Source organism: Chamaea fasciata, unplaced genomic scaffold (genome assembly GCF_029207755.1).
Source record: "Chamaea fasciata isolate MVZ Bird 193981 ecotype frontalis unplaced genomic scaffold, bChaFas1.0.hap1 SCAF_13, whole genome shotgun sequence".
Lineage (NCBI taxonomy): Eukaryota > Metazoa > Chordata > Aves > Passeriformes > Sylviidae > Chamaea > Chamaea fasciata.
Window position 1 is genome coordinate 6,072,019 of NW_027094098.1, and position 105,363 is coordinate 6,177,381.

A 105,363-nucleotide genomic window follows, 5' to 3' on the forward strand; every position below is an offset into this window, starting at 1 on the left:
ACATTCACCCTCAAATGACCCCTTTTCCAGGCTTAAGTATCCCAGAGTGCTTCATTGCTTCTTTTGTGGGAGTTTCCATGTCTGGACTCAGAAGGTCACAGCAGATGGGACAGGATATGGTATTTTCCCAATTTTGGAGTGCCCTGTTCTTCAGAAGTGAATTTGACTTGTGCTTTCACAAGGCTTTTACAGAAAAGGTAGAAAACACAGACAAACATTCCTTTTTTATACTCACTTTTCCTTCATTTGAAATCAAAGCCAATACTTTAAAAACAGAACAACTTCTCTTCTAAAAGCGCAAAAATCCCCTTCTCAGAGGAGCCAAACAATAGATCATGACTCAGACATGGGGCTTTAACTTCCTCATTCTATGATCCAAACCTGTGACCTCCATCATTCTCTGCTTCTTTGAGGGCATCATAGGTCTGCCTGATCTCCAGTCCCTTGGGTTGATCTTGGAGTCCCACAGCACCTCTCAAATACATTTTGGTCAACCCAACAGCACTCAGAAGCAGCACCTTGGAATTCGAAAGTTTGACCGTGCAATTGTGGCTTTCTTTTACACATAAGGTACTTGGGGGAGTAGGGAGGGCAAGGTAATGACTGGTGGAGAAGGTGCTGTGTTTATAGAATAAATCATCAAGGCCTTCCCACCCACCCATGGACTTCAGGGACCCCCTGCCTTCAGGGCAAGCCAGAGGGATTTCCTGGCTAGTGTCAGGTAGGAAAAGATTTCTGCTGAATAGCTGCACATTAAGACCTATTTTGTAACCCCCTGGTTAGCCCAGAGGAATTCACTGGCTGTTGAGAGGATCAACACATCCATAGTGCTGGGATGCTTTGGTATTAAGTTACAGCTTTGGCATCGCCCTTAAGTTCAGCAGGTCAAGGGATATAATTGCAGGTTGTTTTATTTACTGAGCACCAAACAGATAATAGGATTACAGACATGTAAAATCACATTTTCAAAAACTACAAATGAGCATTTAGAGTTATTTGAAAGTGCCTCACATTTTTTAAGGATTCGGCAAACAAAATCTTGATTAGTTTAATACAGTCCTTCATAGTAAGGTTGTTTTTGTGGTTCAGGGCATTTCAAGAGGTCCAGACTTCCTTTCACACTCTATGGGCATTCCAAGATCATAAAGATTAAAAACCACTAATTCCCAAATCTCAGCTCAAATCAAGAAAGAGCTTTGGACCTTCCGGTCACTAGATCAGTCTGTCCTACGTCCTTCATCCGTGCCCCTTGCAGTTCTCCCAGTCCCAGGCTGTGAATGCAGCAAGGTTCCCACTGCCCAGGGCCTCAGATGAGCTCAGGGTTAATCTCTGACCACGACCATTCTCTCCCACCTGGTAGAACAGCTCCCAGTGGGTGCTCTTGCTTCCAGCAAGAGTCAGATGATTACCCAGCTCTTACATTCCCAGACTGGTCTGGAGACACAAATTCACACAGCCAAGGCTGGAAATCAGTGAGGAAGTTCTCCAGATGAAAGCCTGTGCAGCCAAAAGGAAATCACATTATGCTTTACGATGGCATTGGGAACTTTACTGAAAACAAAATAAGCAAACAAAAGGAGCAGCAGTGGAAGGAGAAGCTTCTGGGCACACTGCCACTAGAAGAAATGCTCAGCAAGTGTTGACCTCAGCACAAAGCCTTTTCAAAGACCAGTCCCTGTTTCACATTGGCCATGAACCACCACTCCACATTATACAGAGGTGGCAAGGCATTTAACCTGTTGTAATCTTGATTGCCATCCACCAGCTCAGAGCAATGTGTTAGGAAAGCAGCACTAAGGAGAAGGAAATAGGGATTGCTGCAGAATAGCAATATTTACACTAAAGAATACTGAGTGCCTTTAAAATTACAATTTTTACGTTTTTATATATAAAGAAGGCAGCTGGAAGAATCATATTGGTCTCCTGCATAAAAGTGTTCTTAGACTTCATCTGATGTCCCAGATTTCTTCTGGCTGAGGTAACAAGACTTGGATTCTTCAGAGGCTTCAAGAGACAGAACCACCACTGTATCCTTTGGTAATTGGTGCCAAAAAATATTTAATTGTTGCTATTTAGTCACTGTTAAAACCGTGTACCTTCTTTTCTAGCTGACTTTTATCTAAGTTGAATTTCTAGTTGCTGGATCACATTATGCTTTCATCTGTTTTTCATCCACACAAAGGCATTGCTTTACCCAGTGAAATTCACCCCTGCATTTTAGGCTGACACAGCAAATGGCATTCAAGAGTTTTGGTCAGGAAGGAAAGGATCCTGCATCCTGCTGCACGTGAAAGGCTGCCACTGAATTCAGACAACCAAGTTGAAAGGTGACATCTGCTCTGTAGTTAAGGCTTCCTTAGAGCAATAATAAGCAAGAAACATCATCCCCCCAGATGTTTCTGGAGCTTTCTGAAGGGTGGCCTGAAGCAGCCAGTCAGCAAGGCTGGCAGCAGTTGACTACTTTTAGCATTGCTGTTGAATTGCTGCCATCATCAACTGAAGTTATGAGTATATGGGAGTCCAATAAAAGACAGCCAGTGCCATCAGCGTTGCAGAGAAAGATTTGTAACCATTCCCCAAGGGGAGACACGTGGGCAGGGGTGAGGACATGCTCCCCTCAGCAGCTCTGCACCATGTGGCTGTGCTGCCATCCACGACCCTGACCTTGCTGCTGTTACTGCTGTGCTTGAGAAATGATGACAGGTTTACCCCTTACCTCAGAATCTGGGTCAAGCTTGAACAGGGGCTGACTTCCCCAGCTGAAAGGTGTCCTGTCCCGTGACACAGGCTCTCTGCAGGCCCATGCAGGGCATAGCACAGCCAGCTGCAAACAAACTGTAAATGGAGAATTTTGAGAATGTAGGTTACAGTCCCATGGGCCTGACAAGGGCCTAGAGAGGGACAAAAGGAGAACTCAGCTCTCTCTATGAGCTGTGGTACAACCATCCATCTCCAGGACAGTGATGCTGTTCACAATCACAGTGGGAAAACATATTTGTAACAGCAACACTCAGAACAGTCTGTCCCCTCCGCCCAGTAATAACACAATGGAGGAAGCAGATGGTGCAGCCAAGCAGTACCACCTGGCATTATCTTAACACTCTGGGCTGCAAATTGTGTCAGGGCTGTTTTCTGTGCAGTTCAGTCATTCCCTTCATGAGGGTATGAGTGCTTGGGGCAGGGGAGCACAGATAACCCTGGCCAGGACCTGCCCAGAAGGCCCCTGCAGCTCCATCTCCCCTTTAGATCCCTAAAGCAGCAGCTCTGTAGCAGATCCTTGGACACCAGCAATGGATTGCCATGATCTTAGAAAAATAGCTGCCAGGCTTTGCACTCCCAGGCACAGCCTTGACACAAGCCACGTGGGCAAGATGAGTCTTGGCAAAGAGGGCACGTCTGAGTGTTGAGATTAGGAATTTCCCCACCCCGGGCCAGTGTAGAAACAAAGAGCAAAGGGGAGCCAGCCCACATTTAACTGCGTGGTTAGACAAAACACATCTATTTTCCTTATATCTATTGTCAAGATGTGGAGGATTTTTTCCATAAAAGAACTGACAGTGGGATATGCATGTGACATACAGGGAGCAGGTCACTCTCTTTCACTGTGCCAATTAGTCTCTCCCAAATGACAATTTTTTATTCCAGGTACTTCTTAGTGTATGAGAGGTTCCAGACAGGACTGATGCTTGGACAGCTGGGACTTGCCTCCACAGCCCAGAGCCAGGACAAAGCCAGTCCTCCAGGTAGACTGTGCGTCACAGCCTAGGAAAATTCCTGCTTTCCCTTGTGCCTGAGGCATGTGCACACATACACACACACACACACACACACACACACACACACACACACGTCCCAGACCCAACTGCATAGCAAACCTACTCTAGTTTGGAGTTAGCAGGCACAGGAAAAAGGCTGAAACCTGACTCCAAAGCTCCAGTATTGATTGGGCCCAAGTGTTCCCCTTTCCATGCCTTGAGACTTTCTCTCTCCCCTCTCCCACATGCACCCCTTCAGTCACAGGATCACCAAGGTGAATTCACCAAGGAAGCATCCCGAGTTTCCCAGCCTAGCAGGATGGAAAACCTGTCTGACAGCTGAAGTTCCTGCAAGAAGCATGATGAGGTGCTAAGAAAATAACTGTGCTTACAAATTCTTTGGGCTGAAACAGCTGCTTTTGTAGCTGGATGGGTTTTTGGCTGGCAGTCAGCTCTCCCTACAAGGCATCTCTACAAGACACTCCATTTACTTCCTGTTCCTTAGCAGGGCCCTGCAGGAAAGTAAAGAAACTGAGATTAAACATATATGACAGAGTCCAGCCAAGACACACAATCTGAATTCCCAAAGTGCAAGACAAATACAAGCATCACAGAGGAACAAATGTAATATGGGCTTAAATCTTGCATAAGTAAATGTGATCTAACACCAGGCTGCACCTTCCAGCCTGGCAGATTCCATAAATGCAAGGTCTGTGATATATCAGATCTCAGAAAGAGAGACACGAGGAATCAGGGATTTAGAAAGAGACCTTAGGGGATTCACCATAACCTTGAAGGACATGGAACCCCTACACTCAAATAGTGGTTGGTGCACTGACAATAAAATGAATGGGTTCTCTGAGTCCCAACCCAGTTCTGCACAGCTGGAGTGGCAGGGCTCCAGGTTTTTGATTGGGAAGGGGAGAAACTAGAAGCAAAAAACTTGTCTGAACTCTCCTCTCCCTGTCTGGGACAGGCACCCGGTGGCCTCTAACACCATAAGAGCACCTGATGTCTGAGTGACATTATCAGTGTACTCCCAGCTGTACTACAGATTAGTCAACAGCAGATTAAAGAAGGAATAAAGGAGTGAAGCAACACTGCCCAGCCACAGCCAATCTTACATTCTTAGTTTTCTCAAAATAGTTCTCTGGGGTCCCAGCACAATACTCCAAAAACTGATTTTCCTTCATCAGATTAACAAATCCAAAGGCTGCCTTCTACCCATGAAGAATTTAACATCATACCTAATAGTAAAATCCTCAAGTGTGAAAACCTCGAGTATTTATGTTGTATGTGGTTCTTTACAGGTTTCTCCTCTGCTCAGGAGGAGCCTGAGACTTGAAGTACTGAGTAGACACACCATATCCCACTCCCCACAGGGGAAATCCCACTGAGTCTGGAGGCATTGTCAGCTCAGCAGGAAGCATTAATCTCACAGGAAAGGCTATGCTAGTGATGTTTCCAGGACGGTTTTCCAGATCAGAGACATTTTGGGATCAAAGCCAAGGCAGAGCTGGCCAGCACCTCCAAGATGGTGGCTAAGTGGAAAATCTCCACAGTGGTAGAAAGAATTGAGGGTAGACACTTCTTCTGAAGTTTCAATTACTCATGAAAGCAATGGGAAGCTTTCCTCTCTCCCTAAAATGTTACGTTTGTTTTGGCAGTGGGGAAAAAGAATCCTCTCCCCGTCATACAGACATATTTCCCTACTCCTGAAGTGAAAGAGTCTACAAAAACTGAAAAGGAAAAAATTAATCTGCCACCAGAGTAGTGATTTTTAACAAGGTTTTTTAGTCTTCACCATGAATAGGGAATATCAAAGCAACCAAGTCCGCTTGATACTGTTGACACTTTTTCAGGAAGCAACCATCAGTGCCACAAGGACATTTTCTGTCACACTGGCAGGGGGACAGTGAGCTGCAGACAGCAGCTCAACAAACTCCATTCAAGGGCTTTGTTGAGCTGGGGTCTAAGCGAGGAAATGCTAAGGGAAGCCTGGAGCCAGAGCACTTCCCATGAGACAGTGAACCAAGACCTTCCTCCTCCGGTGAGTCAGTGTCACAGGAGGCAAATTGCAGAGGCTTCTGGCTGGCTGGAGCTGCAGCCATGGCACTGCAGCAGATTGGCCCCTCCAGATGCACGGAGACAGGACAGAAGCAGGACAGGAAACCTGCTGGGGAGGGCCCAGGTTGCAGCTGCTTCTGTTCCAAAGCCTGGCTAGCATCAGTCATGCTGAGCAGATATCAAAGGGGTAAGCAGGCACCTCTGGCCTGGTCTTCATGCATAAAAGTGGAAGAGAATAAGAAAGAACAGCTCAGGAGAATCAGAGTACAAGGTGTGAGAAACACATGGGTCACAAAGGACATGCAAAGTGCACAAAAACCATGAAATTACCTGCTGCAGAAATGACAGCACGATCGTCTCTTTTCACAGATCCCTAGAGAAAGCAGCCTTTCTGCCACTCCATCCTGCTTCTTGCCTCTCCTTAGCCTCCTGACTGATCCTGTCCACCCAGCTCTCCTCTGCCTATGAGCAGAGCAGAGACACTACTGAAGAGCAAAACAGTTCATGTGCATCTGAGAAGCACACATTCCTCTCTAGTCACCCAAACAGCCCAAAACCAACAAAGAAATTGTGACTTCATGAGAAAAAACAAGAGCAGGGAGAAAGGAAGATGGTTTATAAAGCCAGCCAAATATTAGAAAGTAAAGTCATTGCATTCACATATAACACAAAGCCTTTGGTTCAGTGTGACCACATCAGAGCCTGTGAGGATTACTAACAGCCTTCTGCATGGGTTTGCTGCCCACACCCATTGAGCAAAGGGTACCCACAGCTAAGAAAACACGTGTCTTCCTCTTGCTTACTTATTTGGAGCTCTTGTTTGGAAACTCAGACTCAGAAAACTAAGAGCAGCTATTTCCAAATACTTCTTAGGTGGTTATTCACACTCTTGCAATATTCCATATGCATTTGTCATTGCTGATTATCTGAGCAAGCACTGTTTGCGAGGCAGAGGTGAAGAAATGGTGCAAGGACAAGCAGTTCCCATCCCATCCTAAAGCAGGCCTCACTTTTGTGTATCATGGCTGAATCACATGGACAACCTCTCCCTAAAAAGTTCCAGGGACAGACACTACAAGCTTTCCTTTGATTGAGAGACAATCTACCTCTTGCTTTGTAATTCTCAACTACTTAACAAAGCCTTCCCTCTCCAAAGTTTCATGTTGTATCAGATATAACAGCCTGCCCTAAAAGAGGGAGATGTGATGCAACATCAGAAAGAATAAAAGCACGAGTGCAAGGAAACCCTGCAATTTCAATCCACCTCATGCAGTCAGCCTGAAGAACAAGAAGTGAAACCCCAGCTCTGGCGAGAACCACAGGAGTCTGGTAAACAGTTTAAGAGCTGCTTAAGGAACTGTGCTGAGGAGGTGCTGCAATCTCCACCCCAGGATGGAGAGAGCACAAACGGAATTTTAAAAATCCATGGAAAGTAAAATGGTGAAGGACTCCAAGTTAAGTTTTCATCAATTCCCACTGCAGGGTCAGCCTCTGTGAACAGCCCTCCAACACAGGAAACACTCCTTGTTTTCCTCTTTCACTTCAGGAGTTTCTCTCACGCTGTGAGATACTCACTTCTCATGTTCTTTCTCCTGAGCATCTCATCAGCAGCAAACAGTGCTGCATGGATCATGCTGGAAAGCATGGTCTCCACTTCTTCTGTCACCAGGGAGACTCCTGCAAACTGCAGAAATTCAGGGATTCCAGAGTCCCACCAGCAAAGGGAAGAAGGAGCACCAGGACTGAGTAATACAGAGTGACTAGCTTAGTGTAACAACTGCCCAAAGGACCGGTATTAATTCCACTGTTACTCTGCACTCTGCTGATATTTCCAGCACTGGAGATGCCTACATGAGCCCAATTCAGTTCACTGAACTGACTGGAAATTAACAGTACAAGAAACCACTGCAGTGAGATGGGCTCAATCACCTGGCCTGGCTGCTTCCACCCAGTGCACGTGAGATGACTGCAATGAGCGCCCAAAACAGGTATTTTGAGCTGAAGGAGCACTAGACACTTACTCTCTTGAGAAACTCATTTTGTGCATGCTGAACAGACTTTGTGTGGGCTGGGCTTATGTGCCACTAGTCCACCAAAAGGCCATGGGACAGTCGATAATTCTGTGCAGCTTTTCCCAACTTTCCCCTTTTGTATTTTAACACTTTTTTGTGATTTAGAGCAATGTCTTCCTACCTGTGCATGCCTCACACACAAAGATCCCATCTCTTTTGGCAGGGCTTTGCACATCATGACAGCAGCAGCAAAGCCCTGCCCTCCACTAGAAAGGTCCATGTCTACATATGAGTGGTCACTCCGTCCTCACTGCTGGGTGAGGATGTTTTCTTCCTCCCACAAGAGATAAGCAACAGGATCTGTGCAAGTCACACTCCCTGCAAGGCAGAGCAGCAGCAGGTGAGGCCAGAGGACACTCCTTACAAGGAAGTGGAACATTCCCTCACTTACTCATGGGTACAGCTGTAGTCACCCTCAGGGGTGGGGGAGAGAGAGGGCTGTGAGGCAGCACAAGGAGAGAACAGAGAAAACCAAGAAATATGTGGATTCATTGTATTTTTCAGACTTGAGTTCCTAGAAAATATTCCTTTCCCTGGTCTTCAGCATGACATCCTTCAGATGACAGTAGCACTTCCAAAACCCTACTGCACTTGGGGAAAGCTGGCAGAGCAAGTCCTGGCCACTTCCAACCAGGCACCTCTGGCTCCCTGGCTGCCACACTGCCTGTCCCATCCAACCACAAGAGAGCTGGGTCATTCATTTAGTTTTACAGAAAACTGTAAATTCACAGGGAAACATAAGGAACTCTGCAAATTCCCAAATAATTCTGGCAATAAAAAGTCTGAGGGTTGGAAACCCTCAACTATTTTGAAGCAGCGATTTTAAACCACACTTGATGATTTCAGTTGACAAGATTACTTGGAGATGATATACTTCCACTTGAGCAAAGGCAAAATTTGAGGTGAAATCATTCAAAAAGGACTCGAAAGGACAGTGGGGAGGTGTTTCTACTGGTGCACCTGCAAAGGCAACTGAAAGAAGTGACAGAAAGCCTCAGCAAACATCAGTCCCTGCTCCCACCAGTCCTCCCAAAAACTCACACTGAGAGATAGAAGTCATACCTCGAGGCTCTTCTGTCGCTGGCCTCTGGATGAAAAGCATTTCTGGGTAAAAATAAGGATCATGCTAGGTCTTCCTTACATTTCCAAGTTAAAATGAGGAAGGCAGGCCAAGGGCCTTGTCACAGCTGCCAGTCACTGCAGTATTACATCAGCCACAATGCCACAATTCCAAAGAGAGGCAAGCATGAAAGTTTAAAAAGGGAAGCTGAATCAAACCTGTGATATTCCCAAAAGATATCCAGAAGCTTAATTATTTTTTATCTGGGGTGGACTGTGTCGTCCTGGAACTGAGTCAAATGAAAAGTAGTCATTCAAAGCACTTCACTCTCAGCCTTGCTGCCCCTCTGCTCTGTGTCAGTCATCACTTCTGGGTTTGTTAAAGCTTAGTGGGATTTGCACAGGGCCAGGCAAATCAGGCTCCGCCATTTACTGCTATACAACAAATATATTCCGGTAACAGGCTGTTCTCCTGCCAATGCCTTCTGTTTTCCAACTCATTTCATTTCTTTAGTGACTTTATTTCAGACAAGTGGGTAACCAGAGCCTTGGGTTGACTCCATATGTGGATTCTGCCCCTTAGCAGTGCCAGTTAGTTCTTTGCAGAAATGCTGCTCATGTGGGATGCAGGTAAAAAATCTCTCCTCCCGTGCTGGACCCAGTTTATTTACTCCTGTTTCTGCTCCCTTTTCACCATCAGTCAGCCCACAAAGCACTGACTGCTTCTCTGCCTGAGGCTTTCCCCAGCTGCCTCCCTGCCTTTCCTGCCAGGCTCTTGCCAAGGAAACCTATCCACACCTATGTAGGCTGGGGCTGTGCCTTTGTTTTGGGCAGTGACGTGTGCTTGGGGTGGAGGTCACCATTGTCTCAGCTCCCTGATTCCACAAAGGAGTGTTAATAATTTCTCACAACTGCAGTAAATGAAGAGTGGCAGCTACACCCAGTCTATAACATCAGACATCGTTGCTCTTCCTCTTACCTGCCAAAAAGAGGGAAAGAGGGGTTCGTTCTTTCGCCGTGGGAAGGTGCCTGAGGTTGCAATGTTATCTAGGCAGAACTTTAATGGGCTTTCTCTCAAATGTGTCAACCATATATTGATGCAGAAGACAGGGTCACCCTGCCCTGAGCCAGGCCTAAGAACTGCTGAGACTGTTTGGATCAGAAATCAGAGCTGGGGTCCCTCCCTCACGTACCATCGTGTCTCCCCTCACAAGGAAGGGATGCAGTGGACAAAGCAGCTGCCATCTGTGGTGTTCAAACAAAGCAGTTTGACAGTGCTAACACAAAAGTACAACTGTGCTGTGGGAGGCAGATGCACGATCACAAAAATTAAGTACCTTTCACTGAGCCCATAAACGGTATTTCTTGCAGAGAAATTGTACAAGAGTCAGTCAGAAGATCTCTAATTTGTCTCAGGAGGTAGCCAACTTTTAAGGTACTCTCTGACTCGAAGAGTGCAATTATACACCAACCTTTGGCTTCTTTGAGTGTCATATAAAGAAAAGAAAACAGTAGGAAACATCTCCCATGCCCTTTCCCTACCTTGTGTAGCATGAACATTATATACAAGAACTAAAACATCAGAGCCAGAAGTCTTAATTTGCAGAAAATAATCTCATTTTTCATATTCACTGCAACATTAAAACCATCCTCCCAAAACTCAGCTGTGCCAAGGCTTGTGAGCTTAGAGTGAAATTATCCCCGACAGAAAAGTTTCACTGCCCCAGCAAAAATGAGGAGCAGTGGAAAACAGAAACAAAATTACACAAGTGGTGAAAAGTAAAAGGAGGAGGTTTAGGCACATCCCATCTTGATAAGCAACGTTTCAGTAACCAGGGTGAGGAAATGGGTTTTCCTCTTAAGCAAGGGTGGGCCAGATCCTTGGCTGGAATAAATCAGTGCTGCCCTGCTGAAATCAATGGATTGTTGCTCATTCACAGCAGCTCAGGATCGGGCACATGGTTTTCTCCTGACAATATCACAGTGATGCAATTCTAAATTAAAATCATGTGGAGATGTTGTTTTGATAAAATGTTGTCAAATGCTAAATATACCAAATTTGAACTGAACTAAAATGAACCTAATATGAGAAAGAGCAAAGGGAATGCCTCTCTGTTTTAATGTGGACTCAGAGGGTAGAAAGAATTACAGTACAATTGGATGAAATCCGTTGAAGCATTCTCACTGACTAATTAGTCTCTGCATTCTGGAAGGTTTCAGGGTTTAAAACATTTCCTCACGTTCACTAAGAGCTCGCTGTAATTCCTCCAGCAAAAAGCACCAAGGATGCAGAGCACAGCTGGATCAGCTGGCAGAGAGGTGACTGTAATGATGATCCCCTCACTACCCCCAGCAGTCCAGAGGGGCCTGCTGGGCTTGCAGCTGGTGAGCCCTGCACGGCATCCCACTGCCAACTGAACTGCTGCAACCACCTGAGACAAACTAAAGGATATTCTTCAGCTGCAGACACGGAAGCAGCACCCTGAGAGCCCCTTGAGCATCACAGCAACCAGACAGGGGAGACATTGCAACCACTTGTGCAACTCTGTCTCGTTTAGTCACAAGGTGGATGTGAGCAGGGCTATTGCAGTCACACCAAGTAGGCAGTGATGGATTTCTCACAGAGCACCCCAGGCACTCTCCTCCCAGCTGATGCTCTCCCCTTCCTAGATCCATCCTCACAGCCATGGCAGAGACATGACAGTGACCCACCTTGCCCTGTCTAGCCAAACCCCAGCTCCCCCTGATCCCAAGCAACCAGGTTTCTCAGCATCTTTCAGGATCAGCCAGGAAGATGCTTATTCCCTGCTGAAGTGGGTGGCAGCCTTCATTATGTTTCAGGCCTGAGAAATCTCACCAGTGCACTGAGAACCACAGGGCTCCTTTTTAATTACACAGCAGAGCAGCACATGATTCATGTCAGCAGCTCCCCGGCCCCCTCAGCTCCATCCTGGCTGGTGTGACACAACAAGCCCAAGTGGAAGTGATTAGCAGGTTGCAACCAGGGCAGCACCATTACCAAAGACGGCGCCCCAGCAGCCACAGCCGGGGCCTTGTTGAATCACTGCTCCCCTGCATTGCAACATCCATCGGAAGCTGCACTCCAAACCCCATGGCCTGGGCTGCTCCCCATTGCCCAATGAAGGCTGGAGGAAGATGGAAAACTCAGGCTGAGTACATTATAGATGCGTTTTTAAATTCCCAGGGGAGGTTCGAAAATTAGAACTAGCTCTAGGGCCCTTTTTGTTTTTGTTTTTCCCTTCCCTCCTCTCTTTCCTTTTGGTCTGATTAACTTTGGTGACTGACTTGCACAATTTTATCAGGTTGGGCCTGATGAATCATTCATCTCCAGCAGGCAACATTGAGAGATTGCAGGCCAGGCAGGGTCTGTGTTGCAGTAACCAAAAACAGCAAAAAAACCACCCCCACCAAGAGACAGGGAATGGGGGCTGGGAGAAATGAGACAGTGGGCCAGCAGCACTCATGGACAGCTTTCCGATGTCTGGTCCCAGACAACTAGCAGCACATTCATTTGTAAGCCTGCCAGACCTCCTAGGAAACCTAAAAGGCTGCTGTTATTTATAAAGCTAGATGTAGTTATTCCGCCTGTGTGCAAGACTGGCTCATTGTATTTATAGGTACCTGTCCCATTCACCTACTTCTGGGCCCTCATTCCCATAAATCCATGAGGCTGGCAGGATCTGCCTTCAAACACTGAGATGCCTCTCCTTTCCAGGCAGGGCCATTTGGAAGTGTCTGTCACCACTGCAGGGCTCAGCAGCATGTACATGTAAATATACACCTGAAAGCCCCACATTTCTGTCAACATACAGGAAGACAGATTCAATAATTTGTCTTCCACGTGGAGAGCACCAGATTTTACATTTCGTTTGTAAGAAGCTCCCAGTAAATCTTAATGACAAAAGTTTGATTTAATGATGGTTTAAAACTGTCAGACGGCTTCAGTAGAGAAGATATACAAGCCAGTCCCATCAATTCTGGCAGCCTGGAATCCAAACCCCCCCCCCTAAATAAAATCAGCCATTCTAGATTTTATGCCTGAACCTCAAACAGTCTTCCCATAAATCCAGCTTGGAGCTCATCTGGTCAGGCATGAAGACCTTTGCAAACAGTGAAGCTGGGGCTGTGGGCAAGCAAAGGCAGCTCCCTACAAGTTGCACAGGGGACAGGAAAAGCCAGAGATTTGGCCTTTCTAGTCTGTGGATGTCCACACACAAACACAAGAGAACTTTTCTGTTTTTAAGGTGAAAGACTTACATGTCAATAAAAATAAAGTAAAAATGTCACATCTCACTGTTGAGACCAGCTGGGCTCACTCCTGCCAGCCAGAAGCCTTGCCCAAATGTAGATACAGAAACTGAGGCAAAGTGCTACTTCCAGTTGACCATAAATTCAGAAACTTACAAGAAGAACCATGCTCTATCAGTCCCAGTCCCAGATTTCTTAGGTGCTTCAATTTATGCCATCATTTTGGGCTAGCAGTTGCTAAATCAGATCTAAACCCTCATGCAGTTGTCCAGGCCTGGCTCCCTCAAGGAGGCATACAACCATGGCAAGAAACATTTTGGCAGGACTTGAGAGGGGTCTCAAAGAGACCCTTCAGAGGAAGAAACACAATCCAAAGGCAGATACCATTTTTTCTGCTTAATCTCTTGGAATAACTCAGTCTCTCTCAGATATTAATTAAAAGTCATCCAGAGAAAAATATCTGCCCTTGTGTACTTAATTTCAGGGACTAATTATATAATATTTGTTGTGGCATAAATTCAAACCCATAAAAACCCTCAAAAGACAAGAACCAAGGAAAAAGTAAAGGTGTCCCCTCATCTTAGAGCATAACCATTTGCCACATATCTATCCAAGACAGCCAGTAGTCCAAAGCTGAGAGGGAAAGAGGCTGAGATGTGTGGGGCTGGATCTGGAGGGAGGAATTTTTACATCTTAGTCCCAGTGTCTGACTCACTGCTGGAGTGAGCAGGTATCTCTTTACAAGAGGTAGCCACGGACATTTTAATCCAAATTTCTATTTCTCTATTAAAGTCATTATCTACATAATGTAGCATTTACTAATAATAATCTCAAAAGATTCCCAACCAATTCTCCTAGGAACCTAAGCAATATAGCTTTGGGTTAAGGGTGTGAGAGAGATGAAGCAAAGCTGACTCAAGCTGCTTTCAGTGGCTAAGCTGAGTGAAATACAATAAATGCAGAGCAAACCTGATTTTCCCCTTGCTGCTGCACACAATATTTGCTAGAAATTACACTGGGTGCAGCAGTTTAACACACGGGAGAGTATCAAGAAGTAGCTTGTTATCTTGTGCGTTATTTACACATCTAGTTATGAAATTCAGGTCACAAACTGAAAAGAAAACTAGATTTTTGAAACAATTTTGTGTTTTCAGATGCCCATTGCAGGGACAAATAAATACATTGAAGTTTTTTCTCTGTGAACTTCCATCTCAGGTGACCATTTATACCTCTCCAGGATTAACAGCAGCTCACTGTTCCCTCCTCTATGATCATCATAGGTTTTACCTCATCACTTCTACCTTATAATCCATAAACACAGATTATTTATAGACTGTTCTTTAAAAACCCTCCAGTCTCACTGTAAGGCAGTGAGGGATCCATGTTCCCTGCTAGGTTAAGTCCACAATCAGTCAACCCCAGAGGAATGAAATGCCACTAAGTGTCCTGGGAGAATGCAAAGACAACAGTGCCTCTTGGAAAGGATGAAGAAAGAGAAAATAAAAATCCATGCAGAGTTTAATTTTTTAACAAAACCTGACCATACCCCAGGTGCCTTAGAGGATACCTGAGGACCTCTCTAGCAAAGGACATGGAGGACTCAGCCGACTGGTAACTAGGTGGGTACTGTGCACTCACAGCCCAGAGCTCAGATTTCATTGAGGTAAATTAAATAGTGACCTACAGCCACCACTACCTGAAAGCTGACCAGGGACCATGATTTAGCTCCTAGAAAACAGCCTTACCTGCCCCAGCTCAGCAGCAAAGCAAGCCTGGAAGCTAAGCAGCCCCTCCATCTGAGAGCTCCTTCCTCTCAATATGAACACCCACAATCTACAATGATGTGTGGAAGCTTCCCCGGGTCTATATTTGGGGGACACAGGGCCCTTTGGGCCTCTAGATTGCCCTGGCCTTCTGCTCCCATGCTTTTAGGGAGCTGGAGACTGGGGACAGCAAACACTAGGTATCAAGTGCCTGTACAGGTCACTGCCCCATCTCCAGATCTCGTGTGGTGGGGCAAATGCCAACTCCCTGTCTGCAAAGCAAGCACAGATTTTATAAGAATCCTCTTTCAGGGGGAAAGCACCTTCTCTCCCCATTACCCCCACCCTTGAAGCAACACTAAACAGCCTCTGGAGTCTGCTAATGTGTAGCAGGGTTGGCTTTGCAGGAGGACTTTTAACATCATCACCAGGACACCTTATTTTTCAGTTCAGAAGTGTTACGAGACACCTCAAAAAAAAAAAAAAAAAAAAAAGGAAAAGAAAAGAAAAGAAAAGGAAGTTCACTGCCAAAGCAAAACTAAAACACAAGAAACAAACACTTCCATTTCTGGAGTCTGGGGAAGAGGCAAAAAAGTTTCTCTCTCAGCAACAGAGCTGAGCCATGGATGACAGAGTAGCTCTCCAAGCCATTTGAGAAACATCCCACAGAGTCTGAATGCAGCTTTTACAATGCTGGTTTGCAACTGGGAGAAGAATCACAGTATGATCCAGTAATCAAGGAAAGGAGTCAGATTCATAAAATATTTTTTTAACCCATAATAAATTATAGTTTCCTAAACTTTATTGCGGTCACAAAGTCAGAACAAAATTTGATAAAAAAATACAATTATTGTGCACAGAAAATCTTGGAAAATGTCACTAAATACTCAGGGGAAAAACAGTGAGTGCCTCTTTAATGAAAACCAAGTCTGTGGATTGCTGCCTTCTGAAAGCAGTTTGGTAAATGGTTTTGTTTTCCAATAAGCAAAACAAATACTGGAATGGGCCCATAGTCCTTTCTCTTCTCTTGCTCCAAACCTCCCCATTTTTCAAAGTGGAATAAAGGATGTCTCTCCTCCAATTTTAAAACCAGTAAATTGTTTCCAAATGGACTGTGAGTCAGAAGGGAGGTGGGGAAGTAAAGGAAGGTCGGGAGACCCTGATGTATCTTGGGGATTGCAATGAATGGACAACGAAAAGCAAAAGCAAAACCTGCTCCTGACAAACTAGATTGGGAAAGTGCCTGGAGATGGGGCTTATCATGCCCCAACTTGAAACTCCCCAAGCAAAGCACACACCCATGTCTCTACATGAAAGCAATGAGATGGGAAGGAAGCACAGTTAGGGTTTGGTGCTGCTCAAACTCCATACAATTACAGGCAAGAGTAAACATCTTATTCAAGGATGAGCAATCATCCCTCAGGGAAAAACCCTGGAGCTTCCAGCTCTCCCAGGAAGGTCACAAATGGGTACAGGAAACAAACGGAGGCTTGCACAAAGGGAATGAGCTAAACCTCACTGCCCCTGAGTGAGGACCTGAACAGACAGGTCCATGTGCTCCAGCACTGGGCTCAGATTTCAGAACAAACACGTGGGAAGCTCTGGCATCACTGAACCTTTTCTTTCTGAAGCTCCAAGATTATTATTTAATCCTTCTTCCTAATACAGCAACTGCCATAAAAAAACTACAGTTTGGCAAGAGCACCTAATTTTGTGCTCCTGACGAGAGTCTTTCCTCTATGGCAGAACAGCTGGAAGCAGATCTGTTCCTTATAAAGGCAGTGGACCCTCAAAGTGCACCCAGCTCTCATCAGCCCTCCCTTAACACGTCTACGTGCCCATTACACAGGCTTCAACATCTCCCAAACAACTCATGGCTTGAATAGTCTTTAAATCCATTTTTCACTTTCAGGGCCATGCGTTTAGTACAGCCAAGTTTACAGCCTTGCAGATGCAATTTCCCATTCATAAGGGCCCAACAATGCATGAGCTGTACAGTGCCTGATCCAAGAAATTCATGCTCTGAAGACTTACTCACTGGTAGCAATTGAGAACACTTCTGCAGAGCTGTGGGGGCTCCCAGGAGATGAGCATAGGGTCTCTATAGTCACATCCCTGCCACCATCCCACACAACGAGGCAGCTCTCAGCAGGCTCAGAAGTCTTTCCTCTGTGGAGGAAGAGGCGGTGGTATGAAGCTGGCAGCAGAACTGTTCCTCACAGATGTGGGGATCCTGAAAATATCCCCAAACTCTGGTCACTCCTCCCTTAGCACACCTGCATACCCTCACACAAGCTTCAACAGACACCTTAAGAACAGAGACAGGTAACATATGTCAGCACAAAACATCTAGGTACCAAAATGCCTGAGGAAAAGTCTATTGAACTCCTTCGGCAGACTCAGGAAGGGACAAGTGACAGCTCATTTGTTGCCATAAGTACTTGTTCCTCAGATGCCAGGGCCAGTCAATGTAAGCTAATTAATCTCCCTGAAAAAAATGAAACCATCTGGCTGCACAGCAACCACTCTTCCTGCCTGGGCTCCAAAGCCCACATGGCAGACCACGGAGAGACCATATCAAACAAGGAAGCACAGCAATGAATACTCCTTGCTACTGTCACACAGCCCAAGTAGCCACCTGGGAAGGTCAGGCAGCCACCCAGCCTGCAGACATTTCTCTCCTCTGCCCACTGTCCTGCAGCATGGGAAGAGCCTCCCTCGCCCAGACACAGAGCTGGCAGCCAGGTGCCCTTGTGCCATGGTGCTCTGTGCCAGGAGGCCGGAGCAGGCCCTTTCCAGCACAGCAAGAGGAGCTGCTGTCTGAGGGCCAGCAGGATTATGCAGCTCCGGTCACAAAGAGCAGGGCTGACAGTGCCAGCATGACCAGGGGCAGCTCATCTGCCTCCAGCCCACCTACTCCTATTGATCCTTGTCTGTGAGCACTGACTTCTATTTGTCTGCTGGTTTCCTGGACACCTGGGGAGAAAGAGTTTCCTGCTCTGCAGAACCACAGTTTAGCAGAAGTACCTGCAGCCTTCACAGTCCTGGTCATCATGAGTCCCTGTATGGCCAAAGCCATATCCAATCCCCAAGGCAAGATGGCAGGATCAGGCTCACAGTGATGATGGATAATTACCAATAATCACTCGAGCTGCTCCCCACCTCCCACCACTGCTATGAGCAGGAAAACCAGTGGAGGAAACAACTCTTTCCTGGCAATGCCTCAGCTAAATTGAATCAGCAACAGGTCTGAAGAATGTTCAGATTTGTGGCCACTAAGGGAACTCCAGAAACGCTACTGCTTCCCTCACATTGCTGTGCATATCCACTATCCAAAATTTTCATATATTGGTCACATAAACGAGATTCAGGACAGTAATGAGACAGTCAAACCCATGGTTCACTACTAACATGGCATTTGGTGAAGGTTCTTCCCTCACTAACCAAAGTGCAGCCCCATCACCAAAGCAAGAGCAGAGATTTTCTTTATCAATTATTTTTTTCATTACAAATGATGGCAAAACCAAAGTGAGGGTACTAAGAAACCAACACATGTAAACTACAAAAATTCCCTGAAGGAACCACAAATCATACTCCATGAAAATCTGGTAGGATAACTAGAGCTGCAGCACACTTCCCCCATGCCAGCTGCCTGGACAGCCTCATCGTGTATGGTTTGCAAAGGTCTTCCCCCAAAACAGAAGGTTTCAGTTTTTAACAAAGAACAGAGTTAAACTCAGCTCAGATAGAAACAGGCAGAGCTTTATTTCAAGCATGTCCCAGTTGCTCAGTGCAGTACAACTTCGAGAACTAGGAAGAGAGAAGGGGGAGAAAAAGGCTTTGTGGTTAATTATGAGTGTGCTAACATGGGGAGAAATAAGGCAGTGAGGATGGCAGAGATAATTACTCTATGAGCTGCATTTCCCTTTTGGACAGGAGATAATGAGACATCCTTTGCTATGCAGAGGAGTCTCCTAGCAGAGGAAACCAAAGGGCAAGCAAGGTGCAGCTGCAAAGACCCACCATCTCCTCACCAAAGCAGGCAAACAGGGCCAAGCATTCCTAGCAAAGGGGGAACAGAAAAAAAATTAACCAACTCTAGGCAACCAAAGTAGTTTCCCCTTCTCCTTGGGCATTCTTCAGGTTCCCACAGATGTCATAGATGCATCCTGCTTGGCAGGGACCTTGGCTCAGAGAGAGGTACAGAAGGGAGAGATCCACTCTAGTCATTTCTCGAAGCCTGGGCAGGCAAAAATGAGCTACTTGGGCTGGGAAGCCCCAGAAGACTTCAGGGAAATGCATGGAATATCACAAAGCTGTTTGAAAAGAGCCACAGCACAGCAGTCTGCAGCCAGACACAGATTATCCTAAATTTCTTGGTTTCAATGAGTCAGGGTCCACTCCATACCTGTCTCCTGCTAGAAAAGGCTCATTTTCAGTACTTCAGCCCCCAAGAGCACTTCCAGGTGCTGCAGCCTTGTAAGGTCTCCAAAGCATTCAGCTGCCCAGGGAAAAGGCTCAGTGTGGGAACATTAAAACAAACCTCCATAACTCTGTGAGCAAAATCATCATCGGGTACGCAGTTACTCCAGGCAGTGAGGATGGAGAACCCTCCTTTTGCTCAGAGATGGAGACAGAAAGCTTTGCTGGTGTGTTGCCTTGCAAGCCTGAGTTAGTCCTTGAGCTGACAGGGCCGTGGGATGGAATTTCCTCTTGTGTACTTACTTCTTGAGTCCACCTCGGTACCTCGTCCCCAGGAGCTGATCACGAAAAGTTTCAGTTAATGACGCTATTTTTAGCACCCACAGCTGGGAGAAGCTAAACCTTTTAACAAAGCCTCCTCGACACTGTAACGAGCACATTATTGCTGAGTGGGAGGAAAAAAAAAAAGCTGGGGGTGAGCCTGTATCTAGGTCAGCATCAATCTCTCTCTGTCACCTATAGTCTTGTTTTATGGGAAGCATACGGATAATAAATGGTGATTATGGAAAGTGAAGGGGAAGAGGCAATCCTGAGAAATTTATAGATAGGAGAGAATTCACATTAATAGCAGATAATACAGAGCTGCAAAACTGTTATAAAAAAGGCATTAGAAAAAGCTCTATAATTGGGGTTATTAGACACAACTACACTGGGTTGGGTTTTTTTTCCATTCCGGGTACATGTCACAGTGATGTATGTCACTTTTGATCGTGATAATAACAGTAAAATATCCGTGTTAAAGCCAAGTACATTAACTTCCATAGTGGTGTAATTTACTGCGTTATGAGTTCCCATCATTCAGGAGGCAGACAAAATGCTCTCCTTACGATGTCGATAAACGTGTGCACACATTTTACAGGAAGAAGTGTTTCTTTAAATATCTATCATATGTTAACGAATTATTTTAACTTTCCGTTACTCTTGTCAGAAAAGACAGGGAGCAGGAGAAAGGGGTAAGCTATTCGTACTGCTAACATACATCATGGGCTGGATTTGCCATTGCCCTGTGTCTGTCTCATGCACAGCTGCTTTTCCAGCCAAACATATGAGAGATAGTTTGCTGTGTGGGAAGGGGCAGAATGGACTGGACAGCAGCCATTATTTTTTAATGATAAATATGCGTTGATATGATTTTGAAGGAAACATTAGGCATTACTCAGTTGCCAACAAAAATAGTAAAGACAAAGGATTCTCCTGATTTACAGCAGTGGTTCAGTAACAGGAAGGTGGAGAACCTGTCTCTCAAAGTTGAAGGGATGCTTACCTGGGTAGGTGCTTAGAGTTATAAACAGAACAAGCCAAACTTCGATCCTTTTCTGTCTGTTCTCAATTGCAGGAGCCAAATTACTGCTCAAGGACCCACAAACTTGGGCATTCTCAGGCTGTAACTAGAAATTGCAGTGGCATCAACAACACAGGTGTTGGATGAGGCTTGGGCTCCCTGAGGACGGAAGAATCAGGGAGGAGGCTGCTGATGGCTGAGCCTTTGGCTGCAATCACTAAAGAGCTGCAGTCTACTCTCAGGCTGCCTCCCCAGACACCTCTGCAGCCTGGGGCAAGTCACTCTTTGACTGCTCTTTCCAAAAAGTGAACGCCTCCAGCTAAGGGCTGTGATTGTACAGGGACAAGCACAATGGAGCCTCGAGGGACTGCAGCAAGAATCCTTCCTGCTTCAAGATAAACTGGTTCTCAATGTGGAGCTGTAAAGCAAACCAAATTACCCATACCAAGGAAAAAAGCACCCTTAGAGAATCTATTTCAAAACTGCGTGGAAGAGGACTTGATACCAGTGTGATATCAAAAATTGGGAAATTGGGTGGGCATTCAGAGGCTGAGCCAGAGCAAGTTTTCATGCTTTCAAAAAAATCACATAAGTAAATGTTCCCTCTTCCTGCAGTACAGAGCATACAATACAAAGCAATCACTCTCAGCTACTCTTAGCCAAGAGCCCGTGTCCATAACAGCAATAAGACATCACAGCTCCCTCCAGTCGATGTGTTCCTGAGGGCCAAGGGGCCTGTAGGGCTCTGAATGTGAAGGTAGTTCTGTTCACACTCAGTTTGGCTCATGAAATCAATCAGTTCACTTTCAGGATCAGGCACTGAGAAATGCAATCAGCTCCCCCAAGCTGCACTTTCAAATTGCAAATTACAGAATAGCTTCAATGTTAAGAAAGAATTAAATTACTCCAGCTTTTTTCCAAAAGAAAACGCTGCAGTGTGGCATTACTGAACACCATCCCACCCAAATGGAATTCAATACTTCATTCAAGCCCAAACATTTTGCTTCCACATGCGCAGCTGATTAATTGAGGATTCAACTATTTATGCTCCACTATGTGCTGGTCTGGGGTTTGGGGGGTTTTATCTCTTAACAGTAACTGCATTTGACCAACGGGACTCTTACCTACACACATACAAAAGGCTTTAGCTGGTGCCTTGGAAGTGAGACAAGGCAAACTGGAGAATTCTCTCATTCGCCTCTGAGCTAGATGACCTCACATCTACTGAAGACTCAGCCTTTCTATTGTTGTTCCTCACTGTGTGAGCCACGCTCTACTCTTCCCACTCTGTGCAGCCTGGACAGTTCCCTCTCTAAATGGTTGGGAGGTCTCTGTGCTGGCTTTCCTGGTGTTACCTACCCCGGCACCCAACCTATCCACACATACCTGCCACCTCCCTGCCCTCTCCTGTTGCTTTCACAATGGCTTGTCCGCTGAGAAAATATTTACTTTGCATTTGAGAAAAGGTCATTGACTGGTGGTTTAAACCACTCCCCCGGGACAACAGGAATGGAAGTCAGACTCTAAAAGAGAAAACCAGCCTGGAGTCTTTTTCCTCCTGCCTTGCCACCTCCCACATCCCATTTAGACGGCATGAAAAAGCTGTCAGTGGCTCCAAGCCGAAAGAAAGGGGGACGTATTTCATGTCCCTCATGAAATCCACTTCCATTGGTCCCTTGTTCAGCAGAGACTTGCCCTAATTAAAAGCAAGGTGGCTAACAAAACAGGAACATTCATTTCCTGTAGCACCAAGGGGCAGGCAGGAGCAGTTCCCTGTCCTCAGCATTCTTTCTGAGGACAGTCCTCCAAGTAAACACATCGACTGGAGCAGGAACCAGTGCCACTTGACTCTCTTTGCCTTTGAAATACATTTGTCAGGTGTGCTCCTTATCCCCAGCTGTAGAAGCAGAGACACAAGAGCACATCAGCTGCACCACAGTGCTGCAGCACAGCAGGACACGTGGGACATGAAACAAATTTGGCAGCACAACACCCGGTCAAAGGAAGCAATGCACTTTCCTGTGCACAACACAGTGGTTTGTATCAATGTCAAGTTCACTTTTTACCAGGAATTTGGAGGTTCCTATGTGGTTTATGTACACAAAGCACAGAAAAGCATAAACACTTTATAATTTCGATGAAAAAAAAATCTCCCACTCAAATGGAAGGAAAAATAAAATTAACAAACAATATAATTACAATACCAGAGTACACATTTTTCTGTTCAAAATACCCCCCCAGTACAGTGACCAGCCACATAGAAAACCTGTGTCCTGCAAATGAAACCACTTGAGTAACACCAAGCCTAATTCAAAGGCCATTAAGCAGAATGTGAACCTGGATGTTGGTTTCAGTAGCTTTGGACCAATCCCCTCCAGCTCATGAAAAGTTTCACCATTCCTTTCCTTGCATCTGTCCATTCAGAGCAGCAACAGCTGTTTATCATGGAGCAGTGGTTGGAAAAAGCAAACATATCAGGGAGGAAGGTAACTGAAAGAATATATTCTCGGGGAAAGGATCAGAAGAAGAGACGCGGAATTTTAACAAGGATGAAGATTGCTGTTATATAGATCCCTCCTGGCTTTAAATAACTTGGCTCCCATGCTGTAACGGCACAGATTCAACTTGTGCAGCTCTTCAGATCCAAAAGATGAGGTTTCACAAGATGGTTGGTTCAAACTAAGACCTCATTTCCCTTCACTCTGAATCCTGTTCCCTGCTCTCCAAAGCAGAGCCTCCCTCGTCCCCCAGGCCAGCTGCAACATTGGCCTGATCCTCTTGGGAGCTATTTCACCTCAAAGAGACATCAGCAAATAGGCTGTCAGGGAAAGAAGTTGCAGTTTGTGGCTGAGTGCGAGCAAAGCAATTTCACAGGCAGGTAGGTGAGTAAACAAGTTGTTTGCTTTTTGCAAGGTAAAGGAGGGTTCTGCAGAAAGCACCAAACTTCTGTCATTCACCTCTGGAATCACCCACCCTCCCTGCCATTTCCAGACGGTTTTGCATGGGCACACACTTAAGGAAGGGATACTGTAGATAACAATCTGCACTTCAAACACAAACAGAAAGAAATTGTAGCTGTCTTAAGACTTGCAATCACCCTGGCACCTTCATGATCACTCAACACGATGTTTCAGGCAGGTCATATTCCGTGCCCAGTGCTCATCAGTTCCTCTCTCCTTCCAAGAGGCTCCCGTCACCAATTACTTTCTGTAAACCACTTACCAGGGGGGACCATACCACTGCCTGGCAAGGCTCCCACCACGTTTTGTTTGCAGTCAGCTCAGCAGTACAGGAGAAGGACAAAAAGGTGGGGCCACTTTATTCCTCAGCCTGCAAGACAAAATGGTCAGGGAGTGCAGAGAAAGGGCAGATGGGGAAGTTGCCATAATTAAAATGCTGAAAAGACAGAGTTGCCACTACAATAATTTATTGCAAGGTAGAGCCCCCTTAGACAGTTGTCTCTGGGCAATAAGAGCACATGGATACAGGAAGGGAAGTACTTGGCCCTTGCTTTGCTTCAGTTCCCTAATCCAGCACAAATGCATTTGGGGATTTATGGGTTTTTGGAAGCTTCCAGCAAAGCTCAGGGCCTGTTCCTTGGTTATTGTTTTCCCATCTGTTTCTCTTCATTTTATTCCATCACAGAGGCCCCATCGTGGGACACAAGAATGTGACCGGAACAATAGGCAGAACTTGCAGCCTCCAGGACTGCAGTGAGGGCAGAGCCGCCATGGCAGGATGGGAGCCAGCAGCTTCTATATTTAGCCCTTTCTTGCTCATTCCAGATCAAATTCTAACCACGGACTCAAGAAGTCAGGAGGCTTTCACCAGACCACTGTCCCCAAGCACTGCACATCCAGCAGGGCCTCCTGAACATAAAACATTCATTTCCCTTCTAATAAATGCCAACAGGAAGGCTTCCTGCTCCCCCCTCCTTTCCAGATCCCTACTTTGACAGACTTATTTTCTTCATATAAGCAAGCTAAACAAAACCATCTTCTCCTCTGCAAGGCTGGCGGCCTTTGGAGCAGCCCCAGAACTCCAGAGCTTGGGCAGCACGGCACTGCTTGTTTGAGCAGGGCCCTGGGAAGAGGCAGAAATGGGTGAGCTCTTTTTCTCCCATGTCTGAGCCTGTATTAAACTCATCAATCCACAGAGACTTGCCCAAGCCCACATCCCAACAGCTGATGGCAGGGCAGGTGGGGGACAACCAGATCTGAGCGCCCATCTGGCCTCACTCACCACCACAGCACGTGCATACAGCTCCCAGACTCAGACAAGAGTGGCCTGCTGAGCAAAAGCCCAGTATTATTGCAAAGTCAGCCCCTTCATGTCCCAAGGCACCTCTCTATCCCTTTGAAGGCCCTGCAGGAAGCCCAGCTGACTGTGACACTAACCACAATGCCATTTAGCACTTACCTCAATTATATCATCAGGTGAGGGGATCCCATAGAGCAAGAGGAAAACCTGTCATGTTTCCAGAAACACGTACCTAAAAGCTGTGTCACTTGCAAAAATCTTGGCTACAGACAAGTTCTTTTTCTGCCACTTTCACAAGGGTTGTAGGTTAGGACATCTCTGCACTTTGTTCCTCCAGTCCCACCAGAGTTCCATCTGCTGGTGCCCCAGTGAGAGGCTTGAGCACACAGGTGTCCTCCTGGGAACCTTGCTGCCATCCATATTACTCCTCCTGATTACCAGTGTGTTTTCACACCCTGCCTTTTCTCCTGTTGACATTCGTACCACTACCAGTTCCCTACTCCTTCTAAAAGCACTGTAAGAGGTTGTATAAAGAAGAGAAGGCTGAAGCTGGATGGGATGCAAGAACAGAGTTGGTTTTCATTTTAATGTCTGTCCCTAGAAAATTAGTGGTAGCTAGCAGTGCCCAAGCACAGATGGAGAAAAAACATCTTCTGGTCATGTCACTAACCATGCCACTAATTTACTTTGTGGCCTCAAACTCGTGGCAGGTGAAATTTCCCTACCTGAGGTATTTGCTTCTGAGGGCTGGTCTGAAGTAGAGGTGCCCAATGAGTGTTTGGAGAAGCCTGGACAGAACCAGCATAGTTAGGAGGCTGAGCAGTCTGTCTTTCTGCAGCCTAGGATCCACTGAACACCTTTGCACTGCCAGCACTGGCAAGTCAGCTGCCATCATCTACCACACAAATCCCTTCTCCTTTACTTCTTTTATATTCTGAAGTCTGTCTTCCCTCTGCTCATGTGAGGAGGCAGTGCCCAGTCAGCTCTCTGAACAACTACCACATGCCAGCAAGCTGTAAATGAGCCCTGTGTGCCCAGCCAGTCTGAAAAGAAGAGAACACTTTCCATCTGGCATTCCTGCAGGGTCTTGAGATGGCAGTTATTTGTCCAAGGTAGACAAGAGAAAGGAACTGGAGTTTCCAGTGGAAGAAGCTGACAGAGAGAAGCACCAGCAGCACTGAAGGCTTTGCTTGGCCCACAAAAGCACTGAATAAAAAAATCCCATGCTGCTCCATTTTACAGCCAAAACTTTCCCTTACATCGTCCCCTTCCCTCCCAGATGTACCTCCCTGGAACACACAAAATGAAGCTCAGACCCTTTGGAAACTTTAGCTTTTAACCACAAAGGTGGAGAGTTTTTACCGCCTCAAAACCAGAGAAATGTGCTCAGGCAGAGGGCCTTAAGGGCAAGAGAGGCTCCTGCCATGGAGAGAACAAATCCAGCCAAGGAGAGACAAGGAGAGATGACGCGCACACAGGTAACAGAGTTTGGAGGAGATCACACAGCAGTTCAGGGTAGGACTGGAAAATGACATAAAACTGATAAATCCTACACCACAAGGATGTTTTTCCAGAATATCAAACAGTGAACTTACACCACCTTTCTCAGAGTAGGGGCCGTGCACAACCCATTAACTGGATCCAGATTATTTTTACATGCTTCCTTCCCTGTGTGACTGAAACACCCTGAAGTGTTGCCCTGCATTTATAACAGGCCTTTAACAGTCTCATATCAACTTTTAATTCTCAGAGTTCTTCCTCTCTCCTCACCCTGTCTTCCTCCCATCCATTTAGAAGAAATAGGAATAACAAAATTGTTCTTGTTGAAGTCAGAGGTAGTGTATCTCCCTGCAGACACAAGCATAGACCTCCTTTCAGGGAGCCTCAGAACAATCGTGATTCTTTCTGGATGCCAGGGAGAGAGTCTGGGTCCTCAGCCCTGCTGTTTCACCAGCGTCAGACACCCCAAGGAAATCACTTATTTCCCAAAAGCACAGCTGGGTAGCAAGGCCCAGTGGCGCAGCCACTTTCCAGCTGGGTGGGAGGCACAAGAGGATAAAGACAAGGATGCAGCAGGGCAGGAGGTGGCTTAGCAGAGCCTCACAGAGCACAGAGAATAACAAGCAAATGTATAACACCAGAAGCTTTAACGGAGTAGAGATTATAACTTTACACATAAGTGCAATCAATGCATATGCACAAACATTTGGGGTCAACAGTGCAATTCCATCCCCAGCTGAATGATCCACTGGGTACACATGTTCAAATGTGCACAACACTTACTGCTCAACTAAAACTCTGTTCCCATGAAGCCACACAGACTCCCTTGGGCAGAGGCCAAGCAGTTAAATAAAAAAGTCTATCCAGAGTGAGAACTCTTCAGAGATATTCCAGCATCTGGAAAGAGGAGGGGGTCTTACTCTGAGAACTCTTGGAGAGCCCAACCTTCTGTGGTTAAATACGTGCCTCATCCAGTGTTAATTCCTGGGGAAAAGCATCACAGCATTCCCACCGCCTTGTGCAGCAGGACCTGCAGTGAGCAAATGGGCCTGATTCTGCTCCTCCCTCCAGACAAGAGCATACAGCCAGAGCCCAAGATGGGATGGCAGCTGGCCATTCAGTATTTGCTTTTTAGTGAGGCCAGACTCACAGTATTGCTGGTGACAAACAAAAGCCATTGCTGTTAGAGTGGGATTCTTCACTTCCTTTTATTATATCCCCACCCATGGCATGTAAATAAAGCTGCAGTCAGCTTCCTCCACACACTGGGGCACTGAAGATAGTACAGAGCATCAGGAGGGAGCACAGCCAAGGATGAGGGCACTACCTCCTTCCACCATTCCCTGAAGGGACCAGGCACTCCCAATAGCAGAAAAAAAACCCCACAGTCGGAGCAAAAAAAAGATCATGGGACCCTGCTCTCAACAATCCTTTGATATGTGAGCTGGTCTAGGACAGCAGTGGTCAGAAGAAATTAAGTTGGGTGTAGGACGTGGCTCCCTTCAGAGACTGCCCCAGGAGGCTGTGTCCTGGTAAAGAATAGCATTGGAGATGGCTGTATAAAGGCTCTGTATTTCATAGTCACATGAGGTCTTTCTCCGGGTGGGCTTCCAAGAGTTCAGCTACCCATATGAGGGTACTACCCATATGCATGCAATTGCAAGAGAGTGGCCTCGGAGAGATACAGCCTAGGAGAAATTAACACATTCACTGGGAGCTCTCATCCCATTCCCTTCCTGCCAGGGGACAGGCAACATGGAGGAGTACAGAAAGTCTCACTTGGCAGAACTCAAGCAACATCAGAGCTCTGAGCCCTATTCTTTCACTCAGGTTGGCCTGAGCAAGTTTTGGTACCCTCAATCCCTCTTTGCCATGGGAAACCAGAAGGAAAACCACCTTTCTGTAAGTGAGAGAAAAGGCCAAACTTGACTGCCTTAAAGCACACTGCACATCATCAGTCAGCATCCCTTGAGAGGGGCCCGAGGGGCAGCTCAGCCAAAGGAGGCATCATTCCAGTAGAAAGTTCCAGGGAAAGAGGATGAGAAAAGACAACAGGGCACAGCTCTCATCCCTGTAGGACAGCATACAGCTAGACACAGGCAGCCAATGCACCAAGTGTTATTCAGCACAAAAAAAAAAAAGCTCTTTCCAGCCTCTGCTTCACAGCTGCTCATCTGTATTCCAACCCTTGGACCCCGAAAACCCTTCTGGCTGAGAAATGGAGGACATCATTTCATCTGCTCCCTTCTATCACTCTCCTGTTCCAACATCCTTAGCCCACCTATCCCTACTAGCCAGAAAGCTGTTTGTCTCTTTCACGGGGTCACCTCCCTGCAAAAGATGAACCTCTCATCTGGACACCAAGTTTCCTGGATGTTATCTGACCAGGGTGGGGAAGGGGGAAAGAAAGGTCTTCCTACAAAACTCAGAGATGGAATTGGTTGAAACAGCTCCAATCAATTGGGCCGCAGTATCTGAGATGGTATTTTGATTCCAGCCCTACAGCAAGAGACAGCACAAGGCCAGGCAAGGGCAGATTACATGATCCCTCAAAGCTGCCTTTCACTGCAGCACAACATGTCCTCTGTGCTGTTAGAGGGCTTTTTTGGACTGAATGAAATAACACTCTACAGCTCTTGATTCCTACCTCAGGGCAGCAACAGCATCTCTCCTGCCCATCTTTCTCCAGGGAGGAGATTAAATAGCAGAGATGAATCAAAATGCAGTCAATCAGGCCAGGCAATCTGCCAAAGCAGGAAAAAGGAAGGGAGGGAGCAGAAAAGGTACCTCCAAAGTGAAGTGACCTGTTTAAATGCTGCTGCTGAACACCAAGCTGCTGGATCTCTCTAAGGCTCCAAGAGACAGGAAGAGGAGACAGAAGTGGGAACTTTTCTCCTACCCTGGAGAATGGGGACACAACACTTCTCAAGCATCAGCTACACTCGAGGAAAGGAGCAGACTCAGCTGGAGGAATTGAAGACACATTATGACTGAAGACTAGTCCAGCTTGGGTCTGGCAACTCGGACTGCAATGACCTAAAGAGGAGAATGAGATTCAAACGTGCCCTACTTCAGGAACTAAGGAAAATGCACCCCTCAGCCCAAGGGATTGCACAGCTCTAAGGGCTTATGGGAGCCCACAAGACCCTCTCTGAGCAGAGGTACAAAGGTCAGGCCTCCAGACCCTCCTGGGCATCTGCACACAGGGCATTTCCACTTTCCAGCAGCAGTAACATAGCTGGAGCCAGCTCCTTTGGCCACAAAAGCACAAGCTGCTGGGGTTGGAAGCAAGGGACGTTGCTTCAGTGGCTCTCTGTATTTTAGCAACATTAGGCAAAAGATAGGTGGAATCTGGGAACAATTCACATTCTTCTACCACATCAGAATCCTGCTCTGAACCAGAGCTCTGCTGTGCCATAGTGCTTTGCACAGACACACAGAGACGGCTTTCCTCTTCCAACAGCATCTGCCTGCACTGGGCATCTGGGAAACCTGCAAGCCACAGCAACCGCTTGGCAGGAAGAAACTGCCAGTACTGCATGAGCAGGCTGAGTTCAGAAAGCCCTGCAAAGTCTTGTCAAGAGGGCCTAAAACCCTGACAACCACCACCTCAGAAACCCTGTGCCATCAGGGTGCGAGGACAGGGAGCACAAGTCAGAGTTCTCAGAAACAGATTGTTCACATATCACCCATATCTTCAAGTCAGGCAGCAGCAGGTAAACCACAGCAGGAGGGGAGATGGGAAAGCAAAGTAGAGAAGCACCAGAAACTCTGACGGAAGGATAGAAAAACCACACTAAAAATGGAGAAACAAGCTGTGGTCTCTGAAAGACGTACTTGCACTCACACAGAGGCATAGTTTCTTGGACTGTTTATCAAGTTCAGGAAGGAAGAGGGATCAGTCTGCCAGAAAGATCAGAGATGCTGGGGCTGTCATATGATGCTCTCTCTAAGAAACAAAACCCACAGAGTGTGCATACACAGACAGAGAGGAAGCTACAAGGAAAGCCTTGAAAACAGCAGAGGAAACCCTAACCCCACCCCAGAAGTCCTACCTTTAACCAACCCCCCTGCCCCCAAAAGCCAAAGAAAAGCACAGTCAAACTTGCATTATTGTTTTGTGCTCTCCTGTCCTCTCCTGCCCTTTCAACACAACAAACGACTGGACAAATAATTTCTTAGCGTGGTTATGTCAAGGACAGGAGGCTCTGCCCAGTCCCAAGTCTCTGTCAAGGGTGCTCAGCTGCATTTGGAAAAAACACTTGCTATGCAAGAGCACAGATATGCCAAAAAATCCTTCCTTGTTCCCAGGGGCTTTGAGTCCAGCTTGTATAAAAAAATCAGTAGAGTCAATAAAGCTACTGGCTGTGGACCCAGCTAGAAATGAAAGATTTGGCCAGCAAAATGATTGTACCCTGGCTGAGGCAAGAGAATTTGCCTCCTACCCTATCAGTAAAACCCTGTGCAAACTCCTCATACAACTGTGCTCCATTTACAACCACTGCAGGGCACGGGAAGAAAACCCTCAGTGGGTGATGAGGACATTGGGGCATGGCTGAGAGTTTGATGCTTGCAAAGGCAAGGACACCCAGGCAGGGGGGCTAGAGTGGGAAACGCATCACAGGAGCCACGCAGCATCAAATGCTCTCCTGCTCCGGTTTTCAACCGCTCACACATGAAGCCCAGATGGTTTCCAGAGTGAGGAAGAAGGGTGTGCTGCTTACACAAGCAATGCCATATTTCAGTAAATATCATATGCCATCCAGACATTCTGGACTGAATCCAATTTCCATTAGGCTTTGCTCAACTGGGGACCTGGCTCATCCAGCAGACAGCAAACTCCCTTCATTCTAATGCATGTCTAAGGCAGATCGGTCTCAGGCAGACACACATTTTTACCAGATGATCCTTGTTACACCTGGCATGAAGAGAGGATTTCCAATGTTCAGTCAAGCAACCTCTGCCTCCAGCCTCAGCTCAGACAGAAGTGAGTTAACTCTTCCTCACCAGCTCGGTGTAGGAATGGGCAGGCTGCAGCAACCGCACCTCCCACTTGCCTCTCTGGGGATCCTCAGAGTCTTTCAGGTTCCTTTGGGTGCTTCACCTCAGTGTCCCGTGGGTATCTGCAATGCTAGGAAATACCTACTCTATTTGCTTGATAACGATCACAAAAGACACAGCACAGTTGGCAGTGCCTGGAGATGAGGTGTGAAAGTCTCTTTGTGATGTCAGACAGAAAAGAATATTTTGAGTTCTTTCCTTAGGTTCTTTTCAAACTATAATTATTAAACTTGTCTCTAAGCTACTGGGGAAGAGCAGAAGTAGGAAGTATTTGAGCAACCCCCTCTTTAACATGCTAAGTTTAAGGAAATGAGGACATTCTCCAGTGTATGCATAGTCCCAGGCACAGACTTGTCCTGTTTTGTTTGATACAAAACTCCAAAGACAATTTTAAAAGATTGTCTCCCTAGTCCTGATTACTGCTTTGCTGCACTAGGATGATGTAGATCTCTGGATACAACCTCTGTCTAGCAGCCCATCTGGCTTCAGGATCCTCTGCTAGCCAAGGGAACAAGGTCTCATCCAAGGCGCTGTTGCAAGCACTCACCTTTTCAGGACACAGTACTCCAAAGACATGCATCCCTCAACCTGCCAAAGGGCAAATGTGACCGTGAAAGAACTGCAATAGTGGGAATCAACAAACCAGGAATTATTCCCCAAAAGAACCAACATATATTTTCTCTGACCTACTTCTACTAGAAGTTCTACAATGAACTCCTACTAGAACTTCATTGCCTACTTGTCTTTCAGAAAGCACAGCACATTCTCCGGGCAGCCCTAAAAATCAACTTCCCTTTAGAAATCAAGCAGAACTCTTGAACAGCAGAACAAGCTTGGCAGAGGGACTGTAGATGTCTGGCTCACTGGCAACGATGACAAAAGCAGGGCTCTCCTCCTACAGCCCATATGCACGAGACACACCAGCATGGACAGCACCTTTGTAGAAGCCAAACCAGAGACCCGACAGCTTTTTTGGCATTTCTTTTGGACAGTGAAGCCAAAAAATGCACACTCATGAGCCAGGATGGCGTGGGTTTAATGGGAAAAACAGCAAGCAAGTTTTGTTCCACTCAAGCTCTGAGTTCAGTTGGGGTTTGCCAGCATTAACACACTGGTCAACACACTTGGGCTGCAGTGGCTGCACAGCCATGTCCTCCTGGCACACACCAAGGGCCAAAGCAGGAGGTGGGCATTGATAAAGCCATAGCAAATGGCACTGCTGAAGCTGCTCTTGCCCTCTTAAAGAGCAAGAGCCACTCTAGCTCGCTTCTTTACTCTTCTGTGTCTTCCTAGCCCATGGCTGAGCGCCTTTCTTCTCCCCAGGCCTCCCAGACCCTGTGTACTGGATAACCATTGCCTTCTCCCTGGTGTTGGCATCCAAGCTCCCAAACAAAAGGAGATGTGCCATTCAGAGCAAAGCCTCAAATAAGCTTTTCTCTCTGGGAGCAAGGGATTTTATTTAAAATACCCAAACCAGATACCTAATATATAAAGCAGTTCTCAAAGATCAGTTCCAGGCATGTGAGGCTCAGCCCAGGAGCACAGGCATCTCTGAACCCTGATTTCAGCTGTTACACTGCTGTTAATATATGACCATCCTTACAACAAAGAGGAACGAACCAAAAGAGACCTTTTAAATCAGCCCAGCTGGTGGCATATTCTTCAAAAACTCTGACAAGTTTTAAACTGTTTTAAAGCACATATACCAGCATGGTGCAGGGCACCTCTCTAGTTACTTCCATGGCTTCCTTAGCACTCTGAAAGGTGGTGCTGGCCTTGTTCAGACACTTTGCTAAGTGCTTTTGCAAGCTCTGAGTGTCCATGTGTCTCCCATGGCTACTCCTTCTGTGGGACTCATGCTGTAAATCTTGGTATTGCTACAGCAATTTCCCAGTCTAATCACATGCCTTGTTGCATTACCACAGCAGTGATAGCTGGTTGAACCACACACCACATCCTTGCAATTCTTTCTATTACTCACAATTGACTTATTTATTAAATTTCAGCTTGCCAAGCCTTGCCAGGAGATGAGCAGGAGCCCCGTCACTGCTCCTTGCTGTTGATCAGGGTGGCAGAAGGCAGGTGAGTAGGCTGCGAGTCTGAGCTGTGAAACAGTCCCAGCAATTTTGTAAGTTCATCCTTTCTCCAGCAGCCAAGCTCCCTTGCATCTACACACCAGGGCTTGAGTCCTGGGAAGCAAAACCTTGAATTGCAACAGAAATCAGAAGAGAAAGTAGATGCAAACGAACACAGAATTAATTTGGGATTTTAGAGCAGACAAGTATTTCCACAGACTTGCTTGTGGCATGCCACCAGGGGCAGGGCCCACACCAACCCTTACTTGCAGAGGTACCCTAAGAGCCATCCATAACAGCAAGGCAAAGTGCCTCTGGAGGCAAGGAACTCCTCTTGTGGGGGATTTCCTAGGCTTGGAACAAATAGCCTGATATCTCCTGGCTGCTTCAGAGGCCCAGCCCACCATCTTGTGCCTCACAAACACTCCTCTGACAAAAGACTTTGACTCCTTGCTTTCAAAGGGGAACAAACAGAAGGCAAGTTCAGACAAGGCTCATGGCTGCTTGCCCAGCCAGGCCTCAGCTAGTCCTTCATAGTAAATATTTGTTCTTAATTACACTGCCGTTTGCCCCGGGAGCTTGCCTGCAATCTGTAGGAGGGAGGGGGATTATGTTGTTGATAGGTAAATAATAGCTCTTTCATCCAGAGAACCCAGTGCATTTTCCAGAGATGAAAGCCTCCTGAATGCTTTCCCCATAGGTTAGGGTAAGGATTTTAAATCTTTGTCCCACTCAAGGACATGCCAAAAACTCCCACATTTGGTTCAGAGAGAGTGAGCTTGGAGCTCCACTGTGACAGCTCCCTCTCCAGCCTTGCTGCGAGCTGCAGTCAAGTGGGAGAGGCTCAGCTCTGGCAGCGTGGGTTAGGCAGGGTTTGGTCAGCCATTGGAATGTGACTGGAGGACAGAGTCTGCTGCTGACCAGCAGCACCCAGCACATGCTGCTCTCCATGTTCTGTCATGTCTGCTCATTACCCTGCAGCCAGGAATGAACTCCATCCCTCCTGGTCCCCAGGTCCTGCTTCTGCCCCGCACACAGCCACGCTGCTTCTTGCCCAGCTCCTGTCTGGAGAGCTCCCAAGGAAGGGCAAGGCACTGTCCAAGCACAGAGCAGCCATGTGAAGCAATCCCACAGACGACATGTGGGAAGCAGCCAGTTCTCACTCTCCACAAAAGCCGGCAAGTGTGAGTTTTGATCTTCTGGCACTCAGCTTCCAAAACATCAAAATTACAAATATTTATCAGCAGGACTACGGGAAATGTGAGCGAGACAGCAGACCTCTGCTCTGTCTGAGGAGGAAGTGAGGAATGACTTCCACCCACCCACCACGAGAAAACCTCTCTGACCTCTGGGAGGCAAGAAGCACATGCATTCCCCCTCTCCCCAAGCTAATGTCACTGCCAAAGCATCCAGCAGCTCAGAGTCAAGCTAACTTCAACCACACATTACCTGTTTCTTCCATAAAGAGGAAAACCAAACAGAAACAGCAACAAGAAAACCACCACAGGCAATCAAAACTGGTATCTAACCATGCTGCAGCTCCTGCATTCCTAATCCCTTCCCAGTTACTGAGCCCAGCACAGAGGATAAATGGCTGTGAACACCAGAAATGAAAGGAGCCTTCAAAGGCTCTGAACTTTTAGGGGAGAGCCAGACACGCAGAAGTCTGACACTATAATATTTAAAAATCTAAGATAAACTTCACTCCTTTCCTCCCACATTCAGCCCATCATTCACAACAGATTTTTGCAAGTCCCAGCCAGGCAGGAGCAGTTACAGGGCTGATACTGCACTTTTCATGCTCAGGAAATCAACACAAACCCTCCAGCACCACCTCTACTCTCTTGCCCTCCTGGTCTTATCACGTACAAGCAGATTTGCCAGGCTTGAATTTGTTCCTCCTTCTAAACATCATCCAGGCCTTTTATTTTTCTTTGCTCTAAACTCTGCTTTAAAGAAAAAAATATTGCCATTCTCTGCTCCCAGCTGTAAAGGGCTGACCCGAAATTTGTTGCCAGCATGCAATAAATATTTGTACAGTTCCATTGTAACTTCATTCATCTCTCTCTACTGCAAAACTTAAATCATTTAGCATTTTCCCCCTCTTACCCAAGAGCTTCAAATTCCTAGACAGAAATTTAATGAAGCCTCTGAAAATCCCCAGTCCAATATCCTCTCTTAACACACGTACTGTGCTGGAGTTTTTCAGCTTGACCCATGTATGAAATCATCTGTGATGAGAGCAACAGAAAAGAGAAAGATTTGCTCCATGCATCCTCCTCTCTACAGGAATACTCCCACAGCTGGGGGACAGCCAGTCCCAGGCCTCACACCTGGACTTTTACACACGCCTCAACATCATGAGAGTTCAGACAAATGGTTCATTGGATTATGCCCAGTAAAGGACAGCACTGGAGCTACAGGACCAGAAAGGTAACTGGTGTCAAGTCTTTCCTCTGGTATGTTGCTGTGTCCTACCCACCGGAATCACTTTATTACATCCTTCAGATGTTGACTTTACTTCCTGCCACTAAATTCATCAGACAGGTTTCCTTGCTATTATGGTAGTTACAAGGTACATGGTCAGAGGCACATTTTATAGTGTGCCTAAACAAGGAGTTAAACCTACAAATCTATGTAAGAAGCACATTACATTTAGAACAAGAAGTGAGCAAGGAGGAAAATCTTGAAAGGCCACTTTCAAACAATCCTTGTTTATCCCTGACTGAGGCCAAACCTTTAACACAAGTCTGCCAACAAGCCCTAAATCAGCTGTAGCCCTTAATCACCTGTAAAAGCAAAAGGCACCTTAAAACCAAAAGCACTGGTAGGTCTGTGTTTCTTGTAATCACCAGCTTACAACTATAAGATTGTAAATTGTAAAAAAATGAAAAATCTTGGATTTGTGGTTAATATGTAATGCTGCTTTTGAAAGGGGAGCGGAGGCAGCCAGGGAGCATAAATATGTTTACATACAAAGGGTTGAATCCTAAAGAAAAAACTCCAACAAAACAAATTGCTTTCAGTTTAATGTTTTGAGATTCTTTCCTTTTCTGATGCTCTCTAACATAGATGCAGCTTACTGCTGGGGAAGCAGAGAACAGGGTTGAGCAGATTTGTCATTAAAACCTGTAAGCCTAAAAAGAACTATCAGCCAACAACAGCTATTGGTGCCTGCTGGAGCGAACTCACCTTGAGACCAAAGCAAAAAGCCCAGGCTCTTGATCCTTACAAGTCCCTTAAAATAATGAGAGGAAGGATGCACATATATTTAAGTTAATTCATTCAGAGTCTAGGTGCACACCCCCTTACCTTCAGCCATACAGAGCATAAATATTCACCAGGGAATGGAGCAGGGCAGGGGAGACCAGAAGAAACACTGCACATCTTGTGAGTCACACCAAGCCATAACAGAGGATTCATTAACTGGATTCAGGTGATCCTATTAGCTTTGCAATTGCTGCACATCAGGCTGCAGAGTAATTAGGGCTGCAATTCAGAAAGATTTACCGGAACATTTTTTATTAAAACACAGTGGTTGTTAATCAGCCTGACTAAAGCCTTCAGAGTTATTAGCCTGCTGCACAGAAGTCGTAATTACTTCATCCACTGCGGAAGAAGGCATCAAAGAAATTGCCTGGGATCATCTGCAGGTTTAGAGGACCAAAGGAAGACTGAGGAATTTAATGGGACATCTCCCTTTGGCATCACCACAGGTTTTTGATCAAGTTTCCAAGTGAAGCATTTGAGAGGCCATCAGAGAATGTAAGAACATCAAGCCTACACAGGAAGGATTTGCCTTTGGAATTATGCCAAGGCAACACCCAGATGTATTAGTTGACTCAGAGTTAGTGTATAAGTCCTAATTGCTGTCTAAAAGTTTAGTGGTCTACCTGAATTACATGATCTCTATCTGCTGAGGATGTTTGGCCACCCTGCAGCATCTCAGAGAAGCAGGGCCCACATTTCCTCTTCCGGAGGCAGAGCACTTTTCAGTGCAGACAGACTCAACCACTCCAGGAGGGGGAAAGGGCATCTCCAACCAGAGCAGTGAAGCACCAGCGGTGAAGCTCCTGGGTTTCTCAGTGTAGAGCTAGCCATGGAATATCAGGATACATTCCAGCTCCAGTCCCTAACCTCCCTTCCACCAGGTAAATGCAGGTTTAATTCAGGTGATGGACAACTGACCTCTACCCTGGCCACAGGACTGAGAAAGAACAAAGCATTTGGGCGGCTGCTGCCTTGCCCTGCTCTGCTTCCCAGATATTACACACGCAGCACTGCATGAGAGCAGGGGGGCAGAGGCACCAACACAGGCCAGAGAAATTATTTCCCTCTCTACTCTTTCAGACCAGACTTGGTGAGTGTAGCACAGGGCCTCTGCAAGTCAGGCTGATCCTCCTCTGCCACCAGCACTGCACATTCCCTTTCCTAGCCCGCTTTGCTCAAAGATTTACTACCAGTACACAGAACATCCTTTCCCAGTTTCACCCGCACCATAGCAGCTGGCAGGCACACTCCTGCTTGGAGGGAGCCAGCAAGCTCCACTGCCCAGCTGATAGACCATGAGAACACACTGTGAGAGCTCCTTTGCAGGGAACCCTGCCAGACCCTCCAAAACCAACACCCTCGCCCATATTAAGCAATACAGTTTACCAACAGTCTAAAGGGAAGCTCAGAAAGGAGAACATGATAAAAAGCAAGTGGAAATACGTGTGCACACACAGGCTGTGAGGATGCAGAAATAACACTGGGGCAATGACAAGTAGCCAGCCCTGACCACAGGCTCTGGGAGTGGGGTTTAACAATCTGCTTGTTAACCAGGCACCTTCAGGAGAGGTACTTTGACTTATATGCTCTGCAGAGCCAAGAGTTTGATGGATTCTGCTTTGCCCAAGGTTTCTGAATAATTGCCCCAGTGACCAGCCAGTGGGAATAGCCCAGTGGACCTCTGATAGGGTCTCCCTCAGAAACGTCCTGCTCAGACACACAGCACAGAATGCATAAGGGAGTTTCTAACCTGTGCAGGCTTTACCTCTGCAGACCACTATTCCATTTAAATAAGTATGCTAAATTAACATGTTAAATATCTTACTATTCCAAGGGGAGAGGGTAGGGGAGGTTTTTGCTAGCTTCCTCTCCTTGGGTACTTCAAACGCTTTTGCACATCCACCCTACAGGGAAGCCTGTACAGTGTCCAAACCTGGGGCAGGCTTTGCATCATTAGCCATGTACAACACTTAGCACAGGACTAATGATGTAATACAAATAATTAAACATAAAATCATGGTTGGCAGTTGATAGAAGAAGGGAGTTGGTTGGAACAGCTCATAGTGACAGTTTGTTCTTCCTTTGCCCTAATTCAAGTTGCAGAGAGGAAAAGCGTTGTCCTCCCTGGCTGAATCCCAGTGCAGCAGAGACAAGGACCCCTTCGAACTTCCAGACCTCAGAAATTCCTTGATGACTATCTGACCAATTGCAGGGGATAGTTGCCTGGCTCTGATCTGCTGACATCTTGATGGAAGGGGTTAAAAAAAATAAAAATAAAAAAGATGCTCCAAGGACTTCTCAAGTCTTTTCCATGTAAAGCAATAAAAATAGATCTGATCTTCATAAACCATCAATACTGAGCTTAACTGAACATTTTGCTCCTTTGCAGCTGGACACTAAACCTAGGTGTACAACTTGGAGCCAAATGCTCATCAGATGATTGAGCTCCTTTGTCAGTTAACAAATAAGCCATGAACACACTTCAGTTTTGATGACTCTACCCGTGTTCAATTACTCAGTTTAAATATATTTCAGCTGATGGATAATTCACCAGTGTTTGGTTGCCCAAATCACATGATGACTTCCCAACATAATATCACATAAATCATGTATTAAAATTGGAGTCCAAGAGGACACAGCCTTAAGGGACTTGCTTTTCTAGGCACTGTTCATGGGCTACCTAACCACTGGTTTGAGGGACCCTTCCATAATCACTTATTAAAATCTAGGCCTAAATTCTCTTTTATTTTAAATTTGAAAGTTGTGCAAAGGTTTTCAAATTACAGACTCATTCCAGCGACACTGCCGAGAATAAACTGTTAACATTCTCATGAAGCTCTTAAATTTAAAGTGGTGCATACACAGCCGGAAGCCCTCCGAGTTGTTTTCCTTTAAATCCTCCTGAGTTTTTTTGTTTTGTTTTGGTTTGGTTTTTTTGGTTTTTTTTTCCCCCTGAAGGCTTCATTGAGATTTACTGGACATAAATAAATAAGTTAAACATTTCCTTTTCTAGAACATCACATCAATTGATACTTGAATCACAGACCTTCCAGGCCTAGAAGATTTTGCACTCTTAAGGGACTATGTCTCCAAAATGGAGATGCTTTTGGTATGTTCTCCTGTTTATGCTTTCATTGTTTTGCAGTTGTAGTTTGCTTTTTTTGTTTCCCTGCACAGCAAGAAGCAAATTCAATTAACCTATTACAGATTTCTGTAAATTTTCTGTACCTGGGGAAGGTAAACAGGAGGTTTATGGGGCAGAAGAATAACAACAACAACAACCGAAAAAAAAGAAAAAAAAAAAAACCCACCAGAATAAGGGTTATAAAGATGAAAAGTAAACCGGCTAAGCAGCTTAAAAATCCTTTGCACAGAAGACACCTGTCTTTCAGCCGGCACAAGGGAAGCAGTGGCATGAAAAAGCAAAAGGGGATATACTGAAACCCAACAGCAACTCAAGACTGTGAAAAGCCATTGGCTTTTATCAGAAAGGCACGCCAACAGAAGAACCACCCGTTCCTCTCTGTCCGTGTCTGCAGGAAACATGATAAAAACCTTCACCAAAATATAAATAAGGAGTCAGGACTTGCCAGCTTGTTATTTTTTCTGACAGCTGTGCCACAGGGTGCTGCCTGGGCTCATGTCCCTGCTGACTGGGGCGCTAGAGAGAGTGGAGGGAAAAGATGGTGCCCGCCCTGAACTGGCTCTCACGGCTTATTCTGGAGCTACACTCCTGAAGTCTTGTTTAGAGCCAGGAAGGAGGAAGACAGACTGGAGGCAGGCTGTGCTCTCCTTTCAAAGCTTTGCTCTGCTCACCAGGAGCATCTGAATGCAGGCAACTGAAAGTGGTTCTCTGCTTTTTGGTGTTGTTTGTTGATCTGTATTCTTGTCCACAGTCGGGCAATGGAGCACACAGCAAAAGTCCCCACTTTTCTCACTCTGCTCTTCCAAACAGCAGTTTACCCAAGCCCCAACCCTGGGTGCTCAGCCAGGAAAGGCCTCCACTTACAGGAAACTGATTACTTCTTGCCTTACTAGCAAGTTTAGTGAATGAAGAATGCCCTAAGGAGAAAGGAGACAAGTGAGAGTTTGGCACAGAGCATCCACCCCACCCTGCTCACTGAACACCTGTCCCTCCCAGTGCTGTGAAGAGCATTTACCAGGGCTGCCCCAGAGCTGGACCTGAAGTCAGCCTGTCCTCAAACCCCAGACCAAGATCTTCCTGTGTGCTCCCCCCCTCCCTCTGGCCAAGCCTCCTCTTGTTCAGGGCTTTCCACAGGTCAGCATGCTGCTGTCTGCATTTCTCCAGGGAACACCTTTCCAGGTGAGGATCAGAATTCCAGCAGCTGGGTACTCTGGCCTGACACCTTACTCCTATGCTCAGAGGAGGCCTTGGAGAAGAAGGCTGACCATGAGGTGTTTGTTAAAAGCTGAGGGCTCAATCTTTCTGCTGGTGACTTGGTCCAGAGTCTGTTCACAGCCAGTGCAGGACATCCCTTTCCATCTGTCCCCTGCCTGGCCGAGCACCCTGTAGCTGGTATGTTCCTTCCATAGCCAGCAGCACAGGGACTCCCCTTCCTGCAGCAGACCAGATCCCAACAGCACACACAAAACAAGAATTCTTGAATCTTCTTCCTCCAGCAAGCCTCAACTCTTGCTCCAGTTCTTCCACCTTCCTGAAATCCAGAGCCATGCCAGGTGACTCAGGGCTCTGCAGGAATGTTGATCCCTTCAGCCTCACAGCTCTTCACTGCAGGCTGTCACCTGTAAGGGGAGAAATCCCACACAGCAGCACCTGGTCAGCAAAGCATCAACATTCCAACAACCACAGCTGCAGAAGGACAGAGGGAGAAAACCCACAGCAAGGGCAGGCTTTGAGCTGTGAGAAGGAGTGGAGCACCTGACAAGGACTGACAGCAAGAAGCAGTGAACTCAGAGACCAGGCACAGCATTTCAGCAGTGACCATGGAGAGCCACAGTCTATGTTTCCAGACTTGACTGGCGACCAGGCAGTATTAAAGCACCATTTATATAATTACAAGGTTAATAGATGTTACAAGCACGTTACCAGATGTCGTGACTTGCTGGAAGCACATCCCAGAAGATAGCAGAAGCAATTATACTGTGCTCACTATCCAGCTGTATCAACCACCTGTAGGCACTACTTAGCAATCCTTTATGAAAGGAAACTTAGAACAAAGATGATCTCCTGTGCCTACATCATTGTGTATGTCCTCTGAGGCAGCCCTGCTCTGTGACAGAGCTTTTCTTAAACATAGCCCAAAAAAGAAAACTAAACCAGTCATCACAGTCAAACTGTGCACTGTCTGTAATGAAGTAGAACCCTTGGGTGACATAACCTGCCATGCTGGAGAGAAAAGAACAGAGCAAGCCACAAGGGAAAGGACTGGGATTTCACACGGCAGAACATGGTTGGCCTACTGACTTTCAGGCAAAAATCAATTGTCCTGGGAGGGCCAGAAACAATAGGAAGTGGGAAATTAAGATACAGGTGGCACATGAATAGCTAAAAAGCCTTGTCCTTACTCATAGAGGAGCCATGGGACAGGGAACTACTGTATCACTTGTTTTAGACCAAGTTTTGCAAGATCTCCAAGGGTTTGTACATCACTGCAGCTTCACAAACCTGGTCCAAGGCAAGGCCTGTAAAGCTTCTGAGAGAAGAAGCAGTAATCAGCCCAGAGCTGGGCAACAAATAAAACACCATCACCACGCACCTGTGAGCAGGACACCGAGAGTGAAAAGCCAAACGAGCCCAAACCCGCAGGAGCATGACGGCATTTTTCAGGAACTTGCAACACCACCTTCAGGGTGGGGATGAGCAACCAGTGTCCACACCTCGTTGCATTGTAGTAATTCACATGGGATCATGCTGGAACACCTGCTGTACATGAGTACGCAGTTAGGGACCCTCACACACCTCCCACAAAGGCAATTCAGTTCTCACAAACCGGTAGCGGCTCTCACCGCGCTTGTGAACAAAACACACAGAACCATCACAGGCTCTGTGCATGGAGCTGGGATGTGGACAGAACAGGCAGGAGCTCTTCAGTTTAACAGATTGTCTAGAAAGGTTCATGAAAGCAGCTGTCTGTTGAGAACTCCCCAACACAAACAGCTTCAGCACACTCCACCCAGCCCACATGAAAGGTGAGCATGAGGGACAGGCCATGCCCCTGACTGGTCAAGGCTCCAGCTATGGGTCCAGGTAGGGGAAAGAAACATCCCACTCCAATAACCCACTTACACTAAAAGAAATGGTCTGTGGGTTTCTGCATTTTCAGCAATGCCATGCAACTTTAAATACCCAATGGGTATATTAGCATGTCTGCTTCAGGAAGAAAATCACACAGCCCTTTTCTTCTCATTTATTCAAATAAAACCTGGGAAATTAAGCACACCATCCATGCACTGCATTTTGAATCAGTACACAAATGACAAAAAATTGCTTTTAAAAACACCTTTCCCTGTTTTTTCTCTTTTTTTTCCCAGGTTACTCCTCCTCTGGTAACACAAAGCAGAATCTGTCTCTTCCCCTCAGCCGATGCTGACATCAAACAGCAACTTCACTACATCATAACTTACAATTCAGGCTACTCCTGGAAAAAGATGATCCTTTCCTAACTAAATACTAAAGCTCTCCTGGCATTTCTCTTCCTATTGTCTGTATCCAACCCTGTACTTATAAGATTAACCTCAAATTAGGACAGTTTCCTCATTCTTTCTTCACTCTTACTACAGCCTGGCTCCTGGGAATCTGATCCTATCTTCCACAGAGGTTCCTCCCTGTTGATAGGAAATATCTAGTGTATGTGGGCAGGAAGCGCCAACGGAGGATAACGAGGATTAAGAGAGAGTCCTTGTTAGGACTTATCACCACGGCAGATCAGGAGACTCAGTGGGCCATTTGATCAACAGGAACATTAGGAACTGTCTCACACTCCCACACAGTGTCTCACCCCACAGTGGTGTGTGTTAAAGTAGCACACCAGGGCTTTGAGGGCAGGATGAGTCAGCCTGACCCATCCAGCTACTTCCACATCATCCAGTTCTTTACCAGAAGCACAGTACTTATGGAGTGATGGGAGAGGACAGGCTAAAAAAAGCAATTCCCTTCGGAGCTGGTTTCCTGCCCAAATGTTTCTCAGAGGATACAAGAGGCAGGTCTGTTGACCCAGGCAATGGCTTTCCATCACCGCAGGATTCTGCCCATTTCAGAGTGACTGGTGCTGGTGAAGAATGAGATGCTTCTGTTGGTACAAAGACCTCCTCGTTGCTTGGAATGTCTGTCTGCAATAACTAATGATTGCCCATGCTCCAGCTCTTTGCAGATGGGGGATTTTCTCAACAAGATATTGTGTATTGAGATTTAAAAGCACTCAATGGATTTTCCTTGCATTAGTTATTCTAATGCACTCCAAACCCCCAAATACTTTTCTTCACCATAGATTCATATGATACATTTATCCAGTTTGTTCTTAGCTCTTTTTCAAGAGGCTGTTTGGAGTTTTTTTGACCATATTCAGAATCAAGCCTTGCTCCCTCAGCACAGCTCATTGCACTTCTGAGATCTCTCTCCCTTGTGACATTATCCCATTCTGAGGTGGACTGCGTTGCTTTTCTCAGCATCATGTGCTACAGCCCCACCACTCGATATTGCAAGGACTTCCACTCCACATTGCAAGGAATTCAGTGAAGCTTTTGGATATTTTCTGAATAGTCAATGGAAAGCTTCGTCTGCCACTTATTCCTCTTTTTCATTGACAGACACATTCAACAGTTCTGGCTCTTTCACAGGCCCACATTGTATCTGATGACTATGACTGATGCCAATCCTCTACTCGGAAAGCTGGCCCCTCACCTCTCTGCCTTTATTTCTCGTCTTTTGGTTTATTATTTACTCAATAGAGACCCCTTGATGAGACTCCCAAAACCACGAGAGCACAACAGGACCTCATGGTCCAGCCATCCATGGAGTATCTTGAAAAACACCTATTTTCCCATCTGGTCTCTGAGGCCAGTGCCAACTTCCAGGCTTCAATAATGTTCTCTAGGAAGGCTCCCAGTTGTGTCAGTGAGGAAAGAACAGCTGCAGCCCAGGCACAGCACAGTCCTTAATGCTGGGATCCACACAAGGCAATGGAGCAGCCAGGCAAGGAGGCTGAGCTCCTCTGGCCGAGCATCCTCACCTCTGCTGAGCTTAGCCTAAGCCAGACCACTGCAAGAAATTTCTGGAGTTCAATTTCTTTTTCCTGGGGGGAACTTGAACTGGTCGCCACAGAAACACTAGCAGGACTTCCTCCTGCAATACCCTGAGGCAGCCACAAAGAGAAGGGTCATTAGTCAGCAGCCCAGCTTGTTCCCAAAGCCTGGAAAACATCTGGAGAGAGGAAAAAAAATGTGGTTCTTCCTATTATCCCTTTCACTGGATACTATTCCATAATCCAGGGGGATGAACAAAGTGCAGTCTTCAATTCCCAGCCCACACCATGCTTTTGCAAAGGCGCCTTCAGCCTCCTCCCAGAGGTGAAGAACCCAGAGCTCCCTGTGTTCCAGCATCCAGAGAACAAACCTCAGGAGAAGCACCTTTCTCTTCTTTCACAGGGAGAGGCCGATTGCTTCAGATAATGGCATTAAGTGAACAAGTCGGACACTGAGCAGCAAGATTAGTTCCCACAAAGACTGGGTAGTAATGAGAGTGATTAAAGACAGGTAATGAGTGGGTGGCACCTGTCAACTTCATAATGTAGATTATAATTTGTTTATTACTCTTGCTGCTGCTTTCTCTGCTGTTGGAATGCAATTAATTAGTAGCACCGATGAGCCCTGCCGAGTACCTGTCATCCCTGACCGACAAACATCCCTGGGCTGCCACTGCACAGGCAGTAGCACTGGACATGTGGTGGCATCACACGGACAGTAGGAAGGATCCCACAGGTCGGGGAGAAAAGTTTAAAAAGTTGATAAACAAACCCAAATGCTTGCCCACAAGGAACAGGCTTACAGAAATTCTGGAGATTCAAGAACCATAATCCAGAGTTTTGTTGGCTGGAAACTGTATCTCAGGGAAAGCATTGATTCTGTGTCAGGAGCACACACTGGCAAACTGCAAGTTCAAACATGACTGACTTTGTTTTATTAAAAATACCAACATTTGTAGGCCTTGCTTCATGCACACATACTCCATGCACCTCTCTCCACTTTTACCAGATTTAAAACTAGACTGAAAATTTCTCTAAGTTGCCTGAGCAACTGGCAAGACAGCAAAGTAACAACCTGGCCGTTCTGGGCTTTTTCAAACACAGGGTTTTTGCAGATCAGGCCTTTATTTGAACCCACATCAGCGTGGCACCCCTCAACACCAGTGCCTTCACCATGTCCTGCTGCAGGATTTGCAGGATGGAGGCAGCCAGGGTGAACTGAGAGCCTCAGCCTAACTTTCAATAACAACTCTCCTTCCCTCCCCAAACCACTTAAATCCCTCCCCTTGCAAAGAAAAACACACTGCAGGGACATAAATAAAAACCAGCTGTGAACTTCAGCACTGAACTGCACTATCAGTGCATGTCTGGGCACAAGCTAATGCCCACTGAAGTCAGCAGAAGTTTGGAAAGACAAAACACCTCCCACACAAAGGAGAGACAGAGGAAGCAGTCAGAGCTGCCAGGCAGATAAGCTGCCTGTCAGAACAGGCTTGGACTGTCCTAGCAGGAAGATGTCCAATGAGAGGGAAAGCTATTTGGGGAATGAATGAATAGCGAAGCTTCTTGTTAAAAAAAATAAAAATTTAAAAAAACCCACAAGACTTTCCCAAACGTTTCTCGCTCTCAGCTTTCTGCCAAGAGGATGCAAGGCCAAGACATGCAGGAGCCTGCCTGAACCTCTAGCACAGGATTACTCAAAGACAACAGCTGGAATGGGGACAGAGGGAAGGTGAAAAATGGCAGAGAGAACACAGAGGTGGTGCTGACAGCAGAGCTGATCCTTGCTCTGTCAGAAGAGAGGGAAACTTTCTGCAGGCTCAGCACCCTGAATCCCATCAAACTCTCCTCCAGCACTTCGCTTTGCAGAGCTCTGAGAGGACCCTGCTTGGCTCTTGGGGCTGTGATCCTGCCTGGACCACTGCCTGCTCCAAGCAGCAGGGAATCAGCCACCCAGGGAGAGGAAATGGCAAATTTAGAGTAAGACCCAAACAAATTGCATCATTGGAGCAGGGCTGTAAATCTTTCACCAGGTAGTGAGCACTTCACTGCCAGGATAAATGCATGGGAAAACAATGGGTTCAATTCAGAGACACATTGGCAAAAGGAAGGAGAGTGCTAATCCCTCTAACTGCACCCCCTCATACAAAATTCAATTCACAATCTCCCATACAGAAAAATGCTGTGCTTTTAGGATGCAATCAAACCTCAGAGCTCAGTTTCCCCTGGCACAGGGCTTTCACTAATGCCATATCAGTGACCAGGGTCTCACCAATGCGCCAGTCTGCTTTCTTTCATTTTTTGCAGGGCTTATCACAACAATTCACCTCCCGGAAGAAAGCAAGGCAAAACCACAAGCCAAACTGGAGCATTCTTTACAAGAGAAGGAAAGAAAAGAGAAGAAAAAGACAACACAGCCTAGAAACAAAGAGTAAATTTCATGAAAGCAAAACCCCAAATCATGAAGAATCTCCCCCTGAGGCAGGGATGGGAGATGAGAAGAGCAGAATGCCCGAATGCAGAGACTTTCAAAATAAAGCAGTGAAAAACCCAGCAAATGGCTTTACATAAGCCAGATGTTTCTCTAGGGAAAGAAAGCAGGAAAATAAATCTGTCGGGATTCCCCTTTTTCCCCAGACTTGGGTCCCTCACCAGATATTTCTTAGAGCCGTACATGCTCTTGGATCGCTTGTACCACTGAGCAGCACGGAAGTGATACACATCTCCTCCAAACCTCCCCACAGCACAGCAGGTCTCTGTTTCCAACACGGCCCTATGTCTCTGAGAGGAACCCAGAGTTCCTTTCTCCTACAGAAGGACCGCAGCTTTGCAGGACCCACTGCCACATGAGATCACCTCAACTCCCAACCATTTGAAGAAACAGAAGGCAGTGGAAAACCAGGGAAAGGTGTTGGGGGTTGCATTTCTTTTTTACTTCTAGAATTTTTTCCCATAAGTTGCTAGGAAACTAACTACTGGGTACTTATGGGTACCTGAGCAACAAAAAAACCCAAAAGAAGTGGCTAAGGTGGGGAGAGGAATGTAGCATCTAGCTACACTTTTTTTTTTCTTCTTTTTTTTTTTTTTTTTTCCTTCCCTGGGAGTTTTTCTCCGAGGGGGAGAGTTTTGGGGGCAGGTAAAAGGCAGGGTTGGGGGCAGCTGCTCTCTCACTCTCGGCATCGGAAGGAGCAGGGTCAGGCTGTTGCCGACTGCGGGGAGAATTCACCGTCACCACCGGAGTCCAGTCCTAGGGACCTGCCACCATCTGCTCGTGTGCCCGGGAATCCTGAGCTCGCCTTTTCCTGCCCTGCCGGGGCCTCCCGCAGCTCCGGCTGCCACCGGAGCTTCGGATACATCTCATCCCCAGCCCGGGATCTCTGCTCATCCCTGCCCTTACAGCAAACACTGCAGAGCTCCTGATACATCTCATCCCCAGCCCGGGATCTCTGCTCATCCCTGCCCTTCCAGCTCGGTGCTCCTCAGAGTCCTGCAGGGGCACCGGGATCAGATGCCCCGGGGTTTGGGAAGCAAAGCCTCTCCTCCATCCCTTCCCGTCTCGGCTCCTGGTTCTGTTTTGTTGTTAATGCCATAGTTATTGTTGGTTGTCTTGTTACACATACTAATAAAGAACTGTTATTCCTACCCTCATATCCTTGCCTGAGAGCCCCTTAATTTTGAAATTGTAATAATTCGGAGGGAGGAGGTTTACAGTCTCCATTCCAAGGGAGGCTCCTGTCTTCCCTAGCAGACACCTGTCTTTCAGGACAAAAGCAAAAGAGGATAATGCTAAACAAGAGCAATTTCAGTGATGAGGACAATCAGTGGGGGAGAAAGGCCAGCAGAGCACTGGTGGTCTCACCTTGCACCAGGCAGAGGAGGGGGATCTGCACTGCCCCAGCACCAAGGGGTCCACACAGCCCATGGATGCTGGGGCCCAGCAGTCCAGGGGCAGCCAGGCAGCTGCTCCTGCTGCAGGATTCATTCCCAACCCACAATTAAACCCCAACCCTGGACAGAGCCACAGTTTCTGCCCTAACCCAGCTCCCACCCCAAACCCAGGATGGCAGCACAGCGGAGCACCAGGGAAGTGTCAGGGAGGAGCCCAGAGACTCCAGAAATTTGCAGTTCCTTCACAAGCAGCTCCCAGTCTCTGACAGCGGGTGCCGCCTCCATCTCGGGCTGAGGGGTTCGGCGGGTTCAGAGCCTTCCTCCCTGGGCTCTCCACAGGACCCAGCCACGGTGCTGGCCACGAGCCTTCCCGGCCTTCCCAGTCAGGGTCCCCCCAGGTGGCATCTGACGTGTCCCAGCAGCTGGTGGGGAGGCAGAACCCCAAGTGTCTGCCACTGCCCACGCTGGGGACAGCTGTCCTGAGGCTGGACACCAATCACTTCCCGCCTCACATTTTCCCACCTCCTGGCTTCCCCCCCCAGAGTTTCCTGCCTCATGGCTACTGTCCTCACAGTTTCCCACCAGTTTATGGCAGTTCCCACCCAGAGGCCACACAAGCAGCTGTTGGGCCTGGAGCATGGCCCCCAGAGAACAGTTCCTTTGGTGCTGAGATGCGTGCAGCAACCCGGAGCTGCTGGTGATACAGCAAGAGGCCAGAGGACAAAGCCAGTAGAGAGGGGAACTGGGCAGTTTGAATAAAGGAACTTGCAGGAACAGGACTTGGAGGCTGGATGGGAATCCCAGGAGCTGCTGTTGCTGGTGAACAATCCCTCACACCACATTTAGCCAGCCCAGCACTCCACAATGAAGAGACAGATCCGAGGACGCAGGGGAGCAAGTGGCACAAAATCCAGAAGAAAGCCCGCTTTCACACACATTCCAAGCAGCCCAGAGCACGACTATCACAGCCTGTGCCAGTCAATACAGGGATGTGTTTATTAGCTGAACTATCTGCGTGCCTTTACAACACTGCAAAGAGCCTGATTTCCTCAGGGAAAGGATCAAACAAGAATGTAACAGCCCACAAATAACCTGGTTACCTTGGAAATGTGAGCACCCAAACTCAGACAGTAGCAGGAAGTGTCTGCTTTTCCACGTGCCTCTCTGGGTGTCGCAACAGCAGGCAAGTGCAGAGCTGCAAAGGTTGACTTGCATCATGCTCAGGATATGTTTGATGCCACACCAAGGGAAGGGTAGGCACAAGCAAGGGGAAAAAAGCTACAAGCAACCGCAAAGATCCTTCCGTGAGCCTATGTCCTGCTCACAGGATTCCTGATACTGGGCTTCCAGTGGGGAATCGCAGCAGCTTAGTTTTGTGCTTTTGCCATGACTTGAAATGGAGGGAGAAACTTTTTGAAAGCACCTGGGACCTGTGGTCCCTCTAACTGTTCAAATGAGTTAAGATAAAGTCATCCATTGGGGAAAAAAAAAAAAAAAAAAAAAATAAATTCCCACTAGTATTGCCTGAGGGCTTGTGGCATCACATGTGAAAACCCAGGGACAGATCTCTCTGCCCAGGCAGGAGATTGCCTGGTTTTTTAAAGTAGAACACCACAGAGCATCTTACAAACAGCTCTTCTGGAATTAATGGGTTAACCAAGGAGCTTCTCCCCACTTCGTGTGGGAAGCTCTATCTCCTTGCCAAATTCCACTGCTCTGAACATAACCAGCTTTCTCACTCAGCCTGTGCTCCTACGCTCAGCTAGTGCTCGTGCCTGCCTCTGCAAGGGAGTGTAGACAGACCCCACGCTCTCTTTTCCCTCTGTAACTATTTCTCCAGTACTGCCCCTTGCCTGATGTCAGTTCTCTTCTCCTCACTGAATTACAGGACACCAGGTCTCCAAGGAAACCCCCCAAGATTTGTAAAATGCTGATGGCTGAAGACCGGCCAGCCAGGCTGGCTGGCTGCTACTTGCTGTTGAGGCCAGGAAGCTTGGAAAAAGCTCCTGCGCGTCCTGTTTGCAGGTGACAGGATGATTTTCAGACAAGTCATCTCCTCCTTTTGGCAACAGGGCTTTTGAGTGCCACAGTGCCAGGACACTCACGGCATGACCCAGGAGCAGGGATCAGGTCCCCAGGAGCTGTCTGGGGGCTCCCTTCACATCAGCTCTTCCTCCAAGGCCACGGCAAACAGCAGCTGTGCTGCTGCAGGCAGCCACAACTCAGCTATCATACAAATGTGCTTACAATGCTAACTGTGAATATCCTGCTCTGCACCTTACCAGAAAAGCCTGAGAGGAAATTAGATGGAAGCAAATACAGCCATACACCTGACAAGCTGTTCTGCACTCCTTCAGTGCGCAGCCAGCCTCCAGCACAGTTCCCTATCTTCCTCAAGAGCTACTCTACCATGTAATTACAGGGGAAAACCTAAAGGTCTTCCTTCCCCTGCATACCAGGTAGATTTTTGTTTGTTTAGCCACAAATGGGCCTCTAAATCAATATAAAGATTCCCATCATGGAGTCCAGGAGTAAACAAATTCATGCGCACACTCCCTCGGCTCCTGCTGCAGCCTCTACTTCTCCTCTACAGCCACTAGCTTGAGCTGCTTCTGGAATAGAACTACCTGTCTTTGGTGCTCAGATCCTAGGATCAGAACAAGACGACACATATACTTACTCTGAGGAACTGAACAATTGAATAGTCATTTCTCGCCGTGCAGGTTAAAACAAGGAATGCTGGGGGGAACCTACTGCTGCCCAGCTACAGGCAGAGTCACGGTGAGCCACGGCTCCCTTAGCTGGGCTGCACTCAGATGTTTAGAGCCACATTTCACCCTAAAGCATCCTCATCAGCCCCTCCAGATTTCCCACAAACCAGCCAGGGAGCACAGGGGGACACAGCACAGCCCAAGTGTAACACACAGAGCACCCCCTTCCCCAGGGATGCAGGAGGGGGCTCTGGCTCTCCAAGAGCCCCGGGATAACCCATCAGGTGGTTGCCCACAAGCCCCTGACTTCTTGCTCTCCTACCAAACTAAAGTCTGCTAACACAACAGTTGTGGGCAAGGCCTTGCCGTGCCTTTGTAGGCCACGCTTAAACAGCGAACAAGTGTCTTTAGTTTATCTATTCATTTCTGGCACTGAGGAATGGCTGGGGTCAAAGCCAGTCCCATTCTCAAGCTGCTCTTTGTTCTCCAGTTTACCCAATACCCCCTTATCCCTCTCGTTGCCCACCCACCTCCCCCTCTCCATTTTACCACAGGTCTTAAAAATTAAGCTGTGCATGAAACCAAACACCACACTTGAACACGGCCCAGCAAATGCTCTCCATGGTCACAGAAGGATCCTAATCGACCATAAAAAATGGATAAGAGCAGCGTGCCCTTATATGGGCAGAAGCTAGACAAGCATCTGACACAAACATAATTTTTAAAGAAAAAATAATATTTATTTGCAATATAAACAAAGTCCCAATATTGGATCAGTATATATAGGGTCACTAATTTTCCTTCATAACTCAGAAAGCAGAACCATTCCTCACTAACAAGCTCTCATTTGTACTAATCAGAAGACGCATCTTATTTTTTCCTTTAAAGAATAAAGACCACTAACAGCACAGGAAGCCTTTACAAACCAGCTTAGCTGTAATGCAATACAGATGCACTGTCAAAAAATCCCTGAAAAAATAAATTCCTCCATGAGGTAAGATGCAATTAGGATATTCTCAATTTTCTCACTCACAACCGTACGCCCATTCTCCCTTCCAATGACCCACGATCCCAACATTGTGGCAAACAAAACCCAACAAACAAACAAAAAACAACCAGAAAAAAAAGAAACATAAGCTCATTCCAACATTCTGATAACATCTTTAACGAAAAAGAACAGTTTCAGGATGTGACAGCGTCAAACATTCCTCCAGATGGAGATTTTTTTTTTAATTGTTTTTTCTTTTTCTTGAAAAAAGTACAAAAAACTGGATATTTAGAAAAAAATCCGTGGCTTTTTTTTTTTTTTCACTTACTTGAGAGTTAAAGTGGACAGGGAGGGGGGAGAAAGGAGGGACTACATTGCAGCCAATAAAGAAATCTCCGAATCCGTTCTGCCCTCCTCCCAGAAATTATTACCACTTCCTCCCCTCCCAGCTTGGTAAAAGGAGTTTGCCAAACACTAGCCAGAAATACATACAAGTCTTCTCAGAATAGAAGGCACGGCATAAAGTTATTCAAAAGAGGAAGAAAAAAAATCAGAACCTCTGTTGAAAGCTCCAATCATCTCAGAATTTGCCAGTTAATATATATATTCATTCATATATATATATATATATATAAAAATTCTCTGTTACAATGTTCTCCTCATCATTTCCACACCTCTTCACCCCCCTCACACGCTCCGTGCGTGGCGATTGAGTCCTGTCCCGCCACACAATCCTCGCTCTGCTCCAGGCGCTCGCTGCATTCCCCCTCCACCCCGCACAACTTGGAAAGGATCCAGTGTGCACAAGAAACGCCAGCATCACAACTACCTTCTGGACTCGGGAAGCTGGAATGGTTTCAGGCCAGCTGGATGACGTTAAGTCAGTCAACAGGCAGCAGAGAATGAAAGCCGGGCTCAGACATGCTTCTACCAACTCTGGAGGCTACGAGAGTTTTACCTCTGGCAATAGCAGTGTTTTTGGCAGGGGTGGCATTAAAAAAAAGCTTGCGGCTTAGTCACCTTGGCTGAATCAGTGCAGAGTTTGTGATTGTGAGTGCAGGAGTGGTGAAGGGGTTGCGTTTAAGCCCAACTGGCCTTCACACATAACAAAGCTTCCTACCAGATGCTAACAACAACAGCAGCAGCATGTATCTCTCTCTGGAGTACCCAGTAATATGCCAGGACATACCAAGGCTTCACAAAGTGTGCAAAATGCATTTGGTCAATATAAACATTTGATTAAAAAAAATAATAAATGATCAAACAAGAAACAGAATAAAATACTGGTTTTGCAACCTGGTCTGTACAAACAGTCAAGAACTTACATATCTAAAAAGAGTTTGAACCCAAAGCTCGAGTAAGATCTACCTTTTCTTATTTTTTTTTTTTTTAAAATCAAAAAAAGTAAACTTGGGTTTTAAAACAGTCTTGGCCCAACACCTTTTGTTCAAGGTTTCCAAGTGCATAAATCTCCTCATTTTCCACAGCAAGCTAACCCCCGGTAGCTCTTCACACGTGTGCGTGTTCTGACAGTCTCAATGCACCCAGGAAAGCGGTTATTGCCGGTGACAGCTGCGTCCGAAACGCGGTAACATCGCCCTGGAAAAACACTACTTCTTCAAACCACTTGGATCAGGATACTTAGTGAGCGGCATTAGCCTTCCTAAAGCAGCGATCAGGCACCTCTGCCCAGAGAAGCTACTCATCTCAGAGCTGCCTGGCAAGAAGATATTTTCGTTAAGAGTTGAAATACTCAAGAGAAGCGATTCGATGCTCGAGTTCCCGACCAGGCAGCATCCTCTTCATGTGGACTCCAGAGTGTTCAGCTGGAACAGGTTGTGGTTGGTGGGGGTGGTGAAGTAGAGCTGTTCACTGGGCGAGCGGTTGTCACAAGGGCTGTTGAGTCCCAGAGTCCTCTCAAAGTCCAGGAGCTGGCCCATGAAGTTAAAGTTTGGGGAAATGTTGGATTTTTTCCTTTTCACAAAGTCATAGGCATCGTTCAGGGACAAGTTGAGTTTTTGCATCAAGTAGGCAACAGTGACTGTTACGGATCGGCTGATGCCAGCGAGGCAGTGAACAAGGATCCCACACTTCTTGGAACGGGCCTCATCTGAAACAAGACAAGGGGAAGGGGGAGTCTATTATTCTGCACCAAAAATGCATGGCTTTGGAGCAGGGCCAGGTGGCAGCTGCAAGCTGCCAGCAGCACAACAACTGCCAGAACTGGATCCCCTGCCCCTAGCGACACCATCCCATGTCCTTTGGACACCCACATCTCTCCCCACAGGGCTCCTGCTGCATGGCAAAGCTGCACATCTCCAGCAAGGCGTGTGCTTGAGAAGTATCAATCAAGTCTAGCAACACATCCCTTGCCTAGGGAGCATCTGTATCCTCTGCTCAAGAGAGCTGAAGGAACCCACAGGAGGCAGATGGAGCTGGAGACAACAGCTCCAGGGAGATGCTGGTGGCTGGGCACAGCACACCCACCTCAACTCCAACTAAACCAGGGAAGACTGTGTACTCAGAGCAAGGCTGCAGCCCAGCACTACACGAGCTATTCTCTCCTGCTGTTCCTGTCCTCCTTCCACTAGAAAGTTACATGAATGCAGCCAATGCCAATCTAAGCAGAGTCTGAAGTGCAGGAACTTCCCTTATTGTGAAATTGTTCTTTAGGATCGACAGAAATGCACTTCACTACAAACAAACGCTTGTGTTGGAGGAGACTCTCAGGATGAATGGTAGCGGGAAGCAGGAATGCAAGCTGGACCAAAAAATGGCGAGAGAACAGCGGCGAAATTTCCCCTCCCTTGCCACCGACTGAAAAGCACACACACACACTCATTGTCTCTCGCACAGCCGGAACAGTGTGATCCCTTTATGAATTGACATCTCAGTGCTGAAAGAGGGACACGCCACTGAGAGCACTGAATGCACGCAAGTACCCAGCACTGCTTTTACTTCTGGGCAGCCCTATTTGAAGCCAGTCATTTGACTGAGAGCTTGGCGGGGAACGAAAAGGTTGCAGGAAAAAGAGGATCCTCGGGCAAATCCAGAGGTAAGAGACACTCCGGCACCGTAAGTGCAGGGAAGGGCAAAGAAGATGCAGGCAAAACAAAAATCCAGACCCAAGCCACAACAGGTTTTCTGCCCAGCCTCCAAAACCAGGCAAGAATTTCCAGTAGAGTGGGCAATCACCACCCAGTGTACTCAGCCCTCCCCCCAGGCTCTCCCGTTCAACATTTTTCCAGACATTTTTGCCTTTCATCTGACCTGCACGGCATTTCTTGGTGTTTGGTTTTAGAGTGAGGTAATCCTCCATTTCCTGTCATTAACTGGAAAGCACAAGCTAGGTGTTCACAGAGACATGGGCTGAGTGGAGCAGACAGATCCCAAATGCCACATGTCAGCAGGGACACTGTACCTCACCCCTGACGTTTAACACGCTGCTCACGCAGGAAGTGCAGGTGGGACATCAGACAGGTCCCTGTTGCCACACTGAAGCAGCGGCTTCTGACCAGTCATCTTACTGGAGGGCAGAAGCTGGGGGCAAAGGAGAGAGTGTGGGAACCAATTTCGGACAGCTGAAGAACAGCCAAGGATCCACCACTGCTCTGCCCCATTTCAGGCCTTACAGCACAGCAAGCACAAGCTATGGGGTCTGAAATGGGCAGTGTTGAAAGGGGCTGCACAGGTTTCAGTCTGCAGGTAAAGGTCACCCTCTCCTTTACCTACACAAGTATTTGTAATCAGAAACAAAGCCATGGGGCTTTTAAGAGTTAACGGTGATATTACTGCCTGTGCCATTCACCCCCATAAAACAGAGCTGATTAGGCTAATTACGATCGTGAGCAAACAGCATAGGTCAGGCTGGAAGTGTACATCCCTGTTCAGCCCAACAAACACTTCCGACAGAATAAGAAGCAATTCTCAAAGTCAAGGCTGGCCTGAGAGAAGAGATCTTCCTTCCCAAACCCCACCATCACCAGCTAAAAGTGTCACAGGGGCTAGGAGTTTTTCCATCTGAACTCTGCAGTGTAATTATAATCACTAACTCGTTGTGTTGACACTTACCTTAGAAGTATCCATACAAGGAGTTAGTTAAGCTAGGGTGACTTACAGCAGGATCCCAACTAGACTAGCAAATCCCCTTGGGAAAAGAAAACACACAGACACACATACGCACGCACACACAGACACTCCCTGATTTTAACCACATTTGGGGCTAAGGAGCTGCTGGCACCAGTCACACTTGTGCAGCTCCCACCTCCAAGGAGGGCAGGGAAAGGAGCTCCCCACTGCCCGGGTTCAGCCATTTCACACCAGTGCAAATCCCCACAACAAGGGCGAGAGGCAGAGGGGCCAGTCCAACCACTTACAGGTAGCTCAGCTGAGCTGCTGCAAGAGGGCAGAATTTTGGAAGGGGAGGCCCCCATGAACTCAGCCAAGGTGACATGCACCAGATGTGCCACCTCAGAGCGTGATACTTGGCTGCTAAGCTGATGCTGTGCCCTGGAAAGGTGAGGCTGGAGACAGCAGCAGCCCTGGGAAGTGGCACACCACATTCCCAAGCAGCACACCACATTCCCAAGCGGTGAGTATGAAAAGAGATGTTCTGCCAACTACCTACCAATGAAAGCAATGGCCTCAGGAAAGAACTGCGAGAGGTTCTGGCTCCAGTGATCTGAGATGGGGATCTGCTTGTACTTGAACTCTCCGTCATGCTCAAACATGTTTGGCAGGTTAGGAGTCACATTCAGGATGTACTTAATGCCGTATTTGCCCAGGACGTCCAAGTTGGTTGAATCTTTGGCACAGCCCAGGTACAGGTAAGGTAGGATCTGGACTGGAAAGGCAGGCTGATTGTTCGGGATGGGGCTCCCATCCGACTCCGTGGCACTGCTGGGTTCCCTGTCGGATTCGCCATCCGAGCAGTCGGAACTTATCCGCAGCCCTCCCAGGCCAAGGACTGATGCTGGGGGAGAGTTGCTGGGTGAGGAGCTGTCAAGGTTTGTCTCGCAGTGCTCAGAATATTCTGTCTGAAACTTGTTAAAGCCACCTGGGAAGGGGGAAAGGAGAGAGGGAAGGGGAGAGGCAGAGAGAAAAAAGATATTTTATTCTTCAGAATGGGAAATCCTTCTACCTGTGAAGATGTTACTCAGAAAGTCTTTAACAGCAAAAAGTTGGTATCCCTTCAACTTCCCACCAAGAAAAGCATTTCCCTGCTCCCTCATCTTCCCTGGGTAAACTGATACAGTGCAAACAGGGCCCGGGAGTCTAAAGAGTGGTTCTTACAAAGTTTGATATTGCTTGTGAAAAATAGGGCCAAACCTCAACCACAAAAGAAAGAAGCATCCACAAATAAAATCAATGTCAAGACGCAATCTTGCCTTGTTAGCTTCTCAAAAGTAAGGGTCTGGGGCAGTTTAGGCAAGAGCTTTTATGCCACTTAGAGAGAAAACAATCCATGTCTGAAAAGACAGATCACGGACAATCACCACATACTCACCCCAGGCACTAAAACCCAACGAAATTATTCATCTCCAAGTAGGAAAAAAGACCCTAAGTTCTGCCACAGAGCGATCCTCACAACTCTTTTATCACTACAAATAGGTTTTGCAATAGAGCGGTGTCGCAGGTTTGCTCTTCACCCAAACCACAGGAGGAGTGCAGAGTGATGGGACCTTTCACATGTGCCCCTGAGCCTTTTTCTCCAGATTTTCAGCTGAGCGGCTTGGGAAGGAAGGCAGAGGCAGGGAAGCAAAAACCCCACCGATCTACCTCCTTTCCAGGCAGGATTAAAGCGGAGCTCAGCCATCGGGATCTGACACTGACAAATAGTTTAATTAGAAAGGGCTCCTGAAAACTTCATTAGTGGGTTCGGCGGTTGTGGCGGGGTCACTGAGCAGGACAGACAGCTCCTGCCACATCCATTCATGAAAAAGGCTCGTCCTCGCCCTCCTCCTCCCCCCGCGCCGCCAGACAGCGCCGAGGAGCCATTTTGGAATTTTAATTGGAAACATTTCCCACCGAGGCTCCCGGAAAAAGGCAGAGAAAGGGGCTCAGCTCCTCCCCTGCCCATCGGGGAGAGCTTAGGAGTAACTTCAAGACCGTTCCTTCCTGCTAGGGATGAGGACGACGGGGAGAGAAGCAGGAATGCAAAGCGAGGGAGCAACGGAGCCCATGGGGAAACCACAAACCGGGACAGGATGTTGGGATGGGAGACTCGTCCGCGGGCAGGGATCGGAGGGTCGAGGGGGAATGGGATCATCCCCTGTGCTGGCCCCTCACGATGTTTTGAAAGGAGGCGTGTGCGGGCTGCGCAGCCCCGAGGGCTGGTCCTCAAATCCTGACTGCCCCTCTGCCGCCCCACCCCGCCACCAAGGGCTTCCCCGGCTCCCCAAAGTGGGTCTATCAAGGAACAGCCGTGTTTTTTAAAGAGCCGCAAGTGGCAACTTTCTTGGCCACTCTCCCCCACACACACGCTCCCCCGCTCTTCTGTTATTCCTGCCTCAAACCCGCCACCCAGCGACCGGACGGGGAGCACTGGGAGGATGGGAAGGGTCCCAGCAGCCCAGCCGTGGGCTCTGCTCAGCCCGCTGCGATCTTTCAAAATGGCCAAAAAAAAACCCAAAAAACAAATCTCCCCCAGCCCTCACGGAGGGGCGTGCGCGGGGTTCGGCTCCCCTGCAGCGCAGCTCCCCGCTCCCCATCGCCCTGCCCCGGGGAGGCAGCCGGGCTGCCCTTTCCCAGACCAGCGGCACTGCCTGGCAAAAGGGGAGGAAAACCCAAGCGGCTCGCCTTTTGGTTACGTGGGGAGGTAAAATAAAAACAGGGAAGGGCTCTCTCGCCCCCCCAAATGCGGCCATTCCTTCCGGGGGGCTGGAGGAAACCGGCGCGGGGAAACCCCGACAGGCTCCCTCCGGGGAGCGGAGGCGAGGGGCGCCCGGCGCTGCGCAGCCGGGATCGGCTTGGGACGGGGCAGCGCCGGAGGGGCCGCGCCGGCGGCGGGGCTGGGGGGCTCCTCCCGCCGCTACCGGGGAGGCGACGCAGGAAGAAGCGAGGCGCTCCCGGCCGCTTCCAGCCTGCGACCATTTTGTGCGGGGGATTAAAGCGGGATGCAGAGGAGGGGAAAAAAAACTGAGGGAGAAAAAAAAAGAATATCAGGCAGAAGGGATAAGGGAAAGAAGCAACACAAGCCAGCCACCTCCGTCCGACCAGGGGATGGGCACCCTGGGGATGCAGCGGCCGGCCAGGGGCTGCGCAGGGGGACACGGACAAGGGCTGCGGGAGCGGGACGGGGCTGGAGGGAGGGCGAGGAGCATCTCACCTTTCAGGTAATAGGCTTTACAGCCGTCATCGCGCAGCTTCTGGAGAAGGAGCCCCAGCACGGAGGTGGCGGCACCGCTGTCCTGCCAGTCGGCGGTGGCCTCGTCGTACAGCAGCACGGTGTCGGCCTTGCAGCGCTTAACGAAGCGCTCCTTGTCCTCGTGGTTGGGGATGATGGAGCGGATGGGCAAGTTGCCCTTCTTGAGGCGGCGCAGCATGAGCCCGGGGATGGCCAGGTTGATGGCCGTCTCGATGTGCGAGCTCTCGAAGAGCTCGTGGGGGCGGCAGTCGAGCAGCAGCAGCGAGCGGCCGCCGCCCGACTCCAGCTCCTCCTGCAGCCACTCCGCGCTCTTGCACGGCATCGCCGCAGCCATGGGCGCCCGCGGGGAGCTCCCCCAGACCTGCGTTTTCATGGGGCTCGGCAGCGGCGGCCGCCAGCGCCCGGCCCGCCGGCCACCCACGCGGCGTCCGGACGCGGCCCCGCTCCGCTCGGTCGGTCTTCGCGCTGCGCCGGACGCGGCTCCGCTCGGCACGGCCGTGGGGTGCGCGGTGTCTGCGGCCCGGAGCGCGGCGGCCCCCGCTCTGCCCTACGCGCTGCGCCCCATGCCGGCGGCCTCAATTAGAGCGGGGCTTCGCCGGCGCCTCGGCGTGTCATGCCTCGGGAGGCGGGGCGGCGGCGGGGCCCGGCGGCTCCGCCCCGCCCGGCGCCGCGCCGAGCGCCCGCAGCGGCGCCGCGCACACGCTGGCCCCGCCCCTCGCCGGGGCCCGCCCCCCCGCGCCCCCGCAGCCAATGAGGCGCGGCGAGGGGGGCGGCGCAGCCCAATGCGGGCAGGGGCGGGGCCGCGGCGGGGGCAGAGCGCGGGAAGCGCCGCGGAGCCGCGGGAGCCACGGGGCGCCGAGCACGGCCCGCCCCGCCCGGCCCGGGGCTGCCCCCAGCGCTCCGCCGGAGCCGGGCTGCGCTTCAGTAACAACGGGCAGACAGTGAAGTGACACAGCCCCGCGGGCCGGCCCGTGCGGAGGCCCGCGTGGGTTTTGAGTGGGTCGTGCCCAGCCCTGTTTGGTCTTTGACAGGAACTCACAGTTCCTAAATAAAACCGACGGAGACTCATTAAGCCTCCGCATTCCCCTTCATTCGCAGGATGAGCTACAACACAGAAGTTTTTATCCGTGCATCCTTGTTCATTTTTAGCGTATCTTCCCTGTTGGTATCCACTACTATAAATACAAATCTTTTGTGCTGCAGCACTAACATTTCAAGACAGGAATGTAACTGGAGGCACCCTTTGGTTTCCTTCCATCTTTTACATTCCTTCTCATGTGAATCAGTCCTCTGGTACCAGAAGTTTTCCATGCCTCACACAAACTGTTCCTGTTACAAAATAGATTTGATCTTTCTCTTTTTAATGAGCAGGATGACATTAAAAACGTGGTTCTGTATGAGCCACGTCTACTGCAGTCTATTTTCACCATGCAGGCAGTGAAACATTGGTGGATTGCTCAGAGAGGTTGTGCAATCTCCATCCTCGCTGGTTTTCAAGATCCAACTCAACGCATCCCCAGGTAACCTGGCCTGACCCCAGGGCTGACCCAACTTTCAGCCAGAGGTTTCACTGGAGCTCTCCTGTGGTCTCCTCTCACCTAGGTTATCCTACAAGCCCTTGCTTTCCAAATTCCAGTGAGCGTGAGTGGGAACCAGTCCTCCCCAGCCTGGAACAGATGAGCCATTCCTTTTTTTTTCTCTCCCTAACTTCTCATCTCTTTAGCCTCTTACTGTGTCAGCACACGCTGTTTGAAGGGACGAGGCAGGGTCTGTTTCACCAAAAGATTTCCGGGCTCAGCGACCTGACTAAAAAACTGAGGTCTCCTCAGGTTTTTTTCCCAGCTGGCTGAATTTCAAGAACTGGGCTGTACCTTGTATAACAGGAAAGATATTGCTCATAAAACACTCCTCCACACGCAAACAAACACGTGTGCACACAGAGTCTTAGTTGTAATGTTGTTGACAACTGTTCAAATGGCATTGTCTCTAGACAAAACTTCAAATTGATTTGTATTTGAAGACACTTTTCTTCTGGTCAACATCTGCTTTTCTCAAAGCTGAGATCTACTACTGAAACCGATGCAGAGCCACTGTCTCCTCAGTGGTCTTCTATATACCCTTAACACATGAAATATCCCAAGAGGGCTGTATTCCTGTGCTTTTAGTACAAAAGCAGCATTCGGATGTGCAGGGGTCCCTGCCTCCTTTTAGTCTAATTCCTAAGGCTGGATCCTAATGAAAACACCGACTTAAGACAGCATTTGAGCACATGCTTGACATTGAGCACAGCGAGCATCTCATTACAAAACACTCTGTGATTTCAGTGGGACCGTGCTCTGAACCATTCATGGATTTCATTGGCATCAGCAAAATAAATGTCTTGTTCGACAACGCTTTTTTTCTGACTCAAGTGTGCCCAAGAAAGCAGAACAGCAGAAGCTGTCCACTTCCCCTTGCCCAGTTTATTTTTACCACTGGTTGCTGTGGGAAGCTATTGTGATTCAGTGTGGCAGTAGGAAGTTTCTAACACTCCTCTTTGCAGCAGAGGATGTTGAGGTTCTTACGCAAGCCACCGGCACAGTGAAAATAGCTGACCATTCAGAATGTTTATCGGAGCACCTTCAATTCACAAGGGGAACAGCAGCGGCTTGTGCAAAGAACTAAAATCTGGGTCTAAAGTCCCTGTTGTGCTGAAAACAGCCCAGAAATCTTAAGGGGATCCTTTTTGGTGGTGAGAGGGAGGTAGGTGTAGCCGCCGGCGTGTGGTCCTGTGAAACCAGAAGAGAAATGTTTCACCTCCATTCTGCGGTCGCATCAGCAAACCACATAAGTTTCGGGACAACCTCCAGACGCGTCACCTGCGGAGACAAGACCGGATTTCACCCTGAGACGGGCCAAAACAAAACCATGTCACTTAACGGAAGGGTGACATCCTCCGCCCGCCCAGCCAGGACCTGAGGGACATTGGAAGAGCTTCCCCTCTCTGGTGCCCGCCCGGGCTCCCCGCGGCGGGGGTCACGCCGCCGAGCGCCCGTGGCAGCCCGCGGGCAGCGGCCGCGCTCGGTGCCGGCCCGTCGCCGTGCTGCCCTCTGCAGCCGGGCGCCCCGCAGTGCGCTCAGCCAAGGCATCGGCCTGCCGCCTCCGGGCACTGACATCCCGTCACAGAGAGTAAATCCCTGCTCTGCTGAGAGCTGCGGGCGTTCCTCCAAATTCCCCCGCGCGGAGAGGGCACCTCGACCCCGCAAGGCTTCCTGAGACACGGCTTGCAGGCTGGGGCCAGGACATGGTGTGCCAGCACCTCCTTCAGCCCAGCGCGGCTGGCAGGGGTCAGGGATGGTGGTGGTGCTTGTCTCCCCACGTGCAAGGCTTTGCTGACAGGCAGAAGATCAACACGTGTCCAGAAATGGGCAGCCTCCAGCTCAAGTCCCAAAAGCCCCAAGTGCTTGTGACAAGGACTGCACGAAGTGATAACCACTCTACATGTGGATTCATAAAATCATAGAATATTCTGAGTTGGAAAGAACCCCCAAGGATCATTGAGCCCAGCTTCTAGTTCTACACTGGACTATCCCAAGAGTCCCACCACATGCCTGAGAACATTGTCCAAACCCTTCTTGAACTCCAGCAGGTTTGGTGCTGTGACCGCTGCCCTGGGGAGCGTGGGGATTGCCATCACCCCCATACCACAATACCAGACCTGACCCCGAGTTTCCAATACAGGTTGTGTGCATCTTTCTGGCTGTTTTTCCACTGTGGAAAGGCTGTCTCCTCCAACAATCCTACTTGATGCCCAGTGCAGTGAGCAGGCAACTTCCCCTTGCCCATAGCCCCATCTTGCTGGCTTGGCTTCAGAGTGCTTTTGATCTGTCCCCATCTCCTGTGATGCTGGCACAGGTGCCAGCTCAGGTTTCTCATTTCCATCACCACCTCCTCTCTTTTCCCAGATTCTCTGACTGCAGAGCCCACAGGTTGTTTTGATGTTTTAGAAACAAAGACCGTGAGTCATGGCAGAACACAAGGTAAGCGCATCATTAGCAGATGCCTGTCCAAAACCCACTTCAGGTGGCAAAGGCATCGCTCCCAAGGATGTGACAGGCCCTACTTTGAGCCAAGGGGCAGGCAAGGTGTGAGTAAAGGGCAGAAGGTATCACACCCCAAGGGGATGCATGGTACTACCTACAGCTTAGGTGAGGCAGGGGCTCCTAAGGATTTACAGAGTAAAGTAAATTAGAAGCTGGTCAGATGTTAATATATATTTTCTTCTTAAAAATGAACATCTGAAAAGCTTTTTTGTTTTTAACATGTACTTTTTCCACAACACTTCACCCCCAAAGGATTTTCCTTCCAGCCTCTCCCCTAACAAATCTGGGCTGTAGCAGCTAAACCTTCACAGGACTTACCTTCTCACTGCTCATCAGTTGTTTGCTACATCTAATAAGAGGCATTAGGTATGATTGGTGGTCCAGATACCAATCCATAAAGCTATTAAATTCCTTCTAGAAGGAGTCTTCACCTGTCTCAGGTGCCTGTGGTCAAATATCCATCAGTACCAAGACAGGATGCACCTTCCAGGCAGGTTAATGCTGGACTGCAATTGAAAGCAGTGTTGTGAGCAAGATTTCAGCTGGGAATCTGCTCAGGTAACTGAGGCCCCAGGCCAGCTTCCCATTTGCTCTGTGAATTGAGTGAATTCACAGCTTTGTGTAGTTCCCATCTGTAGAACGGGGCTGATACCTCCCATCACCTTTGCAAGCGTTTGGGTGCTAAGGAACCAGGCAGGTGGGCTGGTGTGATGTTAACATCCTCTTGCAGTGCTGAATTTCTAGGACTGAATCACTTTTTTCTATCTTTAATAATTAAAAAAAAAATCTTTTATTTAGCTTCAGCTTTCTTTCCTAATTATTTAATGTAGTAGGAGTTACTTTGTCTGAAGAGGGCACTTGTTGATGGTTTACCCCATGTTTCATTAATGCATGTAAGAGGTTAACTCCTGGCAGAGAAACAGATGCATGGTTTTAACAGGGAAAAAAAAAATCCCCAATTTTACTTTCTACTCCTGCACTAATTTGTGACTATTTTTATCAATGTTAACACTGAGCCAGGGTAAAAATACTCCCTTGAAAGTTTAGAATTTACATTTGTCTTCATATATATTCAGCAGAAATCCAGCTCCCCAGCCTCCGCATTGCCTAATCTGGACTCATTAACTTCACCCGCCCCCAAGAAAAATGTCAGATGACTTTGGCCTGGCAAAGCCTTTCACCCACAAACACTCAGCAGGAGGGTCCAAGTCTCCTGTCTGCAGCAAACAATCCCCGTGGAGCATCAGCCCTGGCACTGCACGCATCCAACTCAGCCATGGGAGCAGTTTCACCCTTCCTAACACAGCCTTGCCTTAGGGCAAAGTCTCCGATGTTGGGCTCCATTCCACTAGGATGCTTAGCCCTGGAAGCATCTTCCACATGGCAAGGCAGATGGATGGAGGCTGGGGAAGAAGCACCACAAGGAGAAACCTTTGTGGAGCATCTTGTGAAGCACAATGCAGCCACAAGCATGAGGAACTGGCATTGCCAGGTCCTGGGATAGTGCCATTTTTCTTCTGTTAAATGGACATAACATTTGACTCTCTGAGATGCCCTTTGGCTGCACAGCTGGAGACTTTCATGTCAATGTGTCAATGAACTCTGCTCCAAAGACAACAAAATTCTTCTCTGGCGGATTCCTGCAGAAGAAACAAACCATCCCCTCCTGTGCAAAAGCCAGAAAGCACATGCAGTGTCTGGGCAGCCCGGGGCTGTTACCATCTCACAGTGATCACAGTGGCCCAGAAGGACTGAGGCTGGAGGTCCCTCTGAGATGTGTCCATCCAGCTCCTGTCTCACAGCAGTATCTCTTAGGACAAGTATTGCACCTATTATTGGGTATCCCAGTATCTCCAAGGATGGAGACTCCACACCTTCTCCAGGCAAGCTGGTGCAGTATTTGACCATCCTCACAGTGAAAAAGTGAACTGACATGTCCTGGGCTTCAGTTTGTTCCTGTTGCCCTCACTGGCCACCCAGGAGAAGTCTGGTTTCATGTTCAGGGTTTGAGGAAACTCCTGCATTTTTATGGAAGTGAGTGTGTTTTCTATGAAAGCCAAGAGAGAAAGGGGGCTCATGTTTAAGCAGGAGTCAAGAGCCCAGAGGCTCCACCAACAAGGGAGGACAGCTCCAATCTAATTAAACTGAGAAAACATCCTTAAGCAACTTCATTTCCCTTCTTCTCTGCCTCACTTCCTGGGCTCCAGGCTCTTTCCAGAGGAAGAACTAGAGAATATTTAAGATTATTTATCCTTTTAGCAGTGAGTTTTAAATGAGGATGTCTGGAAGCTTGTGTCACCACCTTTAGAAAGTCTTCCCCTGCAGAGGACCAGAGGAGGGGAAAGCTCCAAGGCTCCCCTTGGCATGAGACCCTCTAGAGTCTGTCACTGCAGGGATGGAGTAGGACAGGATATTTATGAGTCTTAAGAAACAAATAACATCTACTCTCAAGCCTGGCTCAGGCATGTGCTGGACACAGCCTGCACAGCCTGGAGTTGAACACAGACCCCCATATCCCATTTATTCCTCCTTTTGTACACCAGAAAAAAACCTTCCTCCTGAGAAAAGAGCCAAGCAAGAGAGGGATGGCCCAAGTCATGGAGTGCAGGACCTGTGGGTGCTATCTGAGCCCTGGCCCTTGGCTCTGCTCAGCTCCCTTGCCCCCCTGGCTCCACAGACCCGGCCCCTCGCCCGCCCCGCCACACGTCAGACCCTCGGCAGCTTCTCCCGGCTGCCGGGCTGTTTTCAAGAAGCAATTTCCTGCAGAGGAAGATTTTTTCCCAAGGAGCCTAAGTAGGGAACTTCCTGGTTCAGGCTTTTCATGGGAAACCATTGTGAAAGCAGCTTCACCACCCACCAGGAAGGGCATTAAGCAGGCTGCACCAAGCTCTGTGTCCCTAACCCGGCTTCCCAGTACATGCCCAGGGGGTGAGATTTGTGACCTCACTCATCTCCCCCAGGCTGTGCTGGGATGCTGACTTGTGGCAGGGGAAGTGGCTGGATGGTGATGATCTGGACTGGGGAGTGGGCAGTGCAGAGCCTCCCAGGGAAGGTTCTGCATGGCCTGTCCTTTAGGTGGGAAAAGGTGTGGGAGAAGCTGAGAGGGGACATAAGACCTCACCATACTTTGGCTCACCAGCCTTTGCATTCTCCCTCTTCGCTATGCTGCTGGGTCTGATTTCAAGCAGGGCCACCAACTACCAGGACATGTTTCTCCCCACATGGAGCTGGGTGGTCTCTGCTCCTCAGCCTGGCTCTGGGAGGCACCTGGGTTTCTGGGTGCTCCTCTGAAATGCAGACCCTGCAGGGCTTCTCCCCTCTGCTGCAAGGGTGGGAGAGCCCAGCTCAGTTCTGCTGCAGTGGAGCCAGGGCAGTCCCAGTGGCTCTGGCAGCACTCCCTGGGATTTACACCAGAGCACACCAGAGGCAGCCTCAGCACTGTGGCAGTGCCCCACAGCCCTGGCTATCAGTGAAACCCCAAAATGCACCAGTTAAACCCTCAGCCAACACAGACACTGGGGCAGAAAGTTGCACTGTTGCAAGCAAGTTGCAAGCTGCTGCTTCTCACCATGGGTGGCTTTAAAGTCAATTATTGTTCATATCCTTTTATTCCAATGAGCTGTGCAGGTCTCCCAGCCAGTGCATGTTCCCTACAATGCCGCATTACATTCATGCAATTGTTCTGGTTTGGGTGTATTTTGTGGCTATGGATGGACAGGCAGCCCAGGCTTGCGCCCTGCTTTGAGCTCTCACCACCTGTCCTGTGGCAGCACTCTCTCCCATGGGGAAGTTCTGCTGGACATCTGTGAAGATGCTCTAGTTCCAGAGGGTTTTTTCTTGCATCAAATTCTCTGGTTTTGCAATCCCTCAATGAAATTAAAATAAAACTGAACAACTCCCAAGAAGCCATTTCCGTGAAGCATTTCAGGAGCAAGGGGCTGGTTCCTCTTTCGGAGCATCAAAAAACAACATCTATTTTCCTCAAAGTGTTAGCAATGTTCAGCTGAGCCCTGGTCTTTTTCCCCCCCCAGAAAAAAGTTTAGTTTCCAGGAAACAAGGCTTTATTTTGAACACAAAGCATCTCTTCAGCCAGCCTGACACTCTTGGGTACACTCACAACTTTTGAATACACATATATGACCTACAAGAACACAACCCAGTACAGAGGGAACTGAACCAGGTCTCAGGGAAGAGTCCTGTCCCTTCTCAACCCACCCATCACACTTAATTGTGTGATGCTGGGCAAGTCCCTTCCCTCGGTCTGTGTCCTGCTTTCCAAGCCTTGAATTGGGGTTTAAGTTTCTTCATGCAGCACTTTGCTGGACCTCAGCATTGGCAAGAAGTATCTGAAACACTCACAAGGTGCCAATCCAGTTTCCACGAGTGGCAGCAGTGCTTGGTCAAAAAGGATGAATCAAAATCTCCTTCCTCCTTCTCCCTTTGCCTGCTGGCAAAGCTCTTCTTAATCCAGCCCATGATGTTGGTGGCTGTGAGAAAGCACCACTGGCTCATGGTCAGCTTGTTATCCACCAGGACCTCCCAGGTCTTTACCTGCAAAGTTGTTTTCCAGCCAGCTGGTCCCCAGTTTGTACTGGTGAGTGGGGTCATTCCTCCCCAGGGGTGGGAGTTCCTATTCCCATTGCTGGACTTCATAAAGCTCCTCTTTGCACATTGAGGTCCTTGTGAACAGCACCCTGGAATGTGCAAAGCCAGGGGAGCAGGGAGAGTTCACAGCACTTAATAGCTCCACTGGTGGATCTTGGAGAAAAAGATGGAACTGGGGACACACATCGCTTCCCTTCTGACCACTGCCCACAACAGAGGGGGGACACTGGCCTGGGGACACCCAGAGCACAAAGGAAAGGGGGATCCTGCGAGCAGCTGGTGCCATCTCAGCACACACTGTGCCTGTGTTCCTTCACTCACCATCTGACAAGTGAGAAAGCAGTGCTCAGGGAAAGAGGTGACCAGGCAAATTTAAGCAAAGACATCCCAAGGAATGAGTCACAGACTCTGCGTAAGAAGCCAGACTCTGCTCTGGAGGGAGAAGGAGAGCAGGAAGGAGGAATGCTCCTGGGAGATGGCTGCAGGATGATTAAAGGGCTTTCACTTGGACCTTGCATTGGAGACCCCCCTGCCGTGGCAGACGAGGCGTGAGAGCAGAGCTCTGGGTGTGCCCACAGAGCAGCTGCTGCCCATGGGGACGTGGCAATGGGAGCTAAGCTTCTCAAGGAGGCTGCTCCCAGGAGCAGGAGAAATCACCCACCAAACCCAGGAAAGGCTTGGCTCTGGTGGTGACATTTCCCATGGGAAATGTTATTTCCTTGAAAACCTCGGGTATTCAGGTCAACTAAAAGCTTTTAGCACAGTGGCACCAGACACACTGAGCTGGTTGAGTCAGAAGGTAATTTCCAATACATGTAAGGCAACTTCCGAGGACCAGAGTGCTTCATCACCATGTTTTCCTGGTGACAGCTTCAGTTGTTTTGCTTCTAAGAATCAGCCTTTTGTTTACTGTTTTAGCTTATTTCCTCATGGAAAGCCTTTAATTTACTCCTCAGCATTACCCGTAGCTTTTAATCAGGTGAAGGAGGTGGAAGAGGAACAGCTCTTCAGCAGCGGGGCCAGTGTGCCAGAATTGGTACTTTTTTTTAAGCTGTTCATGAAGATAACGAGAGATGAAAAGGTTGTTTCGGGAGGGGGAATCTTCTCTAGTTGGAAAACACAGAATACAAGAGCACTGCTTTCTCTTCTACTGGGGCCCTGGCATTTCTGATCTTATTGCTCCAAGGGTTTGCCCTATGGAGTAGATGCCCCAGAAGGGCAGCCAAGGTGGACGGGTGGATGGGAGAGAAGTTCCAAGGGATTCACACCCATCCTAGAGGGGCTGCAATGCCTCAAAGAGAGAAGAAAGTCTGGCTAGAGAAAAAAATCTCAGAGCCCAGACTTGTTGGGTGAAAGGTGTTGGAAATGCAAATCATTAATTTAAAGAACTGGGCCAGGAACCAGGGGTGCCAGGCTGAGCTGTTATCTGCTGCATCAGCTGCGAGCCTGGCTCGGGATTTCAAAATAAAATTAGACTTGCAGTATATGTCTTTAAATATTTAAATTATTTTCAGTAATTCATATGGTGACATTTAAACAAAGTACACCAAGCAAACGGCTCCCAGTGCTAAAAGGAAATGTTTGCAGGTAATAATATTTAATTTAAAAGGGAACAGCTGATATCAAGGCAGAATCTTAATGCTGAATTCAACCTACATTTCTCTCTCAACCAAGTAGGGAAGAATAAATCCTCAAGTTACTGAGTGGTTAAAAATGCAGAGTGGTGTGATTGAAGTGCTGGTCCCAGACACCCCAAAGAGCTGTGAATTACGTGGGCACCCAAATATTTACAGGATCAGGTCTGCTGTGCAGAGTAGCTTTGTGGGCTCCCAGAGGTGGGGACAAGCAGTTTCATGCTGGGAAGTGAGGACCATGGGGGCTTGGTGATGCTAACCCCTCCTGCCACACTCACCTGCCCTCCCCGGCCTTCCTGGGTCCTTTGCTGTGAGTCTGTTTCAGAAACTAAAGGGAAAATCCATCCTGGGTGCAAACAAGCAAAACTCAATGAAGTCAGCTCACACACAGGCAGCTTCGCAACAGTGCTGCTGGCCAATTTGGAGAGCTTAGCTGGGTCTGTTACATCAGTCACACTGGATTTCATAACATCAGACATTTCAATGAGGGTGACTCATTCTCTCTTGAAGTGTATTGTATGTATGAGCAAAGATGATTAACTTTTGCTGAATGGTATGATTTCTGGGATGGGAACTGCTATTAATTAGGAGAGGATCTCAGATGTTCACAAACCCTGTTTTCATGGCCTACTTTGTATATTTTTCTCCATTCTACTTGTTTTTTTAGCTCAGGATAAATATTAAAGTGCTCTTCCCTGCTATCTGGCACTAAAGCAGCCAGATGTCCAGCAAAGGCATTTGACTTTCATAGTCAGGCACAGCCCAGGGCTCAGTTCCTGTGGCCAGGCTTAAGCTACTTGCCCTAAAAATCTCAGTTTTCACATTAAAAACAAACAAAACAAAATAAAAGGGAGCTTCCAGCCTGCACAAGTGCAGCAGATAAACATCAAGAGAGGTAAAATAAGCACAAGTGGCTCAGAACGTAAAATCCAAAGAATTATCCTTACTCATCCTCCCCCCAAATTTTCTTTATCCAAAAAAAGTTGGGGGCTTATGCTAATCTCATGCTTCTTGTTGTTGAGGGTTGAGGTTTGGGGGTTAACGCCACCAAGTATCCTTGGGATAAAGAGTTTGCCAGGTTCAGGGAGAAAAATACCTTTTCGGCTGCGCTGGCTGAAAAGCTGGACAATTTACCAGGATGAGGGTCAGGGTGTTCAGTGTCTTCAACCACATCTGCAGCAACCAGCACTGTGGTCCTGCAGGAAATGCCTGGAGAAATTAAGACCAGCCAGCCTGGAAAAGCCAAAAGAGGAAGGCATGGGATGGGGTGGGATGGGATGGGATGCAGCTGTCTTTCCCCACCCCAGGCAGTACTGGGGAGATGCCAAGGAGCAGCCAGGCTGAAGCTGGGGACCTGACAGGTGAGTGTTTAACAGCCAGGCTGTTCAGTGCCATCTTGCCACCACCTCATGATTCCCAGCATCTCCACTGGGATGACAAAGTCCCCTCCCAGATCCAGCCTATCAGCTCTCTCTTGTCCTATCCCATGGCAATGGCAGCGAGCAACACAACATTCCACAGAGCCAAACATCCCACCCTGCTCCAGCTCTATTGCCCTGGACAGTAAAACAGTCCTGGGAACAGACAAACTGTGGTCAGTCCCCCTGCCTGGCCAGCAGAGAGCTGAAGGAAGGTCCTGTTCTTGGTTCCTTTGAGACACCACTGTGAAAGTCCACTGTGACTTCCAGAGAGGGAAAGGAAGGGTCACAGCTCAGCCTGGTATTCTACCAGCAAGGATGAGGTTCATGTGCTTTGCCCAGTGCCCCAGCCCCATGCCCCCTCTAGCACTTAGAGCACTCCTCAAATGTCAGGCAGGGACTGTGGGCAGCGGTGACGCAAACAAAGGTCACTGGAGCTGCGCTTTCCCCCTTCCATCAGCTGAGGCTGCTCGAAGCTCCTGGGCAAAGGCTGGAGAGCTGGTCCTGCTCCAGAGCAGGCAGTGATGAGGAGCATGAGCAAACTCAAGAGAAGCAATTTTTTTGTAGTTAATCGAGAGATGATTTTTTTGATTAAAACTCAGGACTGGGCATTTGAGCACAAATGGGGCGAGCGGTGAAACTGCCCTTGTGGGTGAGCAGCCCTAACCTGTGGGGGTTTGGAAATTTTTGGGGCAGTGGCTTGCTCTCCTCTACCCCTCCTGCTTGTCACCAGGCAGTGGGCAGAGGCAGCCAGCTTGGGGTGACCTGCCCTGGCTCAGGCACTGCACCCAGGCTGGTGGCAGCAGACCTGGAAGCATCTGCTGCCCAAGCTTCCCTGTACCCACCGCAGCTGCCAGGCTTGCTCTTGAGAAGCCGGGAGGTGTGGGAGCATTAGAAGGCTTCTCCTTCCAGACTCAACAGTGAGGAATGTGCATTTGAAACAGATAGGGCTAGTTTCACTTCTCCTGCACACCAAATCCAACCATGAGGCTCTTTGAGATAAAGTGGCAAGTAGGGGTAGGAAAACCCCACAATTTGCCTAAATTTTGCACCCATAAAACGCCACCGGCAGATTCAAGTGTGAATGTATGATTCAGGCACAAGTCTGGGATGTGTGAGCCACGGCCCAGGCGTGCAACAAAGGCTGAGCCACGCAACACCAAGGGTTTCCTTGGAGACTGACGCAGAAGGGGCTTCTCCTCCAGAAGCACTTTCTCCCTGCCTTACCGGGCAAAGAAATACCCTAAATCCCATCCCTACCAGGAGAGCCAGCAGGGCTCCACTGCACCGCTTCAGGAAGGGGCAGTGCTAAGAGCCTGGAGGGGGGTTTTCCTCGCCTCCTAGTAGTTTTCCTGTTGCGCAACTCACTCGTGTTTCTAAAAATGTTTGCTGGAGCAACAGTCTCTAAGGCGATTTCCATAACAATAGGTGCAGAAGAACGATCCTTGCTGCTGGAGTGATTTGCTCGCTCACACACTTGCTGAGGACCAGGCACACCACAATTCCAGTGGTGAAGTGATCGTGTGAATGAGAAAAAGAGTATTTGACTGAATTACTCTCAGCAGCTGCTGGAAAGCTCCCCAGAGGCCCTGCTGTCCATTATCCGGCCAAGGGGCACAGGCAGGGCTGTCTGCCTTGCCCCAGGGCATTGCCAGAGTCTGCAGGCACAAAAACACCCACAGCAAAGGTAGAAAACCACAGAAAATGCTTCCACACCTTTGCCACTGGTGTGTCAGCACTGCCCAGCAAACACACACCAGTGCAGGCACCCGCAGAGGGGCAGGACCCGGCAGCAGCAGCTGCACTCTGACACCAGCCAAAGCTCCTGCCTCATCCAAGGCCTCAGTCCCAACAAGGCCCTGAGTTACACAAAGCCCTTACGTGTTTCTCTTTTATCTCACAATTCTGGGTGCTCAGCCCCAGCCAAAACCAACCAGGTTTGCTCCTTCCCCACATCTTTTCCAGTTGACCCACTAAAATCAACACTCAGCCACTGCCTCCAGTTTGAAACGCTCACATCCTGCCATTACAGCTTTGTTTAAATCTGTGCAGAACTCAACCTGTTGTCAGACAGACACTAATTTGTGTGTTTCTAATTATTTGTTTCCATCTTAAAACCTGTTTTTCAGCAGATTGCAGTTTTATTTTAATACATGCTTGGCTAGAGCTTGATAAACTGGTTGCCAGTAACCTAGACACAAATGGGATTGTATTGCACAGGGGGAGTGGGGGGAGAAAAGAGACTGACTTAAACTGAATTAAGAGTCTGTTCATAAAAATGAATTTTAAAAAATTGTGAAACAAGCAGCAGTGTTGCATTGCAGAAGATTGTTTCTGTGTTCCTGTTTCTACCTCTCCAAATAAGATGAACCTCTGCATTTGCAAAAGGGCAATTGAAACATCTCCTTACACAAACGCTTTGACCATGTTTTTTTTTACGTGATTTAAGCTCTAAGACTTAGGTTAATCCTTTTTATACTCACATGGTTGGTGTTAAAAATTAGCTCATCAGTGAGTGACCAAACAAGGATCAATCTCCAACTGCTTTCCCAGGATGTGAATGCAGACAGTCAGGCACTGTCCTCAGCCCCTTCATTCAACACCAATAGCCTTTTCCTCTTCCAGGAGCAGCCTGGGATCTTTGTTTCTTGGTCATTTTCACACAAGTCTTCAGAGGGCAGGAGAAGTAGCTGAGATGCTGCTCTGATGCAGCTGACACCGCTGGGACACACCAGGCAGCACAGCCAGTGCTCTGGGACCTACCTTGCTTCATTCTCTCGCTGTGATCTTTCTCCTGTGCTGAGGATTTTTGGGTCTCTGATCTAAAATGCAGTTAAGGAGACTGAGGCAATTAAACACAAATAAAACTATATGTTATTTGCTGGCAAATACTGACCTTTTAGTGGAGGTCATGTTCTGCACAGTCCTCACTGAAGCTGCTTGCAACAGTCTCACCTTTGGCTTCTCCTCTCCAGCTCCATGCCTTTCCCTGGATTTGGGAAAATGCAGCAAGAGCATCCTACAGACAAGAAAGCTTCAGCCCCCAGCCCAGGGTTTAAGCATTGCCCACCAGGACAGGCAGGAGCCACGTGAGGAGTGGCAGTGTACATCTGGCAGCAGGTTGCCTCCCCAGCATAGCCTGACCTCTGGCTGTCCCCACAGTGAGCCACAGAGGGAGAGGGAAGTCCTTGTGCAGCTCTTTCCAGCAGTGAACACACTCACATGGATTTCTCTGCAGGCTTTTTGTCAGCAGACAAAGGGGCTCAAAAAAGCTGATGCAACCAGTGGGGTGTGAGGATGTGTTCCAGGAGGAACTAACTGGCAGAGGGAATTGGGATTTCTGTTGTCAACACAGTGGCCTGGGACTTTGGAGGAGACACTCAGGTTGAGGGCACAGCCCAGAGCACCTGGCCCATCGTGCTCCTGGTGGGCAGAGGCCCAGCTGAGACGCTGAGTGTGCAGCATCCCCAGATGAACACTGGTGACCTCCTCCCTCCTGCAGATCTTGGATTCTGTGGGATACATGGCCCAAAGTGGTCATTCCATCAGTGCCAAGCAGCATGGAGGTCACCTGGGAAAAGGCCTTTTCCAGGCCAAATTTTGGGGGTGGCCTCCTGGTTTGGTCCTTGAGGAGAGGCATCTCATCCAGACATATCTGCCTGCACCTGTAAACTGAGCTAGCAGGGATGGAGAGGGTCCATCCTCCCCCAGTAGCCCTTCCCTATTTCCACCCAAAGACATTTTTGGTGAGCTTCTACTCCTTTTTTATGCTAAAAAGGAAAGAAAAGAGGAAGATACGCACTTGATGTTAAGGAAATCTAACAGAGCGTGCAGCAATCCAACTGCTCAGACACATATGCCACCTTCCTTCTGCTCCATACCAGTGAGGCTGTGCCATATTTAGATCTGGCTCCATCTCTCACAAACTTGACCAACTGTTCCTCCACAGTGTCATCTCTGCTTGTTTACCCCCAAACTGTTCACTGAAATCTTCAATTCGGTGAGGGGAAAATAATAATAATATTAATTTTGAAAAAGCTTTTATTTTTAACGACAGGAAAAACATTGAATGCCAAGAAAGGCAGCTCGAAACAATGGCGGGTAAAGAGGCTGAAAGATCCCTTGGTGAGTCATCATCTCCATCAGGGACCTCCCGTGTGAGGAGGCAGATGCATTTCCTAGAAATTTCTGTGCTGTGGTGGGGCCAGCCCCGTGCTGGCTGCCAGGGCAGCGTCCGGCCAGCCGAGTCATTGGCCCTGGGATGTTCCCACAAATGTGTGCTCCCACAGGAGCGGCCCTGGGATGTTCCCACAAGTGTGTGCTCCCACAGGAGTGGCCCTGGGATGCTCCCACAAGTGTGTGCTCCCACAGGAGTGGCCCTGGGATGCTCCCACAAGTGTGTGCTCCCACAGGAGCGGCAGGTTCAGTGACCGCACATGAAGGCAGGCACAGAGCTGTGGCCACACTGGGGTTACCTGGGTGTGACTCCTCCAAGGAACTGCCCCGTGCAGAGCAAAGGGGTAACAGCCTCCCTGAGGGAAAGGCTGAAAGTACAGCTTTGTTACAAGTAGGACACATGGGAAAGAGCAGAGAGCACTTCCCGACCTTCCTCATTGTGCCAAACCATGGGAAGTTCAGCCCAGAGTTTGGGCCTCGGCATCGGGACAGGAGTCAGGCAGAGATGGCCTTGCTCCACACTCACAGCCACGGCTGTGTCACACATGAGGCAGAGGTGAGCCCTTGTCCTCCCACACACACTGAGGAGCCTTGGAGACTTCTCGCTGAACATCCACACCTCTGCCTGGCTCGTCTTTGGTGTCAAGACACTGCTGTCTGCTGGAGGGCCTGGTGAGAGCCTGTCCTGCAGCCTTGCAGGGTGTGCAGCACAGCACCCCCCACACCAGCCACGGGCCTTGTATAAAAAGCTCGCTCACACTTGAGGCAGTTCTTAGGGAGTTAAGAGCTTTTTCTTGGCTTGCTGTGCTGGTGGAAGAGCGACTTACAGCACAGCAGATGGATGAAATTCTAATTTGGGTTTCACATGATTTATATAAATAGGCTTAGACAAGGTTGCACGGAGATGGCACAGTCATCTGCCAGCCTTGCTCTGTTTACCTTGAGACCCTCTCCTCCCCCTGTTAATGAGCACCCCAGTGGTGTCTTGTGTGCTGGCAGTAACGAGTCACCTCAGCTGTGTCACCTCCTGCCACCGCCACAGCTCCGGGCTGCGCTCCCAGCGAGCCAAAGCAGCTTCCTGCCACCCCACCTAGCCAGGCACAGCTTTTATGCTCGTCCCTCAAACCCAGAGACAAATTGTCCAGGAGTACACCAGAGTCACAACTCCCATGGTTGGCTCAGGAGAGTGGGAGAGGGTACAGACCACGATGCTTCCTACTCAGGTGAGTGGGAACAAGAACAGGACTCTCCCAGCCCCCACTCACACACAGAACGCCAAGTTCTGTGTCTAGGGACACCAGTGGCCCCACTGCACCCTCATGAAAATGACACAGTAACTCCCCCTCCTCCCCACTAGTGCGTCACCAAGGAGCCTTCGCCACATCCTGACAAAAATCATCAAGCATGTCGTTGTTGGCTTTAGTTAGAAACCTCTTCCTCATCTCCACTGCTCCTCTGTCCCTCAAAGGGTGACATGAGCTAGTGCTGGTCCCAAGAAGGGGCTTGTGACAAACAGATGAAGGTCTGGCTCCTGTGAGGCTCCAGTGGGCATCTGCTGAACACCTCCATCATACATGTATTGTCTCCTAGAAATAAAATGTGATGTGAGCCCAGCAGGAAAAAACAGTAGAAAACTAAGATGCTGTTTTCTTTCTGTGGTCACAAGAAGCTGGATGTGCGACAGCTGCATCTTCTCAGTGTCAGATACAGCTCAGGGGTCACTCACGCCTGGTGCAGACAGCAGGGGCAGTACTCTGCTTTTAGCACACATTGACCACCAGATATCCCAAGGTCTGAGATGCAGGGGCAATCAAAGCAAAAATGCCAAGTCTGGGCTGAAACAGGAAGTGGGACACAAGTTTCTCCAGTTTGAAGGCCAAAAGCCAGACTGCCAAACAGAATGACACTCCTCCCTGTGGGCCCAAAGTACCCTATGTCACACCGGGTTACATTGTCATGTAAAACCTCTGCCTTTGAGTGCCTTTGGCCCTGGCAAATTTGATCATCATCACAAAGCGGATGAATAGTGTGAGGGAGAAAATGATGGAAACATCATTAAACTAGCCCAGAGTTTGTCTGCCTGCATCCTCATTTTTACAACCTGATTTTCTACAGAAACAAGGTTCTCACAGCCACATCACCCCTGCACCCCTCCTCTCCAACTCTCCTTCTTTTAGGACACTTTCAGCCACACGGTACAGGGGCTCCCAGTTATTATGGGAATGTTAGTTTTGTGAAGTTTGGTGGCTGATGAGAAGGTGATGGTGTGTGTTTAGCATTTACTGGCCAGTGAAAGCTCATGCTCATCCTTTACTCCACAACATAAACCCATTGGAAACCAGGCTTTTCTGGTTTCTGCCGCTCGTGGAACAAGTTGTATTATTTGTATAATTGTATCCTAGGAGCCCTAGTTTCTGTCCTGCATAGTCCCTGGCATGAGCAGTATTTTCCACGGTCAGCCTAGAAGGATGGAGCAGCCTTTAACCCCCTCAGTGCAAAGAGTGGATTCCCACATCAGGTTATTTCCATGCAACCCTCCCTATGAGAAAAAAAGCCCTCCTAGGACCAAGGCACTATGCAGAGAAATCTGAATGCGAGCAAGGGATTGCCTCTAGCAGAGGTACAGGTGGCTTGGGAACAGCTGGGGACCCTCCTGAGGGGCTACTTGAGCCTTCACAGCTCCTGCAGCCAGTACCATCCTCAAACCCCTGCCAAAACTCTCTGGTTCAGCCTCTCTTTCCAGCCATGAATCATAAACCAGCTCTTCACCAGCTGGGATAAGGCACAGGTCACCAAACGAAGGAAGAAAAAGACATTTCTCAAGGGCCAAAGCAGAGAAGCTGCTGTGGTTTGACATAGCTTTCCTGCTTGTGCATCTGTGCTGGAGGATAAAAGTGATGTTACGGTGGCAGTTGGAAATACCTCTGCCCAAGGAGACGTAAGCAGAGCCAGGTCCCTGCTCTGGGCCACTGTGGAAGGTAACAGGAGCTTCATCAGGCACCTCCAGTCTGAGATGAGCAAGCCAAGCCACACATGGCTTGGAGTTTTTTGGGATCTGAGTCTTGGTACATGCTGAAGAACCCCAGGTCCAGAAGTGGAGGTCTTCATGGAGATCACAGCCATCCCAGAACACAGAAACCCTAATCCTTGTTGTCCGAGTTGTCATCACTGAGGTCCTCCTTAGACAACTTGAGCCACATGAACATTCCCACCCCTACTTGCTCCTGTTGTCCGAGATCCACCCCTATTTATGGACAGCAGAGAGAAGAGGGGGAGCACAGAAAGGCTAGAGATTCAGGTCAAAAAGTGGTGGGATGCTGGGACACCAGCAATCCCTAAGAGAGCTGCAAATGTCCTGTGGATGAGGGCTAGGAGAGATGCAAGGTGCAGGACCAGGTGGTCCACGGAGTCCTCCACATCAGCACCTCCAAGGGCTCAGAGCCAGTCTGGGTGTTTTGCAGTGTAGGTTGTGGCATGTGTGGGCCTAAAAAGCTGGACTATGACTCTTCTGTTGAGCTTGGAGGGTCAGTTTGTGCTGCCCTGGGAAAGAAAAGCAAGGGGCAGGTTCAGGGCACTGCTGGCAGCTGGGCAGTGTTCCTGCATTTCCCAGTGCCCATGCCAGTGGCAGATGAGAAACACGTCAGGCAGAAAACATTTGGGGTTTTCTTCTGATAGTTGCTGCTTCTGTGCTGAGGACATGCAAAAAAACAACAAAAAAGGCTGGATCTTCTGTCAAAACCATTTCCCACTTCTGCAATGTTTTTAAGCAGAACCCAAAGCATTCCAGAATAGACTGGGAAAGACACCCATAAACCAGAGAAAATAACTTACAGTTTTAAAGGTTTCAGAACTGGATGATTTGTTTCTAGATTTCACTTCAGTGTTCATTTTCCCAAAGTTTTTAAAAAGCACCTACTTAGTAGTAATGGCAAAGATATTTTCTTGGAGAAGTGTAAGTAGTTTGAAGAGACTTTGAAATATAATAAAAAACAATAAAACTTTGCTAACTCCCCAGAGCACAAAAATCACATTTGTCCAGGAACATACTTACAACAGCAGGATTTCACCAGTATGTTAACCAGCAGTGGGTAAGGACTCAATCTCTGAGGCCTTCCCAGTGTCTTAGCAATTAAGTGACATTATATCAATCCCAAGCAGTAGAATTTCTTACTTCTTCCAACAAACATCCCGTCATCAAGCTGGAAGCTTTGAGAAGCAGGACAGCTGATTCCTGCCACAGATCACAAACCTCTGCTTCCCCCCGTGAGTCAGCGCTAAGCGTGGATTTCAGTGCGAACACTGAAATCACAAATCCAGCCTTGATCCATGCCAGCAGAAGAGCTTGGATGAAGCATCTGCTGAAGTCTCTTGCTTGAGCGAGGGACTTTCCTGAGCTGGGAGCCCTTGGGACACAAGGGCATCGAAGCCTGGATTATTTTGGTCTCATGTGGAGTGAAGTCACCACCACTTCAGCACTGGGTCCCCATTCACAACTCCCGTTCATTCAGTCCAGAGCATTCCCATGGCCAGATGTTTACCACTCTTGTGTCACCCTCCAACTATTTTGCAGGGGTGGTAGGAGTGGCTTTTGAAAGACGTTTGAGTACACACACGAATACAGGCTCGGACTGCTGGGTGTTTGGACAAATAAATAAGTGCAACTAATCAGTAGAAATGTTTTTATGTTAGCTATGACCGTGAAGAGAGGATCCCAGCCCTGCCAGATAAAAAATCCCTGTGGGGATTTTTAAGTGCGCCCAAACCCAGCTGGACAAAGACCTTGCTTGTTCACCCCATGGATTTGTGTGGGCAAGGAATTTAAAAAATATAGGAAGTTTAAAAAAAAATAAAACTAAGCAAGCAAAATAACCCCTCTGCCTCTTACCTTCACACAGTCTGAATTGCTGGAAGAACAACATGGCTGTGTGTGTTGGGCAGCACAGCCCTGAGCCAGGTCTCTCCAGCCCTGAGCTGCTGGAGATGCAGCACTGATGGAGGTGGTTGCTCCTGCAGTTCCCAGCAGCCAGAACCAGCAGTTTCTGTACAAAACAACTACTCATATACATGTATTCAAAAATACCTGGCTTTTTACTCCATTTATAGCACGCCTTGGAAGGTCAGCCTGTCTGAGAGTGCTTTTCCTGCCCTCACGGCACGGCAGCAGTAGGCAAGCTGAAGTTCTAATACAACACCAGTAGTAATGTTCTACCCCAGATAAAGCTGTCCCAGGCCCACTTGCTTTGATGTCCAAAACAGATGCTGGCAGGATCTGGTGTTCCTGCTGGTTACAGGCAGTGATGAACTGTTTCCATATCAGGAGATGGGTTTGAGAAGGCAAATGACAAATCAGCAGCTGTTGCCTGGTGACGGCTCAAATGGAGCAAGGTGGGCTTGTTTTGGAGTCAGGACCTGTACAGAGAAGGCAAAGCACAACTCGAGCATGCACTGCCACCCTAAGTACTCTGAGATCATTGCAGTACCCAGGAAGCCAGAACCCACCCCTGGACAGGGCAGCCCACCCTACTGAGGTTAGTAGAGCAGATGTGCTCAACACCTGGCAGCAGGTCCTAGCCCTGATCCCTCTGAAACCAGCAGCTAAAGCTCCCATTTAACTTCAATGGAAACGGGTTTTGGCCTGGATCTCACTAAAGCCACGACGATCAATGGCTTTGCTTGGGGTTTAATTCCCTGGATTAAAGGGAATTTGCCCCGCGGTCACTCAGGGAGCCCCAGCTCCCCGGGCCCCAGGGGCAGAGCTCAGCACCCACATCCCACCACCACTCCGCCACAGCCAACGAGAGCAAACCAACCCAAGGGCCCTGGGTTTTAAACAAACAAACAGCGAAAAGAGAAAGAAAAAGAAAAAAAGAAGAGCATTTATTTCCCCTGCAGCTGTGCTCTCCCGGACAGAGGATTTCTGTGGCAGGACAATGATGCTTTATGCAGCGAGGTTAAGTTTCAGTTACTTGAAACTATCAGCTCTTGTGTTCGAATCATCTTATTAGCTCCACAATCAAACAAGGCTTCCCCATGGGCAAGGATTCGGTCATGCTGTTTAAACTGGACACAAAGGTCAAGCAGGGCTGGATTTAAAGTGATCTAATGGGAGCTGCCTAAGGCTGCTTTGGGAAGGGGGATACAGCCAGTGTGTTATTAATCCTGGTGGGAGAGGCAGGTCCCATGGGCTGAGCCCCATCTGTAAGAAGGGAACTCAAAGTCAAGCTCTAAAGTTGGGGTTTTGGTTCCCAAATGTCCCATCTGATAGCAATTTACTACCATCTAGCATCAATCTTGGTCCTCTTCAAAATACTTAAGGTATCTTCAGATCCAGTGTGACATCTCCAGTAGAATTTCACTTTGGCTTTCTTCAAGCAAACCTCCAACCCAATTCTTTCCTGGCAGCTGCCTCTCCCACCAGCAGTTTGGGGAGGGCAGCACCTCTTCTAATTACCTATCCAAATTCTCTTCATGACCCAAGTGGAAAGAAACAGCCCTAGATCCCGTCAGTTGCAGTCAGTCCCAGCTTGGAAAGTTACTCAATATTTGGGCACATCCCATAGTCAGCAGCGCATAACATGTGATGAAGCCAATGTGCATTTCAGGGCTGGAAAGCTAAAGAGAGCAGTTGCTGAAGCTTGAGTAGTGCTTGTGAGCTGAGGCTGCAGGGAGGCAGTCAGAGCACAGGGAAGCACATGCTGAATGTCACCTGGGGAGGCCATGGCTGACCAAGTGTTTGCATTTGTCCCCGTGCAGGGGACAGGGGTTTACAGACCAACCCAGTGCCATGCAAAGGCAGGGGAAAACATCCCTCACACTGCACATGTGTGGAAGGCAACGTGCAGTGGAAAGACTGCAGGAAAGACAGGGGGAAAACAACTTGCCTGCATCTTCTTTGCTCATACCAGAACTGCTGCTCCTCCAGCAAAAACCTGGATCCCCGTCAGCCCCTGTAGCACTGCAGCTTGGCATGGAGCAGGCAGCAAGCCTGGGAGCCGTGCTTGGAGCTGCTCCAGCACTGCACAAGTCTGCAAGGGAAAAATGTGGCTTCCATGTTCTGATCCACCCCCTTGCCCAGAGGTAAGCTACATCACTGAGAAGCTGCAGAATGAAGATGTGGTGTGGGATCTCCCCTGCAATCAGCTTGCTCCCCTGCAGTCTTGACTACCAAAGGAAAAGATGTTACATTACTAGACCCCAGTGCACAGTCCCAGCTCCCAGGAATTAATGCCCTGGGAAGGGAAGGTGGGGGAGCAAGACAGAATTACCCAGGGATGCACATAAGCAGGGAGCTGCTTGGAGCTCCCTTCTGGGATGCATGCAGCAAAGCACTAAGGAAGCTCCCAAATAGACAAGGCCTTTCAAACCAAAAACCTTTTTCTCCCTCCCAGCTTCCTTCCCAGTTCCTTGAGATCTCAGTACAGGGGAAGGATGAAGCACAAATGCAGAGGAGCTAAACAGAACCTTTCTAAAAGTGGCATGCACCATGCCCCAAAGCGGGACCAGCTCTGCACCCCAGATCCACACACCTCTTCCCCAATTTCCCTTAGGTCCTGTCCTTACAGGCACCACCTGAGCTTGCTGGCTGGCTCCTCATGACAGGTAACCTCCTGGCCTTGCCAGGCAAGCCCCAAACACTCTGCAACATGGAGCAGAAGCTCAGCTGGGCTTTCTGCATGAGCCAGCTCTGCCTGTCCCTCAGGGGCACCAGCCAAGAGCCAGAGTCACTGGTCAGGTGCTCAGGGGATGGCCGAGACATGACCACCATTTCATACAAGGATTTCATACCTCCCATCTTCAAGTAGCTCCCAAGCAGCTTGATTTAATGATCCCACACGTTTCTACCCAAGCCCCAGGCTATGGGGAAATTTACACAGGTGTGGCAATGTTTCAATACACAGCAAGGTGGAACAGCTCCTGGCCCTGTGCACTGGAGCTTCTCAGAGCTTCCAGAGTGTTCTGGAGGCTCCCTCTGCATCATCCCCTACTCAAGATGCTCCACGTGCAGCCAACATGAGCCTGGACACCTCTGAACTCGCCAACACTGGGAGAGGGGCTGGCACAGAGTGCTGAGGCTGGGCATGGAGTCCACCTCCCCTCACTGCTCTGTCTGGTACTTGCTATCAATAGTCACCCAGGGTGTGAAAAGGCACAGGGTAAGTGAGCTAAATCCCATAATTATTTAATATATTTAACCACAGGATTGAAATGGGGCCATTACTAAGGAGATAGGCTGCTAGAAATCTTCCCCGCTGCTCTTTGAGCACCAACCCAAACACAGGAAAGGCTTTGCCATATCTTCCCAGTGGGGAGTGGAAAGGAGTAGGTCCTGCTTCTTGTTTTGCTTTTGTTTAATTAATATTATTTTCAGAGATTGTTGATCCTGACTTCAAAGAGAAGCCATGTCTCATCTGAGGCTCTGGCACTGCAAGATGCCAGCATGACCCCACTTTTCTGGACAGGTGCTCACACAGGTTTGGATCAAAGCAAGGGAGGCAGCTGTCTTCCACATCCCCATCAACCGCTTCCCAGGGCCGTGGCCAGCACATTTCCAACGGGGATAGTGAAATTAATTCATTAATTGCTTTCATCCTTTGGTGTTTCAGGTGGGGCAGCTTACAAGAACCATCCAGTCTGCATTTCTACACCTTCCCAATGCAAAACAGACCATTTTAAAGCATTTTTGGTAGTCGAGTGGAGATCTTTTCAATGAATGTGCTTCTCACTCTTGCAAAAGCAAAGAGTCCTTCCTGGACAATACACAGTGGATGGGCTCTGGCCACATGTAGCCCTTGCACCAGGGCTGGAGTGTTTCTGCAATGCTCTTCTGAGGTGATGGTGGGATGCAGGGATATCTCACAGCATACTGAAGCTTGAGTTTTTTCACCAGCAATCAATTCAGCCCATAAAAGTTGTACTGCATTAGGAGATCCCCCCTTGTGTTTCAGGTGCAGCTGGAGAATGTCACTATGGCTGTAAATGGGGAAATCCTCACCTCACAGCACGGTGGGGTTCAGTAACAGCCATCCTGCCATAGCCAATGCCCTCCTGTCCCCTCCTCCAGGGCCATCCAAACCCACCACTGTCACTCACAAGCCAAAACACACCTTGAGGCTCTCGGGGCTTTGAGCAAAGCCACCAAAATCTACATTATCATCCCTGGCTGGCCCCTCACAGAACAGCATCACCCCAGCATTTGCAAACACTGCCTGCATTGGGGGTATGAGGATGAAGACATCATTGGCAGTGCTTCTCCTGGGCTCCCTTCCAGCAGCCCTCGCTGCGAGGAGGGGTGACCAATTCCCGGAGAGGCTCTGTGAAGTCATTCTGTCCCAACAGGCCTTCTCTTCCCTGACATCATCAGCCGGGAAAAGCAGGCACAACAGTGGTTCCCTGCTGTGGGATTTGTTTCCAGAGGCACCACTAAGGAAGCCTGGCTGCTCACAGAGTGTGGCTGGGTGCACCCAAACAAGGGAACTGCCATGGAGCAGCAGCCTCCCAGGACTCCTGTTCAGTGAGCTGGGTGACACTGGTGGGAAAAGGCTTGGGGAAAGCAGGAAGGAAACAACTCACCCAGCTCAATCTGTCTTGAACCTGGCTTGGGAACACCCTCATGCTGCAGATAACCAGGAGTCCGTGGGCTCAGCAAAGCCTATGTCTACCCCAAGGACAAGATCCTGGAGCAGAAACTCCTGTGGTCCAGAGCAGGAATGCCTGTGGATGTAGACACCTTCATTTAAATGAGAGAAACAAGACATTAGTGATGAGCTTCTTCCAGAGGGATTCCAATAGGAAAGGAGGCACTCACCCCTCACTGCAGCAAGGGTTTCTCCTCCAGTCCCTTTGGTGTACAGCGCAACACCCAGGCAGAGAGGGCAAGGAGCTGTCCTGCGAGGTGCTGGGTGCCCAGGCTGCTGACCCTGGGAGTGGGGCATCCCTCAGAGCCAGAGAGAGCAGCTTGGAGTAGCTCCCAAATTAACAGAAGTGGGGGCTGAGCTCCTGTGTTGGAAGTATTTAAAGATTTTCTGGGCTGGCATCTTCACCTCCTCGTCCACCCCAGCAGCACCCGCCATGGTTTTACCCAAAGATACTCCCAGTATATCTCACCCTGCAGTGCTGGGGCTGCATCCTGCCCTTCCAAAAGCTTTTCTCTGCTCAGGATGCCCCTGCCAACACACCCACAAACACTCACCTTCTGCCCCAGTTTCCAAATCAGATGTTTTAATTTAGGACTGGATGAATTATTTCAAGTGGGGGGAAAAAATGACAGGCAGAAACTGGAATTTCTCTGCCTTTTTCCAAAAACTTGCATGAGCCATTTCTTTACTTTTTAAAGTTCTTAAGAGATTAACCAGAAAATTAAAAACATTTGGTCTTTTCATTACTTCTCCCATTTTTCCTCTCATTTTTTTTGCTACAACAAAAAGCAAAAGAAGAAGAGAATATTGAAACCACTGCAAATCATTTACAAAAGGGAAAATCTTTCATTCTCAAGTACAACACAAGCAAGATTTTTAGACATTTTTAGCATCTTTACTTGCTACCTTCTTACTCCTAGAATTCAGCAGAACAGGGAGATATGTTAAAAAGATTCAAGAAAAAAAAAAGAGCTCAATTCCAGAGATTCTAGCTTCTCATGCCCAGGAGAAATTGCCAAAACCTACGGATACTTGAAGTCAATATACTAGCACTGGAACAGTGATGGTGGTGGCAATAGCCAGGAACGGATTTGAAATTAATTAGGTTTGATGGTGTTTTTTACCATTTTGTGTTCCCTTTCATGCCATTGGGGTTCAATGAGAGGCTGCAATGAAACCCCTTTGAGGCTCAAAACTCTCGACCAGAGACAGTAACATTTCTCCAGGCTGGGGAGAGTAGCAAAGCCACACACAGCTGCTGGGAAGCTGCATAGCTGGGGTTTGCTCGTTTGACTTCCAAACACAGTGCAATTTGAGAATAAGCTTCCCCTGAGCAACTTCCATGACCAAGTCCAAGATAATCATGGATCTCTTGACGGCTGCTCTGCCAGCAAGAGAGGATGCACTCAGGAACGACTGGACCTGTCCTGAATGCTGGCAGTCAGCTGCCCACAGTTTGTTCAGATGGCCAGGGGACACCAGCTTGGGAATGAGGTGTCCTTGCATGTCCCAGAGTGACAGAAAGAAAACATATCACATGAAGGTTGTGTGTAGCTCAACGTGCTTTAGAGGTGCTCTTTAAGGGGCCTACAAGCTCTTGCAAATCAAATGCACCTAAATACCAAACGGATTTCAACCTAATTCCAGAGGTAACACCACCTACTCACATGCCAAAGCAGGGAGCAGACGGCTTGCTAATTAACGTGTCTCCTTCATGAATATTGCACTTCCCGAGGAGGAATTTGGTGCTCAAGCAAAAGGCTGCTGAAAGCGAGCCAAGCTGAGCAGCAAGGATGCTTTGAAACTGCTGAGATCCCTCTGGCAGGGCTGGTGCTAAAGCCAGCCCCTGGTTTTCACACCCACTGGGTGAGTCAGTGGGTGCTACCCGGGTGCCACCTCCAGAACACACACTCAGCTCACAGCCACATCTTGGGGGACGCAGCAGAGGTGGTGGCAGGGACGGCAAGGGGAAACACAAAAGCACAGGATGTTTGTGGTCCTGAATCTCTGACATTTGACAGTACCTGGGGCCTGACCTTTTTTAACCCACAACCAAACCCTTCCCTAGAACCTTCTGGGAGCTTCCTCTGGCTGCAATACCCACCCCAGCACTGTCCTATTTTCTCTTGTAAGCAGCCATCTGGGCAGTGTCCTACAGTCCCATTCACACACAGTTGTCACACAGCCCAGGGAAGGGCCAGCACACCCCCACACACTGTGCTGGGAAGAGCCAGCTTTGCCATCCAAATTGGAGTCAATTAGGCAGGTTTCCCCTCAGCCAGGGCTTTCAAGGCTCTCCCATGATGAGGTATCACCTTGGGCTCTATTTGTTTCCCCTGACAGCCTCCTTTGATGTTACCCCATGAGACTGAGTGAGGAGCCACCACAGAAATCTCACCAAGATACTTCTGGCATTCTCAGAATGCAGCAAGGTTCCTTGGTGTCCTTCCCACACCAGCATCCCCGCTCCCACTTCAGCACAGCTCAGATGCCTGGTCCTCCGAAACCCATGTGCTGCCTAAATCCTGCTGGTCTTGTGTATGGTTCGACCCTGAAGTAGAAATTATGCTCCTAAGTCCACTCAGGAATCTCACTTTACTAGTTGTAGTTGAACTGGGCAAGGAAAGCCAGGTCTGACCACATTAAAAGGGTTCCTGCCTTTTTAACCAGAATGCTGGAACTGCAGTGCTGGGGTCAGACAACTCATCATTTCAGATCCCTGCAAACTCAGCCATGGTGCTGACAGTGCTGGGGAGCAACCAACAGTCCCAACATCAATCAACATCAGTGACCTACCAACAGTCCTATCATGGCCTCATTTGGAAGAGACTTCTAGAGGTACCAAATAGGGCCCTTTGGACTATGCCACATCTCCAGAGGAGATGGTCCTCATGACTGGCCAAGCCAGGAGTCCTGCCCAGCTCCCCCTCTTCAGACATTAAATTCAAAGGCTGTGTGTGAGCTCTCCCCACAGCTTGGCTGTTGGCATTCAGCCCATGACAAACAGCCACCCCAGCAGCAGGCTCCAAGCTGAGGCTGGATCGCACACCATTAAAGCCACTTCTGAGAAAATACACAGCACATGTTATTACCTCGTGGGACGAGCAGGCTTCAGAGACCTGTTCTGTAGCCCTTTCTGGACAATCACCCTTTAAATTTAGCTCTTACTACATGTGTGCATGAAATCTGTTTAGTAGAGCAAAAAAATCCCAGAAAATTCACTCAGTCTTCATTAGCATTTCTAGCATTGTATAAACAGCCTCCCCAGCCACTGGAAAGTCTGCCTTTACCCAGCCAAAATGCTCCTTTGCAAGTCATTTGAGCTCTTACCTCAGAAAACTCCTTTCCTGCCCGCACACACAGGGAAGGAGCTGTAATCTGACTTTATTATGGTCATGCATGTGCTGTTGCCATGGAAATGGACATGATGCTACTGGATCCGACTGCAGCACAGCCAGGCACAGGCAGGGATCACAGCCAGGATCCTTGAGGCAATGCTGATGGAGAATCCCCCTTGGCCAGCTTGCTAAAAAATCCCCCAGCCAACAGTAGTGAAACCCCCTCAGACCAGGAACCTCAGAGTAGCACCAGTGGCAAGTACATCAGAGACCACTGGAGACCACTTAACACTTACAGTGGTAGCAGTGCAGCTCTTGCTTTGTCATTAGCCCCACTGAAAAGTTACTATGTCAGGGGAAAAACATCTCCAAATGTTTCTTGTTCTTCAGGTAACTGTGCTCAAGGACTTGGCGTCTTCAATCATTTGTCCAGTCAAGTCAGCTCTGTGCAGGTGTGACATGGGCCACCACAAGAAGAGAGAAAGTCCTTGCAGTGAAAAGCATGACATATCCCAGCCTGATGCACCTTTCTCAGATTTGAACCTGCAACATGCAGCACCTCAGGAAAGTAACAGCAGCCTTGGTGATGGGGGTATTTCCACAGAGCCTCGAGGACAAGCTTAAGTTGTGATAATAACAGGGTATAAATTCCTGGAGAAACCATCCTCTCTCAAGCATGATGGAAACCATCTTTGCCAGGGGAAGCAGGGTTTAAACCATGGCTTGCCAAGGGCTGCCTGCCAGGGATGGATGGGTCTACACATGCCCCTGATTCTTCCTCTAAGCTCCTTGCATCCCTCACAATTGCTGCTGGAAACAGGAGATGCTTCCAGTCAGACACACGAAGGCTGTACTTACATCCTCCTTCAGGTCTGTGCTCAAGCCTTGTGCTAGGCAGGGCTGGGGAGAAGTCCAAAACCAAGGCTCAGGCTGTGCCAAAAAGGACCACATTCAATCCTGCAGCAACCTGCCCCAGGGGGGCAGGATGGAGGACAGCTGTCCTGGAGCTAAACAGCACCAAGGGCTTTGTAAGCCTGGAAAGATGAGAGGCAGACAAGCCCTGTGAGTTTAGGAGTTACCAGTATGTCAAGCAGAAGGGACTGCATGTTTAGGGCCAGATTGCACAGGGGCTTTGACCAAGCTCATCTAGTGAACAGGCTCGTCCATGGCAGGGAGCTGGAACTCGATGATCTTTAAGGTCCATTCCAACCCAAACCATTCTATGGCTCTGATTATGCAGATGGTGAAGGAAAGTAGAATAAAAACTCGATCCACTGAAGACAGAGAGAGAGCAAAGCTTCAGCTGTCACATGTGGGACTTGATGAAGGAAAAATGCCCCTCTAAGGGTGAAGGAAGGAAGGAAGAGCATCACAGCACCAACCTGCCCACTGATGTCCAACTGCTCCGTCACTCCGGGCCGTGTGGGGAGAGTCAGCACTGCCTCAGCCCTGAGCAGCATGGAAGTGTCAGGGGTGCACTCAGTGCCTGTCACTGAGGTTCAGCTCTTCGTGTGGGCAGGAAGGCTTTCAGCATCCTGCCATGCTGGAGCCAGCGCCAGTTATCTCCCAGGCTGGTGTTGGAGCCATGGCAAAGGGAGATTCCACATCAGGCACATGGCTCTGTGCTGCACGCCGAGCTGCTGGCCTGCACGGCTGAGCTCCCTGCTCACAATTACACACCTGCCCCTTCCTCTGGCCCTTTCATCATCCCAGACATGCAATATCAACCAAACCTCGCAACAGCCTCTCCTTTACCTTCCTAAGGGTTGAAGGAACCTGGACAATATTTATAGCAGCAAATCAAGCCAGTATTGCACTGTCTGCTTCAAGAAAAATAGCTGAGGCTTTTCTGAGTCCAAGATTATTTATTATTCATCAAATGGGGTTCCAGCTTCCCCTTTCAATTTTATATGCTTTTTTGTCCTAAAATATGGATTTTAGTTTATGATGAGGTTTTACTTAAGGATTAAAAAGGAGGACACAGAAAGGCAAAAGAGGAGAAAAGAAAACAAGATTATAAAAAAGGCATTCTGTAAAAACAACAGGATTTTCAGCAAACAGAATTTACCCTCACAGAAACCAGCAAAGGCCAGGACATCAACAAAAGTGACAGTGCACATTTTTTATGAATTACTCCATATGAATTGCTCAATGGATCAAGAACCCAGTTTACACCAACACCTCTACCAGAGCCAAAGTGTCACAGCTGACAGAAAGTGTCCCAAATTGGCTGTGGGACCAAGTATCCTGTCAACCAGAAGGATCCCTCTGGGAGGGCTGGAGCAGGCAGGAGAGGCAGGAAAAGACACTTGGCTGATGCAAGACTCCTGCTCGAAGCACCTTGCTCTCCTGTCAGCCACCTGGAGCACATCTGACAAAGCCAGCTGACCACAGGGCCGTGAGAAAAGGATGGGATCTGCAACTGAATTACCACATCTATTTTCTCCAGGGCTTGCCCAGGAGTGAGTCATGCCAAGAGGAGGCTTTGAGCAGGGTCTGGACCTGGGCAGATAAAAGCAGTGTTATTTGTGTGTGTTTGCTTGAATCAGCCAGAGAGAAAAGTGCACAACACATCAATCCTGCAAAATAAATACAGCACTGTAGAGGCTTACCCAGGAGAGGTGTCCTGGGAAATGCTCTCTTTCATTCATCCTCTGCCCAGGGAGGAGAAACCACATTGCAAGAACCAGCCATGGCCAGAGGAGAGATGCCAAGGCACAGGACACCCTGTGCCCACCAAAAAGTGGTGGTGGCTGGGGCAGACAGTGCCCAACACTACACAGGGTTGGGAGTGAAATGACAGGATCAGATCTTTCTGGCATTGTTCCTCCTGGGTCTTCCCCTTTTCCCTTAGAGAAAGGCACCCCCACAGCAGAACAAAACTCCCGTCTCAGAGGTGGGAGAAAAAGGGATGATCCCTTCCCTAGCACCAAAAGCAAGGCAGAACTGACTACAGTTACATCCCACTTGACATGAGGCTGCAGTGTGCACATGGTCTCTTCTCCCTGCACCAGGGACCGAATGCTGTGGGGTCAGGGTAAGAATTATCCACAGGTGCACAAGTACACTCTCCTACAGTGCATACAGGCCCTGAACAGGGAGGGAAAACAACCAGGGGAGCTTCTTCCCTGAGCAGAGTCTTTTGGGAGAGCCACCATAAAGGTTCTAACGCAGTCAGGCAGGCATTTCTCTGGTTACTCCAGCAATGAATGTTCTCTCCCCTGTGTTACAGGTATTCTCCACTGCTGCAGGATCACGTCAGGACAAGCTTTGCAGTCCCCAGGGCTTGAGCAAGTGCAAGTCAGACAGGCAGATCCTGAGTGTGTCTCTTCCATGCCAAGGGGAGGGAGAGACAGCAAGAACCACTTAAATGAAGAAAAACAAGTTCACAAAAGAGGTGCTGCTTCATGGAATCAAATCCACCACAAAAATCCAAACCCAAACCTGATACCAGGATGTTGGTGGGAAGAAGGCTACAGAGCAGGCTTAGGATGGAAGACCAGGAAGAGGCCAAGAGCAGCACCTGCAGTAAGGGACCATGATTGGAAAGAGAGGAACCAGGCTGAGGAAGACACCAGGAAAGGCAAGAGACACCTCCACAGCAAGAAACAGATGGTCCAAAATGACAGGCAGGTCCTTGCACGTCACATCAGGCACCCTGGGTAAACATTCACTGCTGACATTTCACACCTACACAAGGCTGCATCATCACATCTCAACACCCAGAAGGGGAGACAACATCCTTGCTGCACTTGTCCCCAGTGCCAGATCCTCCAGCCCAGATCTCTGGAATTAGACTTCAGGTCTATTCCCTGGAGAGTCTAAGTAGAAGGTCTGTGTGTGAGGAAAGGGAGTCCAGTTCAATTGTTTCATTGCTCTGAAGAGCTGCTATGCCTGAGACGTTTCTGCTCTGGAGGTCTCCAATTTATTTGGTCACTTTTCCTTTGCTGTTCAGTCCAGGGCAAAAATTTGCAAGGATTTTCCAGGGGCACAAAAGTTCCTGAATTCTCCTTGATTTCCTCTTCAACACAAAGATCAAAGCAGCCTTCCAAGGCTTGTGGTGAAGGGCCACATCCACTGGACGGGGACACCATGAACATCAACGAGTCATTTTGTCATCCAAAGCCAGAGGGGAAGCATGCAGGTGTCACTAGCCAAGCAGGTAACATCACAGCAACAGCTTGCTAAGCCAAGGTGTGTGATTTAGAGAGCCTTTTCCTTCCTGACATCTTAGAATTTAGCTCTGATGTCCTAATGCTTCGATCATTCCAGAGTTTATCTTCCCCTATCTTCACGAGCTTCAACACAGGACAAACCGAGCAGCTTCTTACCTGACTGAAAAAATGCTGAATAAAACAAGATGAGTAGGATTTAGGAACCGGGCAAAATGGATTCAGATCTTGCTGGAAGCAAGAGGGAGTTGCACCTGGATGCAATTTCAAGGGAGTGCTTTGAGCATAGGGGAGCAGCAAAAATTCCAGCATTGCCCTGACCAAAGTCAGGCTAAATCTGTGATGGGCTCAGGGTAAAGGAAGTGACTTTTTTTTGCAAAATTGCTGTTCACCCAAATCTTTCACCCAACTTCACTCACAGCAAGTCAGTAGATCCTGGCTGGCAGCAAATGCCATCTTGCTGATGTTGCAGAATGACTCCCACTGAAGTGTTAAATTGATTCCCAAAATTTCCACCTTTGGTAAAGAAAATTTTCCCCAATGCTACCGAATGAAAAGTCTATTATATTTCAACAACAGCAGGGAAATCATAACCACTTGTCCTTTGGAAGGCTAAGAACAACTAAGCAATAAGAAACAAGCAATTTCAAACAGGACAAGAAATATTCTCTGTGTCATAAAAAAATGGTCATTTTTTTTCCCCTCAAAGACCCCAGAGGTCTCTATTCATAAATGAACACCAGAAAATTGCTGCTTGATTCCTCCTCCACAACATGACTGAGAATATGAAAACATCTATGGCATCCATGTAACAGAAAAAAAAAAAAATCAGAATTACCTCTAAAAGAGCAATGAGGCTTGAAGGTCCTGATTACAAATGTGGCCATTACACTTTACACCTGCACTGCAAAATGAGTTGGTGCTAAGGGCAATTAATACCTCCCACCCCAAAACATTTCTATCAGATCTGGAGTCTGCTGGAAAACAAAGGCACTTCTTTATGGGAAAAGATTCACAGTTGTTTTTCTATCCACACATGTCAAAATTGGAGCGGCAAATCAGGAAAGACAACTAATCAGAGAATGTAATAGTATAACTATTTCCACCAAGGTACTTGTCCATCCTTGTCCAGTGACTGTATAACCTGGCACAGCTCACAACCCACCTGGGTCCTGGGCAGAGGGAAAGTTTTTTGTGTGGCATGTACTCCAAACACTTCCTTAACACCTGCAACAGTTATGACATATTTCCAAGAGCAGTCAGCCCTACCTCAGCTCTCAAGCACCTCAAGAAAGGCAATCAGCATTTCTTCTAGACCCACCTCAGTTCCTGATGGAAGGTACATAACCATGGCATACTCAGCACTGCTTCCAGTGACATCAGCTCCTTCAGCTTGGAAGCCAAGGAGTTTCATTGACCTGGGTCATAAGATTTAATAACTCAGACCTCTGAAACAGTCCACACAAAATGAGTTTGTGCAGGAACACTGGATGGGCTTTGAGAAGAGCAGGCATCTGCCCTGGGCTGAGGACATTCTTGCTGCAGTAAAACCCAGCTCCTTCAACAAGAGCTTACACTGGTTAAGTGTTTCCTAACAGCACAGATGTTCTGTTCCAGAAAACTGGAGTGAAGCTGGAGGGCCACACTCCCTAACCTTCACTTACAACATTCTGAGTGCCATTTTCAGCTCCACAACATGAAACCTCACTCTCCAGGGCAGTACAGAGACCCCAAGCATGGGGTCCAGAGGAACCAAATAGTTGAAGTCAGCGCAGAGGCTTCCCACAAGCATCATGAACCAAAGACAAGTTTTTGAAAGCTTCCCTTCACAGCCAGGCATCTGCTGCTCACCCAGCCACACCACAGCAACTACCTGGTAAACTCACTTCTGCTCAAACCTGTAACCTTTTGTTGCAGAAGGCACAACTGCGGGCATTTAGATAAGAGATGGCATTTAAGATAAGACGAGCTATGATAATCCCCTGATTATGCCTCCCATGCAGCCTAATCTGTCCCCACAATCTGCACTCAGAGACCACCAAAGCACTGTTCCCACACCACTGGACAACCCACGGACCCCCAGGCACGATCCAAGGAGTGCTGGGTGATGAAGGGCAGATGAAGTGCACACAGCTTGGCCAACCTCATCTGCCTTTGATCTGCAGCTTATTGTCTTGGCATGGTTTAGGGAGCTAATCCTCCCCTGTGGCTGGAGGAAGACACGACCTCCCCAGCTTCCTTCAGCTGCACAGCCCCACACAGCGTGGGGTGGGGGGAACTGAGCTGCCTAGGGGCAGGTCAAGCTCACAGGCTCAGGGGAAGTGTTGAGCACATCCAAATTGTGTGGATTTTGCCTGAAACCCTTCTACTCCACAGCAGCCAGCCTAGGCAGCAGGAGCCTCACCTCCTGGCTCCTTCCCCTGCCTATTGCAGCAGCCTCTCCTCGTGCCCTGAGCAATGGTGAAAGTGTGGGTATCACCCCAAATGCATTAGAAGAAGATGTAACACTGCCTGAGCAACCCACTTTGTGCAATGCAGGTGTAACCCAACCAACCAGGACAGATCCTATCCAGCACAGGCTTATCTCATCAGCACAAGCACCGTGGGTCAGGTTTGAGAGGTGACTTCACACTGCACATTATCAGAAACATATCACATTGGGCACTTGCTGGACCAACAGGAAATGCTTTCTCTTGCACTGTACAAGCCAAGTCACCAAGCCACACAGTACTGATGGCAGAGGACCTCACTGCCTGCCCCCATCCCAGCATCCTGCTTGGAACGGCAGATTCCCACCAGCCTCGGATGATCAGAGCATTGGGAGAGCAGTGAGAGGCTGGGAAGGAAAACTTAAATTTGGGATTTGCACCTGAAGCCCACCACTAGGGAAACCAGTCTCAAAGTGGTGGTGATAGTCTGTTCCACACCTGCTTGAGGAAAGGTGTTGTTGCCAGGAGCTGCAAATGCTAGTAGCAAATTCTGAGCATATTCAGGGTGAGCCAAGAAAATGGACTTGAAGCAGGGACACACTCTTGGTCACTCAGCACAACACAATAGGGAAAAAGGCCTTGTATCAAGAGATGCAGTCTGCAGAGAAGAAAAAAGGAGAGAAGGATCCCTCCCTTCTCAGAGGTCTCCAGTGAACCTAACAGGCATGAAACCCTCAGGAGACAAAGAGAAAGAAGTAAGACACAAATTCCAAGTGTAGAAACCATCCTGTGAAGAGTCAACAAGGGAGGAGGTTTGGTGTGGGAGACAAGAAAGCCTCTTGAGAAAGCGCTCGAGAGATGAGGCTTAAGATGCACAAGAAATGAAAGCACCCAGAGCTCTGCACCTGGGCTGCCACCCAACCAAACACATTTCAACATGACCACGAGCTATTTCCTCAGCCAAGCACAGACAGTGGTGAGGGATGCACGCAGCTGTGAGGCCATGTCTTTAGGATGCTGTTCTGCAATCTCCAAAAAGACTGGTTCACCCTCAGCAGCCTCTGTTTTGACTGACATTTCCATCTCCTGGGCTGTACCAACAGAGAGGAAAACATCACTACAGTGGGGTTTTTTGTAGCTTTCCACACCAGCAGGTAGGTCTTTCATCAGTAAGTCTGGAACCATTTAGCCTTGACTTCCACACCACCCCTTTCATAGAAATACTATCCCTGTCTATGGAGAAAAAGGCCTAGGTCTCCAGGGTCAGGTCACCAGCTCCAGCTCGGGCCAGGGAGTCCAGAGCCAAACCAAACTTTCACTGCAACACCACATCCCTACCCAGCACCCAAACTCTGGGTGGTGCCTCGCAGTAGGCAAAGCCACAAGTGTCCCATGGGACAGCCAAAAGAAACAGAAACACAGGTGCTGATCTTGACTCAGCCACGGCAGCTGCAGAGCTGAGCTCCACACCGGCTGCAAAAGCCAGCTGAGGCAGTGGCAGAACAGCTGGATCCTCCAGCCACACCACACTCCCACTGCCAGCAGCACCCAGCCAGCTTCAGCCAAACCTGCCTTGCCATGTTCAAGCTGGAGGTCACAGCACAACCACCTGCAGGCAAGTGCCATGGTCTAAAACAAGTCACTCCACCTTCCAGTGAGTCAGGATCCCTGTCCATGAAGAGTGGTCAGAGTATGACCTCTCCCATCTCACAGGTGTCCAGCAAAGACCCCGAGGATGCAACGATGGAATTACAAGACATCCCCCATCTATGTGACAGCTTCCATCAGACAGGAGAGCAGGGAAACCTTCCAGCAGGGATGTGGTGGGTCTCCAGGAAGGATTATCAGCTGGAGAAAAGGACTGTTTCCAGCACTGTCCCAGACTCCGGGATGTAGTTTGACTCACGCACATACCAGCAGACACAAGTGGTACTTGTTTTCCCTCCACCCCTGTGTTGTCTCAAAGGACTGGGCCTGAAATCCTTTTGACAGGGGTTTTGCAAAGCCCACCAACTGGGACCTCAGCTGTGGGGTCTGCAGAAGCCTATGACTGCCAGGCTGTGATGAGAAACATGGTGCACACAGTTCTCAGTCAGACCAGGCTTCTTGAGAGGCTACAGGAAAGTAGAAGCAAACAAAACTCAGAGTGGGCCAATAGCCCCTGCTAAGCTTTTCAGGGGGCTGCAGCCAAGTTTTTCCTCTTGAATTTTCACATCTATTGCTTTCCTTAGCATTCCTGACATGTTTTCCTGGCTTTACCTGGTTGTCAGGTTGGAGGGTGATGAGAAGTTTCCACGGGCATGTCATCACTCTGGGCCAGAGTCTATACCACCTGATGGACTTCATCCCTGCATGAGAATAGAGACCACAAAATTAAACACAACCTCACAAAGCCGCCTGGAAAAACCATCTTCCACACTTTGTACCACCAGCCAATTTTTTTTCAGATGTGACAGGACCCATTTGACCACCAACTGCGGGGAAAACATGCAACATATCCTGCAAGGCCACCAGGCAGCTTTACATCCAGCCAGGATGAAGATTCAAGCAAAGAAAAGGCTTAGGGAAAAGGAAAAAAAGTGCTGTGACTGAGAGGAAAGGAGGCATTAGAGCCTCTTCAGCACAACAGTCCTGTAAATGATTGCAAAGATGGTGTGTTGAGTCAAGAACAGTTTCACTGCTGTGCCTCTGCACTCACAGTGTTTTGCATTTGGACACCACATCAGAGCTGATAACCAGGCTGAAGGGGCCTCCTAAGCCATCTGGCCCCAACCCCAGCTCTGAGCAACCTTCAGGTAGGTGCCTGATCTTCCCTCCAGTAAGGCAAAGCTCCCAGGCAGCCAGCTGGGACTTGACTACTCAATCTGTGCAGCTGGGAAGGCAAAGGGTTAAATCCCTTCCAAAACCCCTTTTGTTTAGCCACAGGGACTCATTTTAACTAACCTCGGGGATTTCAGTGGTTAGTTAAAGGGGTGCAGATAGATATGGATGGATTATAGCAGCACTCCTAAGTTTGCCAAGAAACTGACTGCAGAAGAACTGATGCAAATGTTCTTAAAAACAATTTCCACGTAGCTTAAGAGTGAGCAACAGCAAGAAAGGAAAAAACCTTAATGAAATAGTTAAATCGCGTAAAATTTCTCACTGGATAAAAACAAAGATTGCTCAGCAGGAAAAAGGCGAAGGGATCCTAAGGAGAGGAGTGGCCAGCGCATGGTAGCTCTGCACATTCCAAAAGCCACAGCTCATCAAAAGCCCTGGGGGGGATTCATGCCTTGGGGAAAGCAGAAATACCTGGGGAGGAGGTGGAGCTGGATTCAGTATCTCCCTGGTGGGCAGGAAAGTCTCACCTGTCTGTGGAGGCAGGAGGGTTTCAGGAGGATGGAGGCAGGTTACAGGTAGCCACAGGAAAGTTAAGTATGCCACACATCAGGAATAAAGCTGGTTCATCGCCAGATCCTGCACTCTGACTGCAGAGGGTGGGGGAAGATGCTCACAGTGAGCAGTGTTTGGTCCAGGGTGGTGGGGAGGTGATGAAGGATAAGAAGGGGTCCCAGGACATTAAATAAATTCTGGGATAAGAATCACAGTCATGCTTTGAAAGAGGTTTCTGCCAAGGCCACAGCATGTACTTGCTCCTGGGCTTGGTGGCTGCGCTGCCTTGCCACTCACTGCAGACAGACAGATACACTGGCTCCAACCATGGGAGTCACAGTCCCTTTGTCACCCACTCAGCCTTGAGCTCTCTGAACACCTTAGATACCACAGCATCCATTTCATGCCAGTCTTGAAGACAGGAAAAACTTTTTTCAGTGTCTGCTGGAGATCGATCATTGGTATTTCAGCACCTCTCCACCCCCAGCAAATTCTCCCAGAGCCTGGACTCCCAGGACAGGGCCGGAGCTGCTTGTTGCAGGATGAGTGGCAGCTGATCCCGCAGCTCTTTGATCCAGACTGTGAACTGCTGGGGTGGATTAAGGAAAGAGGACTTCAGATGACCTTCATTAGCTTTCTACTGCTCCTTCCCCAGCTTGTAAATTAGAAAGTATTTGCATCCAAAAGGGAGGCAAGCCAACCCACTGGGGCTGGGCAGAGGCACTTTGCAGAAAGGGGCAAAGGGGCTTTTAATTTAAGTGAGGGGAGAAAAAGACTTTCCGGTCTACAGGGGCCAGGCTGGAAAATCCAGACAACACAGATGCAACCTGGCTTTCCCCTCCCCTCTGGTGCCACAGTGGAGCCTGGTATAGGGCTGGCCAAATGACCACGTGAGATTCCAAAGCTGCCTCCCAGCTTTAATAGGTGGGAGAGCAGGAAGGAAAACAGCCCCTCAGTCACCACACCAATTTTCATTGTTATTAAATATAATCATCCCTGCTCTCTTTCATCTGCACTTCTGTGAGAGCTGGCAATGAAGGCAGCACACAGTGAGGAGAGGCAGAGTGGGGGAATTGCAGCAAAGAACATAACCTCCAGAATGCTCTGCCAGCCCACGGGGAGGGAGCACAGGAAACAGGGAAACCAACAGGCCCACTGCTATCAAAGGGTGGGAAAAGGGACCAGACACAGAAACTTGCTCAGCTTTGTTTCCTGCCCTCACCACAGCTGCGATGTCTCCAGAGCACTCTGAGCCTGCTCAGCACCACCAACAGCCCCTCTCAAAGGTATCTTCGGAGTTTTCAGCATCCTCTGCAGCAGAGAGCACACCTCCCATCTCCCACCTGGGCTGCCAAATTTAGAACACCAGTCTCATGGCCCACTCTTATTTCTAGCCCTGCTTCACTGTGTGACCTGCAGGTAATCAGGCAAGAATTTCTGCTTCTGCCCCCATCACCTGGGCTGCTGTTATGGCATTTTCATGGACAATCCACCCCTTTGTGCTCAGGTGAGCTCCTCTCCAGCAAAGACACTGGGCTGATGAGAAAGGCCGTGCCAGTGGGCAGGTTTTCACTTTTTCCTCAGCACACCTTGCTCCAGACACTTTGTGGTAAGCGTTCCTTTTTAAGATCTATTGATTTCATAAATAATAGAGTAAAAGAAACACATCACACAAATACACTGGTCAAATAATCTCTCCCTTAGGAAACAAACAGGAGCTACAAAGAAAAAAATAGCCTAGCAGGCAAGCATTGATCTTTAAGCAGGAGAGCAAGTGGCATTAGAGTTGTCAATTAACTTAACAGCACATAGATAGGGCCATATTCAAACAGGTCACCTTGGGGGTCTTGCTACACAAACAGGAGTCTTGAGGCCTGCCTTTCTCACTCCAAGAGCACTCAGCAGTTTCTGCAACACCACAGCTACCTCTGTGTAGGTTCTACTGACTGATGTCCGCAGGGGACAAGTGTCAAAAGCCAAAATCTTCATCCCTACCGCCTGGAAGAAGCTCCCAGCCCAGGGAACCCAACCTGGAATGAGAAACTTTTCCAGCCACAGGCCTGCATCAGAAGCCTCTGATACAGAAATCAACACCTACTGCTCTCAGGATGAAAAGAACAGTGTCTTCTGAAGTAACCACGGCCTAGAGGAACAAAGGAAAAGGAAATTCCTAGGCTTTCACAGGATGAAAATCATCTCACTTAAGCCTGGTTAGCACAAGACACCAGCTTCACCACAGGGACCAGGAGTAACAGGAGACAGGCAGAGCCTTTGTGGCTGTTACAGCATCTACACGTGGCAGAGTGGATTCACACAAGGGGAACAGCAGGGCCCCCTCATTCCCTGCCCATACCACGCTGCTAGGAGGATCTCGTGGTGCCCAGCACACTCCAAGGTGCTCATTTCAGCTGAAACAGGCAGTCGTCCTTCCTCCAGTTGGAAGCTCAGCTCTGGCTGTGAAAACGTGAGGAGGGAATCATTGCCAAGAGCAGCCACCCCAGAGAGAAGTGAGGCCATGCAGGAGCTCCATCCAGGCAGCTGCTTAGCTTAACCCTTTCAGTCACCAGCTGCATGAACAGCTACCACCGGTGGCACGTGCTCCACAAAGCCACAAGCTCTTGCAGTAAGCAGGAGCAGCCTCAGTAGCATTCCCCAGCAGACATTTGCAGAAAAATCCTTGTGCCACACAGAGAACCACTGTATCCTCAGCTTGCCTGGTCTCTGGAAGGCAGCAGTGAGTTATTAGCTGCATGGAAGGTGCCTGCAGGGAGCAGAAACAGCGAGGGAGAACAGGGGTGACAGGTTTTTGGCACTGGGTCAGGGCACTGACTCAAGCCTAGCATTTTTGTGACAACAGAATGGTGTGTTTCCAGCTGTATTGCATTATCAGGGAGGAAGGGCTGGAGTGAGTATAAAGAAATCTAAAGGTGGTCATGGGGAAAGACCTCCTTGCAGATGGCAAATTCCTGGCCTGTCTCAGCTGCAGCTAAGCAGAAAATGACGCTCTGCCAGAACATGTCCAGGTGTTCACAATGCTCATCCCCCACCAGAACCCACCCCACAGCACTCTCTCCCAGCTTGCTGCCTTAACCATATACCCTCACCTTTGCTCAGAATCGATACCAGGTAACTTCAAACTCCACCAGAGGTGACAGCCATCACTTGTGCAGTGCAGCACAAAGGCTCTCAGCAGACCTTTACCAGCAGCACTGGCTGCTGTGCTGCAAGGAGATGGGGAGAAAGTAAGGGATGCCAGAGACCTGTGCCCTGGAAGCCCATCACTCTCTTCACTGACACCCCACCTTCAAATCTCTGACAAGATCCTCTTTCATGGAACCTGTACCTCGACAGAGCAAGTAATTTATAGACATCTCCCCTGACAAGGAGAACAGGGGGACGAAAGAGTGATGTCTGCCTGCAGTGACAGCTCTGTTGCAGAGCTACAAATCCCAGCTTTCCCTGAGACACACGTAAAACTTCCTACAGCACACTAAACCCAGGTCAAATACACAGAGGAGTATCAATAAGAGAATCTTCTTTCCCAGCTTCCTTTCCTAAACTACGGGTGATCAGGTCCTGCCACTTGAGAAGCACTTGCAGATCAACCATTTCTAAAAGCAAGAGCAGAAACACAGCTCTGCTCTCACGTCAGAGTGACAAACCTTTGTAAAACGATTAGCTTCCCTCCCCTCCTACTCACTTGTGTTTCAAAAAACACTTGGTTCAAAAGCAGCTCTTTAAAGAGGTTATATAATAAGTGATTTGTACCACGAGGCTGGCTAGTTTTAGCCCAGCTACTTAGATCATAGTTGGATTTTATTTCCTGGTTAGCTGGCAGACTCATGTCCAGTGACGAGCCTGTGGGCAGAGGATGCTCCTGGCCATTGCATTTCCTGGCCAGGAGAGTCAGTACCACAGTGCTCTGCTGTTTCTGCCTGTTCAGTAATGAGCTCTGCTGCTGTCTCTGTCCAATTCCAGCTCCCAGACAGGAAGGAAAGTGGGCAGTGCTTGAAGATTCTTACTTTTTCACAGATCACGGTTATGTTTAACATGCTCCATACTCACAGCAGCCAAAAAGCCATTTGCAGCAGCACCAGGCTCCCCAGGGGCCAATCTCGGAACAAAGAACCCTTGCTGAAAGTTTAGTGAGGTCATATGTCTGGCAAATGTAATGGCAACAAATTAAACTACTTTTTTAAGAACTTGGCTTCCACCATGCCTTGGAGAACCAAAACAAAATCCTTAACTCTTCATAGCCTCCCCCTGCACAGAGCTCACCACATGAGGTTTTAAAGGCAGGATTTGTCCTCAAGCAGTGCAGAGGCCATGTCAGTCCAAGGACAAACCACAGGCTGCTCCTCACTTGGCTGCTTCACTGCTCCCTGAGTTAACAGCTTCACAAATGGGACACTGCAGATGTGCCCACATAAAAAAAAATAAATCATGACTGTAAAAATAAAAGTGGGTTTAACTCATTCCAGAGGCTACTCTCTCCTCAGCACACAAAAACTGTGGTGCACAGTGGATAAAGCGTTGGAGCCTCAAGACAAGACAAGCAACAAGATTTGGGTTCCTCATGTTTTTTGTTTTTTTTTTTTTTTTTTGAGGTTGTTGCTTAATCTTTAAGCACAAGGATTAAAAAGTCGATCTTGTAGTTTCCAGGCCTTGCCTGCCTCTCAAGCAGTAGGCAGCCTTCAGAAGTGCTGGTACATTTTAAAGTCCTTCTCCAGGCAAGAGAGTTGTTAGGGGGAAAATGAACTTGCTGAGATTTAGGACAAAGAAGGTAGATAATACTGACAGAATCTTTTCAGATTACCTTTCTTGCTACCTAAATCATATAGAGGTTGTAAGATTCCCTCTCCTCCTGACTCCCCACTCCCATCCACCCTGGGTTACCTCTACAACAACATGGAACAAGAAGTTAAGAATTTTCCCAGTCTTCTGCTTTTGATTGGGACAGTTATTTTTCTACCCAGTAGCTCCTGTGGGGCTGTTTCAGATTTGTGCTGAGTTGATAATTCAGGGATGCTTTAATTACTGCTGAGCAGTGTTTACACAGAGCCAAGGCCTCTTCTGCTTCTCACCCCACCCCAAAAGAGGAAGGTGGAGGACAAGGAGTTGGGAGGAGACAACCAGGACAGCTGAGCCCAATTGACACAAGGGATATTCCAGACCATGTGGCATCATGCTTAGCATATAAAGCTGGGGAAAGAGGGAGAAAGGGAGGGCATTCAGAGTGATGGTATTTGTCCTCCCAAGTTCCCACTACATGTGATGGAGCCCTGCTGTCGTGGGGATGGCTGAACACCTGCCTGCCCATAGGAAGTGGTGAATGAATTCCACATTTTGCTTTACCTGATCAACTGTCTTTATCTCAAGGCACAGGTCTTCTCACTTTTAGTCTTCTGATTCTCTTCCCCATCCCACTTGGGATGAGTGAGGGGCTGTGTGGGGATTAGCTGCCAACTGGGGTTAAAACACAACACCCTACATCCCACTTGCCCTCAGCACTTGAGCACTTAACCTGTTTTAGAACCACAATTACACCTTTCAAATGGATTCACTCAGAACATCTGAAAAGCATCTGTATCAAAAGTGCCCAAATGTGGGCACCTCTGGGCACACATGAAATGTGTCAGTTGTACTGCCATCCTCTCTAAAATACTATATAAAGGTTGCTTCGGTGTCTCTAAGACATTAGAACCTACACATTAAAATGATGCAAAGGCTATTTTTAAAGTAAATCACAGAATATTCTGAGTTGGAAAGAACCCACAAGGATTATTGAATCCAACTCTTAAGTGAATGGCCCACACAGGGATCAAATCCACAACTCTGGCGTTATCAGCACCACGCTCTGACCAACTGAGCTTAAAAACTGATGCAGGAATGTTTAAATTTTCCACACCCCAATCCCAAAGGCCAGTCCACAACACTGAGGATCAAGTTGAAAGTTTCAGCTCTGGCAACTGATTTTTGTCATTGTTTCAGTGGCAGCAGATCAGGGCAGGAACAGCTTTTTTTTCTAGCAGCAAATTGGCCACAGCATCTTTGAGTCCCCTCCTCCCCACCCATCTACATCACCACACAAGCTCATTTCAATGAAAATGATGTCAGTCTCTCAGCAAAAAGCCACTGAAAGCTTAGAGCAAGAGCACAGAATATCACCACTGAATTGATTCCATTAAGGGAAAGTAATGATTTATCAGACTCAGAGCCTGGAAACAGAAAACAAAGTCTGTGGCAGAGCAGAAACTCATCATCAGCCAAGCATGGAAATGAGAAAGCTCTCAGCCTCCCACAAATGAAGGAGTGAAATATTGTGATCATGCCAGCAAGGGGTTCTTAGAGATGTACAAAGGATCAGGAGAGAAGGAGACTAGAAGCTTCCTAGTGCTGGGCAGGAAAA

At 48.5% G+C, this 105,363-nt stretch overlaps 1 protein-coding gene and 1 long non-coding RNA gene across 5 annotated transcripts; both read right to left on the bottom strand.

Moving 5' to 3' along the window:
- Positions 1-236: 236 nt before the first annotated feature.
- Positions 237-37,070, bottom strand: LOC136296369 (uncharacterized). Of its 4 annotated transcripts, none has more exons than XR_010722901.1 (6): positions 36,958-37,070; positions 23,972-24,079; positions 17,024-17,218; positions 4,148-4,267; positions 2,717-2,835; positions 237-1,497 (listed from the first exon to the last, which is right to left on the bottom strand). It is a non-coding gene; the product is annotated as an uncharacterized lncRNA (long non-coding RNA). The 4 variants fall into 4 exon arrangements; XR_010722902.1 differs by having other exon boundaries at positions 17,020-17,218; XR_010722900.1 differs by lacking the exon at positions 17,024-17,218 and having other exon boundaries at positions 36,958-37,063.
- Positions 37,071-52,451: 15,381 nt separating this feature from the next.
- DUSP7 (dual specificity phosphatase 7) lies at positions 52,452-60,659 on the bottom strand. Its single transcript, XM_066195280.1, has 3 exons — positions 60,052-60,659; positions 57,352-57,780; positions 52,452-54,834 (listed from the first exon to the last, which is right to left on the bottom strand). Exons 1-3 carry the CDS (start codon positions 60,461-60,463, stop codon positions 54,527-54,529), a joined length of 1,149 nt encoding a protein of 382 aa, XP_066051377.1. The 5' UTR covers positions 60,464-60,659; the 3' UTR covers positions 52,452-54,526.
- Positions 60,660-105,363: the final 44,704 nt, after the last annotated feature.

Bases quoted from the DNA above. Each gene is read 5' to 3' on its own strand.
- DUSP7 (XM_066195280.1), bottom strand. From the start codon at position 60,463: ATGAAAACGCAGGTCTGGGGGAGCTCCCCGCGGGCGCCCATGGCTGCG. The intron at 57,781-60,051 runs GTGAGATGCTCC...CCCCCTTCCCAG, and splicing joins TAAAGCCTATTACCTGAAAG to GTGGCTTTAACAAGTTTCAG. The intron at 54,835-57,351 runs GTAGGTAGTTGG...GTCTTGTTTCAG, and splicing joins TGAGGCCATTGCTTTCATTG to ATGAGGCCCGTTCCAAGAAG.